General features: G+C 40.1%; 12 protein-coding genes and 1 pseudogene across 13 annotated transcripts; 10 read left to right on the forward strand and 3 right to left on the reverse strand.

The window, feature by feature from the left end:
• Window positions 1-5730: 5730 nt before the first annotated feature.
• On the reverse strand, window positions 5731-10658 carry LOC137297257 (N66 matrix protein-like). The gene is made up of 2 exons (XM_067829271.1): window positions 10604-10658; window positions 5731-6671 (listed from the first exon to the last, which is right to left on the reverse strand). The coding sequence occupies exons 1-2, from the start codon at window positions 10656-10658 to the stop codon at window positions 5731-5733; spliced, it is 996 nt and encodes a 331-aa protein (XP_067685372.1).
• Window positions 10659-14120: 3462 nt separating this feature from the next.
• On the forward strand, window positions 14121-24417 carry LOC137295858 (transforming growth factor-beta-induced protein ig-h3-like). 2 transcript variants are annotated; one of them, XM_067827413.1, is made up of 7 exons: window positions 14121-14218; window positions 19230-19405; window positions 21051-21253; window positions 21637-22126; window positions 22685-22783; window positions 22946-23056; window positions 24227-24417. In XM_067827413.1, exons 2-7 carry the CDS (start codon window positions 19231-19233, stop codon window positions 24337-24339), a joined length of 1191 nt encoding a protein of 396 aa, XP_067683514.1. In that variant the 5' UTR covers window positions 14121-14218; window position 19230; the 3' UTR covers window positions 24340-24417. The 2 variants fall into 2 exon arrangements, with proteins under 2 accessions (XP_067683514.1, XP_067683513.1); XM_067827412.1 differs by lacking the exon at window positions 14121-14218 and having other exon boundaries at window positions 19149-19405.
• A 9624-nt stretch (window positions 24418-34041) lies between these two features.
• On the forward strand, window positions 34042-37587 carry LOC137295853 (uncharacterized). Its single transcript, XM_067827407.1, has 6 exons — window positions 34042-34302; window positions 35019-35221; window positions 35667-36372; window positions 36631-36729; window positions 36900-37010; window positions 37395-37587. Exons 1-6 carry the CDS (start codon window positions 34128-34130, stop codon window positions 37505-37507), a joined length of 1407 nt encoding a protein of 468 aa, XP_067683508.1. The 5' UTR covers window positions 34042-34127; the 3' UTR covers window positions 37508-37587.
• A 4559-nt stretch (window positions 37588-42146) lies between these two features.
• Window positions 42147-45282, forward strand: LOC137295856 (uncharacterized; annotated as a pseudogene).
• Window positions 45283-52467: 7185 nt separating this feature from the next.
• On the forward strand, window positions 52468-55744 carry LOC137295854 (uncharacterized). Its single transcript, XM_067827408.1, has 6 exons — window positions 52468-52671; window positions 53262-53464; window positions 53905-54610; window positions 54810-54908; window positions 55078-55188; window positions 55552-55744. The coding sequence occupies exons 1-6, from the start codon at window positions 52497-52499 to the stop codon at window positions 55662-55664; spliced, it is 1407 nt and encodes a 468-aa protein (XP_067683509.1). The 5' UTR covers window positions 52468-52496; the 3' UTR covers window positions 55665-55744.
• Window positions 55745-60283: 4539 nt separating this feature from the next.
• Window positions 60284-63502, forward strand: LOC137295857 (transforming growth factor-beta-induced protein ig-h3-like). Its single transcript, XM_067827411.1, has 7 exons — window positions 60284-60437; window positions 61024-61226; window positions 61667-62091; window positions 62176-62372; window positions 62628-62726; window positions 62895-63005; window positions 63390-63502. Exons 1-7 carry the CDS (start codon window positions 60284-60286, stop codon window positions 63500-63502), a joined length of 1302 nt encoding a protein of 433 aa, XP_067683512.1.
• Window positions 63503-68181: 4679 nt separating this feature from the next.
• Window positions 68182-71283, forward strand: LOC137295855 (uncharacterized). Its single transcript, XM_067827410.1, has 7 exons — window positions 68182-68356; window positions 68708-68910; window positions 69375-69713; window positions 69842-70187; window positions 70387-70485; window positions 70655-70765; window positions 71171-71283. The coding sequence occupies exons 1-7, from the start codon at window positions 68182-68184 to the stop codon at window positions 71281-71283; spliced, it is 1386 nt and encodes a 461-aa protein (XP_067683511.1).
• Window positions 71284-76663: 5380 nt separating this feature from the next.
• On the reverse strand, window positions 76664-78047 carry LOC137297258 (uncharacterized). Its single transcript, XM_067829272.1, has 2 exons — window positions 77993-78047; window positions 76664-77316 (listed from the first exon to the last, which is right to left on the reverse strand). Exons 1-2 carry the CDS (start codon window positions 78045-78047, stop codon window positions 76664-76666), a joined length of 708 nt encoding a protein of 235 aa, XP_067685373.1.
• A 6927-nt stretch (window positions 78048-84974) lies between these two features.
• On the forward strand, window positions 84975-89727 carry LOC137295633 (E3 ubiquitin-protein ligase TRIM50-like). The gene is made up of 3 exons (XM_067827087.1): window positions 84975-85183; window positions 86506-86722; window positions 89320-89727. Exons 1-3 carry the CDS (start codon window positions 84975-84977, stop codon window positions 89725-89727), a joined length of 834 nt encoding a protein of 277 aa, XP_067683188.1.
• Window positions 89728-93215: 3488 nt separating this feature from the next.
• Window positions 93216-94065, forward strand: LOC137295589 (uncharacterized). The gene is made up of 2 exons (XM_067827011.1): window positions 93216-93544; window positions 93813-94065. Exons 1-2 carry the CDS (start codon window positions 93216-93218, stop codon window positions 94063-94065), a joined length of 582 nt encoding a protein of 193 aa, XP_067683112.1.
• A 4115-nt stretch (window positions 94066-98180) lies between these two features.
• On the forward strand, window positions 98181-99030 carry LOC137295591 (uncharacterized). Its single transcript, XM_067827015.1, has 2 exons — window positions 98181-98509; window positions 98778-99030. Exons 1-2 carry the CDS (start codon window positions 98181-98183, stop codon window positions 99028-99030), a joined length of 582 nt encoding a protein of 193 aa, XP_067683116.1.
• Window positions 99031-106866: 7836 nt separating this feature from the next.
• LOC137296555 (neurofilament medium polypeptide-like) lies at window positions 106867-109176 on the reverse strand. The gene has a single exon (XM_067828361.1). The coding sequence runs from the start codon at window positions 108808-108810 to the stop codon at window positions 107443-107445; it is 1368 nt and encodes a 455-aa protein (XP_067684462.1). The 5' UTR covers window positions 108811-109176; the 3' UTR covers window positions 106867-107442.
• A 2422-nt stretch (window positions 109177-111598) lies between these two features.
• Window positions 111599-116056, forward strand: LOC137295594 (uncharacterized). Its single transcript, XM_067827018.1, has 3 exons — window positions 111599-111714; window positions 112625-112808; window positions 115544-116056. The coding sequence occupies exons 1-3, from the start codon at window positions 111599-111601 to the stop codon at window positions 116054-116056; spliced, it is 813 nt and encodes a 270-aa protein (XP_067683119.1).
• The last annotated feature ends 21262 nt before the right edge of the window (window positions 116057-137318 follow it).

Raw genomic sequence — 137318 nt, forward strand, 5'->3', positions numbered from 1 at the left:
CAAAATACCAAAGCAAACTTAAAGGTCAACCACCCAATTCTACCCGTCCCACCCGTCTCTACACCCTACCTGTCTTTGATGCTTACCATACCCGATCCTGTCACGGACAATTACTCGTCCGACCCTGAAGGTCCGGGGTCCTTCAGCAACCCATGCTTGCCATGAAAGGCGACTATGTTATTCGTGAGAGGCGACTCTTGATATCGGGTGGTCAGGTTCGCTGACTTGGTTGACACATGTCATCGGTTCCCAGTGGCCCAGATCGATGCTCATGTTGTTGATCACTGGATTGTTTGGTCTCGATTATTTACAGACCGCCGCCATATAGCTGGAGTATTGTTGAGAGCGGCGTGAAACTCACTCACTCACTCACTCACTCACTCACAATTGGTGTCTTTCCTAAACTATGTTTTGCACTGGTTTTGTACGGGTGTTCATTACTCTATTACATACATACAATGAGTGAGTATGGTTTTACGCCGTTTTAGTATTATTCCAGCTATATCACGGCAGAGGGACACTACCAGTGAGCTTTCACGTTACATAGAAAGGCGCATGGTGTTGTGATTTCTGATAACACTCTACGGAAAAGTATATAATGTCATGAACGGTCACACACTGTTATAGGTTGAGATTTTAATGCAGGAGCTTAGAATTTGGAAGATTTTACAACTGATAACTTTCATGGTGAGAAAACTTACATATTTAATGTTCCACGTCATTCTAAAGAATCATTCATCAAAATCTTTTGGTGGAAGACAATTCTGTCTACCGTTTGACATACACATTATGATTGGGCGTGGTAACCTAGGTGAAAGGTGCACAGTGTATGCAGAAATGCATCTAGTCGTATTGGCTCTTACTTACATACTATGAACTTTACTGAACAGCAAAGAAACGGAAGTCGGGTTTTTAATCTCAGCTCACTCATTCACTCATTCACTCACTCACACACACACTTCATGCAGCAAACTGAGCTGAATCGCAGCGTGTCCCTCGTCCATTACCACAAGATTGCTCTTACTTTGTAATGAACGTTCGGAAGACAGCTTCGGTAAATATGTAAGAGATGACAATTAATGTGACACTGTTATACTTCCCTGCAATCAGAAAATGTTCTGGACGACTCATGTAATCTATTTGAGACTACCGCAGATAAGGCATGATTTTACATACGCTGTTTAAGGCAGGAACGATTTTTTAAAAATGTTACAAGAGTTATAAGCCTAGATTGCTTGGCAATTGGTCCGATAAGGAAAATCATCATTTGACGTGCGTTGCGGGACTACAGAAAAAAACCGTGCGGATTGACGTCTACAAAATATTGTGTAATCAATATAAGCACTTAACAATAGGAAAAACATCGTACTTCAAACAAAGAAAACTCGTTAACTGAAGGATAAAAACACACAATGGCAGACTGGTTTGGCGACAGGTTTAGAGTATGGGTAGAATCAGTTCCATTCATTCTGAGATTAACACAGATGAATGTTTTTGTCATTTTCCACAATATATTGTCTCTCACTAATGTAACAGATTTAATCTCAGATCAATGATTCAGATGTAATCTTTCAAGGAACATTTGATAAAGAATACCATGTTTAATGCACAGTCAGTATACAAACGCGAAAATGGCAGAGTGCAACAGTGCATTGGTAAGGTCTGCCTATCACGCTGAAGGTACGGATTCGATCCCCGGTGGGGGCACCTAGGTCCGGGTCCCGAGGTGTTCACATTTGCGTTGTATCCTTGGATAAGATACTCAGATCCACATTGTCACATTAAAAATCCTTCATAAAATATCTCAGCTAATACTCGTATGAATCAAACTGTACCGAGCGCAGTAGAGCAGTGGTGAGATGCCTGCCTATTTCACTGAAGGCCCTGGTTCAATTCCAAGTGGAGGCACCTTGGTTCGGGTCCTAAGGTGGGCACATTTGTATGGTATCCTTGGATAAGATACTTAGATGCACAATGACTGTAAAATGTGTACCCGTGAGGATGTAATGTACCTAGCGCGGCACAGGTAATGTACCTGTGTATAAGCGCCATATAAGTGGACTATTGCTGAATGGTTGGTGTTGTTAATAAATTAATATTTATACGGGAAATCATATGGCCCCAACGACCTACAGCAGAAATGTTTAATCTACACACCCAGTGATGCTTCGTTATGTTGCTTGCTTATTCAATAAGGTATATTTGACAGGATAATCCCCAGCAACGTGGACACGAGGCACAACTGTACATAGCTACAAATGGTTCCAGTAAGGTAGGTATCAGTCCAAACAGTCTTTTTGTTAAGTACGTTATAAGTGATTGGGTTTTCTGGACGATTATTTGATATATTTAAAGTACTTCTAGTACCGGTAAATTCTGGCTCTGTGACCGCAGTGTGTAAATAATCGCTCTGGACCAGACAACCTAGTGATCAACAGCATGGTCATCGACCTACGCAATTGGATACGATGGCCTTTGTCAGCCCAGTCAGCGAAACTGACCACCCAAACCCGATAGTCGCCTCTTACGACAAGCATGGGTTGCTGAAGACAATTTTAACCCGGATCTTCATGATTAAACAAGTGACTATTTATCAGGACATGCCTCATGTTTTGCAAACACAACAGGAACGTCTTGGGTGTCAACAGCTTTAGCTTGGTCCCGTGGTTCAATGTACTCCAAGAGCTTGCTGGGATGAGTGTTTGGTGTGCATCTGAAGACCTTTGACATACACACAGAAAAAGACACATTGAATATAAAAAGACTATTGAATATATGCCTGTGGCAGGGAAACGTTGGGAGCTCTGTTTGTGGTAAAAACCCAGCTTTCACAAAAATGTTTGAAAAACATCTCCCAAGCATTTCATAACGCAGAAACATTTTGAAATATTTTGAAATATTTTGGTTATATTTTTTTTTCAAATGCTTTCGTAAAATGGTTAGCCAGAGTAACACTGGACGTCCTAAGACAACATGACATCCAAACCCTACAATGGCCTGAACTCAGACTTGATTTAAGTCTATTAGAACACCTTCGGGGCAAAATTCAAAGAAGATTGAATGACCTCCACCCAAGGCCGACAACTGCTACTAGACTCGACCATGGCTTTCATCAACCGGCTACTTCATTCCATGTACAGACAATGCAACGCTTTCGTCGATGCTCATATACGCCGCACACAATACTGACTTTGGGTTATCTTCATGGTACCACTGACTTTGGGTTATCTTCATGGTACCACTGACTTTGGGTTATCTTCATGGTACCACTGACTTTGGGTTATCTTCATGGTACCACTGACTTTGGGTTACCTTAATGGTACCACTGACTTTGGGTTACCTTAATGGTACCACTGACTTTGGGTTACCTTAATGGTACCACTGACTTTGGGTTACCTTAATGGTACCACTGACTTTGGGTTACCTTAATGGTACCACTGACTTTGGGTTACCTTAATGGTACCACTGACTTTGGGTTATCTTCATGGTACCACTGACTTTGGGTTACCTTAATGGTACCACTGACTTTGGGTTATCTTCATGGTACCACTTTTGGGGATTCTGGTTGTAGGAATTCGAAATGTGATCCTCGAAAATTTTTAACCATAATTATCAAGTTTGAACTCAATCGTCCCTTTTGATTGTTAAATAGAGTTAATTACAGTGGGCGATATAAGAAACCGCTATCGGTGCGACATTTCTTTTGTGGTTCAGTATTTCTGCATTCAAGTAGGTGTTTTACACTGTACGCTAGATATACATTGGTAGATTCTTACTTAGATTGCAATCGCTATTTGACATATATTTAACTTTGATTCAGAAGGGTATAAGTAATAATTTGCATGAATCTACTTTTTATGTAACCTATTATACTTGTCGCATATTAAAAGAAAGTGATAAAAACAACAGCGTCTTTTATTTCTGTCAGTATTGATATACATTCAAGTTTAAATACTTAATTGACCGGAAAAAAGCCTAACCCCTTTCATAGTTTTATAAGAAGAAGCGACAAAACCCTCCCCACATACAAAACTAAAGTGTAGTGAGTTATTTAAAATTAAAAAAATGGATAAGGATTAGGTTTTGTTAATTTTTAAAATAAACTACACTAGTCATGTCATGTATATACTTTCAGAGAAGACAAAAATTCAGAAATGAAACATTTATTGTGGGCTCAGTACTGCTGACCTAAACCTCTATCAGACAATATAAAATAGACCCGTATTCTACCCTGCCTGCCTGCATTAACATATTGTAAGACTTACTTGGGTTAAATAGTTTTGTGGTTTGCATCATTCTTACAGTGCTGATTAGAATGCGACTCCCTAATGTTACCTGACGTTTCAGTGACAGGTGACCACGTTTTTAAGCGGTTCAGGTTGTTCTAATGACGTCAGGACTCATTTCAAGAGCATCTGGGTCGTTCTGAATGTATTCGAAGGGTGTATTCCAACTTCAATCGAATATTCCGATAAATGAGAAGAATATTCCACCTGACGTCCAGCATCAATCGAGATACATTCCGACTCATTCGAGCCAGGCGCATTCTAGACATTCTGATATCCCTCAAATGTGTTCGGAATACATAGAATGCAGTAGGAATACATACAATGCAGCAGGAATACATACAATGCAGCTAGGATGCAATAAGAATACTAAGGAGCAGTTCAAGTGCCGTTTGATAATTTTCGGGCATGTTAAGAATTGACGAGAATATTAGAATTCATACGGAATACAGTAAGAAGTTTAAGAATTCATTCCGACAGCATTCCGCCTTAGGTGTGGGTATGATCCTCAACTCTTTGAAGGACATTTTCGTAACTGGAAAGAAACCTTCCTATATCGTATGTGCGACGTTTCGATACAGGTTCTTGTACCACTGTCCAGCAGATTGTCGTTATTAGAATAAAATGCCGAAAATATTCACCTGGGACTATTGCATCGAGTTAAACGACATATCGAGTAATAGTTCGAGTTAAAGGGTGTTCTCTGTACATTTAACCCACACATGCACACTCAAAGGTTCCAGATGATGATGGCCGGCCCAGACACGAAAACTTGTCTCGCAGCAAACTATAAACGCGAAGAATACAAAGCATATCTACATGTTACATGTCTGTGTCAAAATCTTGGAACAATGTTAGGAACAGATTATCATGTATTTTCATACCAATTTGCCATTATACGAAATCGAACCTATTACTGATTTTATGAAGCAGAAATGAGTATGCTTCTTACAGTGTGACCAACCCGTATTATGATGAAACAGAGATGAAACATAAACATCTGCAGTTTAAGCAGTAGTATCGATTGCTATTACCAACACTGCCACTTTTCATCATGTCATGGTTGTTCGTGTCACCGCCTGGGAATACTTGGCTATTGTTGTCAGCAATCGTACCTGGATCAGACAACCCCCTAGATATGATAACCCCCCTGGATTAAGACAACTCCCTGGATCAGACACACACATCCGGGTCAGAAAACTCCCTAGGTCAGAAAACCCACTGGATCAGATAACCCGGTTCTCCACGGATCACCACCATCTTCGAACTGTAAGCGATATGGCACACAATTCTCAAAATGAACTATTTTCGGATTTTTATGTGTCTATAGACCGTCAAAATACTTCCGTTAACAAGGGGTGGTGCTTAACATTCCCCAAGTGCTTTGTAGTACAGCGACGCTTAAGCCTTCATGCACAGGAATTGTCTAACGGTACCCGAACAGTTATGTGTGTATTTTCCGCCAGATTGTCTCCCCTGTGGTAGATCCTCTTTCTCCTCCTTCAGTATACAGCCTGCACGTGAAAGGGTTGTCTACGTGGGAGAAGTATATACAGTCAGGGATGGAGATGCACAGGTGTGCACATGTGTGTTTGGTAGTGTTGGTGAGTTCGTGTTTCAGGCTAACGTCAGTTGTTGCAGAAAGCACCTGAAAAAAACCGGTGTTAACCTCCGAGCAGTTTGTATGGAGCTTCACTATCCATGACTGTATGTCACTACTTTCACCACTGGAGTTAGTAATGTTCCCGTGGGTAATATTGGCGTTGTTACCATTGTTGGTGGCGTTGGTACCGTTAATGTTGCCATTATCAACACTACTACCACCATTGTTACTATTGCTGTTGTCATTGTTACCATTACCATTGCCGCTGTTACCATTCCCGTTGCCATTGTTACCACTTCCGTTGCCATTGTTACCATTCCCGTTGCCATTATCACTGTTGCCGCTATTGCCATTACCGTTGCCATTGTTGCCATTGCCGTTGCCATTGCCGTTGTTACCATTCCCGTTGCCATTATTGCTGTTGCCGCTATTGCTATTACCGTTGCCATTGTTACTATTGCCGTTGTTACCATTGCCGTTGCCATTATTACTGTTGCCGCTATTGCTATTACCGTTTCCATTGTTACCATTACCGTTGCCATTGTTACCATTCCCGTTGCCATTATTTCCATTACCGTTGCCGTTGTTACCATTACCGTTGCCGTTGTTACCATTGTCGTTGCCATTATTACTGTTGCCGCTATTGCTATTACCGTTTCCATTGTTACCATTACCGTTTCCATTGTTACCATTACCGTTGCCATTATTTCCATTACCATTGCCGTTGTTACCATTACCGTTGCCGTTGTTACCATTGCCGTTGCCATTATTACCACAAGACACTGAAAATATAGAAAAAAAACATACCTGTATTTAAAACTGTGCAAATACTGCATGGTCATTGAGTCATTACATATTATATGCATTTCACTATGAAAGCCTGGGTATAATACTATCTGATGAACAATGCATTGTTCAAGATTTATGCCGCAAAAAAAACTAATATTGGTTTAAGACACACAAAAACAAATCCATTTGTATATCTTATGATAGGGAATGGTAGTAAAGTTAAGGTGACTTCTGCAATATTGAAGCAATATCAAGACGAGGCATATTCGTCCCTTGTCAGTTTTGTATGCTACCCTCACAACGCTCGCTGTACAAAAATGACACGGGACAATCAAACCACAATAACCCCTTGTTATGTGTTGTATATAACAAACGAAACGCAACACCAATTGGATATACGAAATTAAAGGTCAAATGACAATGATAACAGGCCAACCACAGGATAGTCGAAATGTCACATTAAACGTCCATGATAACAGGCCAACCACTGGATATGGGAAATGTCAGATCAAATGTCCATGATAACAGGCCAACCACTGGATATAGGAAATATCAGATCAAATGTCCATGATAACAGGTCAGCCACTGGATGTAGGAAATGTCACATCAAATGTCCATGAAAACAGGCCAATCACTGGATATGGGAAATGTCAGATCAAATGTCCATGACAACAGGTCATCCACTGGATATAGGAAATGTCAGATCAAATGTCCATGATAACAGACCAACCACTGGATATAGAAATAAAGAACGTCGCATCAAATGTCCATGATAACAGGCCAGCCACTCGATATGGAAATACAAAAACGTCGCATCAAATGTCCATGACAACAGGTCAACCACTAGATGTAGGAAATTTCAGATCAAATGCCATGATAACAGGCCAGCCCCTCGATATAGAAAATGTCAGATCAAATGCCATGATAACAGGCCAACCACTGGACATAGAAAACGTCGGATGAGATGTCAATGATAACAGTCCAACAATTGGATATAGGAAACGTCGGATCAGATGTCCATGATAACAGGTCAACCACTGGATATAGGGAGTGTCACATCAAATGTCCATGACAACAGGCCAACCACTGGATATAGGAAATGTCAGATCAAATGTCCATGATAACAGGCCAATCACTTGATATAGGAAATTTCAGATCAAATGCCATGATAGCAAACCAGCCACTGAATATAGGAAATGTCAGATCAAATGTCCACGAAAACAGGCCAACCACTGGATAGGAGAAATCTAAAGTCAAATACCTGATAATACTCCATCCATCGAATATAAGAATCATATTCGAAATGGATGGTTTAATGTACACGGTAACAGTTCGTCCATGGGATCGGATGTAACAGCAAATAGCAGTGGAAAGGATGATCAAGTCTTCCATATCCCCAGAAAGGCATTCTTTTGGTGCAAAAGGGGAAAATAGCTGTAAACGTTTCATGAACGATTACCGATGACATCAGTGACAGCATGTGCATGCTTGGCGTAGCTAACGTCATTCGTAGCACACTGTGTCGTTCTGCTCTTACACGTCATGCACAATGTCAGTTTAGCCTTGACCTCACTACGCCTGACATAACGCATTAACGTCGAGGCGCAGTGTACTATTTTCAGGTTTTTAAAACCCCGTGAACATGCGCGAAACAGCTTCGGGGTACCTCGTAATCATGAAAAGCCAAAGAAAACCAAGAAAGCTTTACAGATAGAGAAATTATATGTGGTGGAATTGCGGTAGGGGTCATAATCACAATCACTTCTGATTGTATCTCCTGAATATAATTTTTCTGTCCAGAACAAGATCGTTGTATAAGGGTTTGACCTCGCTCTAAATACACGGTTTCTCAAAAACTGTCATCTGCAGTATCGGCATTCGACTTACGCATGCTGGGTAAGTGATGTAAGTCAAGGGCAAACTGTAGCGCAAATGGGGTCGCGTAGCATAGAGAATATGATTCTTCTATGCGAGCGAAGCCAGCAAAGGTTGGCAACATTCTTCCCTTTCTTCAGTTCGAAAAATATTTTTCATATCAAAATAAAATATCGACACCATCAAAGGTATACACCCATTTCTTCACTGGGTTGTGTTCACAGTTTTCAACCCCATGTTGAATAAATACTGACGTGAATTTTTTTTAAGAGCAACTTGTGGTATATCAAATCGTCCTTCGCCTCCACTCACCCTGCCAGCTTCCGGTTCAACGGAGTGAAGGAACAGGAGGGTATTATTCCAATGCCCACTACGCCAGAAGTGATTTTATAGATGTTAAATAAATATGTGTTGAACTTACGAAAAACAAATGTTACGAAAATTCTAACAATAGCGACGACAGATAAGACAAATGAACACCAACAGGTTCATGATAACATTAGGCAGTATGGTATTTCTTTCTTTATTTCTGCTATTTCCGTTGAACCGGAAGCTGGCGGGGGTAATGGAGGCGAAGAACGATCTGAATACCAGAAGTGGTGCTTAAAATGTTGAATAAAATATATTTCACGTTGACATAATTCATTTTGACAAGTAAAATATTTTCCGAACCGAAGCGAGGGAAGTACGTTGCCAACCTTTGCTCGCTTCGCTCGTATACAAGTATAATAAGACTGATCATATTCTCTATGCAGGGCAAACCCATTTGCGCTACAGTTTGCCTTTTGTAAATATAGAGCACAACGCCTCAGCTACGTCTAAGATATGCATACCGGTTTAACGTTAAGCCCAGATGGACATTTTACTTACGTCCGGACTAGAATTTACGCTCGACATCTGCATGCGGCCGCAAGTGTTCCCGAAAAGGATATTAATACCCCGCCTTTTCGATGGCACCCAATATTCACAGAATTTCCCTTGAAAATGGAATACATTTCGCCTGACTCCATACAGATCTCACGCCTTTCCACTGCAACCTGAAAAGTGTGGTTTGGTTTGTTGGTTAACGCCCCAGTCTAAGTAAACTTAGCCTCAGTACTTTTCTTTACACATCACTAACACAACCTTATGGGAGGTCGCGTCAGGTAACCTTTGAGACTGACCAATCAGAGCACAGCTTACCACATCGCGAAAGTGGAAATTCGCACATACCTTTTGAACTTTTTATCTCGAAAAGGTTCGTACCTGAACGATTCCGAATGCTATTTAGCGTACTAATTCTCCCATGTGATGCACACGGCGCATGTTACAACCATGACAACGGTAAGTACACAGTCGCTGAAAATGGTGTTTTTGGCAATATTCAAGGATGTCATCTTGCGGAAATATTACCAAATGGTAACCATGTCAACAGAAACCACAAAGCGTATATACTGCAGGTCTTGCGGATTTTTGTTTGTGGAGAGATCTGTGTCAGTGACCTGAATATTTTGTAAGTCCCTCCGATCCTTTAGCAGTAGCCGCTGTTTGATTGGTTAAATCTCGCTATAGTCTCGCTATTGATTGGACGGTCATAGGTAGCTCAAAGGTTACCTGACGCTGACGTACTACTAGGGTTTGGAGTGTAACGAACAACACTGAGACTTAGATTACTTAGACTTGGTTGACGCCACACTCAGCAATATTCCAGCAATATGGCGGCGATCTGTACATAACCGAGTCTGGACCAGACAATCCATTGATCAACACTATGAGCATCGATCTACGCAACTGGTATACGATGACATGTGTCAGCCAAGTCAACGAGTCCGACCATACGCTCCCGTTAGTTGTCTTTTTCGACAAGTATGGCTTACTGAAGACCAATTCTGACCGGCACCGAAAGACCGGAAATTCAGTTTAATGTTTCTAACAACGACTGTTATGTAGTCCAGAGTCTCTGATGCTTACAAGTATGGAGAGCGCGGTTATGACATAGCTTCAGTTTGCAACACATCTCTGTTGAGAAATATCAGGTCCAATGCAAATGATAAAAATAACCATCGCTTACCTCTCAGGGTGACAAGAATAATGGTAACGGCAAGCAGGAGATGTACGGAGCCCATCACCTATCAGCTCGATTTCTTCGTCACAGTATAATCCTTCACAGCGTTGCTATGGCATTTCCACGGCGGTTTAAAATAGATATTTTCCAAATATGTGAATCCAATTGAATATGAATAGTCTGAATAGTCGACAGCAAGGTATTTGTTTGTTAGAATATGTGTACTTGTGTTAATCAAGTTGATTAGAATCACTGTCCCTCAAAATTTAGGTATGGATAAAAAAATGAATTGAATCGCCTTGAATTCCGCAGAAACCGAACTCCTATATATGACTCAGTGTCATTCTTCAACACAAAGTTTCGGTAGAATGCACACCGTGCTTTCCTTCAATACAAGATTTCAGTAGATTACACACACAGTTCCTGTCTTCAAAACAAATAGAGTATTATATCCACTCCATTCTAGAAAGTCTCCACGCATTGTCTAAATCTGCCTGACGTATAAGCCGATGCAAGACGGTGATCTGAACGTCTGTGTATAAGAGCGTACCGGGAAATCTATAATGTCCTGCTAGGCTTCTGCTGTCATCATCCGGCCCCTTTCCAATAAACAATGACACTTCAGTCTGACCTAAACAACAGTAACGGTATCTTAGTCGCAGCCTTTACAGCGAAACGTATATTGATTGGACATTCATAAACTGTCCTACATGAACGACGATGCTGCAGGTGCGTCTCTATCATCTAAACTGAAATACAGACAACCTTTTTGCAGTTGGAATTAGAGCTCTTCACAAAACCATTAGGTCACTGCATTATGTTGGGATGTTCTTCACATGACTGAAAACCACGATTCAATGTGCTATGGTGGACAGAGAGTCTCCTCGCAGACATGTCAGTGGTTATTTCTTGTAAACATTCTATGTGGTTTGGGGGCGGACTGAACAGAAAACTTTACCACTGCCCCGTAGGGTGTTTCTGAATGTCTTGAACTGCCTCCATACTCTAGTGAATACAGCCTTGCTTCGGGTAGTGAAGATTTTTAACGTCCGGCGTGTTATAAACGTAATTGAAGCAGGCATTACCTGTCTGTGGCGTGGCGGATAAGTCATCTGCCTGGAGATCGGAAGGTCAGTGGTTTGAATACCAGTGAAGATATTAGGAGATGGTGCCGGTGGATTGAGCACCAGATCAGTGTCAGTTCGTGATACATCAAGCATATGTGAGGCCATGGAGTGCTTGCCAATGTGGGGCCCCTTTCCTAAGATCTCGTAACTTTTCTCGTAGCATCCGTTCGCGTATCCCCTGTGTTAAAGTATTGGAGGTACAATGGCTACGAGAAAACTTACGAGATCTTAAGCGTACGAGAGGTTTGTGAAACGGGGCCATCCGCCATAACTTAACCACTCCATTTCCCAAACGAATAAAGCCTATTGTTACAAAAGACGGAACAATGGATTAACGATTTGTGACATGAACAATAAATCGTGAAATCCTATTGCTAATGAATCGTCTCCTTCAGTGTGTAAACATCTCCACACTTTCTTAATTAAAAGATTCAAACAAAAAGGAACGTACTGAGGTCATTAAGTGCTTATGATTATGAGTAAGTATAAATCTACAAAGAGGTTGAACTGTGACATTTTCTTTCATCTATACTGCACCAGTTCACCGACAAAAACACTAAGAAAGACTAGAAGTATATTGTCCATACATTTTCAAGTATACTTCACAAACGTTGCCTGTTGTTAGTGGGTCAGCCAGTGTTATTTCTAAATTTGTAAATTCCCAATCAATTGTTTGACATTCCTTATGTACGATAAATTTCTCTAATTTTCTGCATCGAGAGAGAGTTGGTTAGTCGAGCAGTTGAAACGAGCGTTGACTGGTCACGCCTAAGACCTGAGTTTGATTTCTACATGGATGGAATATGTGAAGTTAAATCTGTCAGTCCTGTGCTGGTATGTAACTGGACCTTCACAATAACATTGGTGTAAATATCTTGCTCACATTAAAGACTCTTTGATTCTGTTGACCGGATGGTTCAAGTGCGTCCATGATCACAAGACAAGAGCAAATACATACTGCAAGAGCAAATACATATTATTTTAACTCCATGTAAAATATTTTAATTTAATTGGTCAGTGGGTCCGACTGACATCGCTGAGGAAGATGAGAACTTGAAAAAATTTGTAATGGAAATCGCCAAACTCTCAGCCGAGAAGCTGTATCGCGATCTTCCACATAAAATAGAATCATGTTATTGTGCTTATTTAACATGGTGGTAAGATAAATACGCTGTATGCTTCTGGATGGCATTGAGTCAAATACAGGCCAGCTGTCAGTGGGTAAGTTCGGAAAAGCCACCATTTAGGTCCTGCCTTGGCTACCCTCTTGCACATTTGGACGTGAGCTTATACGTTAGAAAGGTTTATTGCATTTGAATGTTTCAAAATATTCATTTTTTCCTTCGGATAATACTGTATGATGTACGCCTCTTTGTAGCACTGTTATCCTTACAAAAAATGCATACATCAGACAGTATTACCCTTGAGAGAAACTTGTAATGCTATTTCTAAAGTGGCCACGTTTGGTTACACTTTTTTTGTTTCTTTTTTATTTTGTTATTGCTTTCGGGTTTTACTTTCGTATCTTAAGGTCTACTGGGGTTGGTGATGCTGAGCATGTATACGCAGTTTATTCACACAAATGTCAATAATGAGAGACTCGTTATAGACTTAGTATTTAAAACCTTATTGCATTAGTTTCATGTCAAACATTTACAGGAAGTTTAGGGACAGAAATAAAAGTTTCAGTATCACCTCACGGTGGTTTTACATTATTTAACTTGTTTGAACATGTTAAAACACAGACAGTCGACGTGCCGTCCTACCAAGTGGGTAGGGATTTCCCTGCATTAGTAATGGTTGTGCCGCGCCAGAAGAAATGGTAAACTGGTTCTTGAAGGGCATCACTGATGGCGTAGCAGCAGCTTCTATGCTGAACAAAATAAGAAGCGCAACCTTTGTCAAGGTTTTAAATAGAAAACATAAACATTCTTTTATGAGATTGTTTTTTTTAAACGTGCGTTTCTTTTGCTGTTCAGCATAAATTCAAATTACCAACAATCACAGACGTTTGGCTGGCAACTACAGGAATAAGACGACATCATTCAGTGATTATTACAAACTGAGACAGTAAGGGTACAAGGGTATTTTGTACACGTTGTCATGGCCTCGGCAGTTTCGTCAATGGCTTCTCCTCCATATTCAGCGAAAAGTGACTTATTTCATGATTTAGTAAAAGGCCAAGTTGTGTTTGGAGACAAGCACACCTTTCAGAGTACCACAGTATACTCTACCTTTATGGTGGCTTCACCTATCGGATTCAGGATTAATCTCACCTGTCGGAATGCTCGACTCACGGGGGTCGTTATCTTGTTATGACATTGTTTGAGATCAGTCGTGGTAAATTTGCACGTAAGATTAGATACTGTTTGCACTTAACAGAATAGAATTGAGTCACATACAGCCCAGCCGTCAGTGGGTAAATTCTGCAAAGCCAGCAGTTAGGTTCTACCTTGTGCCTTGGCCAGCCTATTGCACATTTGGAGGAGGACTTGTTAGTAAATTCTATTGCATGGGAATGTTTCTAAGTATTCATATTGTCGTAACTGGACAATGTTTCTATACATGTATACGAGTGGCACAGAATAGTCGATGTCTTAAACTCTCTATGTTTTAATGTATACGAATGGTACACAGTAATTAAGATCTGAAACTTCGTGTTCATACATACGAATGGTCGAGAATATTTATCATGTTTGGATTCATGGAACCTACCGTTTACGGTCTTAAAGTGTATTTGTATTCCTGCTTACGGGCGGGACAGAATGTTTACGGTATTCAAGTTTATTTGTATTCCTGCATACGGATGGGACAGAAGGTAAGTGTTTCTAAAACTGATATTGTCGATCATACTCGATCATTTACACCCAGCCGCCATGAAGCTGGAATATTGTTGAGTCCCACTTTAAACAACCAGCCAACCGATCAATCATGCTTTTGATCAGTGGTTTGCCTGGTCCAGACTGTTATTTACAGTCAATCAATCAGTCAATCGTCACATCGCTGTAAAATTGTTGAGTGCAGCGGTAAAAACAAACTAACCGACCAAGCTTTAATATTAATACACTCATACTGAGTGAATGGTTGTGCTATAAGAATAAATCCGATCACCGGTTTAATTGACCCTTTGTACTGGCATGTGACGCGTCTTGTTCAACAGACTGAAGCGCTCGTATACCCCTTCTGATCAAGTAAAGTGATAAGAGAGTGTGTCAAGGTTGAAACGTGATTTTACTTAGCGTTCAAGATAAGGTCACTCATAGTGAAAGCCGTGTGTTATGGTCTGTACTACTTTGTAACGATGTTTACCCACTGGGTTCATTTACCATATTTGTTTCGGTGAACCTCTTTCCCTTCTGCACCCATGCTAGTCGCAAGATTATTCACGCCGGATATAGGGATTGTGTTACAAATATTTACTCCGATGATTGTATTACTAGTATTTCTGCGAGAATAATGCGACCTGTCATTTGAACCCGTGAATCTGAATAGCGGTGCAGTCCATTTTAAAATTAAGGGGCCGAGGGTATGCAAAGCGATAAACTGCTGTGAAGCGTGTCAGTCTAGTCTCGCGCCACTGGTTTCCACACACAACCCAATACAACACTTGCATTTTTGTGTTTAAGGATTACAAAAAACACCAGAGGTCAATTTCTGTACTAGCCTAGGTTCTGTGTGTGTGGATATATTATGGATAATACGTTTGTGTTGCCCTCGAGGGGAATAAAATAACGTTATGTAAATTCAAACCGGGTACTAATAAATAAACAAACAAAAGACTTTGTAAGTTTATTGTGCTATGGTAATTTACCTGCTATTTCCTTACGTCTCTTGAATCTGCTACTCGTCATCAATATCACCGATGTCACTGTATCAAGTTTTTCGATTTCACCCCCTAGGGCAATTTCTTGATGCCATTAATGATCCTCAAGTTCCATCACGTCTGCAACAGTCTGACCATTCCTTCTGGCCAATAGATGACAGTCGTTCTTCTCAAGCCCTCTGTACAGAAGTGTCAAGTGGTACTTGCTAGAAAGATGGCTTGGCAACCAACACTGTAAAATACTTCTGTCCAACCAACTTTGGTGTTACGTCTGGCAGAGTTGGCACCCTATAATGGTCATGCGTCACCAGTTTATTCAAGTCAGTAGGACAAGCACAGTCTAATTTTACCATTTGAGTTCACCCACCTTTTTGGTTCATTTACCTTACCTTACATACCACACCTACATCCTTCATTCTTTGTAGTTCTTTCTGAATTTTTGTATCCAAAGCTAAAGGACCCCTTCGTGCAGCATGTACAGCTGGTACTGTATTTTCCTCGATCTGTATATGCAAGATTCATCTTCGATACATCCAATCCCTTGGAAAACGTCCTTCAATTCTGTAAGAATCTCCCTTGAAGCTGGTTTTCAGTCTGGAGAGTTTGTGATTGTCAACTCCACCTGCATCAAGCCCATCTCTCTACAAGCTTTTCGACACTTCCTTGTATTGACAGTGTAAACTTGTCAGTGCTAAGATCCTCAGTGCAACACCACCATAACCACATAATCTGGTCTGAGTTGGACGCCGTGCACCTGCTCTGCTACGAAGTCTGTGGGACTCACCGTCTGGTAAGACATTCAATTCACTTGGGTCACTGAATCAAGCTTCATGTTTATTTCTGCACTGCCATTTCCAGTCACTGGCACATAAATCCCATCTTTAACTACCTCTTGGTTTTTCTCGACCGATCCCATAACGACACCCTCAGTGAACTGTTCAATTCCATGAACTTTGTTTGTTGGCGTATTTCCACTATTCCCGTGACCTTGGAACCTTCCACGGCTATGTCTGGGGTGAAAGTTTCCTCACTTTGGAGAATATCTACTATCACTTTCACAGACTGATGAAAAGTGTCCTATCATATCGAATTTCAAACATCCCCTCCCTAGAGTTGGACATGTTTCCTGAGTTGAATGACATTTTCCCCATAATGATCAAGCGTTGGCAGCGATTGTATACTCCAATAACAAAATATACAGAAAATACACACTCATAACACATGCATGTGGTTGGTTACCAAAACTGGGTTCGTTAAAAGTCTGAACGGCATGTACTTCACACTGCGTCTCCATCATCTGTTGTCATTTTGAAACGTCTTGCTAAGTCTCTTGCCTTTTGCAGTGTTAAATATGCCTCTTCTAGCAGTTCCTGAACCTGTTTATCCTTCGCTCTGCATACTATCAGATCTCGAATCGTCTCATTCTTAATGTCACCAAAAGCACCGTGTCTTGCTAAATCCTTCAGGTCTGTCACATTCTGATCTACACCTTCGCTTTGTTGTTTATTTCTTGAATAAAAACGGAATCTCATGACAACACATAAACAACACATCAATTTTGTCAGTTTCGTTCGCCGTAAAAATCCACGTACTGAATATACCTGTACCCGTTTGTCCAAAATGCAAGTATAGAAAATACGCACATTCCTGCTTGTCATTCTTGCCTGAGAATGGTCCTGCAACAACAAATTCATTGTCTGCTGCCAACGACGCCGTGGTTCGCCGACATTCGTCGACCAGAAGTTCATCGGGGGAATTCCGATTTTCGCCGACATTTCTTGACTAAACTAATATTCCACAGGACGTGATAAGATGTCTTGTAGTCCTAGGCCTAGCTTCTACCTAGCTTCTGACACAATGTTTTGTACTGTGCTGGCGTGGAGGTAACAATAAGACACGACATTGAGCTCCAGTACATAACGTCCAAATTAGTTTCAAACCTTTGGGCCTCTTCTTTGAGAGGCATTGCTTGATAACGGTGTTAGTACCTGCACCGAAACGCGACGTAAGGAAGTTGACTATCCATAGAACTTCGTTTTCAGATTTTAGTGTGCATTATCGTCCTTCCGCAATTGGAAAGCTCAGGCGGAGAGTATTCCAGGTAACATTTCAGCTTGAATGGTAGGTCTGTACGTGTCAGGATGTGCTTTTCTCGCAGGAACTGTCGGTTGGTAAAACGGCGTTGCAGACCAACGGATTTCATGACAACAGAGGCATTTCTGCAGACCGTCCTGAAGTTGAGAAAGTCCATTTTGTCGGCATTCTCCTCGTTCATTTCAACAAACTGTTTTTCACTGTTGGGCATTCTTTATAAAGGAAACCCCATAGATGAGTAGATTTTGATTCCGCGAATATGACTCGAAAACGGCATCCTGTTTTTTAGTCTCGTCTTGTGACGCCATCATTGTCGTTCTCAGGGTTTTGATTTCTCGACGGTTTTAGTAAATCGATTTTGAATTGAAAGAAAGCCGGACCGTGAGCTTCATCCAACCTTAGCCCTCGCCGTTCATTACCGGAAGTGAATAATAAACTGTTGCAATTCACTTATAAAAAGTTATCTAATAATTCACTTTCTTCCACAAAGAAATGATAATTGGCGTTAAAAAAATCCCTCACTGTTTTGGCACTAAAAAATCTGTCCTTGTGATAGAAAAAACGTTTGCATTACAAGAATTTACTCTGACTATATGCTCTGTATTGGTTTTTACTCCCACTGTTGCAGTAGAACTATATACTCCGACAATTGTATTACAAGAATTTGCTGCAGCTATTGTATTGCAAGAATGTACTCAAGCGATATGAACTGTATCACCAAAATGTGATCCAATATTGTACAGCAAGGATTTACTCCGATTATTGTACTACGAGAATTTTACTCCGACAATATGGATTTGTATTGAAAGTATTTATACTAATATCGGAACTACTTTCACTCTCTGTTTGTGTCACATGAAAATCAGTCTTCACCTTCCATTTTCTTATCATTGGAATCGTGTTAACCCATTCTTTATCTCATACCAACTCCACCCTATCTGTTTATATCTGACCCGTCTCCACCCTATCTATACTTAATGCCTCGTGGTTAGAGCATTCGCTCGTCACGCCCAAATGGGTTCAATGCGTGATGTCCATTTCTAGTACCCACTGCCGTGATTTTACTGGACCACCATACTCACTTATTAATATCAGAAGCACCACCAATTTATTATCAAAACCCTTTCCATCACTTTTCAATCAGATAAACTCACAACCACCGCCCGGGTTTTTTTCACCCAGCTTTTGTTTCATGTAAGAAGTAGGTAACGAGATTGGGCGGTGAAGCTCGCTGACTTGCTGGACCCATTTTATCATATCCCAATTGCGAAGATCGCAATGTTCATGCTGTTGATCACTGGATCGTCTGGTCCCGTCGCCATATAGCTGAAATATCTTGAATGCTGCGCAAAACTCACTCCAGTCTAGTACAATGTGTTCCAGTATTCTTTACATTATAACACGTGTATCTAAAATACAACACCAGAGGTCATTCTAAATATATATCCTTCCTATATATACCGATTCTTAAAAAGCATATGATTCTTTTGACCAATCAAATCAGGAGATAAAAGACCAACGCAAGATAACCTTTCCGCCAGGCAATATAAAGACTGTTTTCACTCAGTTTCAATAGTTGTTCCTGCAGAATGAAGACTCTTCTCATCAGTTTAGTGGCGGCCACGGTGCTCGGGGTGGTGATGTCTCTTCCCTTCCAACGGGACACACTGGAACCTCTCATACCTCTTGTCAGGAGCCTGGGGGCGACGAAGTTCGCCCACTTTGTTCACGAAGCCAACCTGACAGCTATCTTCACAAGGAAAGGTACTTCAATGAGTGGTTCGGTTTGGATGACATATTCACGTGACTGTCGTAGATACTGTTTTGTCGGCACAGATTATGCAATACTGATACAATCTGAAAAAGGTTTAGGTTAAAGCATTAATAGGCAAGGGGGTATGATTTGTCCATGGATGTTTTGTACGAAAATACGACAAACCAATCAGAATGCGCCTAAAGAATGGGCACTTTGATAGCAATGTACAAATTGGACGTGTTAGTGTGTAGCTGTAGGCGTGTATGGTGGTTGGGGTGGGGGTGGTGGGGGGTGGGGGGAGGGTTGGGGCATTTTCTCGAATATTTCAAATGTTCTCCATCATAAATTTACACCAAGAATAACTTGCAAGTAAACACAACGTAACAAACTCTGGTTTATTTACATGACTCTTCGCGTCTTCTGTTTAAGGTACCTGTGTGATTGTTCTATTTAAGCCTTATCACTGACACTGATTTCTTATTCGTGTTGCGTGTTGCATAAGCTCTATTTAGACATGTCTATTTTGAACATTCACAGTATCACGACAAACAAAATAAATATAATGAAGGTATTTCATGGTGCGGTTAATGGTGAGAGTGAATGTGAACCCCCATGCGGTTTTGATATGTCTGAAATTATCACATGATGAATATTTAATAATATCCGGTAATGATTACCTTTGTAATCAGTTTCATAAATTGTTATAAATCGGTGTTACATATGTAGTGTATTGGAGAGTTGGTCACCAACAGTGACTGTAGTATTCATACCTTGAGACGAATCAAGAGATACTTTTACCACAATCCCCGCAATACAATTCATTCTCAACTGGTGCTCTACCAGCATTATAGACACCCATTATAGAGGTGGACATTCTTCAAGAGAAAGCTAAGATAGATGTAGATCACTGTTGTCTTATTTCTTAATATCACAGGTGACAAAGTGATTACTTTAATCATGCCAAATACTTTTACTTTTAAATATCAAGGAAACATGTTAAATTACACAACCAGACTTTTTTCACAATAAAAAGTGTATATTCAGACTGAGACAGATGAGAATATTTACGATAGAATGTATTTCTAACAATTATTTGAGTATTATTGGTGTTGTTTTCATAATTAATCGTTTCAGAACAGCAATGTGGTTGTGTGCCTGTGTTCTTTTCACGTTTACGAAATGATCAGATACTGAGTTGTCGCTCTTGTGTGATGTTGTTTACTTCGTGTTGTTTACTTACTTACAAGATGAAATTGTACCGGAGTTTAATAACAGTTGGTCACGAACGGCTGAGTGTTTGCAGTTTCACTGTATCTGAAAATTTGTTGATGTGATTTAATGTTTCAATTCTACTAATGACTATGTACATTTCACGATAGTTTTGCACATGTCCTCACTTTGTTTCTGAATAGCTTATTTTTCGAAAACGGCAAAACACATGTATGTGAACATAACGCTCGCCCTTTGAAGGTGAGACAATGCCGTTACTTGCTGTTTGAGTAATGATGCAAGGGGAAATTTGGATCGCATTTTGCATTTTTGGGAAAGTGTTTAGTCACGTCTGCAAGGATTATTTCTTTGAAAACGCGTGATTTTAAGTGAAACATCCTTTATCCGTTGAATATAAGGCTATGCCGTTACTTGTTCTTTTAGCTGGGAACTTCACGCTGTTCGTCCCAGACAACAAGGCATTCGAAAGTCTGTCTAGAAACATCACAGGAAACAAGACCCTGTTGACTCAGCTTGTCCTCTTCCACTCTGTCAATGGAACATACAACAGATCCGAATTGATCCGAAACAAGAAACTGAGGACGTTGTTGGGAAGATTCCTGTTCTTCAACCAAACTAAGACAAAGGTAAACAAGAAAGACCGATAATATATTGAAGATTCCAGTACTCTAATGATAATCAGACAATACGATACAAGAAGTACAGCTGTGCTGTGTTTGATTCCTTTACATCCACTGGATTATACGATCAAGGTACACAAAACCGGGTGTCATGGTCGGGTACACCCTTGAACCTGAATTACTTTAAGACCAAGGTAAACAAAGGGAATATATGTGCCAGATGCGACGCTAATGTTGACAGATCAGGGTGTATGGGAAGACATGTGGTACGTAGAACATACTAAATACGATATTTATAGCTGATATGCAAAATACGGGTGATTTCAACATTAGCTATGTTGATTTAGCGTCCAATGAGTCTGGTCTGGTTTTCTGTTACTTTTCTGCAGGCCGTTTTCGTGAACGGTGTCAATATCACTGGATTCGACAAGAGAGCTTCGAACGGCTTCATCTTCATTGTGAGCAAGGTCGTGCTACAGGGGTCAGGACTGCTCAACACAACCAACAACAAAACGTCTGCACAACCCCGCCCTCAAGCATATGACCTGTGTCGTAATGGCACTTGGGGTAGAAACTGCTCTCACCATGGCAACGGTACCCATGGAAATTTCACCAATTATCCAATCCAGCATGTCAATGGCTCAATATGCATAAACGGGACGTACGGTAGAAACTGTACCCACCATGGCAACGGTACTCATGGCAACGGTACAATTTGCCCCAACGGAACCTGGGGTGTCAACTGTACTTACCATGGCAACGGTACCCATGGCAATGTAACCCATGGCAGTATAGCACATATTCTCAGTCAGAGCTATGGTCAGTACAGCACCTTGATTACGGACTTAATGAAATCTGGAGCCTGGAGCGAGATCGAGGGTAGGTAGCACGTTTACTTATTACGACATTGTGTCACTTATTGTGACATTGTGTCACTTATTGTGACATTGTGTCACTCATTACCTAAAGTTTGCCTTTGTTTTAATCGTTTGTTGTTTTTTGTTGTTGTTTTTGCTTCTTCTTTTATTTTTTTTTTGTTCTTGTGTTGTTTTTGTTGGGGTAGTTTTTCGTTGTTTTTGTTTTGTTTGTTTTTTGTTTTTGCTTGTGTTTTTTCTTTGGTTCGGGGGTTGTTGTTTTTGTTTTGTTTTGTTTTTACTTTGTTGTTGTTGCTGTTGTTTGGTGGGGGTGTGTGTTGTCTGTTTGTATTTTTGTTTTTAAATGAATGATTACTTGAGTGTTTATTACATGTATTGTCAGCAACGGTAATACAGTAATTCCATCAGTGATTCAATTGAAGCATGAACTTCCGAGGAGCTTTGTGTCACAGGTTCCTCCATGTTCAGAGCAAGTGGCCAAACACGTATTCCTGAAGAACAATACATATATCTTTACATATCTCGTCTGTGAATACACAATGTCTTTTATCTCTGTCGATAGGAACACATGTGACTCTTCTCGCGCCGACCAATGCGGCGTTCAGCAAGCTCCCGACAGCCTATCGAAACAACCTTGACAATGACGCCAAATTTCTGAAGAGTATGTACATATCTTTGTTTCGTATTCCCACATCACTTAACGCAGACTAAATATATTTTCCTCTATTTGTATTTACCTCCTCAAATCCACCAGCTGTATATGAAATTACCATATCACACACAGTGCTGACGTATGCAAGTTTGGTTTGTATTTTGTTTACAGGCACAATGATGTACCACATTCTGAACGGCATCCATGGTCCCCAAACCCTGCATCAGAACGACATGCTCACCTCCCTCGAGGGACACCGCATCCACGTCTCCACGCACAACGGTGAGACACATATCATGATAGAATAAATGACTGTACCGTTTGATGAAGGAAATCAACACATTGGTTGGTCGGTTGGTTGGTTGGGTGGGTGGATGGATGGGTGGGTGGTTCTTTAACGCCGAACTCAACAGTATGTCAGCTTTGTAATAAGTCGAGTCTGCATTGTCATTCACAAATGTCATGTAACAAGAGAATGAATATCAAAATGGGGGACAACTAGATCAATCCACTTTCCCACAGCATGATAATCACTCTACACAACAATTATATGATGATATGTGTCAACCAAGTCAGCGGGTTTGACTCTTGCGACAAGTATGGGTTGCTGAAGACCAATTCTAACCCGGACCTAGTACACTTTGAACGCCTAGACCTGTACATGTCAAAAAGAGAAATAAAATCAGTTCCCCTTGAAGACGAAAATGAGTGTACATTGCAGACGTAGACCAATACACTTGGGAGACGAAAATCGGTGCATTATATGTGCTCGTCACGTATACAGGCTATTAGTGTCTGGGGTATCACATCGTTTCACATCACAACCTTAAGCTGAAACAAATTCACTCGTGGAATGATATGTGTATAGACCTCTTTCCTTGGCTATTATAGATCAATCACTTGACCTCTTAACATATACATTGCGACATACGAGGTTGTAGAGACCGCGAAATGATAATTCTGACATTCATAAAATTCATCAAATAGGTTTACGAAATTAGAGCGGAAAACATTTTTCAGCTTGGCATCTTAAATTCCTTTAGCTGAGTGAGCTTGAGGATTACTATTACATTTGTGCTTTTGATCACAAGATTTCTAGAGGCTGATATGTATGGGAGGTTACAGGAAAGTTGTTTTAAAGGCTTTTAGTCAAGTTATTCACTATGCTCAGCCTGTGTTGGAGCGTTAGCGCAGGCGCATCAGACCCGGGACTGAACCAGGCGGCACTATGCTTTGCCTGAAACTGTCTAGACACGTCGGGATTCTGGGTTGACTGTGCTCAAATTTCTTTTTTTTTTTTTTTTGTTAAAAAGACGTCGACACGTCCCATCATTTAAAACTAGGCAATTTACGAACCACTCTTATGAGCTCTCTTCACTTATTTATCTAAACCTCAACGAGTGTTCCAGTAAAGGGAGGGACTAAAACCATTTTCTTGTGAATGCATTGCAGGTCACGTGCACCAGTTCAACAAGGTCAGCATCAGGAACGTGATCCATGCCACCAACGGCGTCATCTACGTCCTCAACGGCGTCCTTCACCTCCCAAGCAACCCTATTGTATGAAGTAGATCAAAAGAAACCACGTGAAAGAGATGCAATACAGCATCATGTAGGATGTTGAAATAAAAGGAATCTGTATGTTTCGGAACTTATCAGTCGTACCCCAGCGCTAAAACGCTACCTTTTCACTTATAATATTTGTCCAAACACTACCTTAACTTGTCACACGTGCCCCTGGACTAAAGTCTTCTGCACTAATCAATATACATGCTCAGATACTAAATTTCAACTATTTCAATATATTCACCTGAAAGAAAACAAGCACCGGGTAATTTTTTAGTTTGGTTTTTGTTTAGGTTTTTTCCGTCTTCTGGGTTTTTTTGTATCCTGAGATATGTGCAAACAACACATAGTGTCCACCATCTACGTGTTTTATAGCGTCGTGTACCCACAGCGAACAAAGGACAGTTTTGCTGCCACCTCAGGGTCTAGCATTGTCATCCATAAATACATTGTAACCCAGCCAAAATAAATACCTACATGTGGCACGAGTACAAACTGCATGTGTGTGTCGGGAACCCGTTCTACCAAGTGAGTGAGAGAGCGAACTATGTGACCATTACGCTACCCAGCCACGCCTTCTACCAAGTACTTACAACTTACAATTTCTTCTATGAACGTGATTATCACACACATCAGCATACACGGGCTGAACCCGAAGACAGTTCTGTTAGCGGTCAACACATTCAGGAGTGATCTGTTTCATAAAGAATGTTGGATGTTAGACCAAAAATATAAATTCAAAATTAATAAACACATTGGTTTAGTTCACGGAACTCCCTATAAATATACTCTTTAAAATATCCAACTTCAGTTAAGCACGGTTAGATCCTAACCCATTAACCTGCCTAAATATAATGAAAGCCCTTGGTTTGTCGACCCGGTCTGGTGTTCAGAAATCATGCTGACATAAGATGCGCCTGAGCTAATAAGGTGGCCAGGTTCACCGTCTTAGTTGATTCACGTCATCGTATCTCAGCTGCGTAGATAGATACTCATGCTGTCAATCACTGGATTTTCTGGTCCAGACTGAATTATATACAGGAAGCAGTTATAGAGTTGGAATAATGCCACATGCTGATAACGCTATATTTGGGCTGCCAGTTTGTCATATTTCACTGTCTCTTTTACTAACACTATTGTCTTTAGTCAAACTTGAAACATAATTTCGTCAGTGTAGAAGCGAATTAGTTATAAAAGTGTGGGTTAAAGCAGTTTTTAACAACATTCCTGCAATATCATATCGGATTAGTACGTTTAAAAGCTGAAATGTAGTTTTGTCAATGTAGAGAGAGAGTGAGTATAGTTTTACGCCGCATTTAGCAATATTCCAGCAATACAGGGTGGGACACCAGAAACAGTATTCACACATTGCACCCATGTGCGGAATCGAACCCGGGTTTGCGGCATGACGAGCGCACGATTTAACCACCTGGCTACCCCAACCGCCCTGTCGATAAGCTTTCTATAGTAGCAAGGTTGGCGGTATCAGTGGAATGTGTGAGTGTGTCTCTATTTCATATGAAAAAAACCTCAATGTCTCTCTATTTGATTTTTAATCACATCCAACTTCTCAATAGTTAAGATCAGAATCACACCTCTCTGTTTAAAACCAGGACTGCACCCACTGTCTGTCTATTTGATATCAGAACAAGACCCATCGTCGTTCTATATAATATCAGAACATGGCCCATCGTCGTTCTGTGTAATATCAGAACAAGACCCATCGTGGTTCTATCTAATATCTGAACATGGCCCATCGTCGTTCTATCTAATATCAGAACAAGACCCATCGTGGTTCTATCTAATATCTGAACATGGCCCATCGTCGTTCTATCTAATATCAGAACAAGACCCATCGTCGTTCTATCTAATATCTGAACATGGCCCATCGTCGTTCTATCTAATATTAGAACAAGACCCATCGTCGTTCTGTGTAATATCAGAACAAGACCCATCGTCGTTCTATCTAATATCAGAACATGGCCCATCGTCGTTCTATCTAATATTAGAACAAGACCCATCGTCGTTCTGTGTAATATCAGAACAAGACCCATCGTCATTCTATCTAATATCAGAACATGGCCCATCGTCGTTCTGTGTAATATCAGAACAAGACCCATCGTCGTTCTATCTAATATCAGAACAAGACCCATCGTCGTTCTATATAATATCTGAACATGGCCCATCGTCGTTCTATCTAATATCAGAACAAGACCCATCGTCGTTCTATCTAATATCTGAACATGGCCCATCGTCGTTCTATCTAATATTAGAACAAGACCCATCGTCGTTCTGTGTAATATCAGAACAAGACCCATCGTCGTTCTGTGTAATATCAGAACAAGACCCATCGTCGTTCTATATAATATCAGAACAAGATCCATCGCCGTTCTATCTAATATCAGAACATGGCCCATCGCCTCTCTATTTAAAGGTCACATGCAACCAAAAACACAAACATAATTAAAACGCAGTTATCACTTATTCATGATATAAAAGTGAATTGCTGATTAAGAAAAAATGACAAATAAACAAAATTACACGCGTATAATCGCAAATCAGAAGTGCAGTATTTGGTACTTGGGTTTACCTCCCCTGAAACCAAGATACCGAATCCAGTCAAAGACGATGGGTGTTCACTAAAGTGTAACGAAGCCTTTTCATTGGCCACTGGTCATTTGCCGATACGCTTAGCCGGCTCTTTTTATGACTTGAAAGCCCGATAGGTATTAATTTCAAACAGCATGTGGTCAATAACTGAAGTTGTGCATTGCATATGGTCATTAACAGACAAGCAGGCAGACATATAGGTGTCATTAAACCACACATTGAGCTCTCTCTGAGTCAGAGGCTGCTTATCACAATCAACATGTTTATCTGTAACGAGTAGATAATTTACTTGTTTGTGTACACAACCAAGATAAGACTTCTGATCACGACATCATACTGGGGGAAGCATACTGTTTCAAGCTCCGTGAACCTATTCACTGCGCATAAGGGCCATAGCTGTTGAAACCACTTTTAGTGAATCATTTGAACTCCGATTTCGCGGGCTCATTTCATCGCCTTGGTTTTTTTTCAACTTTACAGGTCGAATTGGCATTTTTGATGGTTTGTTTCGGTAAGTGCATACCGAAAGGTATCAGAATCTGCAAAGTTGTGTTTTACGTTGCATGTGACCTTTAATATCAAAACCAGGCTCACCGTCTCCCTATTTAGTATCAAAACTAACTGTCTTTTTCTTTGATATCAGAACCATACTTGCCGTTTCACTATTTGATATCAGAACTGTACCCACCGTCTCTCTTTGATATCAGTACCATAATTACCGTTTCACTATTTGATATCATAACTGCACCCAGTCTCTCTCTTTGATATCAGAACCATACTTGCCGTTTCACTATTTGATATCAGAACTGTACCCACCATCTCTCTTTTTGATATCAGAACCATGATTACCGTTTCACTATTTGATATCATAACTGCACCCAGTCTCTCTCTTTGATATCAGAACCATAATTACCGTTTCACTATTTGATATCATAACTGCACCCACCGTCTCTCTCTTTGATATCAGAACCATACTTGCCGTTTCACTATTTGATATCATAACTGCACCCAGTCTCTCTCTTTGATATCAGAACCATAATTACCGTTTCACTATTTGATATCATAACTGTACCCACCGTCTCTCTTTGATATCAGTACCATAATTACCGTTTCACTATTTGATATCATAACTGCACCCAGTCTCTCTCTTTGATATCAGAACCATACTTGCCGTTTCACTATTTGATATCATAACTGCACCCACCGTCTCTCTTTGATATCAGAACCATACTTGCCGTTTCACTATTTGATATCATAACTGCACCCAGTCTCTCTCTTTGATATCAGAACCATACTTGCCGTTTCACTATTTGATATCATAACTGCACCCACCGTCTCTCTCTTTAATATCAGAACCATAATTACCGTTTCACTATTTGATATCAGAACTGTAACCACCGTCTCTCTTTGATATCAGAACCATGATTACCGTTTCACTATTTGATATCAGAACTGTAACCACCGTCTCTCTTTGATATCAGAACCATGATTACCGTTTCACTATTTGATATCAGAGCCACACACTCCGTCTGTCTATTGGATATACTCGGGAGGGTCCAAGGGTTTTATAAGGCCTTCAACAACCCATGCTTGTCGTAAGAGGCGACTAACGGGATTGGGTTGTCAGGCTCGCTGACTTGGTTGACACATGTCCTCGGTTCCCAATTGCGCAGATCGATGCTGATGTTGTTGATCACTGGACTGTCTGGTCCAGACTCGATTATTTACAGACTGCTCCCATATAGCTGGAATAGTGCTGGGTGCGGCGTAAAACTAAGCCACCCGATCCCGTTAGTCGCCTCTTACGACAAGCATAGTCGCCTTTTATGACATGGGTTGCCGAAGGCCTATTCTACCCCGGGACCTTCACGGGTGCCGACACTGAGAAGTATGAACATAGGTTTGAAACTTAATGCAATAGGGGGTTGATGCACTACATCCCGACGTCAATTTTTCAAGAATCAAGGTGATGAAAAAATTACTGAACAAAGCCTGTTCGTCTACACTCGCCGTCATCTTTGGCGATATCAATGCAGTTTCGGGATGCTATGACTGTGGTTTGTACGCTCGGCGACCGTCCTCGGGCGCTGGTGTAGCTAATACGCGACTTTTGTTGCCATTTCGAACGATTAGGTTTCCGTCACAAAGCGATTGTTTCAGTTGTAGAGGATATTGTTGCAGTTTTGAAAGTGTATTTACCTATTTTTGCTCTGTTTATCCTGGCATAATGTAAATTCGCGGACATCTGTTTTCGCGCACCTATCACTGCCGGATTTACGCGGTAGCTACACATAAAGGTGTGACGTAAGATTTCGCGTTATTGAACAAGAGGTCGTCTTCTTCCTGCTGTCACGATTCGGAAATCACAAACTTCTCAGAAGAGTTTTTTATCCATAGTTTATCTATATTTTTACTCTCCTCCACTAATACTAAAACATCAGGACGAAATTAAACCCAAGAAAACAGTTTTCATTCATGAAATCACCGATCTGCCAGTTGTCTGTATTTGGTAAAAGGTAATGCTAAAAGGTCATGACCCCAGAAGGTGGGGTGTTGTCCGGGGAAAAATAACATCGGAAGCCCATTTCAGACACAGTCCTTATAACCGTACGAGTTGCGCAGATCGATGCTCATGTTGTTGATCACTGGATTGTCGGGTCCAGACTCGATTATTTACAGACCGCCGCCATACAGCTGACATATTGCTGAGTGTGGCGTAAAACTCACTCACTCTAACCTCTGAATGTTGTAGAGAACACCTAATTTCAATCTAAACTGCACGTAGTTCGTGCCACGGCTGACATAATATCAGCGTCTCTCTCGCTCACTCAAGTGCAACTCAAGTAAGGAATACATCGGACATGACATTGGGAGGACACAGTTTGTTGTAGTATGAAATATCACATAAAGTAGAGATGTGCACAGTTTACACAGTGTGAAAGGTATCGCATGAAACAGCACGTGTCCTGACATAGCAATGTACACAGCTTAACCATATAGAATACTACACATGCATAGCTGTATATACAGTTTTCATCACATGGTACAGCATTAGTAGTGTACATAATTATTTCAGTTGTCTACACAGTTCTCACAGTATAGGACACATAATATGACAGTATTGTACTGAGTTACTTATCAAAACTTGCAAAGAGATTATGTAAGGATGACCAAGATTTGTAGAAGTTTGAAAATTGGCATTTTGAAAAGTCAAAGTCGCATCATAATAGTTTACAATATCTCTTTGTATACACTGTAAATTTGGTTTTGATTTTTTTCTGCTACATCTGTAAACTGTTTGTTTAACAATCAAGCATATTGCTTTCAAGGGGTTTTACCATTTCCCCCTTAAATTAAAAGATAATATTTTCATGATTGTGCCTTCAGAAATTGCGTTGAGCCAATCAGTCATCTTTTTTCCATATACTTTTAACATGTTCGCAATCACAGAGCATAATTGTTTCAGGTACCTTTGCACAAAAAGGACACTGTGAAGAATCTAAGTATTCTATCTGAAAGGGAAATATATTTGTGGCTAAAATGTTGTTTGGTATTTTGAGTTGGAACCATTGTACATTAACACTTTTTGTACGTCTATAACACATTAGGTTAAAATTTATGAGTTCATCATTATGTCTTATTTTCATATTTTCCCATCTTATTTGACTTTGCGTTTTTGTGAATTTTATATCACACAAAGTTACCTAAAATGATTTACAGCCTTTCTTGGATGTCCATAGACATTTTAAATGAAAAGGTAGAAAGAGACACATCAGTTTTCCTGACCTCTTCTTAGTGTATTTCAGAATTGCTGACTTCAGTCATTCATATTTCAAGAATCCAATGCGCAAATCATGTTTTAACTGAAATTTGTCTAAGCTGCATATCATAAAGTCATTTATGTATCATATAAATCAGAGAAAAAATAGGTTTCCCTTCAATAAATATGTTGTTGTTGTACCATACAGATTGGTGTAGCGTATAAAAAAACTCATCAACTTCCTGATGTTTTTTTTGTGTGTGTGTGTGTAAGAAGTCTGCCCATACATAAAGTACGTGAGACCAAAAGACATTTAAAATGCATGGTATCACTGTTTTCCTAAGATAGCCTGGATCTGCTAACCAAATGTCTCTAAAGCTGATAATGTTATCTGTATATATGTAAACCATTTTGTACTTTTTTCAGTCTTCTTATCCAACTGAAATTTTGAGCTCCTACAAACTGTCTTATATCTGGGACATTTATACCACCCATCTTAGGTAGTGCAACCATAACATTTCTTTTAACTTTGTCTCTTTTACCTTTCCAAATAAATTGAAAACATTTTTCTCTGAAAATCTTTTATAACTTCTTCTGGTGGATTAGGTAATGAGCTGAAAAGATGGGAGGAGAATTGATTTAAGAATTACATTTCTACCCATGGGGTTAGATTTCTTATCTGCCATACTTTCATTTCTTTTTCTGTTGACTCTATTTTGCTTTTGTAATTCAAATCTACCACATGTTCCAGGTCTATGTTAACATCCACTCCCAATAATGTATAAGTTGTTTGCGTCCAATCAAACTTGTATTCGTTACAGGATAGGATCGTTTATTTGATCCTATCCATATTAACTTAGTTGTATCGGAGTTAATCTTGAGTCCCGAAAACCAAAAAATTGCAGAGTGTTTAGAACTGCATACAATCCTTTCTCTGATCCAACTAATGTAAGTGTGGTATCGTCTGCAAATTGTTCTAAGATGTGTTGTATATTTCCCATTCTGATTCCTTTTATGTTTTTTTTTCTTAACATGAGTGCTAAGATCTCAATACATAAGATGAATATGTAGGGGGATACTGGATCACCCTGACGACAGCCTCTCGCTATTGGAAAAAAGAACTGCCATATCCATTAACCATTACGTTTGATTCAATTCCATTAAAAATATAGAGATCCATTTCTGTATACGTATAATTGAAGAACTTTAATACATTTTTCATAAACTTTCTGTCAACGGAATCAAATGCTTACTCAAAATCTCCTAGAAGTAGACCCGGAATTTGTGTATGTTTCTGTGGAATCCATCACATCATATACTAGTCTGGTTATCTCCCCTATGTAGCTACCCTCAGCAAATCCGTTTTTATGCTCATTTGATGCGCCTTCGAAAGATTGAGATATACCATTGGTCAATCCGTCTTGCCTTTGATCTTTGATTTTTGGATTTTTCTGATTTTTGTCAATTTGTCAATTTGTTACTTGTCAGTTTTGACTTTGTGGCTTTGAGAGCCCCCCAAACAGCCTCAAAAACACTGTATGTAGGGGAATAAAAATATAATCACATCCGTAGTATTGTTTTATACTCGGTCGTTTGTAAAAAGAAGGGTATATCTAATAATTATGTATTCTAACTTTGTGACAACAGATCACCCTGATCCAGTTTTCGTGCATGTAAACCACAACCATCCGGAAGCTTTAAATATTGTTTTTTATAATATGTTCAATTGTCGATGGTTTTTACTTCCTTCAGTTGCAAAGTTTGATATGTCTTCCAACTAAACAGAGAGAAAGGGAAAGGGAAAGGGAAAGAAGGTAAAATTAAAATACCTTTTGTGTTCTTTTACATTTCAGTCCCAAGAATTTCTTTTTTTCCACGTTTACATAATGTAGCACCAATATTTGCTTGTACCGTTGGGAGACGGTGTTTTTCCTGTCGAAGAGTTCCTTTGTCTCAGGTTCACACAGCATAGTACCAATGATTGGACATACAAAAATAGTGATCTTTATACGATAGGGACATAATCCTCTTCCAAGCTGAGTGGTTTCCAGGGTTCAGTGGCGTTTTCTCGTACCTTCAGAGCTACAGATGTTCCTTCCAATACAATCTTTATTTGTATTTTGTTATCCTTTCGCAGTTCGTATGCTTTCCTTGCTTGTTTGCCTCTGAATGTCTTCAATTTCACAGGTAAGTCTGTTCTGGTAGTGATATTTATTTGTTTCTCAGAGTTGTAGATGTTTTGTAACATGACTCCAGGACACGTTGTCTGTCCGAAATGGTGATGAACTTCACTACAATGGGCTTAGCTTGAGTGGTGGTGTTGGGGTTCGTGGATTGACGAGGGAGTCTATTCATTCCAGCAAACAACATGCCCTCTGACCCGTCTTGGAAAAGTCGTCGGCAGGCTTTTTCAGGATCCTCAGAATCATTCACCCCGTAGATCAAGAGGTTAGTTTTTCGTGCCTGTATATCTTGTTGCAAAAGTTTATTATCCAGCTCTAATATTTTGTCCTGGAGGCCCGAACGGACTTTCTTGATTTCTGCTGAATTTTTCGCAAAGCACTCACTGATAAAATTGACATTTCGTCTATTTTCTTCTGAAGCGAAGACATTTCAATCCTCACGTTTTCTGTAGTTTCCGCTGCATTCTTTGCTAAGGTCACTGTAATAAAAGTCTTCATTTCATCGGCTTCCTCTGGTGTCACGTGTACATTGATGTCGTTTCGTCACGATTTTCCAACTCACAAGTTGAGGTCCTATTTAGCAGGTAATTGTCTAATTTTGTTGTTTGGGGCGAAACTGGCTTCTGTGTTGCTTTGTTTCGCTTTATTACTTCTGAGATTTGTAGAAATAATGTCGATGATGCAAGTAGATTGTTGGGGACCTCTCAGGCCACTCGTCTGACCCCATGCGCGTCACAACCGGGTGTTCTCTTTACTCACTGGAATCGTGCCCACCCATTCTTTATCTCATACCAACTCCACCTATTCTATTTACATCTGACTTGTCTCTTCCCTCTCTTTACCTAATGTCCGAAGCCCCGCCCTTTCAAGTCTAAAATCATCGTCTCTTTATTTCATACCAGAAACACTCTATCCCATCTATATATGACATGACTATCATCTAAATCCACTGTTTATTGCACATCATCCCACGGTTTTGTTTTTTTTTCATACCAGAACTATCGACTCTCACAGAAACGGATTGGTACATGTTGTTCCAGTATTCGGAAAATAAAATGCATGTATCTGACATGCAGAAAGAAAGATAATTCTAAATATATGCTCTGCCTTAATATACCGATTCTTATCAACCACGTGATTCTCTTGACCAATCAAACCACGCCAACGCAAGATAAACTTTCCGCCATGCATTATAAAGACTGTTTTCACTCAGTTTCAATAGTTGTTCCTGCAGAATGAAGACTCTTCTCATCAGTTTAGTGGCGGCCACTGTGCTCGGGGTGGTGATGTCTCTTCCCTTCCAACGGGACACACTGGAAGCTCTCATACCTCTTGCCAAGAGCCTGGGGGCGACCAAGTTCGCCCACTTTGTTCACGAAGCCAACCTGACAGCTAACTTCACAAGGAAAGGTACATTTCAATGCATTTATGTGACAAGCTTATTATTAAGTTGTTAATTGTTTTCATTATTGATAGATCAAAGTTGATGTCTGTGGTTTCACTGTATCTGCAAATGTGGAACGTAAAAATGCCTCGCAACATATGTCATATATTTGAGATTTCACTTTCTCAGTAAAGTACAAATTCTAGTACTTTTTTGGTTGAGTCCCATCCGGGATTCGAAGCCGCTCCCTCAGAGTCAGGCACCTAATCGCCAGCACACAAAGTCAGCCGCCTAACCCGCTCAGCCACCGCGACTTCCACAAAAATGAAAGTCGGACAACTGGTAGTCTAGACTGCGTACTTTGTGTACCCCTCTGATAAGTGTGAATTGGCACGGCTCCCGCGGCCGAAAGCCATGATTACACGATGCCATTTCCAAATATGACATGTTGCATTTGACCACTTTCTAAATGGCATCGTGTAATCATAAAAATGCCTCAACACAGTTAATGACGATTAGTTGTCACAATAGTTCAAGCATCTTTCTCGAACAAATGTTATCTCTAAATGTTCAACAGGGATGCTAAACATATATGCGTATGAAACTTTGGTTGAATTTTCCTATGATTTGTGTTTTTGTTCATCTCAAAAGCTCTAAGGATTTTTTTTCTTTTTTAAAAAGCATACGTGAATAAAACGTTTATTCCTTGAACATGAGACAATGACGTTACTTATTGTTTCAGCTGGGAACTTCACGCTGTTCGTCCCAGACAACAAGGCCTTCCATGGTCTGTCTAGAAACATCACAAGAAACAAGACCCTGCTGACTCAGCTCATCCTCTCCCATTCCGTCAATGGGACATACAACAGATCCGAATTGATCCGAAACAAGAAACTGAGGACATTGTCGGGAAGGTTCCTGTACTTCAACAAAACTAAGACCAAGGTAAACATGAACAACTGCTTGGTGGAGGTTCCAGTATCATATTCACATTAACACAGATGTCAGTTCATTGACGTAAATAATATTGAGACCAAGACAAACTAGAATGGCGATCACCTTTGAGTAGATTTCTCTGCTTTGATGACACAAAGACCACACTATACGACAGTTGTTCTGTGGTTCATTTCTGGATTGTAATGATCATAAGACCAAGGTAAACCAAACTCAATTAAACCTCAAAGACACTAAGACCAAGGTAAACGAAAGTAAGGTACATTCTAGATGGTACGACCTCCTTATTGGAGTGTGTGTGTGCGAAGGTATGTGGTAGATAGTACATTCTAGTTTTTAAAAAGACTTAAGGTACAGATATCATTCGCATGAAGTTGATTTCAACCTTGGCGACACTGACTAAGACCTTAGGCATTGTATTTACCTTTTTTCGCAGGCAGTGTTCGTGAACGGTGTTAATATCATTGGATTTAACAAAAGAGCATCGAACGGCTTCATCTTCCTTGTGAGCAAGATCGTGCCACAGGGATCAGGACTACTCAACAAAACCAACAACATATTGTCTGCACAACTCCGCCGACAAGTATCTGTCCTGTGTCGGAATGGCACTTGGGGTAGAAACTGCACAAACCATGGCAACGGTACCAACGGAAACTTTACCAACACTGTCCATCGTCCAATCCAGCATGCCAATTTCAAACTATGCATTAATGGGACGTACGGAAGAAATTGTACCTACCATGGCAACGGTACCCATGGAAACTTTACCAACACTGTCCATCGTCCAATCCACTACTTCAATGGCTCAATATGTATTAACGGGACTTACGGGAGAAACTGCACTCATTCTGGCAACGGTACCCATGGAAACTTCACTAATCACCCAATCCAGCATGCCAATTTCTCTTTATGCATTAATGGGACTTACGGTAGAAATTGTACCCACCATGGCAACGGTACTCATGGCAACGGTACTATTTGCCCCAACGGAACCTGGGGCGTCAACTGTACTTACCATGGCAACGGAACGCATGGCAATATGACGCATGGCAGTATAGCACATATTCTCAGTCAGAGCTATGGTCAGTACAGCACATTGATTACCGACTTAATGAAATCTGGAATCTGGAGCGAGATCGAGGGTAAGAAACACATTTACTTCTTGAAGACATTGTGCACACTCCTTGCTTTAACTTTGCCTTTTTTCTGAATGTATACTTGAGTGCTCACTAGCATAAACCACTGTAATGCAACAAATCTGTAAATTGATTGAACTGAAACATAAACTTGCCTTGAGTGGAAGAGAGTCTTTGTCACACAGACCCTTCCATGTTACCGGCCAGTGGCCAAAAACGTGTTGCTGAACGTATCACTGAATGTGTTTTTTTTTCTTTCGGCAGGACCCCAAGTGACCCTCCTGGCGCCGACCAATGCAGCGTTCAGCACCCTCCCCAAGGCCTACCGAAACAACCTTGACAATCACGCCTCATTTCTAAAGAGTATGTACACCTCTTTGTTCCGGATTGCACAGAGCATTAACACGTCACTTAACACTGATTGGGCATTGCTTCAAGTGCTATGTACCCCAACCAAAGATCCAGCTGTAGAAAATGACAAACGACCATATCACACAGAACAATGTTTCACATTTTGGGATATTTTTTCCCAGGTACAATGATGTATCACATTCTGGACGGCAGCCACGGCCCCGATTCCCTGCATCAGAACGACATGCTCACCTCCCTCGAGGGACACCGCATCCACGTCACCATGCAGAACGGTGAGACACATATCAAGAAAGAATAAATGACTGTTCTGTTTGAAGAGACAGACCTGGAAATGTGAAGAAGGCCATATACACAATGAAGATGAAAACTAGTTTTGAAAGAGACGCAAACTGTACATTTTGAAGGCGCAAACAGTACAAATTCAGGAAGCCAGCCAGTTTCCTTTCAAGAAGCCAGTCAGTTTCAACCTAGCACACACTGAGGACGCAAACCAGTATTTACGTACTGGTTTCCATGTTGACTAACTGTTGCGGATACAGAAGTGTCCTAAAGAAAAATCATCCGTGAGATGACACTACCTTCACCTTCACTTTCTAAACCTTAATGAATGTTCTTTGTAAATGAGTAAAACACATTTCTTTTTTAAAACATTGCAGGTCACGTGCACCAGTTCAACAGGGTCACCATCATGAACGTGATCCACGCCACCAACGGTGTCATCTACGTGCTCAACGGCGTCCTTCACCTTCCAAGCAACCCTATTGTATGAAGAAGAGCAGGAGTAACCCCGTGAAAGAAATGTAATACTGCATCATGGAGAATGCTGAAATAAAATGATACTGCAGCGACCGTATGTTTTCACCTCGGATTTATCTATAGAACACCAGTTCTTGAAGCTGACTGCCAACTGATACCATGTACCCAACCAAACACTAAATGTCAGCTACCTCAACTTCTCATACGTGTCCCTGTCTCCCAGTAATACTAATTATTATACATGCTCACATACTAAATGTCAACTCATTGAACACATTCAATACAACACCCGTTCATTTCTGCAGAGTCAACGTATTACACATACCCCACATATACCCGATATGTCAACGACGTAACAACATATCAAGTGGAGTTATATTCTTATGTGTGACTTCATACGTTCATTGGAAACAATGACTTGCCAAACAGTTTCCACTATGACGTCATCGACTACTGTATGGTTACACACGCCTGAAGACAAGATGACGTAACCCCTCTATGCTCAACACTAAGTAACGCACTAAGTAAACGACATTTGGTGAGAATTTGCCGTGGATCATATTTTCTGATGTTTGGGTCACCAGGAACCAAACCATTCCAATAAGATCCTCCATTTTAACCGATTTTTGCATCACAAATTAAAAGAAGTGAGTTGTAGATTATTCAGTGATCTCTTTGTGAAATTACCAGTTTCATCCCCAGCTACATGAACGTACCTACTTATATCGGTGTTTCAATCTGAGATCCGATTAAAATCCACGACGTGTTTTCCCATACGCGTACATTTCACAAAACGTAAACGTTCAATGCCTCAGTTACTTCAGACTTTGTTCCCTTTGAAGACCATGTCAGTATATCCTGGCTGTGACGTAAGCAGCTGACTGTCTTCAAAATCACTGCAGAATCTTTTTAAGAGCAAGGGATCAGTTATACTACACTGTCAGGAATAAAGTAAACTGTACATGTATGATATGACACGAGGCATCGTGACACGTCCTTGAGAAGATGGGGTGAAAAAGTCACTTCACAAATTCAGAATTGTGTGTGTCCACCATTGGTGTTCATGCCATAACACTTCCGTCACCATACTGTTCATCTTGAACAACGCACGCCTCAACATACTGTTCACCCTCGACCTGCCATCTGAGCTGTCCAGATGAAATCTGGACTCGTACGTGACCAAAACGTCTTCCCAAGACTTGTCTGTCGGTAACATTGGAGTCAAGGTGGTCGTATTGCAGGCGGTCGGGGTTGGATGTTTTATTTCATCAGTTTGTTTTGTACAGTCCTGGAACTGACTGGACGTTAGCAAGGAATGGTCCGAGCACTGAAACTGGCAATCTGGATTCCTTAGATGGGTCAGTCGAAGGTGGCTGTCATGCTGTCGTGACGTCACGTGTCGGAGGGAAATCCCAATGTGTTCAAAACGTCATTTTGGGCCATCCAAGTCTCCACCATACCCAGTGAAGGCCCTAATTTTCTGCAAATCATGGTATGATATACATGCAGTTTAGATCGTGAATAACGTGTTTTCAGCGACATTCAGTGGCTGAAGAGTAATCAACCGTTCTTCAATTTTCAAAAATACGCATGTGAACTCCAGGTGTTAAAAAATCAGGTAAATAGTAAGTTAGTTGTGCCTCGCGCAAAACATGGTATCACACTTCATGCAATATGCTTTGTTACATGATTATTTAGGATCATTTTTTTTCAATTTGTTTAAATTCTATTTTAAGCCGTTTTATGTTCTGTTAGTGTTTATCCCCCTTCAGTCCTAACTCGTTCTGTCAAGTAGTCATTTACCCTCCTCAAATCGTCTCACGTACGTTACACATTGAAACTTATAATGTCCAATGTCCACAGCTACGAATTATTATACACGAATGAGCCTTTGATGTTGGATACATTCGACTGTCAGTGTCACAATGCTTACCTGTAGGTCCTTGGTGTCCGAGTCCGTTTGCTTATAATGTTTTGAAGCCAGATACTTGCTACAAAGGCATCGTATAGCATTGCTGTGTTTGTTTGATTCATTGTGACTGCTGTAACTATTTCTGTGGTGAACACACAAATCAGTGGCTGATATTATGACCATTGATCAAAATACCATGAAACGAAGACAAAAAAAATATGGCCGAGTGTATCAATATAGTAATAAAACAAGCATCGAGTTTGAACTAATACATCGTTGCGTTATACACTGGCGAACAAAGGAAACCATGTAAGACAAATCGTACAAATAAACATTAAAACCAGAGGATGTATACTGATGTACATATAAACACTAGCAAGTAAAACAAAGTTACCAAAAAGGATTTGTTTCAGAAAAGGGATTTTTAAATCATGTTACACCAAAAGTATAAATTCACATGAAAACATTGAGTTTAGTTCACGGGACTTCCTATAAATACGTGTACATTCTTTTAAAGTACACCAACTTCAGTTAAGCACAGATAAGTGCTCACACATTATAGTGCCCAAACGTAATTAAATAGCCATGACTTTGTCGACCCGGTTTGGTGTTTTCAGAAGTCATGCTTATTGTAAGATGCACCTGAGAGGATAAGATAGTCACATTCGCCGTCTTGGTTGATGCATGGTTTGGACAGAAACATCATCTCTTTAATATGAAAACCACACCCAACGTCTCTCTAATTAATTTTAGAATCACATCCACTTCCCTGTAGTAAAGATCGGAATCCAACCCTCTCTGTTTAACATCGGAACTGCATTGGCCGCCTCTCTATCAACTATCAGAACAAGACCCATCGTCTTTTTATTTAACATCAGAACTGCACCCACCGCCTCTACAGTCACTGTTGGAACAAGACTCATCGTGTCCCTATTTAATACGAGAAGAGAGCCAGCGTTAAGCCATTTAATATCAGAACAAGACCCATCGTTACTCTATTTAATATCAGGAAAAGACCCATTGTAATGTCCAAAGTATGTTCAATGGGATTAAAATCAAGTCACCTTGCAGGGAAGTCAATATGTGTGATGTTGTTGATCTAAACAACATCGTTTACAACTCTTTTTCGAACATGAGGAAATCTAGAGAAATCTGGTTCATATATGGCTTTAATACTGCACAGAAGGCTTCGCAGTAAGCCAAATAATGTGGTTCAGGGACTGTGAGACAGGCTAGTCCCATTGTTGGGTCAGAGAAATGATTACACCTAGGTTTACATCGATCACAGTGCATGTATGAAGAGTGAAACACATTCATGCTACACATTTCGTATGTTGTTTCTGATGATGGTTTTGTTCAGGTGATGTTGCCAATGAAATCAGATAACTCGATTTGACAGTCACTAAAGGTTATGTTTTCTTTGAATATGTACCTTTCTGTAAAGTGTCGACAAAAATCAAGTGCACATGAGACATGAGGCATCATCTTGAGAATTACAAGAAAAAAACGGACGCATGTTTGTACCACAATTTAATGGACGTTATTTATCATTATCTTTTTCCTATTTTTATTTTTACTTTATTTATTTATTTTTATAATTTATCATTTTTATTTTATAAATATTTGGTTGTATGGAATACTCTGAAGAGCGTGGAAATGATGAAATTGCAGAATGATAAAATCCTCCAGATACAAAAGTCACTGCTGAAATTATAAGCAAGCATGTTTCCTTCTCTGACGACAACGCAATGTTGCCCGATATTTAACTTCTTGTCACATTGAATACACTCAAACTTTGAAATTTCGGAACAAACCCTATTTGGTCAAACGAGGGACCGAATTGTGCAGAATCGCAAACCCGACAATCAGAAATATGAACATAGGTTTCAAGCTTGATGCAATAGGGGGGTGCGCTACATCCCGATATCAAATTTTCAAGATTAGACTCATCGTGATGAAAAACATTATTGAACAAGGCCTGTTCGCCTACCCTCGCCGCCATCTTTCACGATATTTATGCCGTTTCGGAATGCAATCACTGACATTTTTTGTCCTTTGACTTCCGTTTTGAACGCTCGGCAACCGTTCTCGGGCGTCTGTTTCGGTTTTAGAAAATACAGTTGCGGTTTTAGGAGTTCAGTTTTGATGATTTGTTCACTGTTTTTATGGCAAATCTGAATATCTTACACTGAAGATACGTGTTCCTTATGTTTATGATGAGTATGGAAAATCAAAACTGCCTTCACCTTCTCTTTACTTATCATTGGAATCGTGCCCACCCATTCTTTATCTCATACCAGCTCCACCTAATCTATTTACATCTGACCTGTCTCCTCCCTCTCTTTACCTAATGCCAGATGCACCAGTCTTTTTAAGTTTAAAATCATCGTCTCTTTATTTCATACCAGAAACACTCTACCCCATCTACATGTGGTATGACTATCATCTCAATCCACTGTTTATTGCACATCATCCCACGGTTTATTTGATAACAGAACTATCGACCCTCAAATAAATGGATTAGTGCATGTTGTTCCAGCATTCGGATTCACAAAATACATCTGTCTAACATGCGTTCATTACAGAAAGATAATTCTAAATATATACTGTGCCTTTATATACCAATTCTTATCAGCCACGTGAATCTCTTGACCAATCAAACCACACCAACGCAGGACAAACTTTCCATAAGGCAATATATAGATAGTTTTCACTCAGTTTCAATAGTTGTTCCTGCAGAATGAAGACCCTTCTCATCAGTTTAGTGGCGGCCACCGTGCTCGGGGTGGTGATGTCTCTTCCCTTCCAACGGGACACACTGGAACCTCTCATACCTCTTGCCAGGAGCCAATTTGTTCACGAAGCCAACCTGACTGCTAACTTCACAAGGAAAGGTACGTCAATGCATTTATATGACAAGTTTAGTATTAAAGTTGTTAATTGTTTTCATTATTGATAGATCAAAGATCTTAATTCTAATTATTAAACAGTAATATGTAAGTATTCTAATTGTTTGAGAACTCGGCAACCACAGAGGATATTTTCTTGAGTAAAGTAGTTTAGTTGTTGAATGACTTGGTGTTTCCGGTTTCACTCTCTGAAAATGTGAAATGTGAAAATGCTTCAACAACGATAGTTGAACACATTACACGGAGTGGACACGTGCCCATCGGAAAACATTCGGACTGTCGATGCGTACACTAAACGAAAGATTTTACTGACGAAGTGCACATTTTCAGGAACAAGTGTTTTCTCTGTGCCAGGTGCCTTTGGTAGGGTAGCATCTTCCTCGAACAAACGTTATCTCTACTATTTAACAGCGATGCTAAACATATATGCGTATGAAACTTTGGTTGCATTTTCCTATGATTTGTGTTTTTGTTTATCTCAAAAGCTCTAAAGATTTTTTTTTTCAAAAGAAAAGTAAAACATATGTGAACAAAACGTTTATTCCTTAAACCTATGACGTTACTTGTTTCAGCTGGGAACTTCACGCTGTTCGTCCCAGACAACAAGGCCTTCCATGGTCTGTCTAGAAACATCACAGGAAACAAGACCCTGCTGACTCATCCTCTCCCAATCCGTCAAGGGAACATACAACAGATCCGAATTGATCCGAAACAAGAAACTGAGGACATTGTCGGGAAGGTTCCTGTACTTCAACCAAACTAAGACCAAGGTAAACATGAACAACTGCTTGGTGGAGCTTTCATTACCATAATCACATTCACACCAAGGTAAACAACAACGACACACGCTGACCAAGGCAAACTAGAATGACAAGGACTTTTGAGTAGAGTTCTCTGCTTTAATGACACAAAGACCACACTTTACGACAGTTGTTCTGTGGTCCATTTCTGGATTGCGATGATCATAGGACCAAGGTAACCAAACTCAATTAAACCTCAAAGACACTAAGACCAAGGTAAACAAAAGTAAGGTACATTCTAAATGGTACAACTTCCTCATTGGAGTAAGTGTACACCATGGTATGGGACAGATAGTACATTCTATTTTTTGAAAGGCTTAAGATACAGATATCACTTGCATGAAGTAGATTTCAGCCTTCGCGACACTGACTTAGAACTTAGGCATTGTATTTACCTTTTTTTGCAGGCAGTGTTCGTGAACGGTGTCAATATCACTGGATTCAACAAAAGAGCATCGAACGGCTTCATCTTCCTTGTGAGCAAGATCATGCCACAGGGATCAGGACTGCTCAACAAAACCAACAACATATTGTCTGCACAACTCCGCCGACAAGTATCTGTCCTGTGTCGGAATGGCTTTTATGGTAGAAACTGCACAAACCATGGCAACGGTACCAACGGAAACTCTACCAACGCTGTCCATCGTCCAATCCAGCAAGCCAATTTCAAACTATGCATTAACGGGACGTACGGAAGAAATTGTACCTACCATGGCAACGGTACCCATGGAAACTTTACCAACACTGTCTATCGTCCAATCCACTACTTCAATGGCTCAATATGCATTAACGGGACTTACGGGAGAAACTGCACTCACTCTGGCAACGGTACCCATGGAAACTTCACTAATCACCCAATCCAGCATGCCAATTTCTCTCTATGCATTAATGTTACTTACGGAAGAAATTGTACCCACCATGGCAACGGTACTCATGGCAACGGTACTATTTGCCCCAACGGAACCTGGGGTGTCAACTGTACTTACCATGGCAACGGAACGCATGGCAATATGACCCATGGCAGTATAGCACATGTTCTAAGTCAGAGCTATGGTCAGTACAGCACATTGATTACGGACTTGATGAAATCTGGATCCTGGAGCGAGATCGAGGGTAAAAAACACATTTACTTCTTGAAGACATTGTGCACACTCCCTGCTTTAACGTTGCCTATTCTCTGAATGTATGGCTGAGTGCTCATTAGCACAAACCACCGTAATGCAACAATACTGTAAATTGATTGAACTGAAACATAAACTGGCCAAACACGTGTTGCTGAACATATCACAATGTCTTATTTTTCTTCCGGCAGGACCCCAAGTGACTCTACTGGCGCCGACCAATGCAGCGTTCAGCAACCTCCCCAAGACCTACCGGAACAACCTTGACAGTCACGCCTCATTTCTAAAGAGTATGCACACCTCTTTGTTCCGTATTGCACAAAGCATTAACACATCGCTTAACAGTGATTGGGCATTGCTTCAAGTGCTATGTACCCCAACCAAAGATCCAGCTGTAAAAACTGACAAACGACCATATCACACAGAACAATGTTTCACACTTTGGGGTATTTTTTCCAGGTACAATGATGTACCACATTTTGAACGGCATCCACGGCCCCGATTCCCTGCATCAGAACGACATACTCACCTCCCTCGAGGGACACCGCATCCACGTCACCATGCAGAACGGTGAGACACATATCATGAGAGAATAAATGACTGTTCAGTTTGAAGAGACAGACCTGGACATTTGAAGAAGGCCATATGCACAATGAAGATGAAAACTAGTTTAACAAAAGACGCAAACTGTACAGTTTGAAGGTGCAAACAGTACAAATTCAAGAAGCCAATCAGTTTCCATTGAAGACTCAACCTAGCACACACTGAGGACGCAAACCTACTGTTTGCCATGTTGACTAATTGTTTCGGATACAAAATTGTCCTCAAGAAAATTCATCCATGAGAAGACACTACCTTCACCTTCACTTTCTAAACTTTAACGAATGTTCTTTGAAAATGACTAAGAAACATATCTTTTTAAAAACATTGCAGGTCATGTGCACCAGTTCAACAGGGTCACCATCATGAACGTGATCCATGCCACCAACGGTGTCATCTACGTGCTCAACGGCGTCCTTCACCTTCCAAGCAACCCTATTGTTTGAAGAAGAGCAGGAGTAACCCCGTGAAAGAAATGTAATACTGCATCATAGAGAATGCTGAAATAAAATGATACTGCAGCGACCGTATGTTTTCACCTCGGATTTATCTATAGAACACCAGTTCTAGAAGCTGACTGCCAACTGACACCATATATCCAACCAAACACTAAATGTCAGCTACCTCAACTTCTCATACGTGTCCCTGTCTCCCAGTAATAATAATTATTATACATGCTCACATACTAAATGTCAACTGATTGAACACATTCAATACAACACCCTTTCATTTCTGCAGAGTCAACGTATTACATATACCCCATATATACCCGATATGTCAACGACATAACAACATATCAGCTGGAGTTATATTCTTATGTGTGACTTTATACTTTTATTGGAAACAATGACTTGCCAAACAGTTTCCACTATGACGTCATCGACTACTGTATGGTTACACACGCCTGAAGTCAAGATGACGTAACCCCTCTATGCTTAACACTTAGTAAAGCGGGTCATTTGGTTAGAATTTGCCATGGATCAAGGAAACATATTTTCTGATGTTTGGGTTACCAGGAACCAAACCATTCCAATAAGATCCTCCATTTTAACCGACTGTCTTCAAAATCACTGCCGAATCCTTTTAAGAGCAAGGGATATTATACTACTGGAATTAAGTAAACTGTACATGTATGACATGACACGAGGCATCGTGACACGTCCTTGAGAAGATGGAAGGCCGGGCGGGACAACTTAGGAATGGCCAGCGAGTCCTAACTTGACACACAGAAGGGAGCAAGCTACAAAGACATATTTTATATCATTGGAAAGATCTCGAGGTGATGAACACGAAAAGTTCATTTGCCAGTGTATTCACCTGTTAATAAGCTCACAAATTGGCTCTGAAAATGGATTTCTGGCAGAATTCTTTTTTTCTGCAGAAATCTCTGGCAGAAATTTGTTTTCCGCAGAAATTTCTTTTCCTGCAGAAATTTCTGGCAGAAACTTTTTATTTCACTACCAGAATTATCTTAATTTAACAAAATTGGAGAGTATAAGTAATGATACTGTTGCGTGAGTGGTAGTTTAATGTTTATTCCAAGTAATAAGCACTTAGCGTGATCAACGCATCTGATATTTTTGTTTCGCTGCCAGAATTATCTTAGTTTAAACACAATCGTTATATAATTTAATATAAACTTTCTTTAAATGATGTCCTTTTCCCTGTTTAAAGCTTAGTACCAGACAACCGAGTATTTTACAGTGTGAATTTAACCGTATTTCATTATAGCTTTTACAATTTAAAAGGCTTATGCATTATTCCCATCCGTTTTATTATAACACAGTTGTAACTTCTTAGTGGATTCACGTCGTGCAAAATTAATTTAACAGTATCGGGGTGCATTTTCTAATCCCAATAAGCCTACATTGTTTTTGTATGCGATATGGGTTGAAGGCGAGTAGAGACGAAACCGGACATATACTACATACATACAATAATAACAATGTAAGACGTGTGAGCCATAATTTGAATTCATCAACAGAAAAAACCAGCGTACCAGATAAGATGATAAACAATACCTATGTGACAATGCATCAGTGTTCAAAGTGACAATACCTGCAAAAATGTAATTGCTTCGTTGAAACAATGATTTATGCCGAAGTGGCCACCGAGTATTCACACCTGTTAATTGGTGGTTTATCAGGTTGCCTCTATAAGCGTTCATCGTTCCGGTTCGGTTGTCCTTGAGTGGACACCGCTGTCAATAATTGCACAAGCCAGAGAGGGGTCACTCGTGGAATACACCGAAACAATGCCAGTTGGTGCTGCATGGACAGTAGACGTTTTATAGAGTATATCCAGTACGTCTTGTCGGTTCAAGGTCACATGCAACACAAAACCGTTCTTGGCAGATTCTGATTCGGTTCGATGACAAATTATCAAAAATGCAAAATAAAGTGATGAAGTTGAAAAATAACGCGATTAAAAAAAACGCTTCCCCAGCGCAAGGGGGAAAAGTGGTTTCACCACCCATAGCACGTGTGCAGTGATTATTTTGAACCGGGAAGCCAACTCGAACTCGTATAAACGCAAGTGATGTGTGCAAGATTATCGTTGCGGTCGAAGTGGGAGAACAAGAGATGTTTCTTGTGGTTACAAGCATCCTGGTTCGGCAGTAATAACAATACACTGATACAGTACCTGCATATTTTTTACCCATGTTTTAAAAAAAATGTGTAGTATTAGAAATGCTAATTTCGTAGTTCAGTCTGAAAAATGAAATGTTTTAAATCATGTATATGGAAACAAAGAATACATTGATTGTGACAAGCAGTCTATGTCACGGACAAAGCGCAACGTCTGTCTATCGTCACGTGTCACTCTGCTTGTCTGCTAATGACAATATGCAGTACTCAACAATCATTTACCAACTTAACACCTATCAGGCTATACACCGTAAACAAACTACACTGCTTTATGGCTCGTGCACCTGGGGTCTGTCTCTGTCACATTATGTAATTACACAGACAGGCAGGTGCGATTCCTGTACACATGACATGTTATTACGTCTGTGGGTTGCAAACAAACTACTTCCATTTTTCCCGGATGACTGGGTCGGACAGAACTGAGTGCAAACTCAGATTGTCAGTTTCAAGGTCTGTATGTACAAAACCCAACATTTCAATATATAATATTTATGGATAACAACTTCTTCTATTGTGTATGCTTAGAAGTGGATGGATGAATCATAATGATTGGAATATTTTCAAACTGTTAAACGCTGTATTTTGTACGAATCCACGCGTGACCAATATAGTTCTTTCTATTCCTGCTTAAAAACATGTAACTGATAATATGCCGACGGTACACTAGAACAGTGATATAAACTGCCATCATCACAGACACATTTATACAATTTAACATTTCAACCACTGGCATTTGTTGCGAAAACGCGCCAATCAACTTATCTCACTAGCTTCTGTCATGATGGGACGATAATTCACTCACTAGGGTCTTGGTTAAAAAAAGGTAGGACTAACAAATATAAAGGGGATATTGTACCACATTAGTCATTCGTGAATGGGATTAACATGTGTGAAAACTCGGTGGCCTCTTCGGCATAAATCATTGTTTCAACGAAGCGATTACATTTTCGCGGGTATTGACACTTTGAACACTGATGCATTGTCACATAGGTATTTTTATCATCTCATCTGGTACGCTGGTCTTTTCGGGCATGTTGATGAATTCAAATTATGGCTCACACGTCTTACATTGTTATTATTGTATGTATGTAGTATATGTCCGGTTTCGTCTCTAATCGCCTTCAACCCATATCGCATACAAAAACAATATTAATGTAGGCCTATTCGGATTAGAACATGCACCCCAATACTGGTACTGGTACTAATAGGCTTTAAACAGGGAAAACGACATCATTTAAAGAAAGTCTAAATTAAATTATTTAACGATTGTATTTAATCTTATTCAACTAAGATAATTCTGGTAGCGAAACAAAAATATCAGATGCGTTGATCACACTAAGTGCTTATTACTTGGATAAACATGAAACTACCGGCCTTATGGGGTGAAAAGTCACTTCACAAATTCAGAATCGTTTGTGTCCACCGTTGGTGTTGATACCATAACACTTCCGTCACCAAACTGTTCAACTGAACAACGCACGCCTCAGCATACTGTTCACCCTCAGCCTGCCATCAGAGCTGTCCAGATGAGATCTCGACTCGTACGTGACCAAACCGCCATCCCAAGACGTGTCTGTCGGTAACGTTGGCGTCAAGGCGGCCGTGCTGGGTGGGATGTTTTATTTCATCAGTTTGTTTTGTACAGTCCTGGAACTGACTGGACATTAGCAAGGAATGGTCCGAGCACTGAAACTGCCAATCTGGATTCCTTAGATGGGTCAGTCGAAGGTGGCTGTCATGCTGTCGTGACATCACGTGTCGGAGGGAAATCCCAATATGTTCAAAACGTCATTTTGGGCCATCCAAGTCTCCAGCATACCCACGGTGCGAAGGATCTGATTTTCTGCAAGCTGTGGCATGACATACATGCAGTTTAGATCGAAAGTAACGTGATTTCCACAACATTCAATGGCTGGGGAGTAATCAACCGTTCTTCAATTTTCAAAAAGAGACGTGTCAGCTTCAGGTGTTAAAAACTCAGGTAAATAGTACGTTAGTTGTGCGCATGCCTCGCGCGAAATGTGATATCAAATTTCCTGCAAAATGCTTTGTTACATGATTATTTAGGATCATTTTTCAAGTTTTTAAAATGTTAATTTAGGCCGTTTTATGTACGGCACACTGATTTTTTTTATGTTAGTTTTTATCCCCCTTCAGTTCCAACTCGTACTGTCAAGTAGTCATTTACGCTCTCCTTCAACTCGTCTCACGTACGTTACACATTGAAACTTATAATGTCCAATGTCCACAGCTACGAATTATTATACACGAATGAGCCTTTGATGTTGGATACATTCGACTGTCAGTGTCACAATGCTTACCTGTAGGTCCTTGGTGTCCGAGTCCGTTTGTCCGTTGTTTGTTTTGAAGCCAGATACTTGCTACAAAGGCATCGTATAGCATTGCTGTGTTTGTTTGATTCATTGTGCCTGCTGTAACTATTTCTGTGGTGAACACACAAATCAGTGACTGATATTATGACCATTGATCAAAATACCATGAAACGAAGACAGAAAAAACATGGTCGAGTGTATCAATATAGTAATAAAACAAGTATCGAGTTTGAACTAATACATCGTTGTCGTATACACTGGCGAATAAAGGAAACCATGTAAGACAAATCGTACAAATAAACATTAAAACCAGAGGATGTATACTGATGTACATATAAACACTAGCAAGTAAAACAAAGTTACCAAAAAGGATTTGTTTCAGAAGAGGGATTTTTAAATCATGTTACACCAAAAGTATAAATTCACATGAAAACATTGAGTTTAGTTCACGGGACTTCCTATAAATACGTGTACATTCTTTTAAAGTACACCAACTTCAGTTAAGCACAGATAAGTGCTCACACATTATAGTGCCCAAACGTAATTAAATAGCCATGACTTTGTCGACCCGGTTTGGTGTTTTCAGAAGTCATGCTTATTGTAAGATGCACCTGAGAGGATAAGGTAGTCACATTCGCCGTCTTGGTTGATGCATGGTTTGGACAGAAACATCATCTCTTTAATATGAAAACCACACCTAACGTCTCTCTAATTAATTTTAGAATCACATCCACTTCCCTGTAGTAAAGATCGGAATCCAACCCTCTCTGTTTAACATCGGAACTGCATTGGCCGCCTCTCTATCAACTATCAGAACAAGACCCATCGTCTCTCTATTTAATATCAGAACTGCACCCACCGCCTCTACAGTCACTGTGGGAACAAGACTCATCGTGTCCCTATTTAATACGAGAAGAGAGCCAGCGTTAAGCCATTTAATATCAGAACAAGACCCATCGTTACTCTATTTAATATCAGGAAAAGACCCATTGTAATGTCCAAAGTATGTTCAATGGGATTAAAATCAAGTGACCTTGCAGGGAAGTCAATATGTGTGATGTTGTTGATCTAAACAACATCGTTTACAACTCTTTTTCGAACATGAGGAAATCTAGACTTGGTTCATATATGGCTTTAATACTGCACAGAAGGCTTGGCAGTAAGCCAAATAATGTGGTTCAGGGACTGTGAGACAGGCTAGTCCCATTGTTGGGTCAGAGAAATGATTACACCTAGGTTTACATCGATCACAGTGCATGTATGAAGAGTGGAGCACATTCATGCTACACATTTCGTATGTTGTTTCTGATGATGGTTTTGTTCAGGTGATGTTGCCAATGAAATCAGATAACTCGATTTGACAGTCACTAAAGGTTATGTTTTCTTTGAATATGTACCTTTCTGTAAAGTGTCGACAAAAATCAAGTGCACATGAGACATGAGGCATCATCTTGAGAATTAGAAGAAAATTTAATGGACGTTATTTATCATTATGTTTTTCCTATTTTTATTTTTACTTTATTTATTTATTTTTATAATTTACCATTCTTATTTTATAAATATTTGGCTGTATGGAATACTCTGAAGAGCGTGGAAATGATGAAATTGCAGAATGATAAAATCCTCCAGATACAAAAGTCACTGCTGAAATTATATGCAAGCATGTTTCCTTCTCTGACGACAACGCAATGTTGCCCGATATTTAACTTCTTGTCACATTGAATACACTCAAACTTTGAAATTTCGGAACAAACCCTATTTGGTCAAACGAGGGACCGAATTGTGCAGAAACGCAAACCCGACAATCAGAAATATGAACATAGGTTTCAAGCTTGATGCAATAGGGGGGTGCGCTACATCCCGACATCAAATTTTCAAGATAAGACTCATCGTGATGAAAAACATTATTGAACAAGGCCTGTTCGCCTACCCTCGCCGCCATCTTTCACGATGTTTATGCCGTTTCGGAATGCAATCACTGACATTTTTTGTTCTTTGACTTCCGTTTTGAACGCTCGGGAACCGTTCTCGGGCGTCTGTTTCGGTTTTAGAAAATACAGTTGCGGTTTTAGGAGTTCAGTTTTGATGATTTGTTCACTGTTTGTATGGCAAGTCTGAATATCTTACACTGAAGATACTTGTTCCTTATGTTTATGATGAGTATGGAAAATCAAAACTGCCTTCACCTTCTCTTTACTTATCATTGGAATCGTGCCCACCCATTCTTTATCTCATACCAGCTCCACCTAATCTATTTACATCTGACCTGTCTCCTCCCTCTCTTTACCTAATGTCAGATGCACCAGTCTTTTTAAGTTTAAAATCATCGTCTCTTTATTTCATACCAGAAACACTCTACCCCATCTACATGTGGTATGACTATCATCTCAATCCACTGTTTATTGCACATCATCCCACGGTTTATTTGATAACAGAACTATCGACCCTCAAATAAATGGATTAGTGCATGTTGTTCCAGCATTCGGAATCATAAAATACATCTGTCTAACATGCGTTCATTACAGAAAGATAATTCTAAATATATACTGTGCTTTATATACCAATTCTTATCAGCCACGTGAATCTCTTGACCAATCAAACCACACCAACGCAGGACAAACTTTCCATAAGGCAATATATAGACAGTTTTCACTCAGTTTCAATAGTTGTTCCTGCAGAATGAAGACCCTTCTCATCAGTTTAGTGGCGGCCACCGTGCTCGGGGTGGTGATGTCTCTTCCCTTCCAACGGGACACACTGGAACCTCTCATACCTCTTGCCAGGAGCCTGGGGGCGACGAAGTTCGCCCACTTTGTTCACGAAGCCAACCTGACTGCTAACTTCACAAGGAAAGGTACGTCAATGCATTTATATGACAAGTTCAGTATTAAAGTTGTTAATTGTTTTCATTATTGATAGATCAAAGATCCTTAATTCTAATTATTAAACAGTAATATGTAAGTATTCTAATTGTTTGAGAACTCGGCACCCACAGAGGATATTTTCTTGAGTAAAGTAGTTTAGTTGTTGAATGACTTGGTGTTTCCGGTTTCACTCTCTGAAAATGTGAAATGTGAAAATGCTTCAACAACGATAATTGAACACATTACCCGGAGTGGACAAGTGCCCATCGGAAAACATTCGGACTGTCGATGCGTACACTAAACGAAAGATTTTACTGACGAAGTGCACATTTTCAGGAACAAGTGTTTTCTCTGTGCCAGGTGCCTTTGGTAGGGCAGCATCTTCCTCGAACAAATGTTATCTCTACTATTTAACAGCGATGCTAAACATATATGCGTATGAAACTTTGGTTGCATTTTCCTATGATTTGTGTTTTTGTTTATCTCAAAAGCTCTAAAGATTCTTTTTTTTTTCAAAAGAAAAGTAAAACATATGTGAACAAAACGTTTATTCCTTAAACTATGACGTTACTTGTTTCAGCTGGGAACTTCACGCTGTTCGTCCCAGACAACAAGGCCTTCCATGGTCTGTCTAGTAACATCACAGGAAACAAGACCCTGCTGACTCAGCTCATCCTCTCCCAATCCGTCAAGGGAACATACAACAGATCCGAATTGATCCGAAACAAGAAACTGAGGACATTGTCGGGAAGGTTCCTCTACTTCAACCAAACTAAGACCAAGGTAAACAGAAACAACAACTGCTTGGTGGAGGTTCCATTACCATAATCACATTCACACCAAGGTAAACAGCAACGACACACGCTGACCAAGGCAAACTAGAATGACAAGGACTTTTGAGTAGAGTTCTCTGCTTTAATGACACAAAGATCACACTATACGACAGTTGTTCTGTTGTCCATTTCTGGATTGCGATGATCATAGGACCAAGGTAACCAAACTCAATTAAACCTCAAAGACACTAAGACCAAGGTAAACAAAAGTAAGGTACATTCTAAATGGTACAACTTCCTCATTGGAGTGAGTGTACGCCATGGTATGTGATAGATAGTACATTCTATTTTTTGAAAGGCTTAAGATACAGATATCACTTGCATGAAGTAGATTTCAGCCTTCGCGACACTGACTTAGAACTTAGGCATTGTATTTACCTTTTTTTGCAGGCAGTGTTCGTGAACGGTGTCAATATCACTGGATTCAACAAAAGAGCATCGAACGGCTTCATCTTCCTTGTGAGCAAGATCATGCCACAGGGATCAGGACTGCTCAACAAAACCAACAACAAATTGTCTGCACAACTCCGCCGACAAGTATCTGTCCTGTGTCGGAATGGCTTTTATGGTAGAAACTGCACAAACCATGGCAACGGTACCAACGGAAACTCTACCAACGCTGTCCATCGTCCAATCCAGCAAGCCAATTTCAAACTATGCATTAACGGGACGTACGGAAGAAATTGTACCTACCATGGCAACGGTACCCATGGAAACTTTACCAACACTGTCCATCGTCCAATCCACTACTTCAATGGCTCAATATGTATTAACGGGACTTACGGGAGAAACTGCACTCACTCTGGCAACGGTACCCATGGAAACTTCACTAATCACCCAATCCAGCATGCCAATTTCTCTCTATGCATTAATGGGACTTACGGAAGAAATTGTACCCACCATGGCAACGGTACTCATGGCAACGGTACTATTTGCCCCAACGGAACCTGGGGTGTCAACTGTACTTACCATGGCAACGGAACGCATGGCAATATGACGCATGGCAGTATAGCACATGTTCTAAGTCAGAGCTATGGTCTGTACAGCACATTGATTACCGACTTGATGAAATCTGGATCCTGGAGCGAGATCGAGGGTAAAAAACACATTTACTTCTTGAAGACATTGTGCACACTCCCTGCTTTAACTTTGCCTATTCTCTGAATGTATGGCTGAGTGCTCATTAGCACAAACCACCGTAATGCAACAATTCTGTAAATTGATTGAACTGAAACATAAACTGGCCAAACACGTGTTGCTGAACATATCACAATGTCTTATATTTCTTCCATCAGGACCCCAAGTGACTCTACTGGCGCCGACCAATGCAGCGTTCAGCACCCTCCCCAAGACCTACCGGAACAACCTTGATAGTCACGCCTCATTTCTAAAGAGTATGCACACCTCTTTGTTCCGTATTGCACAAAGCATTAACACATCGCTTAACAGTGATTGGGCATTGCTTCAAGTGCTATGTACCCCAACCAAAGATCCAGCTGTAGAAACTGACAAACGACTATATCACACAGAACAATGTTTCACATTTTGGGGTATTTTTTCCAGGTACAATGATGTACCACATTTTGAACGGCATCCACGGCCCCGATTCCCTGCATCAGAACGACATGCTCACCTCCCTCGAGGGACACCGCATCCACGTCACCATGCAGAACGGTGAGACACATATCATGAGAGAATAAATGACTGTTCAGTTTGAAGAGACAGACCTGGACATTTGAAGAAGGCCATATACACAATGAAGATGAAAACTAGTTTAACAAAAGACGCAAACTGTACAGTTTGAAGGTGCAAACAGTACAAATTCAAGAAGCCAATCAGTTTCCATTGAAGACTCAACCTAGCACACACTGAGGACGCAAACCTACTGTTTGCCATGTTGACTAATTGTTTCGGATACAAAATTGTCCTCAAGAAAATTCATCCATGAGAAGACACTACCTTCACCTTCACTTTCTAAACTTTAACGAATGTTCTTTGAAAATGACTAAGAAACATATCTTTTTAAAAACATTGCAGGTCATGTGCACCAGTTCAACAGGGTCACCATCATGAACGTGATCCATGCCACCAACGGTGTCATCTACGTGCTCAACGGCGTCCTTCACCTTCCAAGCAACCCTATTGTTTGAAGAAGAGCAGGAGTAACCCCGTGAAAGAAATGTAATACTGCATCATGGAGAATGCTGAAATAAAATGATACTGCAGCGACCGTATGTTTTCACCTCGGATTTATCTATAGAACACCAGTTCTAGAAGCTGACTGCCAACTGACACCATATATCCAACCAAACACTAAATGTCAGCTACCTCAACTTCTCATACGTGTCCCTGTCTCCAAGTAATAATTATTATTATACATGCTCACATACTAAATGTCAACTGATTGAACACATTCAATACAACACCCTTTCATTTCTGCAGAGTCAACGTATTACATATACCCCATATATACCCGATATGTCAACGACATAACAACATATCAGCTGGAGTTATATTCTTATGTGTGACTTTATACTTTTATTGGAAACAATGACTTGCCAAACAGTTTCCACTATGACGTCATCGACTACTGTATGGTTACACACGCCTGAAGACAAGATGACGTAACCCCTCTATGCTCAACACTAAGTAACGCAGGACATTTGGTGCGAATTTGCCGTGGATCAAGGGAACATAATTTCTGATGTTTGGGTCACCAGGCACCAAACCATTCCAATAAGATCCTCCATTTTAACCGATTTTTGCATCACAAATTAAAAGAAGTGAGTTGTAGATTATTCAGTGATCTCTTTGTGAAATTACCAGTTTCATCCCCAGCTACATGAACGTACCTACTTATATCGGTGTTTCAATCTGAGATCTGATTAAAATCCACGACGTGTTTTCCCATACGCGTACATTTCACAAAACGTAAACCTTCAATGCCTCAGTTACTTCAGACTTTGTTCCCTTTGAAAACCATGTCAGTATATCCTGGCTGTGACGTAAGCAGCTGACTGTCTTCAAAATCACTGCAGAACCTTTTTAAGAGCAAGGCATCAGTTATACTACACTGTCAGGAATAAAGTAAACTGTACATGTATGATATGACACGAGGCATCGTGACACGTCCTTGAGAAGATGGGGTGAAAAGTCACTTCACAAATTCAGAATTGTGTGTGTCCACCATTGGTGTTCATGCCATAACACTTCCGTCACCATACTGTTCATCTTGAACAACGCACGCCTCAACATACTGTTCACCCTCGACCTGCCATCTGAGCTGTCCAGATGAAATCTGGACTCGTACGTGACCAAAACGTCTTCCCAAGACTTGTCTGTCGGTAACATTGGAGTCAAGGTGGTCGTATTGCAGGCGGTCGGGGTTGGATGTTTTATTTCATCAGTTTGTTTTGTACAGTCCTGGAACTGACTGGACGTTAGCAAGGAATGGTCCGAGCACTGAAACTGGCAATCTGGATTCCTTAGATGGGTCAGTCGAAGGTGGCTGTCATGCTGTCGTGACGTCACGTGTCGGAGGGAAATCCCAATGTGTTCAAAACGTCATTTTGGGCCATCCAAGTCTCCAGCATACCCACGGAGCGAAGGCCCTGATTTTCTGCAAATCATGGTATGACATACATGCAGTTTAGATCGTGAAAAACGTGTTTTCCGCGACATTCAGTGGCTGAAGAGTAATCAACCGTTCTCCAATTTTCAAAAATACACATGTGAACTCCAGGTGTTAAAAAATCAGGTAAATAGTAAGTTAGTTGTGCCTCGCGCAAAACGTGATATCAAACTTCATGCAAAATGCTTTGTTACATGATTATTTAGGATCATTTTTTTCAATTTGTTTAAATTCTATTTTAAGCCGTTTTATGTTCTGTTAGTGTTTATCCCCCTTCAGTCCTAACTCGTTCTGTCAAGTAGTCATTTACCCTCCTCAGCTCGTCTCACATGCGTTACACATGGAAACATGTAATGTCCAATATCCACAACTACGAATTATTATGCACGAATGAGGGTTTAATGTTGGATGCATTCGACTGTGAGTGTCACAATGCTTACCTGTAGGTCCTTGATGTCCGAGTCCGTTTGCTTATAATGTTTTGAAGCCAGATACTTGCTACAAAGGCATCGTATAGCATTGCTGTGTTTGTTTGATTCATTGTGACTGCTGTAACTATTTCTGTGGTGAACACACAAATCAGTGGCTGATATTATGAGCATTGATCAAAATACCATGAAACGAAGACACAAAAAATATGGCCGAGTGTATCAATATAGTTATAAAACAAGCATCGAGTTTGAACTAATACATCGTTGCGTTATACACTGGCGAACAAAGGAAACTAGAAAAAAAATATGTAAGACCAATCGTACAAATAAATATTAACACCAGAGGATGTAAACTAATACATCAATATTGATGTACATATAAACACTAGCGAGTAACACAAACTTACCGAAAGGATATTTTCAGAAGACGGAATTTTAAATCATGTTACACCAAAAGTATAAATTCAAATGAAAACATTAATTTTAGTTCACGGAACTTCCTAAAAATACATGTATATTCTTTTAAAGTTCGAACTTCAGTTAAGCACAGATAAGTACTCACACATTATAGTGCCTAAATGTAATGAAAAAGCCATGACTTTGTCGACCCGGTTTGGTGTTTTCACAAGTAAGATGCACCTGATAGGATAAGGTTGTCAGTTTTGCCGTCTTGGTTGATGTGCATGTGCATGTGCACGTGTGGGACAGTGTGTGTCTCTTTAATGTGAAAACCACACCCAACGTCTCTCTAATTCATTTTAGAATCACATCTACTTCGCTGTAGTAAAGATCGGAATCCAACCCTCTCTGTTTAACATCGGAACTGCATTGGCCGCCTCTCTATCAACTATCAGAACAAGACCGATCGTCTCTTTATTTAACATCAGAACTCCACCCACCGCCTCTAAAGCCACTGTCAGAACTAGACTCATCGTCTCCCTATTTAATATCAGAAGAGAGCCAGCGTTGCGCCATTTAATATCAGAACAAGACCCATCGTCTCTCTATTTAATATCAGAACAAGGCCCATCGTTACTCTATTTAATATCAGGAAAAGACCCATTGTAATGTCCAAAGTATGTTCAATGGGATTAAAATCAAGTCACCTTGCAGGGAAGTCCATATGTGTGATGTTGTTGATCTAAACAACATCATTTACAACTCTTTTTCGAACATGAGGAAATCTAGACTTGGTTCATATATGGCTTTAATACTGCACAGAAGGCTTGGCAGTAAGCCAAATAATGTGGTTCAGGGACTGTGAGACAGGCTAGTCCCATTGTTGGGTCAGAGAAATGATTACACCTAGGTTTACATCGATCACAGTGCATGTGTGAAGAGTGAAGCACATTCATGCTACACATTTCGTATGTTGTTTCTGGTGATGGTTTTGTTCAGGTGATGCTGCCAATGAAATTAGATAACTTGATTTGACAGTCACTAAAGGTTATGTTTTCTTTGAATATTTACCTTTCAGTAAAGTGTCGACAAAACTCAAGTGCACATGAGACATGAGGCATCATCTTGAGAATTACAAGAAAAAAACGGACGCATGTTTGTACCACAATTTAATGGACGTTATTTATCATTATCTTTTTCCTATTTTTATTTTTACTTTATTTATTTATTTTTATAATTTATCATTTTTACTTTATAAATATTTGGTTGTATGGAATACTCTGAAGAGCGTGGAAATGATGAAATTGCAGAATGATAAAATCCTCCAGATACAAAAGTCACTGCTGAAATTATAAGCAAGCATGTTTCCTTCTCTGACGACAACGCAATGTTGCCCGATATTTAACTTCTTGTCACATTGACTACACTCAAACTTTGAAATTTCGGAACAAACCCTATTTGGTCAAACGAGGGACCGAATTGTGCAGAATCGCAAACCCGACAATCAGAAATATGAACATAGGTTTCAAGCTTGATGCAATAGGGGGGTGCGCTACATCCCGACATCAAAGTTTCAAGATTAGACTCATCGTGATGAAAAACATTATTGAACAAGGCCTGTTCGCCTACCCTCGCCGCCATCTTTCACGATATTTATGCCGTTTCGGAATGCAATCACTGACATTTTTTGTCCTTTGACTTCCGTTTTGAACGCTCGGCAACCGTTCTCGGGCGTCTGTTTCGGTTTTAGAAAATACAGTTGCGGTTTTAGGAGTTCAGTTTTGATGATTTGTTCACTGTTTGTATGGCAAGTCTGAATATCTTACACTGAAGATACTTGTTCCTTATGTTTATGATGAGTATGGAAAATCAAAACTGCCTTCACCTTCTCTTTACTTATCATTGGAATCGTGCCCACCCATTCTTTATCTCATACCAGCTCCACCTAATCTATTTACATCTGACCTGTCTCCTCCCTCTCTTTACCTAATGCCAGATGCACCATGACTATCATCTCAATCCACTGTTTATTGCACATCATCCCACGGTTTATTTCATAACAGAACTATCGACCCTCAAATAAATGGATTAGTGCATGTTGTTCCAGCATTCGGATTCACAAAATACATCTGTCTAACATGCGTTCATTACAGAAAGATAATTCTAAATATATACTGTGCCTTTATATACCAATTCTTATCAGCCACGTGAATCTCTTGACCAATCAAACCACACCAACGCAGGACAAACTTTCCATAAGGCAATATATAGATAGTTTTCACTCAGTTTCAATAGTTGTTCCTGCAGAATGAAGACCCTTCTCATCAGTTTAGTGGCGGCCACCGTGCTCGGGGTGGTGATGTCTCTTCCCTTCCAACGGGACACACTGGAACCTCTCATACCTCTTGCCAGGAGCCAATTTGTTCACGAAGCCAACCTGACTGCTAACTTCACAAGGAAAGGTACGTCAATGCATTTATATGACAAGTTTAGTATTAAAGTTGTTAATTGTTTTCATTATTGATAGATCAAAGATCTTAATTCTAATTATTAAACAGTAATATGTAAGTATTCTAATTGTTTGAGAACTCGGCACCCACAGAGGATATTTTCTTGAGTAAAGTAGTTTAGTTGTTGAATGACTTGGTGTTTCCGGTTTCACTCTCTGAAAATGTGAAATGTGAAAATGCTTCAACAACGATAGTTGAACACATTACCCGGAGTGGACACGTGCCCATCGGAAAACATTCGGACTGTCGATGCGTACACTAAACGAAAGATTTTACTGACGAAGTGCACATTTTCAGGAACAAGTGTTTTCTCTGTGCCAGGTGCCTTTGGTAGGGCAGCATCTTCCTCGAACAAATGTTATCTCTACTATTTAACAGCGATGCTAAACATATATGCGTATGAAACTTTGGTTGCATTTTCCTATGATTTGTGTTTTTGTTTATCTCAAAAGCTCTAAAGATTCTTTTTTTCAAAAGAAAAGTAAAACATATGTGAACAAAACGTTTATTCCTTAAACTATGACGTTACTTGTTTCAGCTGGGAACTTCACGCTGTTCGTCCCAGACAACAAGGCCTTCCATGGTCTGTCTAGTAACATCACAGGAAACAAGACCCTGCTGACTCAGCTCATCCTCTCCCAATCCGTCAAGGGAACATACAACAGATCCGAATTGATCCGAAACAAGAAACTGAGGACATTGTCGGGAAGGTTCCTCTACTTCAACCAAACTAAGACCAAGGTAAACAGAAACAACAACTGCTTGGTGGAGGTTCCATTACCATAATCACATTCACACCAAGGTAAACAGCAACGACACACGCTGACCAAGGCAAACTAGAATGACAAGGACTTTTGAGTAGAGTTCTCTGCTTTAATGACACAAAGATCACACTATACGACAGTTGTTCTGTTGTCCATTTCTGGATTGCGATGATCATAGGACCAAGGTAACCAAACTCAATTAAACCTCAAAGACACTAAGACCAAGGTAAACAAAAGTAAGGTACATTCTAAATGGTACAACTTCCTCATTGGAGTGAGTGTACGCCATGGTATGTGATAGATAGTACATTCTATTTTTTGAAAGGCTTAAGATACAGATATCACTTGCATGAAGTAGATTTCAACCTTGGCGACACTGACTTAGAACTTAGGCATTGTATTTACCTTTTTTCGCAGGCAGTGTTCGTGAACGGTGTCAATATCACTGGATTCAACAAAAGAGCATCGAACGGCTTCATCTTCCTTGTGAGCAAGATCGTGCCACAGGGATCAGGACTACTCAACAAAACCAACAACAAATTGTCTGCACAACTCCGCCGACAAGTATCTGTCCTGTGTCGGAATGGCACTTGGGGTAGAAACTGCACTCACCATGGCAACGGTACCCATGGAAACTTTACCAACACTGTCCATCGTCCAATGCAGCAAGCCAATTTCAAACTATGCATTAACGGGACGTACGGAAGAAATTGTACCTACCATGGCAATGGTACCCATGGAAACTTTACCAACACTGTCCATCGTCCAATACACCACTTCAATGGCTCAATGTGTATTAACGGGACTTACGGGAGAAACTGCACTCACTCTGGCAACGGTACCCATGGAAACTTCACTAATCACCCAATCCAGCATGCCAATTTCTCTCTATGAATTAATGGGACTTACGGTAGAAATTGTACCCACCATGGCAACGGTACTCATGGCAACGGTACTATTTGCCCCAACGGAACCTGGGGTGTCAACTGTACTTACCATGGCAACGGAACGCATGGCAATATGACCCATGGCAGTATAGCACATATTCTCAGTCAGAGCTATGGTCAGTACAGCACATTGATTACCGACTTATTGAAATCTGGAGCCTGGGGCGAGATCGAAGGTAAAAAACACATTTACTTCTTGAAGACACTGCTCACACTATTTGCTTTAACTTTGCCTTTTCTCTGAATGTATACTTGAGTTCATTAGCATAAACCACTGTAATGCAACAATTCTGTAAATTGATTGAACTGAAACATAAACTTGCCTTGAGAGGAAGAAAGGCTTTGTCACACAGACCCTTCCATGTTACCGGCCAGTGGCCAAACACATCTTGCTGAACGTATCACTGAATGTGTTTTATTTCTTTCGGCAGGACCCCAAGTGACCCTCCTGGTGCCGACCAATGCAGCGTTCAGCACCCTCCCCAAGGCCTACCGAAACAACCTTGACAATCACGCCTCATTTCTGAAGAGTATGTACATCTCTTTTTGCGTATTGCACAAAGCATTAACACATCACTTAACACTGATTGGGCATTGCTTCAAGTGCTATATACCCCTACCAAAGATCCAGCTGTAGAAAATGACAAACGACCATATCACACAGAACAATGTTTCACATTTTGGGGTATTTTTTCCAGGTACAATGATGTACCACATTTTGAACGGCATCCACGGCCCCGATTCCCTGCATCAGAATGACATGCTCACCTCCCTCGAGGGACACCGCATCCACGTCACCATGCAGAACGGTGAGACTCATATCATGAGAGAATAAATGACTGCTCAGTTTGAAGATACAGACCTGGACATTTGAAGAAGGCCATATACACAATGAAGATGAAAACTAGTTTTAAAAAAGACGCAAACTGTACATTTTGAAGGCGCAAACAGTACAAATTCAGGAAGCCAGTCAGTTTCCTTTCAAGAAGCCAGCCACTTTCAACCTAGCACACACTGAGGACACAAACCAGTATTTACCTACTGTTTTCCATGTTGACTAACTGTTTCGGATACAGAAGTGTCCTAAAGACAATTCATCCATGAGATGACACTACCTTCACCTTCACTTTCTAAACCTTAAAAAATGTTCTTTGAAAATGAGTAAGAAACATTTCGTCTTTAAAACATTGTAGGTCACGTGCAGCAGTTCAACAGGGTCACCATCTTGAACGTGATCCATGCCACCAACGGTGTCATCTACGTGCTCAATGGCGTCCTTCACCTTCCAAGCAACCCTATTGTATGAAGAAGAGCAGGAGTAACCCAGTGAAAGAAATGTAATACTGCATCATGGAGAACGCTGAAATAAAATGATACTGCAGCGACCGTATGTTTTCACCTCGGACTTCTATAGAACACCAGTTCTTGAAGCTGACTGCCAACTGATATCATATACCCAACCAAACACTAAATGTCAACTACCTCAACTTCTCATACGTGTCCCTGTCTCCAAGTAATAATACTTATTATACATGCTCACATACTAAATGTCAACTCCTTGAACACATTCAATACAACACCCGTTCATTTCTGCAGAGTCAACGTATTACACATACCCCACATATACCCGATATGTCAACGACATAACAACATATCAAGTGGAGTTATATTCTTATGTGTGACTTCATACGTTCATTGGAAACAATGACTTGCCAAACAGTTTCCACTATGACGTCATCGACTACTGTATGGTTACACACGCCTCAAGTGAAGATGACGTAACCCCTCTATGCTCAACACTAAGTAGCGCAGGACATTTGGTGCGAATTTGCCATGGATCAAGGAAACATAATTTCTGATGTTTGGGTCACCAGGAAGCAAACCGCTTCAATAAGATCCTCCATTTTAACCGATTTTTGCATCACAAATTAAAAGAAGTGAGTTGTAGATTATTCAGTGATCTCTTTGTGAAATTACCAGTTTCATCCCCAGCTACATGAACGTACCTACTTATATCGGTGTTTCAATCTGAGATCCGATTAAAATCCACGACGTGTTTTCCCATACGCGTACATTTCACAAAACGTAAACGTTCAATGCCTCAGTTACTTCGGACTTTGTTCCCTTTGAAGACCATGTCAGTATATCCTGGCTGTGACGTAAGCAGCTAACTGTCTTCAAAATCACTGAAGAATCCTTTTAAGAGCAAGGGATCAGTTATACTACACTGTCAGGAATAAAGTAAACTGTACATGTATGATATGACACGAGGCATCGTGACACTTCCTTGAGAAGATGGGGTGAAAAGTCACTTCACAAATTCAGAATTGTGTGTCCACCATTGGTGTTGATGCCATAACACTTCCGTCACCAAACTGTTCATCTTGAACAACGCACGCCTCAACATACTGTTCACCCTCGACCTGCCATCTGAGCTGTCCAGATGAAATCTGGACTCGTACGTGACCAAAACGTCTTCCCAAGACTTGTCAGTCGGTAACATTGGAGTCAAGGTGGTCGTATTGCAGACGGTCGGGGTTGGATGTTTTATTTCATCAGTTTGTTTTGTACAGTCCTGGAACTGACTGGACGTAAGCAGGGAATGGTCCGAGCACTGAAACTGGCAATCTGGATTCCTTAGATGGGTCAGTCAAAGGTGGCTGTCATGCTGTCGTGACGTCACGTGTCGGAGGGAAATCCCAATGTGTTCAAAACGTCATTTTGGGCCATCCAAGTCTCCAGCATACCCACGGAGCGAAGGCCCTGATTTTCTGCAAATCATGGTATGATATACATGCAGTTTAGATCGTAAATAACGTGTTTTCCACGACATTCAGTGGCTGGGGAGTAATCAACCGTTCTTTAATTTTCAAAAATAGACGTGTGAACTCAGGTAAATAGTAATTTAGTTGTGCCTCGCGCAAAACGTGATATCAAACTTCATGCAAAATGCTTTGTTACATGATTATTTAGGATCAGTTTTTTCAATTTGTTTAAATTTTATTTTAAGCCGTTTTATGTTCTGTTAGTGTTTATCCCCCTTCAGTCCTAACTCGTTCTGTCAAGTAGTCATTTACCCTCCTCAGCTCGTCTCACATGCGTTACACATGGAAACATGTAATGTCCAATATCCACAACTACGAATTATTATGCACGAATGAGGGTTTAATGTTGGATGCATTCGACTGAGAGTATCACAATGCTTACCTGTAGGTCCTTGATGTCCGAGTCCGTTTGCTTGTAATGTTTTGAAGCCAGATACTTGCTACAAAGGCATCGTATAGCATTGCTGTGTTTGTTTGAGTCGTTGTGACTGCTGTAACTATTTCTGTGGGGAACACACAAATCAGTGACTGATACTATGAGCATTGATCAAAATACCATGAAACGAAGACACAAAAACATGGCCGAGTATATGAATATAGTTATAAAACAAGCATCGAGTTTAAACTCATACATCGTTGCGTTATACACTGGCGAACAAAGGAAACCATGTAAGACAAATCGTAATGTAATAAACATTAAAACCAGAGGATGTATACTGATGTACATATAAACACTAGCAAGTAAAACAAAGTTACCAAAAAGGATTTGTTTCAGAAGAGGGATTTTTAAATCATGTTACACCAAAAGTATAAATTCACATGAAAACATTGAGTTTAGTTCACGGGACTTCCTATAAATACGTGTACATTCTTTTAAAGTACACCAACTTCAGTTAAGCACAGATAAGTACTCACACATTATAGTGCCCAAACGTAATTAAATAGCCATGACTTTGTCGACCCGGTTTGGTGTTTTCAGAAGTCATGCTTATTGTAAGATGCACCTGAGAGGATAAGGTAGTCACATTCGCCGTCTTGGTTGATGCATGGTTTGGACAGAAACATCATCTCTTTAATATGAAAACCACACCCAACGTCTCTCTAATTCATTTTAGAATCACATCTACTTCGCTGTAGTAAAGATCAGAATCCAACCCTCTCTGTTTAATATGGGAACAGCATCGGCCGCCTCTCTATCAACTATCAGAACAAGACCCATCGTCTCTTTATTTAACATCAGAACTGCACCCACCGCCTCTACGGCCACTGTCAGAACTAGACTCATCGTGTCCCTATGTAATATCAGAACAAGACCCATTGTTACTCTATTTAATATCAGGAAAAGACCCATTGTAATGTTCAAAGTATGTTCAATGGGATTAAAATCAAGTGACCTTGCAGGGAAGTCCATATGTGTGATGTTGTTGATCTAAACAACATCGTTTACAACTCTTTTTCGAACATGAGGAAATCTAGACTAGGTTCATATATGGCTTTAGTACTGCAGTGAAGGCTTCGCAGTAAGCCAAATAATGTGGTTCAGGGACTGTGAGACAGGCTAGTCCCATTGTTGGGTCAGAGAAATGATTACACCTAGGTTTACATCGATCACAGTGCATGTATGAAGAGTGGAGCACATTCATGCTACACATTTCGTACGTTGTTTCTGGTGATGGTTTTGTTCAGGTGATGTTGCCAATGAAATCAGATAACTTGATTTGACAGTCACTAAAGGTTATGTTTTCTTTCAATATTTACCTTTCAGTAAAGTGTCGACAAAACTCAAGTGCACATGAGATATGAGGCAACATCTTGAGAATTACAAGACAAAAAACGGACGCATGTTTGTACCACAATTTAATCGACGTTATTTATGATTATTTTTTTGTTAATTTTATTTTTATTTCATTCATTTATTTTTATAATGTATAATTTTTATTTTTTAAATATGTGGCTGTATGGAATACTCTGAAGAGCGTGGAAATGATGAAATTGCAGAATGATAAAATCCTCCAGATACAAAAGTCACAGCTGAAATTATAAGCAAGTTCATGTTTCCTTCTCTGACGACAACGCAATGTTGCCCGATATTTAACTTCTTGTCACATTGAATACACTCAAACTTTGAAATTTCGGAACAAACCCTATTTGGTCAAACGAGGGACCGAATTGTGCAGAATCGCAAACCCGACAATGAGAAATATGAACATAGGTTTCAAGCTTGATGCAATAGGGGGGTGCGCTACATCCCGATATCAAATTTTCAAGATTAGATTCGTCGTGATGAAAAACATTATTGAACAAGGTCTGTTCGCCTACCCTCGCCGCCACATTTCACGATATTTATGCCGTTTCGGAATGCAATGATTCCCATTTTTTATCCTTTGGCTTCCGTTTTGTACGCTCGGCGACCGTTCTCGTGCGCTGTTGTAGCTAATACTCGAGTTTTCTTTCCATTTCAATCGATTAGGTTTCCGTTACAGAGCGTCTGTTTCGGTTTTAGAAAATACAGTTCCAGTTTTGGAAGTTTATTTTCCTGTTTTGGCGATTTTTGTTCAGTTTTGATGATTTGTTCACCGTTGGTATGGCAAGTCTGAATATCATACACTGAAGATACTTGTTGCTTATGTTTTAGGATGAGTATAGAAAATCAAAACTGCCTTCACCTTCTCTTCACTTATCATCGGAATCGTGTCCACCCATTCTTTATCTCATACCAACTCCATCTAATCTATTTATATATGGCCTGTCTCCTCCCACTCTTTACCTAATGTCAGAAGCACCAGTCTTTTTAAGTTTAAAATCATCCTCTCTTTATTTCATATCAGAAACACTTTACTCCATCTACATGTGGTATGACTATCATCTCAATCCACTCTTTATTGCACATCATCCCACGGTTTATTTCATAACAGAACTATCGACCCTCACATGAATGAATTAGTACATGTTGTTCCAGTATTCAGAATTATAAAATACATGTCTCTGACATGCGTTCGTTACAGAAAGATAAATCTAAATATATACTGTGCCTTTATATACCAATTCTTATCAGCCACGTGAATCTCTTGACCAATCAAACCACAGCAAAGGAGGAAAAACTTTCCATAAGGCAATATATAGACTGTTTTCACTCAGTTTCAACAGTTGTTCCTGCAGAATGAAGACCCTTCTCCTCAGTTTAGTGGCGGTCACTGTGTTTGGGGTGGGGATGTCTCTTCCCTTCCAACGAGACACAGTGGAACCTCTCATACCTCTTGCCAGGAGCCTGGGGGCGACGAAGTTCGCCCACTTTGTTCACGAAGCCAACCTGACTGCTAACTTCACAAGAAAAGGTACGTCAACGCATTTATATGACAAGTTTAGTATTAATTGTTTTCATTACTGATAGATCAAAGATGCTTAATTCTTTTCAAAACAGTAATACTTAAGTCTTTATGTATTCTAATTGTTTGAGAACTCGGCACCCACAGAGGATATTGTCTTGAGTAAAGTAGTTTAGCTGTTGAATGACTTGGTGTTTCCGGTTTCACTCTCTGAAAATGTGATTGCATTATCCTTTCTTTCATTTGTGTTTTTGTCCAACATTCTTTTTTTTAAAAAAAAAAGAAGAAAAAAAGTAAAACATATGTGAACAAAACGTTTATTCCTTGAACACAATACTATGACGTTACTTATTGTTTCAGCTGGGAACTTCACGCTGTTCGTCCCAGACAACAAGGCCTTCCATGGTCTGTCTAGAAACATCACAGGAAACAAGACCCTGCTGACTCAGCTCATCCTCTCCCACTCCGTCAATGGAACATTCAACAGATCCGAATTGATCCGAAACAAGAAACTGAGGACATTGTCGGGAAGGTTCCTGTACTTCAACCAAACTAAGACCAAGGTAAACATGAACAACTGCTTGGTGGATGTTTCAGTAACATTCACACCAAGGTAAACAACAACAACAGATGCTGACATGTCAATTCAATTACATTAATTATATTGCGATCAAGACAGACTAGAATGACAAGGATTTTTGAGTAGATGTCTCTGCTATAATGACACAAGGATCACACTATACGACAGTTGTTCTGTGGTTCATTTCTGGATTGCGATGATCATAGGACCAAGGTAAACCAAACTCAATTAAACCTCAAAGACACTAAGACCAAGGTAAACAAAAGGAAGGCACATTCCAAATGGTACAACTTACTTATTAGAGTATGTGTACGCCAAGGTATGTGATAGATAGTACATTCTACTTTTTTGAAAGGCTTAAGATACAGATATCACTTGCATGAAGTAGATTTCAACCTTGGCGACACTGACTTAGAACTTAGGCATTGTATTTACCATTTTTCGCAGGCAGTGTTCGTGAACGGTGTCAATATCACTGGATTCAACAAAAGAGCATCGAACGGCTTCATCTTCCTTGTGAGCAAGATCGTGCCACAGGGATCAGGACTACTCAACAAAACCAACAACAAATTGTCTGCACAACTCCGCCGACAAGTATCTATCCTGTGTCGCAATGGCACTTGGGGTAGAAACTGCACAAACCATGGCAACGGTACCAACGGAAACTTTACCAACACTGTCCATCGTCCAATCCAGCATGCCAATTTCAAACTATGCATTAACGGGACGTACGGAAGAAATTGTACCTACCATGGCAACGGTACCCATGGAAACTTTACCAACACTGTCCATCGTCCAATGCAGCAAGCCAATTTCAAACTATGCATTAACGGGACTTACGGAAGAAATTGTACCTACCATGGCAACGGTACCCATGGAAACTTACCAACACTGTCCATCGTCCAATCCACCAGTTCAATGGCTCAATGTGTATTAACGGGACTTACGGGAGAAACTGCACTCACTATGGCAACGGTACCCATGGAAACTTCACTAATCACCCAATCCAGCATGCCAATTTCTCTCTATGCATTAATGGGACTTACGGTAGAAATTGTACCCACCATGGCAACGGTACTCATGGCAACGGTACTATTTGCCCCAACGGAACCTGGGGTGTCAACTGTACTTACCATGGCAACGGAACGCATGGCAATATGACCCATGGCAGTATAGCACATGTTCTCAGTCAGAGCTATGGTCTGTACAGCACATTGATTACCGACTTAATGAAATCTGGAATCTGGAGCGAGATCGAGGGTAAGAAACACATTTACTTCTTGAAGACATTGTGCACACTCCTTACCACTGTAATGCGACAATTCTGTAAATTGTTTGAACTGAAACATAAACTTGCCTTGAGAGGAAGAAAGGCTTTGTCACACAGACCCTTCCTTGTTACGGGCCAGTGGCCAAAAACGTGTTGCTAATCGTATCACTGTTTTATTTCTTTCGGCAGGACCCCAAGTGACCCTCCTGGCGCCGACCAATGCAGCGTTCAGCACCCTCCCCAAGGCATACCGAAACAACCTTGACAGTCACGCCTCATTTCTAAAGAGTATGTACACCTCTTTGTTCCGTATTGCACAAAGCATTAACGCATCGCTTAACACTGATTGGGCATTGCTTCAAGTGCTATGTACCCCTACCAAAGATCCAGCTGTAGAAAATGACAAACGACCATATCACACAGAACAATGTTTCACACTTTGGTGTATTTTTTCCAGGTACAATGATGTACCACATTCTGAACGGCATCCACGGCCCCGATTCCCTGCATCAGAACGACATACTCACCTCCCTCGAGGGACACCGCATCCACGTCTCCATGCAGAACGGTGAGACACATATCATGAGAGAATAAATGACTGTTCAGTTTGAAGAGACAGACCTGGAAATTTGAAGAAGGCCATATACACAATGAAGATGAAAACTAGTAAAATAAAGGACGCAAACTGTACATTTTGAAGGTGCAAACAGCACAAATTCAGGAAGCCAACCAGTTTCCTTTGAAGACTCAACCTAGCACACACTGAGGACGCAAACCAGTATTTACCTACTGTTTTCCATGTTTACTAACTGTTTCGTATACAAAATTGTCCTAAAGCAAATTCGCCCATGAGATGACACTACCTTCATCTTCATCTTCACCTTCACCTGCACTTTCACCTTCAAGCTTTCTAAAATTTAACGAATGTACTTTGAAAAGGAGTAAGAAACATTTCTTTTTAAAAACATTGCAGGTCACGTGCAGCAGTTCAACAGGGTCACCATCATGAACGTGATCCATGCCACCAACGGCGTCATCTACGTGCTCAACGGCGTCCTTCACCTTCCAAGCAACCCTATTGTATGAAAAAGAGCAAGAGTAACCCCGTGAAAGAGATGCAATACTGCATCATGGAGAATGCTGAAATAAAATGATACTGCAGCGACCGTATGTTTTCACCTGAGACCTATCAATAGGACACCAGTTCTAGAAGCTTATTGGTAACTGCTAACATATGTTCAAACACTAAATGTCAGCTACCTCAACTTCTCATACGTGTCCCTGTCTCCAAGAAATAATAATTTTTATACATGCTCACACACTAAATGCCAACTACTTGAACACATTCAGTATTCATGACTTTAATATATTCATATTATGATGTAACACAAAAAGTGGAATTAACATCAAATCTATTCTGAAATACCAACATACACTTGGACTTTCCCAAACCGTATTAAACATACCCCATATACTACCCGATATGTGAACAACATAACAGTATATCTAGTGGAATTGTATTCTTATGTGTGATTTTATCCGTATAATTGAAACAACGGCTTGCTATGCATTTTCCTCTGTGACGTCACTGACCACTACGAGGTTACACACACCTGAAGAGAAGGTGGCGTTTTCGTATCACAAAAAAAAAAAGAAGTAAACTGTAGATTATTCAGTGATCTCTTTGTGAAATTACTACATTTTGCTAATCCTCAGCTATAGTTAGGCATGAAATGCATGTGGACCCGTTTTTTAATAATATCTCTTCATCAAATGATCCAATCGATCTCAAACTTTGCAAGTGGATGTTTTGTCAGAAAACTTAATAACATTGTAAATCACCGATTGTATGCATTTGTATGAAAGAATCTGTCTATTTAACTGTCAACAAAGTAAACAGCAGAATGCTGACAGCTTGCAGAGGGAGGGAGCCAATGCCGGTGTTTCAATCTGTGATCAGATTAAAATCCATGGCCTGTTTACACCATTGGACGTGTCACGAACGTAAACGTTCAAAACATGAGTTACTTCAGACTTTTGGAGACCATGTCGGTATATCCTGGGTGTGACAAAATAGACCGATCCAGTCTGTCAGTCAAAGCTGGCGCATGCGTCGATTTCGGCCAATCAGCAGGCCGGGTGCGCATTGTGGACTTATTTCCGGTGTCAAACGAAGCCTCCGACGCGATGTGCTTCGAATTATACCATTCACACTCGCAATATCTGTTATATATTGCTGCGATTTGATGAGTACCTTCAACAAAACCATTTTGATGAAGACAAAAAACTGAGATTGGTCAAGGAATGCGATAGGCCTCACGATCAGTCCTTCAGCACCATCGTCCTCGAAACCAACGCCTGCTCGAAGTTGAGAATTTGCATGAATTGCCACACTTTCGCACATGTGCAAAACCATTACCAATTAGATGACAACAGCTAGAATTTTAGGGCTTTGCAAGTGTTATAAACAAGGATATTTTTTTAAACTACAAAAAGGTTTTTGCTTAACGTTTTAGTCAATACTGGGTTTTGATTCTGTAGATCACAAAGCTGTAACGAGACAGGCGAGAAGGCCGTGACACAATGTAAACAGATCTGACAGCGATGTGATGTCGGTTAGGGACGACCAACATGAAAAAACGTATTACATTAAAGAACAATGTGATGGATATGGTTGCCCTCGATCTTACATATTATTTAATTTTTCACACATTTTATGATGTCAAGTTTCAAAAGCACAATCTGAAGGGCTACTCTGCAGTACACTATCTGTTAATAGCTCAAAATATTTTACGAGTAATATTTTTGATTGAAAGGGACAGTGTAAGCAGATGCCTATCACGTATTATCCAAAATATGAAAAGCATTGAGTGTCTATAAAACCATGCCTTAAATATTTCGGAACTTCCATAAAGAGATGTGGATCGATACAAAAACCATGCGAGAAGACTTTCTGGAATATTGGAGGAAATTAAATAAAATTGTATTTCTTAACTAAGAGAATATTATTTGTTATTAATTTTTGGTACAGCATAAATTAGTTCATGCAGGAGTGGTGCATTGGTATACTTTAGGAATATTACAGTCATTAAAATTTAGAGCAGGATATCTTTTAAGAATCTTGCGTCCTTTAGTAAACGTAGACAGGTAATTGAATTAATAATAATATAATCAATTATAAATAATTATACCTAACTGACATATCAGATTCATGTGGTTTGAAAGTAGAACCAGGCATACTTAGAAAACACTGCAGACATCTCATGGCAGAGCAATAACTTGGCATTAACTTAGTTCCATGGCTCCTGATTTATGATATTTTTCTTTTAGAAAAGTAATATATTCAGTAATACGATTAGACTGAAAATAATTACTCGTAACGTAACTCATATAAAGGTTATTTCAACATCCAGGGAGTTTGGAAAAAAAGACAACAGCAAATTCTACGTTTTGACCACACCCTGGTCAGACATTATTCAGTCTTGGAACAGAACAACTTTTAAAATCCATACGTATATTCATGTAACTGGAATGAATATTGAAACATACATTTAACCCAGATTTGATGTAATGCTTCTTAGAAATCACCAGCTTTTGAGGTTGCCAAGGTTTCATGACTGAGCCAAAGTGTTGTTTATTAAGATGGACAAGTTGCTCAAGGTTTATTGTTGCATGGTAACATTGGTTATTTGGAAAATCAGCTTCATATTAAATTGCACACTGGTTTGCAGGATGCGAATGCTTTAGGACATTTTCCTAAAGTTTTGTTATGACTTTTACCACATTTCGAAACAACTTTAATATGTTTTTGCTGACATTACAAAGTATTCCAGGAAAGGATTTAGGGCTATGTCCTCTAGGGATATGGTCTTAGATAATAAAACAAAGATTACTAGTATCATTGATGTCCATTAGTAATTATCTCTGAAGAAACCTAGTAAATGTTTAGGTAAGGATCCTCTGTTCAAACATTTTACTGTTTCTGGAAGATGGGTCAGTGTACAGGTACAGTGTGTACCTTGGATCTTCTTTGTGTTATGGTGGTGTTATGTACTTGAACATAAACGCTGGCAGTTCATGAAGTCCAGTATTGTGGAAGTTTGTAAATTATGATCCCACAACAAAGTACACACAGAAAGATAAATTGAACAGGATGAAAACATATATTTCCATATATTAAGTGTCATTTTAGAATGGTGTAGTAATTCGAAGTGGGAAGTTTTACTGAGATTTGCTAAGATTAGCTGCTGAATATTTGCTTCTGGGTATGTCCAGATACACCTACTAGTATTGAATTATCTTCATGCTTTGTTAGTCAAAGGTATAAACCCATGATTTCACATAAATGACTGAACTAAATTTTAATATCGGATAAAAGATCAAACTGAAGGCTCCTCGCACAGTGTTGACAATCTATTTACAGATATCGAAACGACCTTTAACTTGAATATGTGGTTGTGTTCACGGTTATCATAAAATTGCAATGTAAATTTAGAGGAAAAAACCCAAACAACATACTTCAGTTTCACTGGTTTCTGCTAGTATCCTAGACGGGAGTGAATTGCCAGATAGAAAATACGCTTCCCACACGCAGCCGCTGGCCGAGCCGAATTTACATCAGCATGTAACTCATTTTACTCACTATGTAACTCATTTTACTCGCGATATATATATTGGCCCGGACTGGATCGGTCTAATAGCTGATTTGTCCTGAAATCACCCAAGATTTGCTGCAAGAGCAAGGGATCAATTATGCTACTGGAATAAAAGTAAACTGTACATGTGTAATAGGACACGTGGCATCGTGACACGTCCTTGAGAAGATGGGATGAAAAGTCACTTCACAAATTCAGAATTGTGTGTGTCCACCATTGGTGTTGATGCCATAACACTTCCGTCATTAAACTGTCCATCTTGATCAACACACGAGTCAGCATACCGTTCAACCGCGGCCTGCCATCTGAGCTGTTCAGATGAAATCTCGACTCATCCGTGACCGAAACGCCATCCCCATCTTGTCTCCTGTATTGTCCATACCGTCTGCGGTAAGACATGTCTGTAAAATTGCAGCAAAGGTGGTCGTATTGTAGCGGTCAGAAGTGGATGTTTTATTCCCTGTTTCGCACAGCCTGGAATTGACTGGACGTAAGCCAAGAATTGTTTGAGCAGTCAAACTGCCAAACTGGATTCCTTAGATGGGTCAGTAGAATGCGGATGTCTTGATGTTGTCACGTCACGGGTGGACGCTGGTCTGGAGCAAATCTCATAACATCGAAAACATAAAAACTCTCTGGTGTTCCCATGGACACCAAAAGTAGTGTCACTTCATTTTGTACCATTCCAATCACTAGCATACAGATGGCGCGGAGACGCTATTCTGTAAGCCGTGGCACTCACTACGTGCAGTTTAGACTGAAATTAGGTGTTATCTACAACATTCAGAGGCTAGAGTGAGTGAGTGAGTTTAGTTTTACGCCGCACTATTCCAGCTGTGTAGCGGCGGTCTGGAAATAATCGAGCCTGGACCAGACAATCCAGTGACCAACAGCATAAGCATCGATCTGCACAACTGGGAACCGATGACATGTATCAACCAAGTCAGCGAGTCTGACCACCCGATCCTGTTAGTTGCCTTTTACGACAAGCATAGTCGCCTTTTATGGAAGCATGGGTTGCTGAAGGCCTATTCTAACCCGTACCTTCACAGGTCGTTAGAGGCTAGAAAGTAATCAGCCGCTCTTCAATTTTCAATATACGTTGTGTGAACTTCAGACGTCAAAATGCACGCAAAAAGTGAGTTAGTTCATTGTGCACAAAGTGCACGTGCCACTCGCAGTGGGTGATATCAAAGATCATTCAAAAAACTTTGTTACATGATTATTTATGAATATTATTTCAAATAACTTTTATCTTAATATGCAGTTTTACGTTATGCACATGTACGTTTTCAATTAGTACATATAGTCCTAGCTGGTACTGTGAAGCCTTCACTTACACTCTTCAACTCCTCTCACATACATTACACATGAAGCATACAATGTTTCATTGTCCAGGACGACGAACTGCATGTTTGATCTCCGAGTCCGTTGCTCGTCGGTTTGTGAAGCCACCTATTTTCTATAAAGGCATCTGATAACATTGCTGTTTTTCGAGAACTCACAAATCAATAACTCGTATTAAGAGCAATGAACAACACCGAGATGCTGAATAGTTAGGAGTGAGTGCATTTAGCAAAATAGAAATGGACGCCAGAAACGGGCTTCACACAGTGTACCTATATGGGAATAGAGTCCAGGCCTTCGGAGTTACGAAAGAACTCATAAACCTCCAGGCTACCTGACTACATCCAATATGTTAGGACTCCTTGCACATTCACTTTGTGGAGATGGCACCACGCTGAGTAGGTGTTACTAATGACCAGGAGGAGTTACTATGTAGAGAACTGTGGAAAGGAACAAGAAAGCGTCTAACAGTGAACTTTGATCCAGATCATCATCTTGGAATTTGATGACTGGGTTCCGTCTGAGGCGTACACGTGGCATATTTCGGAATCTGCTGAGTACACGAAGTATGAACAGTCCTCTAGACGTCCACACCACTCTGCACACTGAACACGCATATGGTAATTCTTACTATCCAACATCGTCCAGCGTAGAACGGGTCTATTGTGACGCTTGAAGGTACAGTCGAGCTCACAATCTCGTAAGGTGCGACCTACGTCACTTGAATATGTGTTCACAGACGCGACGTCATTAAAATGTGTTGCAGTACTAAATACCCATTCGAAACTTGAAAACGAAGTCCCTAACGAGATTTCCGATGACCACTGAGTAGATGAAGAGGTTGACCATGGTGACGATGTTGGAATTCCAGACTTCAACGTTGGTGTACCTTTCCCAGAAAAGACCAGTTCAGCTGTTGTTCTTGTCAGCACATGTGCCCATGACTCTAATGATCGACCGTCACTTATGTAAAAAGATGTTTGCAACAGACTTTCCGATGACAGTTGGTGCAAGGACATTGTTGTAACTTTATCTTGGGTGCCGTGGAGTGGAGGACATGGCTTACAACGTCTCCAACGAAGGCCCGCCTTACACTTGCCGCATTTATTGGCTGCTTCTGACAGGGAAATATTGAATAATGCAATAAATTCGTATATATGCGTACTTCTACTGACACATACATAGATTCATGAGTGGTGAAACGTGAAAGTAAGACATAGGTTCTACAAAGATCTAATCAGAGCGGTCCTTTTTTGGGAAGTCCCCTTTTGACTGTTCAAAGTTTTCGTTCTCCGTCACGACGAACATCATGTGGTTCAAAATGGGGTTTAATGCCTCGTTCATTGTTGACTGACGTCGCACCACAAAGGCAACGCCTCTCTTGATTTCAGTTAATCTTGCTGGGTGTACCGTCCTCTGTTATAACGTCAAGTGTGAAATGCTCTGATGCCTCCGAATCAATGACGTAAACAGTGAACAGTGCTTTTCCTTTATGTTTGTATACAATGTATTTTAAATTATAGTGTGTGCACTTCCAACGAAAAAAACGGACATGTATTTCTTTTACGGTAATGTATATTTTCCCCTAGAACTCTGGAAAAAGGAAAAACCAATTGCGGACATACTTGTATATATACTTGGGCATATTGTATTGAACGCTTGTAAATAATGTCATCAGCTAATAAAGACATATAAAACAATTCTAATAACACTATTTCTTATTTTACTTTCGAGGGATTTTTTTCCAGCATTACAAGAAATAGTATTATATTGTTTTCAAGATGTTCACGTACCTGTTGGAAGAACGACGAGAAGTACGACAACACTGACGCAGAATTTGACGTGCATGATGTGTGAGCTTCAGCTATAGCTAGCGTTATTAAGCGAACCCTGCTATTATGATATCTGGCACTGAACGCACATGGTGATATATAAGCTATATGTACCAGGTCCTTCTCACTGACAGTTATTGTCCGTTATGGATCCAATCACCTGATGAAACTAGTTACAAAACTGGCAAATAAAACAAAATCATCGATAGCGTAAAATTGATTCAAACACTCAGTGTATTTAGAAAGAACTCAAATATGTTTCAAAGGTAATCGAATATGCGCATGCCATCTGCTTACTATTATAGTATGGATGTGTGTCACTGTGTAAATCTATTCTTGGGCTCGATATGTTCTTTACGACTGATCCTGGAACGTGACCGAGAGGAAGATGTTTGCGATTCACCGTCAGTGACACGGCGGTGACTCGTGACGGAGTAGACCAGGCGCGTAGCAAGCCATTATTTTCTTGCTGGCCCGATAGGATGCAAAACTGTATATTGAGCTCAAAGGCGGATCCATAGAGAGAGGGAGAGGGGTGGGATGTAGGGGTGTTCACCCCAACCCAACCCACCCCTCCCTCCATTATCCTGAAAGTGTATCAAATGATCTTTGAAAACGGATGAAAATGAATCATCCCTTTCTGAAAAAGTTGTTCCCGTCCCTGTAGCAGGTATTGAGAGCTTGCCCACCCTTTTTAGCAACAATCACGTGTAAGTCAGGGTTTGTTTTATACTGATACGCCCCTTAGGACTCTCTAATACAGCCTCACTACCATATATTCAGCATTAGTTTGTGACAGAAACTGTTTTCGTTTCCAATCATGTATTTTATGTAAAGTTTATCTAGAAACTCTTGATAATGACACGGACTATTTCCAAATTAAATTACATGTAGTTACCTACACATCTTGGACAAGTGTCAGTAGCTCAGAATAAGCATGTACTCAACATAACCTAAGTTCTGCACTGGTTTTCTGGATCAATATCCAAAAGCTTATCAAATCCCGATCACGTGCTGTATGTATTTGGAACATCTGTGTTCGATACGTTGTAGAGTATTGTTCATACCTTTAATGGACAATTTAGACATCAAGTAGGTTACCCTTTATGACTGAAACCATCGTGCCCTATCAGTTAGTGTAAACATGAAACTACACAAGACAGAAAAGAAGAGAACTCTGTAATGACAAGGGCAGATAACTGCAAAAGGTTGTCTTTTTCATTATTGACGTGACGTTATGTCATTGGCATTGTCCGATTAATGGAGGTTATTATAAACGACTGTAATGTATCTGCACAGGAGCAGTGAGTAATGACGTTACAGTAAAAGCAGGAACGAAATGTGTATTTTTACGAGGAATGTAGGACCGGTAATGTTGTTATTCTGTATATTAATAAAAACAGACGTAAATTAAATAAAGATCAGTTTTAACGTCTTACTGCCACCCTTTCAAGTGTTCTATAATACTCCTGATTGACTGTTGAGAAAGATGGCAAAAGCGTCGTATTTCAGGATACTCGTTTCAGATTCGGGTAGTTTTCTATCGTGGGCGTGTGGATGGTCTGTCTGTTTATTTCTTACATGAACCCTCTCCGAACCAGTAAATTTTGGGGAAATTACCTAGATACAGTCTCTAGCACATGTCATATGCGTGAGCGATAAACATAATCAAACATACATAAAAAGCAAAGCCGGTGTAATGTACGAGTACGTCGTACCTTATATATGTCCACTGTAAGTGTAATATTACAACCATTTTAAACGTTCAGTTACAATCACACATTTTAAGAAAATCGAAGTTTTGTAGTTCTAACTGAAACCGGTTTGCAGGGATGCTATGAATTATCCGCTCCCTTATGAAGACTATTTTGTTCATTTGTTACCTTTATTTGTTTACGGAATGTTGAGGATGTCATGGCCGTCGTATTGTTATGACAAAACATCCCAAGTATGACCCCAAGTGTTCGCAGGCAGCTCAAACCCAACATACACATAACCCAACTTCTATAAGCTTGATGATGATGTGATTCATGCATGTCACCAAGCCTGACCACCCGATCCCTTCAGTAGCCTCATACGACAAGAAGAGGAAGAAGAAGAAGAAGATGATGAAGAAAGAAGAGGAGGAATAGTTTATTTAGCTGGCACAAATTGTTGGTACAGCCATGTTCACTAAAAGGACTTAATATTTAAAGAAAGCCCGGTCATGTGGCCATGACACACCAAAGATGCTTAAAAATACATAGATGTGAAATATTTGGCATTAAAAACATATTCAAATATCACCTCTAAATGTATCTGCCTGAGTAACTATCACCGCACAATGTGAGAACCCCAGCATGTTCTATGTAGTACTACAGCTGGAGGTTTTCAGTCAACACCCATAATAATGAGAAACGATAAACAATGGGTTGCTGAAGACCAATTCTAACCCGGATGTTATGAAACCACATGGTGTTGTGCAATCAAGGTCACTGCGTGTTAACACCACGCGGAGGTGTTCTTGTAAAACTGCTTTACGGACACAGATGTTGTACAGCAGGAGCCTGCATTATATAACCTATAATTTATCGATAGCTGCTTTTGTCACGAAACTTGAACATCGAAGAAAAATACAACCATTGTTCAGCCTCGACTGTAGAAGTAGTATCGTTGACGGTTATTTGAGGAAGAAAGCTGAAAGCACTTATCCCTTGCACTCGATGACTGAACCTACATGTTTATGACAACATACAAGAACATGTGTCGTATTTTGGATTCCACTTTCTTAGTAAATTACAGACTCTATTACGTTTTTGGTTGAGTCCCATCCGGGATTCAAACCCGCACCCTCAGAGTCAGGCTCAATCGGCAGCACACAAAGTCAGCCGCCTAACCCGCTCAGCCACCGCAAATTCCCCCCCAAAAATGGAAGTCGGACAACTGGTAGTCTAGACTGAGTATTTTGTGTATCCCTCTGATGAGACAGTTGTGTATGAATGAATATTGTTTTAAACATTTTTAACATCGTCAGTTTACAAACCATATGAGAGCGGGGAAGACAAGAATCGTGCACGTGGTGTTTCAGTGCAAGAAATCGAACTCTTTTTGCCGTGAAGTATCAACGGGCGTCCTGATCGATCGATTTAGTTTCAAGAGCCGCAAGGCATTGTTGTGACAATCAACAACTGCATTGTTGTACAGAGTCTAACATTAACAGTTTCTCACAACAATCAAAAGCAATCGATGACACCGGTTGTGGTGGTTGGCTATATACACGAGGCATGAGTGTTTCTCCAAGTGTTTGGTGTGACGAAACAACAGAACAATAAATTGATTATATGGGCAGAATGGCGTTGGGTCACGAGTGATGCAGTATCTCGCGTGAGTATCGCCGACGGCTCCATCAGACCAAGCTGACACGATATGCCCGAAATACAGCTCATAGCATCACTCTCTCTCTATCACTCTCTCTCTATCACTCTCTCTCTCTCTCTCTCTCTCTCTCTCTCTCTCTCTCATGCAAAAGGAAATCACTCATCAATCTGTCGTCGGTTTCTCAGCAAAGAAAATACAGAACACTTAGGCGTACAACTGCAAGATAATACTGTGTACACGGTACAATCAACACAGAATTATGTCTTCCGCAAGGAAGCTTTATGTTTACATTACTATCACATTAGTTTCAAATTTGGATTACAGTCAAGGTATTGACCCACTGTGTTTTATAAATATTAATGTTGCCCCACCGTTTAACTATATTTCGTATTCTAATTTTGAATGTCAGGAAAGCATCGTGTTGGGTGTTAGCGCCATGTTTCAAATCAGGTGACTAATAAAAATACCTGTGAATCAGTCCTGCGTCCTAATCAGTATATTGACCACATCAAGTACACTCCAGCTCTAAATATAGATATAGATATAGACCCTCCAGTTCCTGGAGCACGTATATGAACATTAAACTAGTGTCATTGTCACCACACAAATACCGCAATCTCATTGGACAGTATGGAGGAATAATACAGCGATGTATTGATCGTATTGCACAAGACGAGACCACAGTGGGCAGTGGCCAGGTTACTGTTTGTACAGAAAACATTGCACACAAACATCTTCGAAATCGTAGGGTGTCATCTCGCATATCGTAGAATGCGTGAGTGAGTTTAGTATTCCAGCTATATATGGCTCAACTGTGTATATCGTATGTTAAAAAATTCACGCTTTATATTTTCAATATTTCTTAGGTATTAGTAAATATGTCTCTAACAAAGCTATTTTAGGAGAAACTGGTCGCACTGGTCTCTTTGTTGAATCACAGTTAAATATTGTCAAATGGTAAATGCCAAATATTGGGTAAAGCTACGAGTTCAGATAGATTTACCGTTCAATGTTATGACATGTTTAAAAAGACTGGACGATAGTGGGAAAGATTCTTGGGTGTCTGATACAAGAAACATTTATTTTTAAGATATTTACTTTTATCCTTAAACAAAGATTAAATGATATATTTTCACAAAAATGGCACTGCCAAATATCATCCTCAAGATTTCTGTGTCACCATGCAAATATCAGATCATTACTTGTTCCTGAAAACCGAACTAAAGGATAGAACTATAAATTACGAATTATGTAAAATACGAATATCACTACACAATTTTAACGTTAGAAATCTTACAAAAGAAAAATGTAGACAATAAAAGTAATAGTTTATGTAATGAAGGCTATGTTGAGGATGAGTTTCATGTTCTTCTCATTGTAAACATTACCAGTTTCTTAGAACCAGAAACCTAATCTCAACTGTGTAGAAAGATGAACAACAAATGAAAAACCTGTTAAATTAAAAAAAAATATCAATTTAATAACATCTGTTTCAATATTCCTAAAATGATTTTTGAAACTACACAGTAATATGTGTATATATATATCCACGTGACTGTGCAATGTAAAAATGTAAAACAACTGTACCATAGGTCATACGGACTGGAATACTAATTTAAATAACTTTCTGTCTGTGAAATACCAGGAAGTGAAACTGTAAGTTATCGCAATACGACGGATCATGGATGATTCTCGAGCGTTAATAAAGAAAAAAAGGGAAAGATTCCGACTGACGAAAAAGGACACAAAATGTACTGCCACCAGTGCCTGCAGATATTTGAAACTGCTGGCCCGATACATTAACAACCGGTGCTGGGACTCCGGGGCGGCTTTTATTTCGAAAGCTGACGACGTCATGTGCTCCCTTTAGTGTGAACTTTTTCATCAAGATGTGAATGTTTACGATTGTGCTACCTACAGTGAAAATACATGAAGGGCGCCTGGCCGTCAAGTGGATTTATATGCCACACTGTGGTAATGTTCTAAAACATACACATAGTATAAAATGTGTTGCAATGGTGTCTTTTCTGTGCACAAACAACATTGTATAACATTTACTGCAATCCAGTAATGATATGTACTTGGAGTCATTGGTGTCCTAATAGTTTGCTGGGGCGGTGGGATAACATAGGGGTAAAAGGTGAAGTTCCTCGCCATGTCGAAGACTCGAGAACGATTTCCCATACTGGTTTAATGTCTGAAGCTCATAGCCGGTGTCCTTCCACCGTGATATTGCTGGAATATTCCTAAGCAGAGTAAAACTAAACTCACTCACTATGTCTGCTACTGTCCTAAGTAAATCGTAGTATTGTATCGCCCTTGCCCTATCGCTTAATGTGAAATCTAGATGTCCAGCAAGTCATATCCTTGTAGCGATGATTGACACGCAGCTTGTGTCAAACTACACATTCATTCAGAATTGACGAATTCAAGTTATGCCCAGAAACTACCCGATGAAATTGTTGTTGTAATACCCGTGAAACCAAATGGACGGAATCGGTAATGAAGTTGCAAAGAATTTTGTACCATACAAATTACAGTTTATACCATTTATCGTGATGAAAATACGTTGATATCCACAGGTTTCAGTGTCAATGCTCTATTACTGGTGATAAAAACATCTCCGGGTAAATTTATATTGGACATTTTCAAATGATGAAAAACAGAATGATAAATCAGATTGAATAGTCCAAACAGTCATCAAAGTGAAATCTTAATAACTATCAAGATTACACGATAACTGTGTCAACAAACCTATTTTCGATCACTCATGACACTGTGATACAAGCACTGTTTCGTTATACAATCATGCGTACGGCTTATCTTTACTTCGAATGTTATGACGTGTTACGGTATTCTGGTTACATTTGAAGTGAAAAACGCCATAAATATATAGTGTATAAAGCGTGGAATTTCTATGACTATTTTGTTAAGTGATCCTTATGAGGTGTGGCGACAACAGGCTGAGTTTCTTTGTAAATCTATCCATTTCGTCAGCTTTCTCACTGCAAAACACTCCATTCTTTCTGACCTACCTCACGACCTCTACCTCCCGGAGTCGTGAACACCGCTGTACAGGTGTGATGCGAACCTACTCTGTCGATCTTTTCTCGTTTGGCCATTCATTGTTTACGTGCTGGTCATGAACTTCCTTCCTGTAAATGTAGCGTGGAGCACCTAAACATTATAGACTATAGCTGTCTTTGCACATACAAATGGAATATTTTCTGTCAAGCATAAGCAGAAGGATAATTGCACAGTGCTAAATCGCCATGGGACCTTGCAGATAAATATTTGCAGTCCTGAACAAAAAACTTTGCCTTCAGATGCAGACTAAACGTCAAACGTCACCCAGTAATTGTGTTGCGTTGACTGATACGAAGTTAGTCAAATTCGGAGTCATTCACGTGAACTTCAAACACGACAGACAAAAGACCGAGAAGGGCTGTTACCACTTAAGGATCTCGTAATCCTTAGCACTGCATAATAAGTAATCTATATCCATGACGTAACTTAATGTTTGTGACGTCATAGGTGTGACCTGACGTCACATTCAGATGTCGTCACAAAGTTGTCAGTTGCCAAAATGAAACCCAGGACGAAGATGCCTTATAAAAAAGTACCAAGAAGGCCACCACCAAAGGAACGGGTGGATAACCCCAACTCGCTTTTATACCATCCTCAATTTGAGAAGCTTGTTGGCGAGGACTGCTTGATAACCTTAAAATGCAGTATATGCCTAGATTTCTACCACGACCCTACTGTATTGCCATGTGGGCATACATTCTGCAGCAAGTAAGTGGTCAAAATTTACACTAGTTTACACATTGTTCATGCAGAGTACTACAATTCAATTTTAAGTAGGTTACTTTCATTCACACGTTTTCATTTCGATTGTGGAATACGACACTGTTTTTTTTTTACAACGAATGTTGGCTGTGGATAACTGGATTGATTTTTACGCCGCCAGACAAATATACTCTATACATCCATCATGACTCTAAGACGTGTAAAAGGCCGATCACAACATCCTACATAAATGTCCTTCGGTACGGATAAATATTCAGGGAACGATACAGACCTCCAGTTATCTATGCTTATATTAAAGGCCAAGCAAAGTATGCTTAGATAAGAGACCACTCAACAATTGGATCATGTTGTAAATCTTGATGGCTTGGTGAATTGCCATGTTCAAAATCCCGATTGCATGGATTGATGATCATGATGTCAGTTTAGACTACATTATATACAGCTTCAAAAGATGTAATATCGGTGGGTATAAAAAACAATCAAACAAATCCATGCACAAAATCATTCCTGACTGATAATTAAGGTGCTATTTGTATTGCGAAAGGTGGGATTAAGTGGAGTAGAAAGCACAGACTGAAAATACATTGAACCGGGATGGACAACTGAATGAATAGGTTGGTGGATGTGTTTAGCTGTGTCGGAACGATTAGTATCGAGTTTAGTATCTTTCATACAGTAACTAACAATTTAAAAGAAGATGCTCTGGAACGTGCAGCTTAAATATATAACCCTCAAACTGTGAGCAATGCTGAACAACAATACAGCTTTAAGCATGTTGAGATACCAATCTCAGTGTTATTGATGGAACGCACTGAAGTGTAATTTGCGACAATACTTGCTCAATTTTAAATAGCAAAATAAAACTTTCCATTACACATCAAGATGTTGAGGATGATCTACAAATCTGAGAATAATCCATTCAAATGTTTTGCAGGTTTTGTTTTTCCCCATGTTTTTTAGTTCAGAATTTTTATAATGGACAACCACTAAAAAATCTGAACCAAACATGGCTCTGAAAACAACAAAACAAAGAAGCGGATTGGCGAACATTTTTAAAATGAAAAGTTTACATTTGTTAATTGCTGTAATTCTTGAAAAAGAAATACATGTAGTGTCCTAAAACCCCTCCATTAAACAAACGTCGGGGACTATAATATTTGCATAAACGGTGTGGACTAAATATTACTAGAAATGGCCTTTGGATCACAATCATCACATTATACTCAAACAAGCGGTTTATTCTATGAATATGAATCAGTTTCGTTCGAAAGTTCCTGTTATTGGTTCAACACCATCTCTTTTGGCAGATGTTTGATGTCAATGGCGTCCCACGTGAGACTGAACCAGCGGGACCTTGATCCGAGCGAGCAGTACATCGGCTGCCCCGAATGCCGCGAGGCAGTTTACATCAGCAGCCTTGCCAACAGGGAGACAACTCTCAACTACCCCATCCAGCAGATCATCGAGGGCATGATGAAGAAGGAAAATGGGCACGGTGGACAAATTATAAATAAACCTGAGATGGTGAGAAGCTGTATGCGTCTTTACGACAACTGGAGATCAACTTTGCCTTTACGTATAGAATGTCTTTATGCTGTTTTGTTTAATTGATATATGGGAACATTCCCCTTTCAGTCTCATCCAATTAGAGCTGACGTGAAAAGTGACCTTTCTTCTTCCAGTAGTTTTATAGCCAACGCAATACAGATATCAGAAGAAACAAATTTATTTTTTGCGTTGCATTAATTTAAACATTCCGCATTTAAATAACCAATCTGTCTGTGATCAAAACACCTGTCTTTTTCTGGTTTACGATATTGTGTACACAAGAAAACAGATTGCCTGAACAGTCTTATACCATGCTTGTCCATATGGACAACATTGGTATAGTGACGAGGGTATCCGAGACTTCTATGTCCACAATAAACACACCATGGCTTATGTCCCTTGGAAATGACGTCATTGGTGCCCAGATAATAAACGAATGGTGTCGTTGGACTTTGTTAGACCCATTTGCTGTGTAAAAAGACGCTACTTCGCCTCCCTGCTCCACCTCTATGATAAGGCGTGTGTGAGTGAGTTTAATTTTACCCCCCTCAGCAATATTCCAGCAATATGGCCGCGGTCTGTAAACAATCGAGTCTGGTCCAGACAACTCGGTGATCAACAGCATGAGTATCGATCTGCGTGATTGGCTATGTTCAGGACTTTAACAGTTACGACTTAAACGGGGTTTCGGGCACCGGCATGTTTGAGCATGTGTGAGTCCCCTATGGCTGATTCTCTGAAAAATGTATAGATGCAAATTTAATTTGGTTTCTAATTATATGAATATGCGGTTTGCGTGTCCTATAAAAGAAGCGGTCTTAAAATATTCATTACCCTCCAAAGTTTCCAGTGAAACTTGACAAATGGAAATTCACGAAGCTTCAGAGCAGAACAGATTCAGAATATTTACGTATCTTCATGCTGCATGGTTCAGACTCAGACTGTTTGTTCTCGAACTGCGGTAAATGGTAAACATCGCCATCGTAAACAATGGCAGTGGCATGTGGCATGTACACGTGTTGAGGTAGTGGTAAGCCTATAATGTATATTACATACCTGTATAATCTTACGAATTCCGTATTGCACGGCGTGCGGATCTAATTTTTCCAATGTTCATTACGATGTGATCTCTGAAGGAAGTCCTCGATGAAATCTTTGAAACTTTATAGCTATCAAATGGAAGTCTGTGTCATTCTGGGACCGGTTCTTTAAAACTCGGTTATCTTTTAACCAGCCTTTAATTAAGTACATTTAACCGATACGTCTCTTGCGGAAGTTTCAATAGTGACGTTTATAGTGACGATGAAAACAGACTATGTCGCGAAAAGGGGATTGTAATAAATACAGAACGTCATAATAATGCGTAATACACTCAAGGAATAAGCTCAGCAATAATAAACGATGACAGTTATCGTACGAACGGTAGCATTCAGATGCCATAGCAAGGTACAAGAAACGGGTGATGGTAAATGTAACCTCCCATCAAAATCTGACTTCACTATTTGATGGGTACGTGAACGTTACACCAGTCTGCGTGCCTTCTGTGCAATGGGGCACGGACACGGACACGGGAAGGTAGGATAATGTAGCAGCTAAAGCGCTCGCTCGTCACGTCGAAGACCCGGGTTCGATTCCCTATCTGGGTACATTGTGCGAAGCCCATCTCTGGTGTCCATCGCCGTGATATTGCTAGAATATTGCTAAAAGCGGCATAAAACCATACTCACTCACTCACTCACACCAAGAACTAAGCAATTAATTGCAAACAAGTTGTGCCAATTAGTTGCATTGTATCGTGCGAATAAACCGAAATCAGCCAACACGCCAAGTATACATTCCGGTTTCCACGTTTATCACTCCCCAAACTCCATAGAGGCCATGCCATGTTATTCCAGTAGGCCATTTTAATGATGCGTCTTATTTAATTAATTGATTTCTTATTTAATCACGAACACTAAAATGTATCAAGCAGTACGGAATCCGTAGCATCGTTCAGGGCAATAATGCATGACAAGCCCAGTCTATTTTGTAGTTATTCATATTTGAAATATTCATATCTTTCAATACGCGTGTGATTGGTTTGAACAAAGCTACATGCAATACCGGTCGTCACAAAGTGATCCCGTCATCGAAACAACATGATTATAATGCTGACCACAGAGTTCACAGCGGCGTTGTTGTAGCGGAGTCACCGCCGAGACTACCTCATCGCACCATATCCAGGTGGGGAGTAGAACTCAGCCGAACACTCGAGTTCGATTCCCGACCTGGGTCCATGTACAATGCGTGAAGCCCATTTCTCGTGTCCAATAATGGAATATAGCTAAAAACCATACACACTCACTAGCCCCACTTGCACAAAGCGATGTTACCGCTGGGACAGTCATACGCATGCGTTAAGTATCGGCATTACGACTGCCATGGCGCTAACATTGTGCAAGACGTCTCGGCAGAATCATGTATCGGAGCGAGGAAGCTCCCTGTGTTATCATTAGCAGCTACAAAGCACGGGCGTCTAGATATGAATGTAATCTTGAATAGTCGTTGCTGACGTGAATTATCTGTGTGCACAGGTTGATGCAAGCACAAGCTACGACAAGGCAGACTTCGAGCAGGTGCGCCGAGTCGAGGAAACTCGCGAGCACGAGCAGCTCATCCAGGCCGTCAACAAAGAGATGGACGGCTTCGAACGCGCTCTGTCCGGCAGCGGAAACATCCTGAACGACGCCTTCCTCGACATCGAGAGGATCCGTATCGACCATCTGGACAGACTGAGGAAGGAAGAAGAGGCCGCTATCAAAGCTCGGGCTGAAAAGAAATATGGCGGGAAAACACAAGACGCAACTGACTTCCTACCGATGCCCACCGCCCAGGCGGCCATGTTGGATCCCGCAATCGTCTCCTACTCCATGTGGCATCAGCGCCCTCCTCCGGTCTTCAATGACTTCCTCCAGCGCCCTGCTGTGCCGGTCTATCTGTAGATGCTATTACTGATAGCTTATAGGACGGATTTTATGTTAACGAAACGTTTCTGCGAATATGGATGAGGGACTTTTTGCAAACTGTTGGGGGATTCACGGGATAAATAAACTGACGTTACCACCAGGTGTTAGGATAGTTTACATGTTACCCAATGATTGTTGTGTCACACTTAGTCTAATCCATCTTGGCCACAGTCTTCGAATTTAATACTCAGTGGCATTAATTTTCACATGTTGGATATCAAGTTACATCCAAAGATTTCTTAATCATTGTTAGGAATATAGAGTTTATAGTGTAACTGCACAGTATATTTTTAGAGACATTTACATACTTCCGTGTTTAATGTGTGTCACGTGCAAAGGTGTATTCTCTGTACTGTGTCATGTATGTAGATATGCTTACCAACTTGCTTTTTTTAGTACTTTACTCGACAATATAGAGGTATTTTTGAGGAAATGTGGAAATGTACTGTCGAATTTTATAGGAAATATATTTAAATGGAATTTTGACAATTTTGACAGAATCATCGTCAAAAAGGACATTCAATAATACTGTTTCCGTTTTCACGCATTTCATGCTTGCCTACACGATGTCAGCTCACTTTGCTATCATGGTAATCTAAAATTGATTTAAAGCATGCAGCTCATTGCCGTGGTGAAAATGCTTGTTTGTTTCATAAAATAACCCGGCGTAACATTCGTTTTTATATGGAATATAATTTTAAAACTTCAAGTCCATGTGGTATATTTTGTATCGGGGGGAAGTTAATATTACTCTGGGCACACTTTAAGATACTTTCCAATATGTAAATATGTACCTTAAGGTAAAAATCAATGCATAAAAATTGCACATGCTTTACTGCATTTGACGATTTCGTTGATTTTAGCATCCGCATTGTAAATCTTAGAAAATAAAGTTGCTGAGTATATATCTTATATGATTGACTACTGTTGTCATTGACACTCAGAATAGAGTCTATAATTCTATACTATCATGAAATTTGATGTTAGTGATTGCACTGAGTAAGCAAAATGGTTGGGGATAGTCTAATCGTGAAAGTCAGAAAGGACTGGTAGTATTTTCAAACAAACGATAACGCTGTATTAGTTAAAGGTTATCATGTATTATTCGCATTCGGGGTGTTTAGCACAGCTAGGTATTCGTAAACCAAAATGAAGATTACGGTCTAAAATACATTACAGTAAGACAAACAAAGTCTAGTCCAGTCCACAATGAACGTCTCTAGTGGGATGTCACCCCGCCCTATGTGACGCTAAATATGACGTCACAGTCTGACACAAAGGTATGCGACACTGCGTGTTGTCTCTTGGTCATCCACATTTTAACCAATAACAATATAACATAATTTCTAAATACGTTTCTAAAATTCTAAAAAGGTAATAGTTGCAGAGGTGATGCAGTCATGGAATCTAGAGTTTCCTGCAGGAGCAGATTATATGATTTGAAATTTTTGAAAGACAAATTATAACAATATTTTCTAAGCATTGGTGGTAGAATGGATATTTCACATTCTCTGTGAAACATAACGCCATATATATGATGATGTGGCACTGAGTTTTACATGCGATCGCTTGAAATTGTTGATGAACCATTTTAAAACCATATAATTGTGTGTATTGGAAAGTCTGACGACCCAGTCGCCTGACGTCTCAGAAGATAGTCCCAGAAAATGTTTTAAAAGGTAATTATGCTTCAGATGAGGGAAACAGTAATTGCCTGCATCAAGAAATACGCTTTTGCAAGGAAGAATCATTTCGTGAAAACAATTGGGATCCTTGTTCTCATTAAAAACTTTCTTGTCTTCATACAAGATCCCGGCCTGGTTGAGAAGAGATATCAGTGACGCGGATACTCTAAACTGGTGAATTGCATAAAGTACTGCACAGGACAATGTATATTCACCAGTTCCAGCACGTGGAAATAGTAACAGTTTTAGATCATATCAGCCAATGAGATTACAGAAAACTTTCACGCATACAACACTAACCACAGAGCCGTGAATCGCTTAGAAACAGTCACGTTGACATCACCTATATGCAGGGCTTGATTCGATCGGTAGCTGCATTCCAAGGGTCTAAAAACCCATTGCAACATCTACTTATCATTTCCTCGACAGTAAACAGGCATTTTCTCATCGGCAATCATACTCACTTGTCACCCACAGAATGTCTTGAACTGAGCCGCAAGTTGATTAAATATTTATAAATATAATTTCCTGACAATGAATCAAAAGCTAAATTAAATGCAAATGCATTATTATTATTGGCTCTAAATTTATTTTATCAATCTAACCATCTACACACAAACAAACACACACACACACACACACACACACACACACACACACACACACACACACACACAAAGATACAAGTGAATAATATGTAGGTGGAGTATTCTTACCGACGATTCTTAATGACATTTACAATAATATTACAGTATAAAGCGAGTTTTGCAGATTGGAATACCGAAGATGTCGATTGAAAACTGCCGCTTAAACTACTTATCACGTCTATGGTGCCTAATTCCATTGCTCGATGACGCTGTGCAACACCACACAACTTAATACTCTATCTTACAGATTATAGAAATGACAGAAAAAAGTCGCACGTGACGTCACGAGTGTAAAAGGTCACGGACATGCAAGTGGAAAATGCGTTCTGGACGAAGAGGAGATGGTATATAAACTGTTTTCGCGATAAAAATATAAATAATAATAATTTGGCATCATTCTCCTTAAACACGAAAGAATTCGTTGCACGTATTTGAAAGTGTGACTTACAAAAGTGATATGGGCAAAAACAGTTTGGCCAAGGTGCGCGAATAAATTCATTTGCTCAATACTGATCACGACTCATAAGTCAACTTATTTTAAGATAATTCAACTAGTTTATACCATCCTCTAAACATTCCATAAAACATATTGACTCATGTGCGAATTCAAAATGGGAGATAATATTCACATTTGGTCAAAACTGGTGTTTCTTCAAGTGGCAACTTGGTAGTTTTCGAAGCCAAAAAGGTTTGGCTATCCAGCTGAACCCTGTAGACATTCTGTGTTTGAATAATGTCCAAACAAATCTAAGCTGCTCATAGTGGGGTAACCAAACGAATAGGGCGGTGAGACCCAGCGATCCGGTTAATTGCGTTGTTATAAAATTATTGTGAATTATGTCATATTTTCACTATATTTAGACTTATAATTGGTGGGGGGGGGGGGGGTGGGGGGGGGGGGGGGGGAGAGAGAGAGAGAGACTCTGAACACAAACATTCAAATATCTTCAGGTATCGGTCGCACCTCACGAAACTAACATCGCGATGTACCATGTACAGTCAGCAGTGAAATGTGTCTTTCTGTGAGGCCATTTTGAGCTGACGTCAGATGTTTGTGACGTCACAACATTGACTTCCTGAGATTTGTCGGGGTCAGTCGTGTTTAGGAAGCTCTATCACATTCAGTATTGCAATGGGATGCAAGCAGACAAAGGCACGGTCTCTCAACCAGACGTCGACTACAGAAGCTCTGAAGACCAACTGCCATCGAGAGTTGTACTTCGCCAAACGTCAGCCCACTTCCCACCTGTCCGGTGAGGAGATATTAAATCAGCTTCGAGAGGAAGGGATCGTCCCCGACCGCCACCGTTCAGGTGGCGTGGCCTTTTCAGTTGCTATGGATGGCGGTGCCGGCACTCGAGGGAAACCACCTAGACGCCTGGAACGCATGCCTGTCAAAGGCCTTTACACCTCAGAAGAGCGCCAAATACATGTAATTACTGATGTCGCTCGCTTTGACAGGTGGGTACTTATGCTTATTTCTAAACTGTCAATGAGTGAGTTTGGTTCTACTCCGCTTTTAGCAATAGTCCAGCAATACCACGGCAGGGGGAGACCGGAAATGGACTTCACACATTATACCCATGTGGGGAATCGAACCTCCTGGGTCTTCGGCGAGGCCAGTGAACGCCTTAACCACTCAAAATATAAAGAGCAAATCCTCGGTTTGAACCCAATCATTTGAAACTTTCATGTACCAGTTTAAGGTGCGCATCACTGTCCTCGGCAGGTTTGTGGAACAAGTACCAAAGCGAGCCCTTGACAGAGATATCAAACGGAAGACGGTGCTTTTTGAGAGGGAGAGGCAAAATCTGATGAAGAAGATGAGGGCCCGTCAGAAACTATGCGAGCGAGAAAAACGTCTGAAAAAATTCACAGTGGAGAAGGCATCAAAGGAAGAGGAGAAGGCGACCAAGAAGAAGGCCAAGGCTGCAAGGACGAATGATGAGACCGAAATAAAAAATTCCTCTCTCAAGAAGTAGAAGAAGAATGAGGAAGAAACCGGTGTGGAGGCAGGTGCCCCTTTCATGATCAGAGCTCGGTGTATAAACAATTCACCATCACTGATGTTACCATGTTGTCAAATATCAGTTACTTTATCATTAGAAAGAAAACACGAATAACAATGGGTTTTTTGCACGTTCATGCATAAATGTACAAATGCATTTTAAACACAGAAATACAACAGAGCCTAAAAATATATATTCTGACTTTTATTATTACATCCATTGCGACACTTCTGGTTTGATGGGGGATCCTTTGTAAAGAGAAGAAGTACCAGGGTTGTGAACAGCATCTTCTGATGATACTGTATATCCTTGTGTCTGGATTATCAAATGAATGTTAAATCACCTGAGACAAACTATTCATCAAAAATCATAAATTCTAGCTATAAAAACCTTATTAAAGTCAAATCCATTGTCTTCCTGGTGGAGAGACGCATTATTCCAAACATCAAGCACACAACAGTTTCACATGTAAAATCTTGGGTTCTAAATAAATGATGATAACATCAGATGGTGTTCTTTTTAATATCCTGGTGCTTCATACCTGTCACTAAATTGAATTGAAACTGCACGACCAATAAAGTTTTTTAAATGAACCTATTTTTTCAGTTTATCTTGTCATTCAGTTGTCTGCCCCGGCGTCCTGTGTATACTAGTATATCAATGCAAAATAAGTATGTGTGCTTCTTGAAGTACGTGACTTCGTGTCAGTTTATTAATGTAAATGAGATGGTTTACAGAAGTTTGAGACGTTGAACATGATGGTGACGTCGTAGCACGACCCCGACGTCGGGTTTCCTGGCTCCCAGACCAATCTCTTTTAACGTGTTCCGTACAGTTTGACCGGAAGTCCAGGCGCCATGGCTGCCATGTTCTCACCCGTGACAGTACGATCACGCAACTGTAGTACCTGGATGTACCGATCTTCGGCCGCCATGGTAACTCGAGGTCTGCTTCTACGGGGATGGTAATTTGTTATACCTGTTTGGTTGCAGCGAGCTGCAAGGCATATCTTGCTCAGACTTTCATTCAGACGCCTGGCAATAGAAGATTGGTAATCTTCAGCATGCATTCTTTCAATGGCGAAGTTCGCAGTGTCAAGATGTGACGTAGTGTTTTGCCCTTGAAACTCCTTCAAAACGAATGCTAATTTCTCAAAGTAATCTGGATTTTCATTGCCAGAGAGTGAATGCTTTTTGATGAACAATTTGACTGGAAGGTGATTTCTGTTGCGTTGTGGCGATGCCTTTCTAATCCCTGTAACAAAATCAACATTTTCATAAAACTTGTGCAATTGTGTAAAATGATGTAAAATCAATTTTGACGATTGTTTAGGTAATTAGTAGATTTTTAAAATTAAAACTCTCTCTCTCTCTCTCTCACACACACACACACACAGAGAGAGAGAGAGAGAGAGAGAGAGAGAGGACCCACTGATAAGTTAATAAGAAAATCTAACATGCTCTTTAACCTTGTGAGTGAGTGAGTTTGGTTTTACGCTGCAGTCAGCAATATTCCAGCTCTATAGCGGCGATATATGGAGAGGCTCTGTGGATGAAGAACTTCTTTTATTCTAAGCTAGTTTCATACTAGTTCGCAGCAATCTGTATGGAAACATCGAAACATCGCAACATCTCAATAAATAAGTTGTTGATGTGAAAAGCCAATCCACATATTTCTCTCCAAGTTCTGAACAATGCAAGTCAAAGACGTTATGTGGCGGCGGCCTGTAAATAATCGAGTCTGGACCAGATAACCCAGTGATCAACATCATGAGCATCGATCTATGTCATTGGAAACTGATGACATGTGACAGTCAAGTCAACGAGATCATGTCATGTCCCAATTGCGTAGATCAATGTGCATGCTAAACACTTGCCATGGATTGTCTGGTCCAGATTTGATTATTTACAGACTTCCACCATGTAGCTGAATATCGATGGGTGTGGCGTCAAACAACAAACAACAAAACTGTAAGTGTTCCCATCCACACGGATGATGCTGACTGTTACCATCACTACTACTATTTACTTTCGCCTTCACCAACTCCATATCAGGGATGGCGCCCGATATTGTTTTGCAATGAAGTGAGTGAGTGAATTATTTTTACACCGCCTTTTAGCAATATTCTGGCAATATCACGGTGAAGAAACGAAAAAGAGGGATTCAAACAAGTGGGGAAACGAGCCCGGGTGACTTGCGTGACGAGCGAACGCATTAACCACTAGGCTACCTCACCATCATGCAATGAAAGGGAAAATTTATATACGAACAGTAAATAAACTTTACAACACATTCATTGTAGACAAACGTCTAGCAAAAAACAAAAACAAAAAACAATACGCAAGTACTTAAACATGTCATTTATTGACATTACGATTTCTGAATTAAAGAAATTCCACTTCCTAATATCCCGCCTACTCTGTAGGTAAACACGTCATTTGTGATAAACCCTGGTGATGTCATACGTAGGTCACATTGTTACACATGTTTAGTATATTCATTGTTGCGATATTTGTGAATGGAAATACACGCGATGAGTCTATCCAGTGCGCATCATATTAATTTCTACACAATTTCACTGTCGATATCCTTTAATCTTTAACTGAACAGGCGATCAGAGAGAAATAATTGGCACCAATTACGTCCTAACATACACACAATACAATTTATGTAGTTGAAATGTGAAAGTGTGAAATATCTGTTAAAATAAGTTCGACTTAAGAACAGTTCCAGTGGTGGGGAAATACGTGAAAAACTGAGGAGAGATTAGTGCAGAATTAGCACTGTGGATTTTTTCAAAGTCAAAAGCGGCTTGTTTGGAACAGACCATGGCTTTATACAAAATAGTGTGCGGTGACATTGTACAATACAAAGCACCATTTAAATGCCCATTTTTAAATGAGACTTAGCTTCATTATAAACGATTGTTGACATAAAATATAATAACTTCCATACTGAGACTATTGAGGATGCACCTACCATGGAGTCTCGCTGTCACTATAAAAAAACAAGTATGAGGGGTCGTCTCAAAAGCAAAACAAGCGCCAGCTGTCGCAGACCAAGGTTGAGGTCGGACTGGAGAATAGAGATATCAGCTAAGATGTGATAATCCTTCATGGGAATTAAACTAGGGAAATACACGGTATCTCATAACAATTTACAAATAATATCCAGTCCTGTCGATCTTCGATTGGTCATGTCACCTATATATTTTAAGACATTTAGTGCTGTGGTTATCAGCTATCACACTGTTTTACATATTTCTACATACACTTTTCAAAAAAGATACCTGTCATGTTAACAGATGAGGCCTACTCAGCACACACGAAAAAACAGAAAACATCTTTGAGATGAACCCTTGTGCAGCAAATGCATTTCATGCCAAGTGACTCGATGGTCCGTCGTCATACCTGGTTGAGCGAACGAACTGCCATCTTTAGTCTGATCTATTGTTTTCATCAGCCATTCGTATTTTGTCGAAGTTCTATCCGATTTTACGACTAAACGTGCTGTTTTGGATATCCTCGTACGCATTCCACTGAATTCCCAGTTTGGACGAAGTGGGTTATTTTCAATACTTGCATACTTTGTTCAAAACGTTATATTTTGTGTTTAAATGAGTCTACACGTATCGTGACATATAATTCGACATATTTTAATATTTGAATTTTTGCTCCAAACTCATATTTTAGTATTCACAAATACCTGTGTCTGTCTTAGCTTAAAGTTACAGATTTGTCCAGAGTTTGGCACGTGCGAAAACAAAATCGGAGACAATATTCACATTTGGTCAAAGCTGATGCAACTTAGAGAGTGTCATAAAGGGACATAATCGTTTTATAAGACTGAGCTCCATAGACATTCTGTGTTTGAATGAGACACACTCTGAACACAAACATTCAAATATCTTCAGGTGTCGGTCGCACCTCACGAAACTAACATCGCGATATACGATGTACGGAGTGGAATGTGTCATAGTTGTTGGGGGTCATGACATGATGACGTCAGATGTTTGTGACGTCACAGCATTGTCTTCCTGGCATTTGTTGGGGTCAGTCGTGTTTAGGAAGCTCTATCACATTTTTGTAATGGGATGCAAGCAGACAAAGACGCGGTCCCTCAACCAGACGTCGGCTACAGAAGCTCTGGAGGGCAAGACCAACTGCCATCGAGAGCTGCACTTCGCCAAAAGTCAGCCCACTTCTCGCATGTCCGGTGAGGAGATATTAAATCAGCTTCGAGAGGAAGGGATCGTCCCCGACCGCCACCGTTCAGGTGGCGTGGCCTTTTCAGTTGCTATGGATGGCGGTGCCGGCACTCGAGGGAAACCACCCAGACGCCTGGAACGCATGCCTGTCAAAGGCCTTTACACCTCAGAAGAGCGCCAGATAATTGCTGATGTCGTTCGTTTTGACAGGTGGGTACTTATGCTTATTTCTAAACTGTCAATGAGTGAGTTTGGTTCTACTCCGCTTTTAGCAATAGTCCAGCAATACCACGGCAGGGGGAGACCGGAAATGGACTTCACACATTATACCCATGTGGGGAATCGAACCTCCTGGGTCTTCGGCGAGGCCAGTGAACGCCTTAACCACTCATTTTCTATAGATCAAATCCTCGGTTTGAACCCAATCATTTGAAACTTTCATGTACCAGTTTAAGGTGCGCATCACTGTCCTCGGCAGGTTTGTGGAACAAGTACAAAAGCGAGCCCTTGACAGAGATATCAAACGGAAGACAGTGCTTCTTGAGAAGGAGAGGCAAAATCTGATGAAGAAGATGAGGGCCCGTCAGAAACTATGCGAGCGAGAAAAACGTCTGAAACAATTCGCGGAGGAGAAGGTATCAAGGGAAGAGAAGAAGGCGGCCAAGAAGAAGGCCAAGGCTGCAAGGAAGAATGATGAGACCGAAATAAAGAATTCCTCTCTCAAGAAGTAGAAGAAGAATGAGGAAGAAACCGGTGTGGGGACAGGTGCCTCTGTCATGATCAGGGCCCGATGTATAAACAATTCTCCATCGCTGATGTTACCATGCTTTATTTTTAGAAAGAAAACACGAATAACAATGTTTTTTACGTTCATGTATAAATATACAAATATGTTATAAAAAATTGAAACACATACACCGAAGCCTAACAAATATTTTCTGATATTTCATCATTATAACCACTGTCACACTTGTGATTAAAGGGTGGGGCCTTTGTAAAGAGAAGGAGCACAACGACCCTTGTGTCATGGTTATCAGTTGAATGTTAAATTATCAAACTGATAAAAATAATGACTAAAAATCTGTTTTCTAAAAAGTCAAATTCATTGTATTCTCGGTCGAGACAGGCATAAATCTAAATGATTAAGCGTACAGGTTCTTAGGTTCAAAATAACACTGAGATGTGATAACGTTAGTCTGATCAGTTGGTGGTCTTGTTAATATGCCAATGCTTCATAAGTGTTTTATTGAAACTTTAAGACCAATAAAGGTTTTTTAATGAATCCCTTTTCAATTTATCTTGTCATTCAGTTCTCTGCTCTGGCTCCCGTATATATATATATATATATATATATCAATCCAAATATATTGGACAAAATAAGTTAGGGATATTGATGTTTTTATGACTGATATTTTATCAGTATGTCAATGAAGAAATACATCATTATTCATAATTTCAAAATTTAGAAACATCCCTAAATATTTTTGTCCAGTATAGATATCTGTGCCTCTGGAAGTACATGAGTTTATGTACTTTCGTTTAAGTAAGTAAAAGCTGATTTACAAACGTTCATTTACAGACAGACAGAGACACCTTATCAGCAATATTACTGGCCTGCAGTACAGAGGTGTTTGATATATTGAAAGTGATTTGTAATGGACACTCAATTTTAACCTCAGAGACGATTACATGGCGAAGATATATGTTAACATATATTATGACTTTAGCGCTTCACAGATATATTTCGCTAGCAATGACATTAATTTCACTGTCTGAATTGTAAGACTGGCGGTTTTAACAAAGTTGCTTAATATACTGACATCTTAACTGTTGACACAAAGGGCATATCAAGACAGAATGGAACCCGTCATCTACACCATTGTTCACAGCAGGGCATGCTTTTGTTTCAACGTCTACCAGCTTCTATATGTAGAGAATGAGAGGATGTTCGAAATCCTGAAAGTGCACATCTATTTCTCTAGTTTAAAACTTTTGTATTGATTATCCTCCAGACCTCATTTCAATTTACAATCCTCAATAGATTCCCTCACATTCTGGTACCAAGTTGAATTTAAATGTGAACGAGGAGGAAGGTGTTTCGCGGTGCAGACCACGCTCCTTGTCATTTCAGTGATTACTGATTAGTTTTAAACCGTTTATAGCAAAATACCTGCAATATCAAGGCGAGGATGACCAGAAATGGACTTCACACATTGTACTCATGTGAGGAATCGAACCCGGTCTTGGGCATTACGAGCGAACGTTCAAACCACCAGACTCCCCTCTATCGTCACTTGACCCTACCATCAACGGATCGTGGGAAGTAAAGTGTTGTAACTCCATACAGGCGACTGTTACTTTTCAAACGACTCCACTGATCTTCGACTAGATTAAGTTATAGCTGGACTGAGTGACTGATGACATGTCGATACATCACATACAAGTCACAACACATGTGTCAACAAATGTTCCCAGTTACACTACACAAACAGAAGCTTTGTGATCCGCGTGGTTTTCTGTTAAGTAAAAAGCTCCTTTTCATTATATTTTATGATCATTTCTATTAACAGTTTTTTTGTGGGTTTTTTTCTGCAAAATATGGTCATTTCACAGACTAGATGTAAGTCTAGCAATGGGAGTACATATAGATATATAGATATACACACATCATCTTGCCATAAAAGGCGACTATGCTTGTCGTAAGAGGCGACTAACGGGATCGGGTGGTCAGGCTCGCTGACTTGGTTGACACATGTCATCGGTTCCCAATTGCGCAGATCGATGCTCATGTTGTTGATCACTGGATTGTCTGGTCCAGACTCGATTATTTACAGACCGCCGCCATATAGCTGTAATATTGCTGAGTGCGGCGTAAAACTAAACTCACTCACTCACTCACACATCATCTGTGTGTGCAGATACAACCGTCGGTAGCTCACTATTGCACATATTGTTTTCAAATGCTACCAAGAGCTAATCCCACTTGATAACAAACCAGCACAATATCTTCTCCCCTGCCCTTTCTGCAGAGTAAGAGCACTCTAAACCTTCAGGAATCTGCAGCGCCTGTTTCAGTGGGGTGAAAGGCGACTAACGGTTTCGAATGGTCAGAATCGTAACCAGTGTTTTTCAACAACACACTAATCAACATTAATGAACATATATATTCGTGTGGTGACTTTGTCCTTTAATGATAGTTGTAATGCTATTAGCCCTTGGAAACCGTGGACTCAGCCCTGGCTCAGAAGATACAAGGCACGGAGTTCGAGTGTAAAAATATAACTGGTCAGGGACATTTACTTATGGATGATGAGGAGGTGCTGGGGCCCAGACAGTGTGTCGTTTTAATAAACATAACAAAATGAGGTTTACTTTTCTTTGCACTATCCACATTCATATGTCTAGCGTTGCCTAAAGAGATATTCAAAGTCTAGCGAAAAATGAGCACACGAGATCAGACTTCTAGAGGACCTCATCTGACACTACAATTGCCTTTCTACGGTATCTGGGATATCACTGGCTGTGAACACCATCTGCAACTCATTCTTACACTTCAAAATGTATGGGGAAAGTTATACTCTCCTCGCTACTCGGAACATTCTGACCAGCAAAATACACACCCTTACAATAAAATGACAAATTGCCGTTTTCTAAAAATAGATAAAGTCATACGGAAGTCCCAGTGATCATGAACGCGTCAATGGATATCGAATAAGGAAGGTTCCATCAAATTAGCCTTATATTTTAGGCTGTGCTTTGACTCATCCTTCACATCTTGCTGTGTTTATAAGACAACGGAGTTAGGTAGAGTGTCCCCTGTAGTCACTAAACGCAAAAAAATATAAGGGTAACGCTATTTTTCAGGGCATTATCATTTGCAGAAGCCCGTGGTCTTTCATTAACTGCCCGACGGAGGCTGAAAAATAGCGTTACCGTTATTATAGCTAAAATGAATAGAATTTTTAATAAAATAAGAATAAAAACAGTGGCATCGGTTTAGGAGCATTTACTGCCAACAAAACGACAGAGGTCACTGACACACATTTTGCAAATGTAGACACGTCATAGAACACAGATGACGTCACTGTTGAAAGTGACGACATTCGACCTTGACCTTTGCTCATACTACCAGCCGTCATTGTTTTCAGTGATCAACAACGTTAGACTTCAAGTCGATATTTTCATTGCTGTATGCTTTCATTTAGGGTACAATTGTTATGACTGGCACAGGCAGGAAAGTGCATAATGGCACAGGCACATGTGACGAATGTGAGTCGTAGGTGATTGAACTTCAACAGCTGAGCTACTCATGATGTCACCTAACAACGCGCTTGATAATGGCCCGTCGTCAAGCATTTGGGGGGGCGTTATCAAGTTACAGTTGACCGCTCATTTCTGATTACGTGCGGTCGTTTTAATGATAATTCTATCCATTTTAGCTATAACGTTTATGATATACTACTCATGTACATTACTATTAATGTGTGTGTGTGTGTAAGTGGGGTGGGGGGTGGGTGGGGGGGTGGGGTTATAACTCAAAGAAACACACTCTGAATCAGGAAAGACTAATCATTCACACAAGGAAAATGTTAATTGGAACAAAGTTTTCACTTATGAATGATGATGATGATGATGATGATGGTGGTGGTGGTGGTGGTGACACTCTATTTGCTTCATTTCGATTGGGAGATCGCAGCAAAATGTTTTGCACATATTTTATGCAATGCTGATAAGGACTGGGCACATGTAACTAATTACTGCTCGCTCCCATCAGAAACATGAACAATAATGAATGGACATAATGAATGGACATGATAATATGTAAGACATATTATTCATTAATAGAAGCGCTTACTTCGTACAATGTATCTATGCACACGGCTAAAGATATTTTCATTAACAGTGATTGGTAGAGGGCTGCCGTAAAGAATGGTATCAGTGTCGAAGTGAACATTTGATAGTTCAAACTCTTGTTTCAGATCAAAATGGCAGCTGACAAATTTTGGACATTTTAAATAGAACTGGTTAGCATCATCCACCGGAGCACCACAATTGCAAACTTTACTCTCTGACAAATTAATACGAAAAGGATCTGCTTGTCATGAACTACACGAACGTCTTAACTTTATAGTATATTTATTTGTCTTTCTTTCACCAAATGGAAGATATTTAGGAAATTTGTCCTTTTTTCAGATGACTTTGATATAAACAATGATAATGAATTTGTACATTTTGTTGTAGAGGAGAGAGCATTCCTACGGAAGCGCTGAAGGGACATGAGTATGAGAATTTTTTTAATATATATTTCGTGCGCACGAGATACTAAAATGTGCGCACGATATAATATAGCGTGCGCATGATTTACGAAAGCGTGCGCACGATATGATAAAGCGTGCGCACGATATAATAAAGCGTGCGCACTATATAACATAGCGTGCGCACAAAATGAAAGGAGACACGTATTTTTAAATGTTAAATCGTGCGCACGAGATACTATAGCGTGCGCACGGTATAGTATAGTGTGCGCACGATTTAACAAAACGTGCGCACGATTTAACAAAGCGTGCGCACACTATATCAAATCGTGCGCACGCTATGTAAAATCGTGCGCACACTATACTATACCGTGCGCACGCTATAGTATCTCGTGCGCACGATTTAACATTTAAAAATACGTGTCTCCTTTCATTTTGTGCGCACGCTATGTTATATAGTGCGCACGCTTTATCATATCGTGCGCACGCTTTGGTATATCGTGCGCACGCTATATTATATCGTGCGCACGTTTTCGTATAACGTGCGCACGCTTTCGTAAATCGTGCGCACGCTATATTATATCGTGCGCACATTTTAGTATCTCGTGCGCACGAAATATATATTAAAAAAATTCTCATACTCATGTCCCTTCAGCGCTTCCGTACATTCCATAAACGTACAGAATCATACATAAATGACTTTTGGAGAATTCAGGTGTAAAATTTAGGTACAGCCAATGCGATTTTTAACGAAAGTTGTATCCAGAAATAGTTTCAGTGAAAGGTGGAAGTAAATCTATCCGGTAATTCGGGGTTCAATACCCACTCCCACACCCCTTTTTGAAAATGACTAAAGACCACGGTGAAGTTAACGTTTTGCATTGTCGGAGGTAGGGGTGGGGTCGTTAGGAGGTGGGAACCACACCCACCTCCAACACCTTTCAAATTTCGGAAAGAGTACCTTCCGTTGCGCCATATTCTTTCTCTCGCAGACCATATAACAGAGGTAACACTAAGTGGTTCAACCCGATATGCTGTCCTTAATTGAGGGTGTTTTAGTACTGTAGTATTTGTTGTGGTAGGTTTTTGTGAATAATTCAATTAAATGTCAGTTCATAAATATTATTTGGGATGGGGGAACGGAGGAACTCTTACCCAAAGGTCCTGGGTCCGTCTGTTGAGAGGTACATGCAAATATGCATTCACGCTCTACAGAACAATAAAGATGGCTAGATCTAGTGAGAAATGTGTCAACCTGTACTTCATTAACTGGACACAAACATATAGCTTGTCATGTTCACTTCCTTTGAAAATGTTTTACCTTGTTGTCATGATACACTTTACATTCTTCGGAATGTGTCTGCCACTTCTAGTGAAGGTTTAGGGGTATCACTAACTCATCATTAGCCGTATCAGCATGACAGACAACATAACGTTCCATCAACTATTCTATTGCTTTCACGTAAGTTATTGATCTCGGCCGTTATTTTGTCCCATATCCGCTTCTTTTTGTCATTAGGAATGGAGTCAGTTTGCTGTATAACACACCGATGTGACCTTCAACTAGGTCCGTTAGAAGTTGCATTTCACAACTTTCAATGTTTTTACTACGATTTCTACAGCCATGATGCAGACGACACATTGGTGTTTACCAACAATGCATCATGAATAATAATTAGGGGATTCCCCTAAGTTAATGGTGGTTTAATGACGAGACTGCGTGAGAGAGTTTAGTTTTACGCCGCACTTAGCAATATTCCAGTTATATTGCGAGGGTCTGGAAATAATCGAGTCTGGACCAGACAATCCAGTGATCAACAACATGAGCATCGATCTGCGCAATTGGGAACCGATGACATGTGTCAACCAAGTCAGCGGGTCTGACCACCCAATCCCGTTAGTCACCTCCTACGACAAGCACAGTCACCTTTTATGGCAAGTATGGGTTGCTGAAGGTCTATTCTACGCCGGGACCTTTACGGGTGTAATGACGAGACCTTCATTAGAGACATACTTAGTTAATGGGTGTTTTAATAAAGGTTTACACAGCTGTGTTTAAACACTTCATTAACTACTTAAACATTAAGAATTTAATCAACGATTAGTGTTTAATTGATGATTACATAATTACACATCGATACAACCGGGTCCTGAAGCGAAGAAGCCAGTTTCAGAGTGGGACGGTGGGATTTCGCATGGGAAAGTGGTGTGTGGTAACGCTGAAGTCATGGGTTCGATTCTCACATTGTTTCAGAGTGATGTCACCGTCGATAAAATTTGAGCGAGTGGGTGATAAGTGAGTGAGTGAATTTGATTTTGCGAAACGGGCATCACGCATGTGAAAGGTCAAACCCAGAGCACCGCCCAATACAACTTTTGAAGCCAGAGTGTATTGTGGACACTATCACCAGAACGTTTCGCTTGTCTTCTCTGTCATCTTAGCGATGTGTAGGCTATCATAATTGCTTACACGGAGCAGCACAGTTGATTGGTTGTTTGAATGGATGGTTGTTAACGCCGCGCGTATTCCAGCTAAATGGTGGTGATCTGTAAATCATCGGGCGTGGACCAGACAATCACGTGATCAACAGCACGAGCATCGATCTATGTAAATGGGATACGATCTCATGTGTCAACGAAGTCAGCGCGCCTGATCACCCGATCCCGCCAGTCGCCTCTTACGACAAGCATGGATAACTGAAGGCCAATTCTTACCCGCATGTTTCCGGGTGAGCAACACAGACATGTATCGATAACAATTATCAGCTCCAAACATACCCTGACCAAGGCATATATTATACTCGTTTTCTAATGATATGTAACCTGGACCTGTTCCCCGTCACATGCAGGTTCCCGATTTAAAGAACCAGCAATCCAGATTTCGCTTCTCATTGTCTTGACATGCAGCTGTGTGCTGATAAAACGTCTCTTTTATTTACCAATATAAATAAAGTGCATAGAACCTCTCTTACAACTTTCGTTATGGCTGTGCAGTGTATTTTTCACAATAAACCGCTGGACATAAGAAATTAGAACTTGAGTTTAACCAGAATATCACAAATATTTTGAAAACTCAAACCAAATCTCGATAAAGTTAAAATCATAGCTACGATACCCGTACTAAATACGTCGCTATAGTATCAACATTCTTTGCTTCAGTGATAGTCAATAACAAACATATAAGTATACTTTCCTATGCCCGACAGTTTTCATGTGTGTATCTGTGTACGACATGGATGAGCCCTCCTATCAACCAAGCTACTTCTGGTACATAGAGTTTTCAACAGAAAACCCACGAAGTGGATATAGTCACAATGATGTAATTTTATTACTTCGAAAGACATCACATATGTAGTGTACAAATACAATGCAAAATATGACACTTCAAACACAAATGACAGCTTCAAAAGCAAAGCCACTGAACTGTTTAGGAATACATATTAGTTATGTACAAAGAAACGAAGACTAATTAACTACACCGTACATTATATACATGTAGTTAATTACTTTCATGTATGTGACTGAATTATGTACAAGTCATACCAGTAAATATGTTCACTTTCACAGAGACTTGATGTGAAAGCAGACTCCACTTGATAACATGTTAAACAAATTCAAACTGGTGTAAACAATTCCTGAGATCAGACAGACATTATGATTAGATCAACTACAATACGTACATGTTACGCATCAATTTCACAGCACCGCTTATAGAACATATGACGTTTTCTTCGATAGTCAAGACGCATCTCTTGCCGAAAATCTGAGTGAGTATATAAATATACATACTTGCATGCGACTTGGTACATGTGGGAGAGACTTCCTCAGCACATCGAATATCGAGTTCTTTATCGTCATGAACGTTATCGATTTCAACGACATCTCAAATCACTCCCAAATCACTGGAATAGTTTTTTCTTCCTCCTCCGTAAATACCTCAGACCTGAATGGCGCCTGAATGGTCATCTCACCCTCTGAATTCAGGACACTCGTTAACATAGACTGGTCCACTTTGTCTGGGAGACGAATGCGCTTTCGCAGTGTCTCGGTCTCGCTGTACCCGTCACACTTGTTCTCGCGCTCGGCTTCAACAATGACGTCACCATTTCCTACAACTACCCGGATGTCTTCTGGTTTGTAGTTGGACAGGTCGAAGTGAATTTCGAAATCTTGTGATGTGACGACGGGAAGATTTTCTTCAGCCTTGACTTGCATACTCCCGGTATCGTCCTCTCCACGTGACATCAGTGAAGATACTTCTTCGTCCTCGTCCACATATCGGACTGTCGTCTGCTCAGGTGGAGTACTGTCACCTGTCGTTTGCTCCTCAATGTCACTAGGGTCATGACTAAGGGACGGCTTCTCGTCATACTTCAACATTAGGCAGGTATCTTCCTCCTGTCCTTTCTCTTTCTGTCCTTCTTCCTCGACATCTGTGTGCTTGTCGACGGGGCGAGTTGTCGTTTTGTTGTCCTCATCCGGGCGAGGGTCAACTCTGTCTGTGGTCGTCTGTTCAGCAGGTTGTTCCTCTTTCTCAGGACTCCCATCGGACACATCCTTCTTCTCCTTCCTCTCAACAACAGGAAGACCAAACACGGCGGATAAGAGGTTTTTCATGCCTTCTTCCATTTCCATTCCACCGTCGCCTTCATCATCATCTTTGCCACTTGTCCTGGCTGGGTCAGGTGTCGCCTTCTCCTCTTTGTGTTCAGCTTTCTTCTCATCCTCTTGCCTCTCTGGTTTGTCCTCCACACTGTCGTTTGTGGATGCAGGGATCTCGAGGATAACTTTCCCGTCAATATATCGGCAGGTAACTCCCGTCTTGTCAACACCTGGTGGAAGTGGCAGTCTTCTTGTGACCCGGAAGGAGTTGCCGGGGTCATCATGTCGGCCACACACAATTATGGCGTTATCTGTGACTTTCACTTTTATTTCCTCTGCAGAAAAACCGTGGAAATCGAGGCTTGCAATCAAAGGCTCCGGCTGTCGTTTCTGCTCAGGGCATTCCCCTTTCTGTGCCCCTAGACGCATGACGCGTTGACATTTTTCGGTGTCATATGGGCGTCTACCGTAACAACTTTCCGACTTGGGGTTGTTGTGCGACATCACGACGACAGGACGGAGGATGTCACGTAGAAAGCCGATATTATCCAATGGCTGCTGCTGATAATACGGGCTTCTCTGCCAACACCAGGGTCCTGAATATCCCGCCCGGTCTCTCAACATGTCCGCAGGTACGATATGGAACAAAGCCATCGTCTTTCCCTCTTCTCGTCAAAGATGTCGCTGAAGTAGTTCAATGTGTATGGCAAAGTTACCTTAGAGCACTAAGCTGTCGATGCTTCGGCGGTTAGTTGTTCAACTAGGTAGGCTATAGCTGACCAGTCACAAGTATATGGCCCAGTTCAATTGTATATAAGCTAAACGCTCTCGCTACCTCGGCGATCTGTTGTCAGTCGAGTTCAGTGTTGACGCTGAATGCTGGAATGACAACCAGTTAGATCTCTCTGCCTTATATACAACTACACAATACACCTACAACGTCGCCGATTCTTCCAGCAAACGCAACGAGAAAGTAACAGATAATTCGAGAACTGGGATGGCAACATGCTTCTGTTTACGGATGTGACGAAACAGCGCTAGTGCGCAATCGCAAAGCTCAAAATAGCACGGTAGGCGGAGCTCATCGTGTGAATGGCGCTTCAGGAATGTTCGAGATTTCGCTGGCTGTTGACAGGCTAGCTCCGTCTTATCAGCCAGTCGTTTATTATGTTTTCACGGTGTTTATAGTGTCTCTAGCGCCGACTGAGTAAAATGACATGTATGCAACACTTGAGGGACGTTTAATTTGCAACAAACAACAATATACAGGGAATTAATACCAAATTCAGACTCACAGCAATAATAAATTACGTACATACACAGCGACAATATCTGTGTTCTATACATATAACTGTATAATCAATGTATTCACTCACAGAGAGTAATGAAACAAGTAATAGTTTTGGAGGGTTTGTTTTTTGGTTTTGGTTTCGTTTTTGTTTTTCTTTTTTTTGTTCTTTGTTTTTCTTTTTATTTATTTATTTATTTTATTTTATGTTATTTTTATTTTTTATTTTTTTATTATTATTATATTTTTTTTGTGGGGGGGGCGGTGTTGTTTGTTTGTTTGGGATTTTTATGTGTGTGTGTGTGTGTGTGTGTGTGTGTGTACGTGGGTATGAAATACATTCTGCAGTTGGAATACGTCATGCATAAGTGTAGACTTATCGATCGACCATTTTCTATTTTGGGGAGTAATTGCTAGAAGCGTCCCTAAGCAATCGCTGATCCCTGATATACACTTCCATTTGAAATCGTTTGAAATTATTCAAAATTAGTCTGAGATTGTTATCTAACCTTATAATATATGCCAGAAAAGTAGACTGGCACAGCGATAGTTATATGTTTTATCAACCACTGCCCTTGTTCTTTGGCAGCCACATACTTAACTCAGATACATAACGGGGAAAGAGTATAACAGATTTTGTGGCAAATCAGAACCGAACTGTCCCCTATCTGTCGGAGGAGCTGTATTAACGGAGTGGAACGTAGTTTCAATCTATGGCACTCCTAGAGTGCAAATGATTCACGTAATGTAGCAACGGGCCTTATTTATTCCACAGGATACAAAAAGTGCGTTTTACAACGACCAGTCTCCTATACATGATTTTCAGTGGTTATTCTGAACCTCACAATGGAATTCCAAATCAAAAGCCAAGTTAAACCAAACTCTGGTATTAGGAGATAAGCATCATGTGTTGGCCATTTTCCGGGTGTTATTGAGTATTTGAAGCCCGGGAATACAATGGAGCCGACGGCGTCAGCCGGAGGTTTCAAATGAAATATAACTTCTATTTGCCATATGATTGTCTTCTGATCGCAGGTGAAATATCAATAACATAGTTTAAATAACATTGACTTTATGCCAAAAACGTATTAACAAATCTTTGTACTTCGGGTCGTTAGTATAACAGTATACATTGAAACGCCCGTATCAATGTCAGTACTCTGTTGCAATATAATCAACTTCCAAAAGTGATATTCTTTATTGCTCGACCATTGTGTATTCAGGGTGATGGTGTTCCTTCAACATTTTCGGGGAAAAACTGCTAAAAACTCAATTTACTTCAAAAGTTGGAGAGAAGTAGGAAATGGCCCCCCTTAACAACTTTTCTCCTAAAGACCGTTGCCAAAAGTATTCGGACACTTGACGTAATTTGCATGTTACATGTTATTTCAAAGTAGCATGAATAACAAGAAGTGAGTTTAGGGTGGATCTTTGTAAAATTTTACTGGCAAATTGGTAATCATCTCTGCTCAGCTCTCATAATTTCAGTTCAATTTTCCGACGACCATTTAACTAATGACATCACATAATTATATCAACTTACATGTGATTCCACAATGCACAATCCCATGGGCCGCCATGTTAAAGGAGTTCACGGCACTGTAAAAATGTTGATTAAACTGTCGCCATTCCATAAATAAGCAACGGAAAAATAAACAGAAATTATGTGAGTGTAGTTAACATTATTCCCCACAAATGTGCAAAATTTGACTAATTACATTAATGAAAATTATTTATGCTATACTAAATTTAACACGTAAGTCTATGGAAATTACGTCACGTGTCCGAATACCTTTTGCATGGGTCTGTACATTGTATTTGCTATTTTTTCTCCGATCCCAGCAAATAGACTATACCCGGCAACATAGTTTTGGTATTTTTGTTTACACATATTTTATACCTACATTCTTTTTGTATACGTTTTTTTCACACTTAATTCAAAGGCATGCGTTAAAACGTCAGCGGTTCAGTAGTAACTGTTGTATTTGGTATAGGGTTTATATACTGGCTTTTTTCATCTCGCCAACCAGTTGACAGGCCCAGAGATGAAAAGAAAAACGTGTTATGTCACCATAAGTGTGAGGTCACTTGTCCATTGTGACTACATAACATTGTGACATCATAATTGACGTCACGTTACACTGAACGGATAATATGGCCGCGCCCATGAGACATCCTCGGCACTGGACAAATCTACTCAGATGCTCCGTGTGTTTTTCGTACTTCCATGAACCTGTGACACTGTTCTGTGGACACACCTACTGCAAAGGGTAAGATATCACAACATTTAGTGGGAACTAACACTGGTACATTTATGTGCATTCGAATTTAGATTATTTACGACCGTTGTTTTTCGGTTCTTTCGGGGTTGTTTTTTACCTTGGAGTTTGGTTTGCAGGATCTGTCTGCTTATTTTATGTTTTGTTGAATATCTATGAAAATAAGAGTATGCCTATTTCAGAGCAGCCTGAAGTCAGCGGGGATTTTTTTTCGAATGATGAAACACATGCGAGCAGCGGATTCTTCATTCAAAGGTTACACAGAAACTCATGTAATAACACAACAGAGACGGATACAGCATTTTGAAGAATGGGTTTGCACACTCTTGTGAAAGAGGGAGCGCACGCTTCATTTTCTCAATGGTCATTTGAAAAACTTTCAGGACAAATAGGGGAGGTGGTGCGCTCCCCTCGATCCGCCTATGCACAACAGGTGTGCCAATGTGCAAGTGCGCAAATCCTGTGGTAACAATGACGTTATATATCAGATTCTGATTGTGATATAACACGAACTAAAGTATGTAAATTCCTTATGAGTTTGAATCTTTTTCAGCTCTGTACACAAAAGTGTTGACTACTGCTAAGATTAGGACTGGAAATGATTTCGAAAGTGAATTCAGCGATCCCTAGTACCTCATTGCCTCGTAACCTCTATTGGGAATAAAGTGTGAGGGGTAGACTGCACTTTACGTGTCCCCGGAAGTTAGGGTTAGGGTTAGGTTGCAGATTAGGGGTTAGGGTTAGGGTTAACTGCCAAATTCAGGGACCCGTAAAGTGCAGGAATCCCCTTTTGGGTAGACTGCACCCAACGAAGAGTACTATTTTTTTTTAAGAATCAATAACTACATCTGCGGAATTCGAAAGGCACACATTGTTTTGTACTGATGTATCTACTATTCAGATGTATGCGGCGGATGGCAGAGACAATGGAAGAAAACCACCCCGATGTCCCCCAGCATCGACTGCGCATGTGGTGTCCAACTTGCAGACATGGGGTGCCCGCACGGATGTTCCTGAGGAACGACGCCAACATTTCGTTTGTTTTACAAGATCTAGTTGAAGGGTGGCGAGCAGAGAGGAGCAACGTACGTCTGTAACGTGGTCACACCCCGCTATACAGCTGAAATACTGCTGGAAGCGTCGTTAAACAAATATCTCTCACTCTCACTCTCACTCTCACTCTCACTCACGGCAGTTTATGTGCTTTAAGTTGCTTTTATATGTAGCCACGACGGTTCACTCCCACTAACCAAAACGGTCTTGTTAAAACAACATTGCAATGTGGCTTGGTGAGCCAGGTAATAAGCAGAAGTCGCAGAGATTCACCCTCACTTAGCCAGAGTCTAACCTCAAAGAATATTCAAATAATACCATATCAGTGTACATGTATCCACAGATGAACTGTAGGGTTACACAGCATAGAGAAAATGACCAGTCTTCTTATATGCGAGCGAAGTTACCAAAGGTTGGCAACGTACTTTCCTCGATTTGGTTCGAAAAATAGTTTCATGTCAAAATAAAACATCGCCATCATCAAAGGTATACATTAATTTCTTCACTGGGTTGTGCACTCACATTCCCAACCCCACGTTGAACAATTCCTCACGTGAAATATGTTTTATTCGAAATTTATGAACAACTCGTGGTATATCAGACCGTTCTTCACCTCCATTCCCCCTTCCAGCTTCCGGTTCAACGAAGTTAAGGAGGGTATTATTCCATATGGAATACTTACAGTTACCTCCCCTGCTTCATTCGCCCATTACGCCAGAAGTGTTTTCTGTTTTTTATCAATATTATGAATTCTAAGAGTAGAGGCGACAGATAAGGCAAATTCACTCCAACAGGTTCATGATAAAATTAGGTAGTGTGGTATTTTTTTTTAATTTCTGCTTATTCTTGTTCCGTCAATCCGTTCAGCCGGAATCTGGTAGGGGTAATGGAGGCGAAGAACGATCTGAATACCACGAGTGGCGCCTAAAATGTTGAATAAAACATATTTAATTATAAAACATGGGATAGGAAATCTGAGAACACAACCAAGTGAGGAAATGTGAGTGCACCTTTGATGGTTGCGATATTTTATTTTGATATGAAAAACATTTTTAGTTACGAAGCGAGGGTAGTACGTTGCCAACCTTTTCGCTCGCAAATAAGAAGACTTGTCATATTCTCTATGCTGCGCAACCCGATTTGTGCTACATTTTGCCTGTGACAAATCTAAAAAATCTCACCAACTGAATATTTTGTTGAAACAAGCTATGGCTCTTCTAGACTAAGAGTTATCAAAACACTAACCCCAGTCAGCCCAATCCCACTCTGGCTATGTGAGAGACCAGTTTTGTCAGAATCTGGCTGTGAGGACAGCCACAATAACCATTCCAAGGCCATGCCTCTTGTTGTATCCCCATTGTAACAGTTGCTAAGGCAGCCTGTGTTTCCCATCTCCAAGGAGCCCTGAATTTTCACTCCAACGTGAAATAATAAAACGTTTCTTCTCTCAAATCTTCCCGCCGCTGCAGAAAATTATGTCCTGGTGGAAAATAAATGACATCTAAGGCACGCACGCTCCTAAAGAACAAGGTCAGCTTGATCTCTCTCCAAATGCAGTTATTTGAAGAAATTGTTTTAGAAATAAAGAGAGCCTATATACATTCAAAATTACCTTAAAGACTAGTTCCAAGCATTTCAAAATTAAGGTTTTGTAGGATATGCTTCCATAGAGGAAATCATTGTTTATTTTCATCCTTTTATTTCGCCCGCCCGCTCTCTCGCTGACTGATTTTAGAGATGATAAACACATGCAAACATATTGCCAGCAACTACTCAATCTTTGTTGCTGTTGAACGATCAGAGGCATCAGATGCTGACAGAAGTCTTTGCTTTAGGCATATACTCACTCAACTTATCATTGGGCCAAAATATATTCCTTGATACGTTTTTATTGAATGGGTGTTTTTGGCTTAACACCCACCATACGTGTTTACAATCCTGATGAGCGGGACTATCACAGCGTTGTGAATTGTAGCACCTCTCAAGATTGTGCTATCCTTGCCCCAGTAGCATTAAGAGTGAGTGAGTATGGTTTTACGCCCCTTGTTGCAATCTTTCAGCAATATCATCATGGGGGGCCCCGGAACTGGTCCTCATACACTATGCCCATGCTGGGATTCGAACCCGGGTGATGTGCAAACGCTTTAACCACCAGGCTATCCCACCGCTCCAGAAGTATAAGACTGCTCCTGTTTAAGTCAGCCGTGAAATAGTAAGTGATATTCACATGCTCACATTTTTCAAAGATATTGAAATTGTTTCCTGGGATATATCACATTTAAGACGGCATAGGTGATTTTTAGCGACCCTTTCATATAACTTTCTCTTTACTTGTTTGTTTTTTGTTTTTCACAGCTTGTCGTAAGAGGTGACTAACGGGATCGGGTGGTCAGGCTCGCTGACTTGGTTGGCACATGTCATCGATTCCCAATTGCGCAGATCGATGTTCATGCTGTTGATCACTGGTTTGTCTGGTCCAGACTCGATTATTTCAAGACCGCCGCCATATAACTGGAATATTGCTGAGTGCTTCGTAAAACTAAACTCACTAACTCCTGTGGGATTTGTTTTGGTGGATCATAGAGGTTGACTATTCCCTAGCATTCACGTTATATATTCACCACACACTAGTATGCAGCTTGAAATCCTCGGTCGTACCTCAACTGCGTAGACCGATGCTCATGATGTTAATCACTAGATTGCCTGGTCCAGACATGATTATTTAGAGATCGCCATGATCATCAACAGTCTTTTTTCGCCGTTACAGATTGCCACATCCGGGCAAGTGCTGGTCCATTCGACGTCAACCCAAACCGACAACTCTTCAGGGAGGCAACACCGAAAGTCCGATCTGGTCAGTACAGGCGAAAGCTACCTGAAGCTCCGGTCAGACATTCAGTACCTTCAAGCGGCCATCTTGTCCGGAGACTCGGACCAGTCATGTGGGGATACGAACGACAACCAGCGAGTCCACGCGCGAAACAGCACCAGCGAATCCAATCTGGAGGGCATTCAAGAATTTGATGACCTTGAAGACGAACCATACGATGACCCTCCTGAAACTGAAGGTGAAGATCATGACGCGGGTCAAGAGGTACGGGTTGAAAGACGTCGACTGCAGTGGTCCCCGAGCAAGACGTTGATGGTTTTTGTGTGGGTTACGTACACTATTATTATTACGATGGTAGCAGTGAACTTCCTGCCTTACATGATATTGTACTCGGTGTTGTTCGTTGTAATAATTTACACAGACAGGTTACCCAATAGATATGACCTGTAGAGGCATGTGCCTGTTTCTTCAGAACATGTAGACAATTATCAAGAACACAGTGAGTGAGTGAATAGGGTTGCACGCCACTTGCAGCAATATTCCAGCGATATCACGGTGGGTGACACCCTAAGCAGGCTTCACACATGGTACCCAAAGTGTATTATATCTTTAAATGTTGTTGTGATACAGACCTTGATCTATTCACTATCATATGGCTACATTTAGAAACTGAAGTCACCTTTGAATATCTGTGACTGCTTGCACCCCACAGAAAATCTTTCCAACACGTTTGTGACCAGGGCTCACGTGCACAAAGCGAGGTTGATGCTGCGACCATTATAAATCCATGTTAGGGTATAGTAGTTACGATCACCGTAGGGTTGGGAATTGTGGAAGTATGTTCTGGGTCCTGGGGCCCCGTTCCACAAAACGATCGTAACACTAAGATGACCGTAACGCCCATAACTCACCATGGACTTACGACTGTCTTATCGGTACGATCGCGTTCGAAATATTATGGCCTAACGTAACTCTATAACTGACCATAAGCTTTCGAATAAGCTACGAACACTTTGTGGATCGGGACCCAGATGGGTTAAATTTAGAGTTGAATCTTTCTCAGATCGAAGCTTTGTAACGAATTCCTCGAGAGTACCCATCGTCATAGCATTTATAAACAATACATTGCGCATGCGTATTAACCTGTATAGAATGATGGGAGTACGTTGAGTGCACTTGAATAGAGAGAAGCCAGAGCGCACATACATATTGCTTCCAGTGAGTTTACATGTCTTTGTATAACACGCATAAATTTTGCAGTACAGCCATGTCTCGAAAGAAATAACTACTAAATTTGGGTAAACCGAAATATTAACTGCGTATTGAATATGTTCTGTAAATGGTCATACGATGGCCGATACTGTTTACAAATGAATTCAGCATTTGATTGACAGCATTTCTCGGGCATCGGCGCGTCACTTTTGCTTGTGCGCATAACAATTTTTATTGCCATTAATAAAAAATAATTTTGATTTTAGAACGTCCCGATGATCCATTTGTCCACAATAAGAATGAGTGTCTGTTCGAACGGGTGTGACTGAATCTACAACTCATTAATTAACACGTGCTAAACTTTCCAAATGTGTTTACATTTTTCTATGAACATTTTTTTTAAAAAGTCCTACCGCCCTTGCCACCTTTGGAAATAATGTGCTCGAGAAACATTTAATATTTTTTATGCAGCCAGATATTTCTGTGACTTTAAATATATGCCATGTTGTAATATACATGTATATACGTTTTATATATATTGACAGAAATCGATATATCTGGTCACAGTCAATTTTATAGATCTATTTGAGAAATAATGTAGCAATTTGGAAACTCACGTGGCTGTCATGTTATGAATATGTAAACTGCTTCAATCTTGAATAAAATGACAGAAAATTATTAAAATGCTGGCTAAATTATGTCATGTCTCGTTGTTCAATATAACGTATTATATCTTATTGGAGGTTTTTACTTTGATATTTTCGCAGATGCATTATTGACTGACACGTTGATGGACCTTCGTCCGTTGTCCATACATAGAATCAACCGTGCAGAACAGGAAAGTCGTTCGGACTACCTTGATAAAATCGAGGCTGTCTGATCAAATAACACATTTCGAAAGCCGTTCTGACGTTATAAAGTTGGTCCACAGATCATGCATTTTGTGATGGCATCTGAGATCATTTCGAATGAGATTAGGTATTGTTTAGCTTAGAGAAGGCGTGGAAACTTGAAGGCAACCTACAGTAATACGACAGTATTTCGACTTAAAAAAATATATAGGGCCGTCCCCTATTTTCGCGGGTTTCTTCTCTCCCGGTAAACACGTTTTCTGCCGAGATCGCCGAAGCGTCGATCATACTTACGGATGTTTACATCACTGGCTGGTAACTAGGAAGTGGCTCGTGTCTGCGAATGATCAAAATTTTGCGATAAAACGAATATTGATGAGTTTGGACAGCTTGGACAAATCATAACTTCTTCCCGCCCTTTCCGACAGGATTCCTCTTCCTCACATTTCATTACTTCCTCGTTATACCGCGAGAATAGGCGACGCCTCGATATGTCAGTGACGACCTTGTTTTTCACCGGGCTCAGGAGTGGCAATACAGCTGATGGATAAAGCAGTTGATAGATGCAGATGTTTGAGGGGCAGTCTCTTCATTTAAAAACAACAATCATTCATACGATAAGAACTGTTTGTATTATTTTTCGGCCGATATCCGTCAGTACCGCGAGAATAGGAAACTAGAAAACTGCAGCACCACCCGTTTGATTCATAGTAGCCACTGTTACAGATATTGAGGCTTTTAGTATTATATTGAAAATAATATAATCTCCGTTAGATGTTGAATGTGAAATAACGATTCCATATCGTAAGATCTTGATACAAGGAGGCATCGTATGGTAGTAAAAGATCTGATAATATTAAGACCGCAGTTGTCATTAAGTAAGTTCATTATCATCATATCTTAAAGGAAGTAGATGTCTGCATTCTGTCTGGGTTTTTTTTGACATGCTGATTTGACTGTGTGATAACGCACGCATCCGTTCTCGTAGTTAGGTGTTTCCGTGCGGCTGGACGTGAGATATTACACAGTGATAGTTCAGAGGGGATGGTTCACAAGACATCACTGGAAAGAAGGTGACCCGAGGAAACGTACATATATACAGGATATGTATTTGTGTACTTTTATTTTTTTTTTTTGCGTGGGTTTAAAATACATTTCAATCTGCGAACTTTCTTGGCGACGTGCGTTAATTTTTAGCCACACACGAGACATTCACAAATGACTTATTCTGTTATCCTAATCCAATAAAAGAAAAATCGACACATATAGAATATGACATCAACCGGTATACCGTCATACTGGTTTTACCAAGTCTCGACATAACATGTAGGATATCACCCTCTGTAGATCTTCAACAGTATAGTTGTAGATTATCCCTGGGTTATGTATGAGTATGTGCTATGGATCAGAGTATGTAAGTCACTTGCAGATACTGATCAAGACCTATACCTTCCTTGTGTTTATATACCCCCCCGAGGGCTCAAGACATGTGCTATACATCAGAGTATGTAAGTCACTTGCAAATACTGATCAAGACCTATACCTTCCTTGTGTTTATATACCCCCGAGGGCTCAAGACATGTGCTATACATCAGAGTATGTAAGTCACTTGCAAATACTGATCAAGACCTATACCTTCCTTGTGTCTATATACCCCCCGAGGGCTCAAGACATGTGCTATACATCAGAGTATGTAAGTCACTTGCAAATACTGATCAAGACCTATACCTTCCTTGTGTTTATATACCCCCGAGGGCTCAAGACATGTGCTATACATCAGAGTATGTAAGTCACTTGCAAATACTGATCAAGACCTATACCTTCCTTGTGTTTATATACCCCCGAGGGCTCAAGATATGTGCTATACATCAGAGTATGTAAGTCACTTGCAAATACTGATCAAGACCTATACCTTCCTTGTGTTTATATACCCCCGAGGGCTCAAGATATGTGCTATACATCAGAGTATGTAAGTCACTTGCAAATACTGATCAAGACCTATACCTTCCTTGTGTTTATATACCCCCGAGGGCTCAAGACATGTGCTATACATCAGAGTATGTAAGTCACTTGCAAATACTGATCAAGACCTATACCTTCCTTGTGTTTATATACCCCCGAGGGCTCAAGACATGTGCTATACATCAGAGTATGTAAGTCACTTGCAAATACTGATCAAGACCTATACCTTCCTTGTGTTTATATACCCCCGAGGGCTCAAGACATGTGCTATACATCAGAGTATGTAAGTCACTTGCAAATACTGATCAAGACCTATACCTTCCTTGTGTTTATATACCCCCGAGGGCTCAAGATATGTGCTATACATCAGAGTATGTAAGTCACTTGCAAATACTGATCAAGACCTATACCTTCCTTGTGTTTATATACCCCCCGAGGGCTCAAGACATGTGCTATACATCAGAGTATGTAAGTCACTTGCAAATACTGATCAAGACCTATACCTTCCTTGTGTTTATATACCCCCGAGGGCTCAAGACATGTGCTATACATCAGAGTATGTAAGTCACTTGCAAATACTGATCAAGACCTTTACCTTCCTTGTGTTTATATACCCCCCGAGGGCTCAAGACATGTGCTATACATCAGAGTATGTAAGTCACTTGCAAATACTGATCAAGACCTATACCTTCCTTGTGTTTATATACCCCCGAGGGCTCAAGACATGTGCTATACATCAGAGTATGTAAGTCACTTGCAAATACTGATCAGGACCTATACCTTCCTTGTGTTTATATACCCCCCGAGGGCTCAAGATATGTGCTATACATCAGAGTATGTAAGTCACTTGCAAATACTGATCAAGACCTATACCTTCCTTGTGTTTATATACCCCCCCGAGGGCTCAAGATATGTGCTATACATCAGAGTATGTAAGTCACTTGCAAATACTGATCAAGACCTATACCTTCCTTGTGTTTATATACCCCCCGAGGGCTCAAGATATGTGCTATACATCAGAGTATGTAAGTCACTTGCAAATACTGATCAAGACCTATACCTTCCTTGTGTTTATATACCCCCGAGGGCTCAAGACATGTGCTATACATCAGAGTATGTAAGTCACTTGCAAATACTGATCAAGACCTATACCTTCCTTGTGTTTATATACCCCCCGAGGGCTCAAGACATGTGCTATACATCAGAGTATGTAAGTCACTTGCAAATACTGATCAAGACCTTTACCTTCCTTGTGTTTATATACCCCCCGAGGTCTCAAGACATGTGCTATACATCAGAGTATGTAAGTCACTTGCAAATACTGATCAAGACCTATACCTTCCTTGTGTTTATATACCCCCCGAGGGCTCAAGACATGTGCTATACATCAGAGTATGTAAGTCACTTGCAAATACTGATCAAGACCTATACCTTCCTTGTGTTTATATAGCCCCCGAGGGCTCAAGACATGTGCTATACATCAGAGTATGTAAGTCACTTGCAAATACTGATCAAGACCTATACCTTCCTTGTGTTTATATACCCCCCGAGGGCTCAAGACATGTGCATCATGATGTATTTACAGAACTTGAGACATCAATCCTTAATCTCGCCTCTACAAGTGGTTATATTACAGTGTTTGGAGATTTTAATGCAAGAACTGGAAATCTGAGTGACTATTGTGCTTTTGCTGAACACATTATAGATGAATTTTGATTAGACTTAAATGAACTGAACAATGAACTTAAACCACAATTAGTTCTACTAAATCTACCTCATGAGAGATCAACAAAGGATATAGACCGGACAAATAATTTCGGAGTTAAACTTATAGACATGTGTAAACATCTTAATTTACTGATATGTAATGGTCGCTTAGGAAAAGATCATAATGTCGGTAAGGCAACCTGTAAAGACAGAACGGTTGTTGACTATGTTATAACTACTCCCCTCTGCCTATCACGTTTTGCACATTTTGAAATTCTAGATTACTCACCCCTGTTTTCTGACGTGCATTGCCCGGTAAAGTTCTCTCTCAGGGCCACAATTCCTCAGACAGATATCCCAACAAATAGAAAAGGTACTCCAGACAGAATGCCACTTGAAAGTAGAAAACCGAAAAAATATGACACTGATTTATCCTCCACATTCAATAACAATATCAATCAACGCAAGGTGTGTGACCTGATTGAGTGCGCACGTGCAGCACGCGAACTACAGGTAAATTAACAGGTGATCAACAGCGTGACTCGTGATATCGGGAATGTGCTTATTGACGCCGCCTGTGTAACATTTGGAGAAAAGAAACATAAAAAATTAAATACCACTGATTCAAGGAATACAGATAAACCCTGGTTTGACCAGGAATGCCGGAACAGTAGAAAATTATTCCAAAAAGCTAGATTTAAAGTTAAAAAATCAAACTCAGCTATTGATAGAGCACATTTTCGACAAATGTCTAAGAACTATAAAAAATGTTTAGATAAACACATACGAAACTATCAACATCAAATCAATAATCTATTCCGGAAGCATAGGAAAAGCTCGCCTAGAGAATATTGGAAAATGCTCAACAAAGCGCATGGTAAGCAGATTGAAAATAACCCCATGTTGACACTTTTTATAATTATTTTGTTGGAATAAGTGAGGAATTCGAAGCAAACGAGGCTGATTTGGACGAGAAATTGACTGAGACATATACTTTCAATACTGAAACCCTTAACAACGATATTTCACGAGAAGAAATACAATTTGAGGTAAAACAATTGAAAAGGAATAAAGCAACGGCGTTGATTTAATCGAAAATGATTTTCTAATTGATTCAATCGATCTACTTATGCCTCTATTTATAGAACATTTCAACCTTGTACTATCATCGGGTATTCTACTGGACTCGTGGCTTACCGGTATTGTTAAGCCAATCTATAAAGGTAAAGGGTGTAAACTTGATCCCAACTCATACACACCTGTCTTGGTAAACTTTTTACAAGAGTGTTAAATAACAGACTGAATACATTCTTAGATACCAACAACATACTTAACCCAACACAGGCAAGCTTCAGGCAAGGGTTTTCCGCATATGATAACATTTTTGTTATGCAAATGATGATCCAAATACTAAAACTCTATTATAAGAAACTATATACAGTATTTGTAATTTCATTAAAGCATTTGATAAAGTCTGGAGAATTGGGTTGTGGCATAAACTAACAAAAACTGGGATAGGTGGGAGATTTTTCACACTCATAAAAAAACATGTATCATAACATAAATTCTAGAGTAATGATTGGAAATGCTATATCAGATGAATTCCCGTGTTACGACGGGGTGCGACAAGGTGAAAACCTATCGCCCCTTTTGTTTTCTTTATACGTAAACGATCTTGAACAACATTTATTTGACAGTAGTTGTAATGGTTTTAAATATGAAATGCAAGCAAACAGTATTGACCTCTTATACCATTTTATTATATTGCTATACGCAGATTACGCCGTAATGTTCAGTGAAAATCCAAATGATTTACAAAAATCTCTGAATGTCTTCTTTCATTACTGTAAGAAATGGAAACTTAAAGTAAACCTATCCAAAACGAAAGTTGTTATCTTTGGAAGCGGCCCCGCGAAATCTTCGAAATTTCACTTTACCTTTGGAACTGAAGTTATAAATATTGTTGATACATACGATTACCTTGGAATTAAATTTCACAGGCATGGGCGATTTGTCAAAGCAATTAAAGCACTTAGGGAGAGCGCCACCAAAGCAATGTATTGCCTTTTGAAGAAATCCAGGAATGTTAATTTACCTGTAGATTGTCTTTTGGTGCATTTGGTGATATGGGTGTTACAATTCTATTGTATGGCTCAGAGATATGGGGTCACGAGAACTTAGAATAATAGAAAGAATCCACTTAAAATTCCTGAAATTAGCTTCCGGTTTGAGAAACAGCGCCCCAAATTATATGCTTTACGCTGAATTTTATAAGAGAGCCATTGAGTATAAAAATCTATAAGAGATATATCTCATTCTGGCATAAACTAGCCTCCGAGAACATACACTGGAAGCCATCCCAGATTATATACAACTGTGTTAACCACGACTGTGATAATGCAAGTAAAATTCCTTGGTTTCGTTTTGTGAAACACATCCTTGATAACCGCAGTCTATCCTACGTGTTCCTAAACCCGTCTGTATGCTCAACGCCCTGGCTTGTCTCAGTGGTCGAAACCTCCTACAGGGCGCAGTTCTGTCAAAATTGGAAGTCTCATGTTGATTCACGTTCTAAGGGGGATTACTATAAATATTTCAAAACCCAGCCAATCCTAGAAAAATATCTTCTTCTTCCAAAAACTATATACTATCCTATGTTGAAGTTCAGAACATCTAACCATAAATTACCAATTGAGACTGGCCGATGGTTGGGTATTCCACGTGAAGACAGGCAATGTCCACTTTGTGTATCTAACGCTGTCGGAGATGAGTTTCACTTTTTGTTCAGATGTGAAGCTTTTCTCCAACTGCGACAAGTCTCCAAATACGAAATACCTACCTAGTATTCCCAAATTTGTCAATCCTTAAAAAGCTCTTGTCTACTACCAGCATAAGCGACCTTAGAGGCCTTTCTAAATTACTGAATAATATATTTAACGCATTTAAAAAATGAAATATTATCGTTATTTTATATTTTACAACTATGTAAAGCTGCTGTCTTGTATATTATGTAAATGTTTGTACGTTTATCTCATGTACCGCCGTTGGCGGTTTGTGGAGAATAAAGAGTTCTAGTTCTAGTTAAGCGGCGAGTGCACTCCGCGCATACTCACGCCTGCACACACGTATCACGCGTAGTTTCCAACCCATTGTGAGAAAAAAAGCTTAAGATGTCGCGCTCCAAGATCTTTCATAAAGTCCTCTGAAGAAAACGAACAACTGCAAATTTCTTTCTCAGGAAAGTCACTGTTCAAACGATGTATCCAGGCTTATTTAAGCTGCACTTTCACAGGAGCCCAATTTTGGTGTGAGACTCATCAGTTCTGTAGTGAGAGTTTGAGAAAAGGGTGATCGAGTCTCAAACAAAATGTACTGCCTCTTTGTTTAATATGAAATTGACTTCTCTAGGTCCTGACTTGCTACAAATTAACACAAACTTGTTGCTCCGAAAGAAGTTCCTACAGATCACAACGAGACAAGTGAAGCGAAGGCGTTTCCCTATACAACCAAATTCGTTGCTCGATCGGTGTCCACGATGAATCACACACCTGTTGCTGTGGTCAGATAGAGTTACCTCCCCTATACCGCCAGGTGCCCAAAGGTGACAGATGACAGTGTAATCAATGCCTAGTGACAAAGCGTATCGAAGTCAGCGACACACACTCGCCACGGATTGCAGGTGAGAATGCACGGACTCTGCGTGCACCAGCTGATTGATTTACGTCATAGGGATGTGGTATATAAACTATAACGGCAATGACAGCTTGTTCATCAACAGCAGACGTCAAACTAGGTCAATGAAGCATTTCACCAAAACCTCTATCGAAAATACTCTCTTTGTAGACACTTTGCAACAACTTTGCTGTCAGCAGTTTACTGTTAACATATTTATAATTGATCAAATAAGACTACAACTGTGAACCAGAGAACTCACAGGTGTCAGAGAGTGATTACCATTTCGTGATGTGTGGCAAATATGACAAAAGATTGATAAATTATTCATCCACAAATTTAAGTTTTGGGCAGCAAAGAACAACTGGTATATTTCAAAGAACTTGTTTTTGTTTAAAACTAGTCACATATGGAACGTAACAAAGTGTGAAGTCAGAGTATTAATTATTTACGTTTCAGTTACATCTTTAATTTTGACAACTACTTAGCAGTGGGTTTACAGGTATTGGGAATTTATATGGTTCATGCATATTAACAACATGATTGATCAGAATCGTTCCCTAAGGCCTATCAGCCTACCCAGCATAAAGGTGGTCTTTGCCAGTCTTGTATCTGTGGTGCTGTTATCTTGATGCATATGTTCATGATCCTCTCTTAAATGACAAAATGGAAACTCATTTAGTATTTTATTATAAATTGTCCTTGAATAAGTTTTTCTGTATTACCCACCTCGAGAGAGTGCTATGTTTTTGGTAGTCACCCAGATTCCCTCTGATAGTGAATCTACAGGGACTAGGGTGTAGCTACCATTATTTGAAAAAGCCCAAGCTTACTCATGTTTGTTGTTATAAAGGTTGGGCAAGTTGTCAATACTATCTTCTTATATAGCTTTTCAAGCTAATGGATTTACATGAACAAAATTGGCTTGCTATTGCATCTTACCCTGAAACATTTGCCATCCTGGATAGTCATGGATAAAAAAAACATTGGAAAATGTATGATATGTACTTCACAGTTACCAAAATGCTGAAATGAATATAATGCTGTGGACTATCTGGCCAGTGGGTAGAGCACACTTAAAAAACATGCAGGTTCTTAGTTAAAGCACATGGTGCTAAAATCAACCCCAAACAAGAACACTGCATTGCTTAAAATTCTAGTTTGTTCCATGCATCATTGTTGTTTTAACATGGTTCTTTAAAAGGTTAAAGGCATCCGCTATAATTTATTCTGTGATAAAAAACCTATTTTGAGTTTCATCACAATGTGCTGACTTCATCATGCAGTTCAAGTTACCTCCCTAAAGAATCCAATGTAGCATTGTTCTATCAGTACTGTCAATCAAATGTCATATTTTGTTGTGTAGGTGCAATCAGTTTGAACATCAGAAGGCTGTAGTGCACTGGGAGTCAAAATCTAATCAGACAGTCAGCGGCAAGGATTCTGAATTCACACATGAGTGAACAAAACTTTTTATATTCTTGCTTAGAGATTCTGAAAATTTATATTGGGCCTTCAGAGTTTACTGAGGGTTCAGTTGACATGGCTGCCAGCAGCAATGTTTTCCGACATCCACATAGCATTAAAAGATCAAATTTTAATGAGAATGACTATAGTGAATCCAAACATTTCAGTTTTGGTGTTTGCAACTAAATTTATCTACTTCACGCATAGGCCCTCATGTCATTGTGAGGATTAAAGATTTTTTTTTAAATATATAAACATTTTGAGATGACCCCCAAGTTGAAATGCTTCACAGTACAATATATCTAGACAAGGTCAGTGTACCCCACCCGCCTGCTTTGCCAATCGCTACACTTCCATCACATGCAGTTGATTAAGACTTCATCTAACCATAATCATGGGTTACTGGCCTATCCATTGCTACTCATGACACCTACCAGTTCTTTAGTGTTATTTCTACAAGTCAACTGAAAAGTGATTTTGACCCTCAACTAAATGATCTTGACACAAATGGTGGACAGTAGCAAGTGTCGACCAAGGAGAGGGCTTGCTTTGACCACACCTCCTTTATGTGGCCTTATTGTCCTTGCTGTTTCCGCCATTTGTGTCAGCATCATTTAGTTGAGGGTCAAAATCGGCTTTCAGTCGACTTGTAGAAATAACAATAAAGAACTGATGAGTGGTCATCGATAGACCAATCATCAATAGACCAATCACCCATTGCATTCGATGGTAGTGTAGCGACCAGCAAACTATTGGCACCCTATTTCTACAAACTCATGATTTTCATGGTATCTCAAGCCCAGGATACTGACCTTTTAGGAACACATCACAATCAAAACAATTTTCAAATAGGACTAAAAAACAGGTTTTTGAATGGCATTTGAAGTGATACACTAAAGGGAGAGAAGTTTTATGGGTGTCAAATTCTTTATGATGAGTGAATGAATGCTATCTCAGGCAGGGAGTATATATGCATCTGACGAAGTATGGGTATATTCCAAAACATGCTCCTCATAACAAACAAGTTGACATCCATAAAACTCTCTTCCCTGAAAAAAACCAGCTGTATACTTTGCTTCGTTTCGTATGTCAGATATTAGTGTCCATGCTGATATTTCTTAAACCAGCTTCCTGAATGTTTCATACTTTAGTCTAGACTAGACCAACTCACCAACCAAGATATTGCAGATTTTAATATTCATGACAATACATGAATGATTTGCTTTGGGAAGATAATAGAAGGCTGAATACGAAGGTTATTTAAAGCAGGGTTCCTTGGTAGAACAAATGTGTATATGATGATAATATTATTTGTGTTCATGAGCAGTCATTTTCACTGGATTTTACCTGCATACAACTTCAGCATTCTATCATATCTTTTGTATATCCCTATGGTCATTTTTCAGTGATGAATGGGAGATGATGGTTTTACACTGTTTTTAGCAACATGCTTGTTTTGGTTTGGTTTGGTTTGTTTCACACTGCACTCATTGGTATTTTAGCTATATGATGGTGGCGTGAAAATTATCAAGTCTGGACCTGTCAATCTAGTGGTCAACAGCATGAGCATAAATCTATGCATTTGGGAGATGATGGCATGTGAATGAGAGAGAATGGGGATACGAGAGGTGGTCTTTACTACTTTCGACACTGACCCTTCATGGGTAGTCATTATTTCCCTGAGACACGTTTGGCCTAGGACGATCCATCTCCAGGTACAAAATCATACAGGTAAAACTGTCCCCCAACTAAGAAATATCCTAACCTCTAGACAATCCAGTGGTCAACAGCATGAGCATCATTTTTTTAAATTGGGAAATGATGATGTGTCATTTAAGTCAGCAAGCCTGAAAACCTGATCCCATTACTCACCTCATGCAACAGACATGAGTTACCGAAGATCAATGCTAACCCACATCTTGACAGGTGGCAATATGCTTGCAGTCTCAAAGACCAAATATGGGCCTGTTAGCTTCATACATTGTACCTGTATGGGGATCAAAATGATGCACCTGGCTAAACATTAGCCTGGTCATTAGTTTCCGTGGCGTAGGACAGTCCCCCAGGTTGGTTGGCTTGTTTTTTTAAGGCCACACTCAACCATATTTTAGGTATGGTAAAAAACTGTATCTGGACCAGACATCAATCTATGTAATTAGGAGACCATGACGTGTGTCATCCAAGCCTGACCACCTAAACCCATCAGTCACCTCTTAGAACAAGCATGGGTTACCAAAGACCATTTCTAACCTGGATCTTTACAGGTTCCCCAGGAACAATGAAGTATTGGCAAAACCGTCCACAGCGAAGAAATATCCTTGTCCCTGTTCTTGGGCAAGCTTCTCCCTTGCAAATTTTTAGCTTACATTTGGTGTGCTGGTTGTTCGCCTCACTTAACAATATTCCAGCTATATGCTTGGTATTATTTAGAGGTGGTGGAGTGGCCTACTGGTTGAAACGTCCACTCATCATGCTGAAAGCCAAGGTTTCATTCCCCACATAGGTCCAGTGTGTGAGGCCCATTGCTGGTGTCCCCCACAGTGATATTGCTGGAATATTGCTAATATTATAGATTCGTGGAGCTTGAAACATTATGCCTGCTCAGAAAATGAGGTCACTAAGGTCATGAGGTTTACTGACACCTATATGTCTGCCTGCCTGTCTGCTAATGACAATATGCAATGCACAACTTCAATTACTGACCATTTGCAGTGTGAAATTAACATGTATCAGGCTTGTAAGTCATAAACAAATAGCTGGCTAAGCGTATATCGGCAAATGAACTAGTGGCCAATGATAGGGCTTCACTAGACATGAGTGCACACCCACCGGCCCTGACTGGGTTCAGTCTCACAGCTGCTTCGTTTTGAGGGAGGTAAACCCAAGTGCACTTTTCATTTGCAATTATCCACTTAAAATTTTGTTTATTTGTTTTTTCACAGTCACCAATGCATTTTATATATTATTAACAAGTGATAACTGTGTTTTAATTATGTTTGATGTTTTGGTTGCATGTTACCTTTAAAATGTCCAGGAAGTTAATGCTCCTAACATATTAGTCACTGCATGAAGAGGCACGTTGCATCATTTTATGTTGGATGTGAAATTTGCAGATTTCTTTTATGCAATTCAAAATGAAAACAAAAAAGTACATGGGTTGGTTTTATGTGCATTAACATCCATAACAGGAAAATTTTGTGAATGATGCTATCCAAATATTTTTGGTGACTGAATAATTTCAAAGAACCAGTCGTCATTTATGAAATTTGAACCAATTGTCAAAGCTAGTTGAAACAGAGTTGGTAAAGGTTAAATTCCATGCCATTTAAGATATGGTATTTACACCCACTAGATGAACACTCATTTGCATACTTGTATTCCATGTGACAAAACGTTGCATGAAAATTTCATTTATTTTCTCTCAAATGTTTCATTTAGATCGCTGTATAACATTTAGGATGAAAATTTCAAGAATGTGACCTGTTGTCGCAAAGAAGCTCCAACTTATTTAGGTGTGCGGGAATGCATGTAAGAGCTCACCACTGTCAAAGATACAAAAATGTCAGTGGAAGATGTTATCCTGTACAATAACACATTAATCTATTATTAATGTTCCAACTTAAAGATAACAGTTTTAATACTGATAATTCAACAATCAGGAATTTCCATACACCAAAGGAATAGGCTGTCAGTAAAGATCTGTGTCACACACCCACCATGGGTTAAAAACTATTAGTCTGGTTTCAATTCCAAAACCATTTCATGTTAAATTTAAAAGATATCTGGATATGATATCCATGGCAACAATGCCAAGCATGATGTATTGGTATTTGGAATGAAGACTTGTAACAGGCTCCATGGAACTGCCATCATTACTATGATGTACTTGACATTATGGATTCTATGTTGTTCAGTTTCATACAGCCACTGGGAGATATCACAAATAATGCATTGCTAAATCATTTTGCTGAATTGTCTTTATTTCTGAAATGTCAAACCTGTAACTGGAGACCATGGTAACTTCAAGAAGATGTTTATGTTGTATTTGTCATGTTTCTTTGCAAAAACTGAAGTACGGAAAATTAAAATTTGGGCTTTAAGGATTTTCAAAGTGAAATATATTGTCAATATCTAAAAAATATAAATTCACTGCATAAGAATTTATTCAACCAAAATTTTTAAAATAAAGATTAAAGATAACAGTTGTCTTGACAATGACATGTGATGATAATTTATCACTGGACAACTTTCAGTTTTGATCATGAAGCTCAACTGTACGCCACAACAATTTAATTTCATGCCAGTTGTATTTTTATTCAAAAATAAGAAAATAAAAGCTCAAAATAAGAAAATTCTAATGTTTTACTGAACAAAAATGTAAGCTTACACCAACATTTTTAATATATTAAGTGTTTTTTTGCCCCATATATACTTCATAAATTGCCAAAAGTAAAGTACTTTTTGCATTCAAAGGAATATTTCTTTGACTGGTGATTCTTTATTTTTAATTTTTGATTTTTTCCCTCCTGCAGTTAGGTTTTCTGAAGACAAAAATCCATAAAACAAGAAATACAATTGGTATCGCCTTAATGGTATAATTTTTTTGTAAAGACTTCATATCCGTAAGTGAAAGGAAATGCCCAGATTTTTAGGAATTAGAGAAATCAGTCAATCATATTCAAGATGTTCAAATGAGGAACACATAGTTTACATTGTTTACCCATGAAATATCAGAGTGTTGGAGTGAGCCTGTCAGGATTTTACACCACTATCGGAGTGTTGGAGTGAGCCTGTCGGGATTTTACACCACTATCGGAGTGTTGGAGTGAGCCTGTCAGAATTTTACACCACTATCGGAGGGTTGGAGTGAGCCTGTCAGGATTTTACACCACTATCGGAGTGTTGGAGTGAGCCTGTCAGGATTTTACACCACTATCGGAGTGTTGGAGTGAGCCTGTCAGAATTTTACACCACTATCGTAGTGTTGGAGTGAGCCTGTCAGGATTTTACACCACTATCGTAGTGTTGGAGTGAGCCTGTCAGAATTTTACACCACTATCAGAGTGTTGGAGTGAGCCTGTCAGGATTTTACACCACTATCGGAGTGTTGGAGTGAGCCTGTCAGGATTTTACACCACTATCAGAGTGTTGGAGTATGCCTGTCAGGATTTTACACCACTATCGGAGTGCTGGTGTGAGCCTGTCAGGATTTTACACCACTATCGGAGTGTTGGAGTGAGCCTGTCAGGATTTTACACCACTATCGGAGTGTTGGAGTGAGCCTGTCAGGATTTTACACCACTATCGGAGTGTTGGAGTGAGCCTGTCAGAATTTTACACCACTATCGTAGTGTTGGAGTGAGCCTGTCAGGATTTTACACCACTATCGTAGTGTTGGAGTGAGCCTGTCAGAATTTTACACCACTATCAGAGTGTTGGAGTGAGCCTGTCAGGATTTTACACCACTATCGGAGTGTTGGAGTGAGCCTGTCAGGATTTTACACCACTATCAGAGTGTTGGAGTATGCCTGTCAGGATTTTACACCACTATCGGAGTGCTGGTGTGAGCCTGTCAGGATTTTACACCACTGTCGGAGTGCTGGAGTGAGCCTGTCAGGATTTTACACCACTATCAGGGTGCCAGAGTGAGTCCATCAGGTTTTTACACCACTATCAGAGTGCTGGAGTGTGTCTGTCAGGTGTTTATGCCACTATTCCAGCATGGCACAGAACACCAGAAATAGACCTCACATATTTTACTTACTGAACTCATGCCTTCAGCATGACAAGCAAACGCTTTAACCACGAGACTACCCTGCACCACATGAAATGTCAAAAATATATGACTATGAACATTAGCCGCTAAAATAATCAGTGAGCTAGCAAGAAAAAAACATGTAAGTGGCTCTGTAAGCTTTGAGATTTGTAAGTGGCTCTGTAAGCTTTGAGATTTACATTATTCTGACTTAATGTTTCATTTATTTTTATTTATCCCCCAAACCACATTTTTATTAGATTTGAAAATAAAAAGACAAACAAGAAATATCATGGATGAATGTTAATTTCAAAAATTATTTGATCAATTGACAGTTCACAAGTATCTAAGACAGAGGTATTTATTTTCTTTCAGAAAATACTATTAAAATGTTGTCAAGCTAACACAAATATATTCCTGTACACAAAGGCACGATGGGGTAGCCTAGAGAGTAATCATTTGCTTGTCACACCAAGAACCCTGGTTCAGTTCCCCATATGGGTACAATGTGGGAAACCCATCTTTACTGTCACCTACCGTGATTGCTGGAATATGGATAATATTGCTAAAAGCGGCATAAAACTCACTCCAATACACAAGAACATTTTAGCTCTAGCCAATCCCTGCTAATGGTTAGCAAATGCCACTGAACCATAAAAAGTCAACTGTGATCGCAACAATCTATGAAGTCCTATAAGCAGAAGAAACAGTTACCTGAATGTGGCCTGGCATTTACCCTGGCAGTCAATACTGCTTGCTAGACACATGTTCCCATGACTGACTTGGAAGGAAAACGTGCAGTTTCTGTATTTGTAACTTAGCTGTTGAGCATCTGGAAGCAGTGTTGAGTGTTATATAGCTACTTACACCACAGAGGGGATATACGGGACATGTAATACAGGGCTTGTTGACTTGGAATCACTGTGGCAGGTAGGTTATATGTGTAACAGTCCTTTATTCACTGACTGCAATTTAGCAGGGATAATATTATTTCATTGTTTTGATTGTCTAGTCTGATTTAAAATGTAAAAACCTGAAGAAAATGTTTGCAATATATTTTGGTTCTTTAAGATTGAAGGTATTGTGTTTTGCTTATCAAGTTTATGCAGTTTGTTCCTATTATTTCGTCAGCCTGACTTTCTGAAACAATATCCTTTCTAATTAAATGGTTATTTTTAATTCTTTGGAAATATTTTAAGTCTGGTATGTTTTTTTCGATGGAATGCTTTTTGATATCTGTATCTTTGACTATATATATTTGAATGCAACAAACAAATTTGAAAACATAATCATAATAGGATCGTGTTCATTCAAAATAAGATAATCATATTTGAACTAGTCTCTAGTAACCCATGCTTGTCGTAGCATTTGACTACTGGTCTAGAGTGGTTCGGCTTTCTGACTTGGTGCTCACATGTCATTGTATCCCAATTGTGTAGATCGATGCTCATCTTGCAATTGTTGATCACTGGATTGTCTGGTATAGACTTGATTATTTACAAACCACCACCATAAAGCTGAAAAATTGCTGAGTGCAGTGTGTTAAGTAAACATTTATTTTCATGGGCCTCATGGCTAAAGCATTTGCTTGTCTTGCCAAAGATCCAAGTTCTGTAGGTACAATGTGTGAAGTCCATTTCTGGTGTCCATGATATTGCTGGAATGTTGCTAAAAGCAGTGTTGAACTGATGTCACTCACTCAATCACTCACCTAATGTCATGACACAGCATCCAGTATCAGTAGAATTCTTGTCAGACATTTTCCATCTGATAATTATTCGCTCTGTTCATTTCTTCAGTTGAAACCATCGGATATGGGATCAGATCTGACAGCATCAAATTACTGTAATTTTTGTCTTCCAGGAGCTTAGGAAATTCTATTGAATTAGTCTCCCTGATTGTCTTGAAGAAGTAGCTGTTTTCGGTTTTTCTGTTTGCTGAATTGTTACATAACTTTGGATACCTGGCTTATACTTCTTTTTGTTGAATGATCACTACAAAGCTATTGAACAGAAGGAAATGGCTGCTCTTGAGTTATTCAATGGGTCAGCTGGCCTGAATACCTCCGTTGCTGTACATTGTGCAAGTGGTCTAGGACATTTTGTGCTTTTCTTCAACAGTACCTCATACAAGCTTTACATTGTCATCAGGGGTTCAAAATACTTTGAAAAAGCCACTTGCCACAGGCATGTCATTGTGACTTTCGATATACAGCAAGTATGCAGCATGGAGGAAACAAGTAACAATCTTTCGGGCATTAGAGTTTCCAAACTCTGACATTTGCACTGTGCAAACCCAATTTGTCTTTTGTTAATGCATTTCCTATTTGTCTGAAATCTCTGGGTTTATAAACCTAACAAATAATGTTGATGATGCTTGCTTGCTATAGTCTATCTGATTTTGGACAGTTTGCTTTGAAAAACTTTCACTCACTCACTCATGAGTTGTGGCTGTAGAGTTTGCAATTGATATGCAAGGGGGAAGTTCATTGTATGCTCTTCTCAAGCCTACACATTCAATCTGGCTTGGTAAGACCACAATGTGCTGCTGAAACCATATATTCAAAGCATCATCAATTATGGTGTCAGCAATCTGGACTAGAGGAGGGGCAATCTGGACTAGAGGAGGGGCAATCTGGACTTTTGCTGGGGCAATCAGTACTTGAGCTGGGGCAGTCTGGACTTTTGTAGGGGCAATCAATACTTGAGCTGGGGCAGTCATAAGGTGAGCGAGGGCAATCTTGAGTTTTGGCATTCTACACTTGATATTGGGCAAGCCATACTTGAACTTGGCAGTCTGGATTTGACATGAGGCAATCTGGACTTTGGCTGGGGCAGTCAGTACTTGAGCTGGGGCAGTCTGGACTTTTGTAGGGGCAATCAATACTTGAGCTGGGGCAGTCAGTACTTGAGCTGGGGCAGTCTGGACTTTTCCTGGGGCAATCAGTACTTGAGCTGGGGCAGTCAGTACTTGAGCTTGGGCAGTCTGGACTTTTCCTGGGGCAATCAGTACTTGAGCTTGGGCAGTCTGGACTTTTGTAGGGGCAATCAGTACTTGAGCTGGGGCAGTCAGTACATGAGCTGGGGCCAGTCATAAGGTGAGCGAGGGCAATCTTGAGTTTTGGCATTCTACACTTGATATGGGGCAAGCCATACTTGAACTTGGCAGTCTGGATTTGACATGAGGCAATCTGGACTTTGGCTGGGGCAGTCAGTACTTGAGCTGGGGCAGTCAGTACTTGAGCTGGGGCAGTCTGGATGTTTGTAGGGGCAATCAGTACTTGAGCTGGGGCAGTCAGTACTTGAGCTGGGGCAGTCTGGACTTTTGCTGGGGCAATCAGTACTTGAGCTGGGCAGTCAGTACTTGAACTGGTTCAACCTGGACTTGTTCTGGACTTCTGCTTGAACTTATTCTCCTGTGTCTGGGAGACAATAAGGACATTCATATCATTATGTTTTTCAAAAAGTGTTATTGTAGTGAGACAGAAACTGTAGGCTTACCAGACAGTTTGCCTGTAGAGTGATACAGCCCAGTGATACAGAATGGGTTGTAAGAGAACATGTTTTTAGAACTAATTCAAATCTGGAAACCCTCTTCTGGCAGACAGTACAACCAGAAAAATGTACAATGTGAAAGGAAAAATAATACGTGTCTTCTGTAGCCATTAGCTGATGAAGTTGATGGGCAGAACTTAGGAGATGTGAATGATTACCCACAGTGTAGTGGTCGTGTGGCGGAGATATTATCCTGCAGTAAAGAAGGAGGTATTATGTTTCAAGTAGAACTCACTTATTGGGCGAGTATTGCCACCAGCGGAGACACTTCACATCCATGCTGCTGACAGCTATAGCAGATTCCTTGGGGATTATCATCACTTCTGTAGGTTATAAGAGTGAAGTAAAGGTGTTATCAAGAAGAGAAGTCTGGTGGCCCAGTCATTGAAAGAGTTGTAATTTGCTGTGAGTTGCATCCCTTGAGTTTGACAGGATTCTATATGGTTTTAACACCACATTCATTCTCATTATATACCACATTGAGTAACCTCCCACATCAAGATAACATACTGTATAGTGAATTTTGCTCACAGCAGCACACACACATAAACAAATTCAATCTTTTTAATTTACAGAAATATCAGAATGATTTAGTCGAACAGTTAAGCAACCAACCAACCAAAAAACCTCTTTCACAGTGGTTACCGCCCAGTACCATGCATGCACAAAGAGTGGAAATAATTAGGGTTTGTTAGCCAATAGGATTTGTTAGTTATTAGTTTGGTTGAAATAATTGCCAAATGATTCAGTGATCAGTGATCAACAGCATGAGCATCAATCTGTGCAAGTGGGAACCAGTGACATGTGTCAACCAAGTCTGCCAGCCTTTCTGCTCGATCCCGTTAGTCACCTCTTACGACAAGTATAGTCAACTTTTGGTGCAAGTATGGTTTGCTGAAGGCCTATTCTACCTCAGATCTTCAGTTCTGCCGAATATATTAAGCCATATATGTAACAGTCCACAATAGTGCAGATAAATGAGTTTGGGATGAAGCTTTTTGGACAGTTTCTCTCAGAGTGGTTACCGCCCAGTACCATGTTTGAATGAAACAAAACTTGACATTACAATTAGTTACATTAAGTAATACTAACATCATACAAATGAAAATGGTTCAACCATCTGAACTGGTAATTCTGTATATTGAAATGTCTGATACTAAGTGAGATTCTGTAACTCACTCACTCATTCACTTCACAGATTTGTGGTATTTGGCTGTGCAGACAAGCGAAACTAATCAATGGATCTGAGCGGAAGTAATCGATAGATTGACTACTTTCTCCAACAAAGTCAGCACATGTTAGCTGATCTACACTGCACTATTAGTGTTTTTGTCGTGTGCTTTTACTTTAATAGCCTCACTCATTCACACACAATGCACACTCATGTTGCATGCTGTTCAACTGATCTACTGGCTTTTCATATAAATATACTGAAGCATTCTGTACGTTTACTTCAAATCGAGTTGTACTTGTTTCCTGTTTGCAAAGGATGATGGATCCTGATGAAGGTGATTTTGTCTTTTGTTCGGGGA

The sequence above is a fragment of the Haliotis asinina genome, chromosome 9 (assembly GCF_037392515.1).
Source record: "Haliotis asinina isolate JCU_RB_2024 chromosome 9, JCU_Hal_asi_v2, whole genome shotgun sequence".
NCBI lineage: Eukaryota > Metazoa > Mollusca > Gastropoda > Lepetellida > Haliotidae > Haliotis > Haliotis asinina.

Coding starts and splice junctions, on each gene's coding strand:
- LOC137297257 (XM_067829271.1), bottom strand. CDS start 10,658: ATGGGCTCCGTACATCTCCTGCTTGCCGTTACCATTATTCTTGTCACC. Junction 6,672..10,603: donor TATTCTTGTCACCCTGAGAG/GTAAGCGATGGT, acceptor CTATATTTTCAG/TGTCTTGTGGTAATAATGGC.
- LOC137295858 (XM_067827413.1), top strand. CDS start 19,231: ATGAAGACTCTTCTCATCAGTTTAGTGGCGGCCACGGTGCTCGGGGTG. Junction 21,254..21,636: donor TCAACCAAACTAAGACAAAG/GTAAACAAGAAA, acceptor ACTTTTCTGCAG/GCCGTTTTCGTGAACGGTGT. Junction 22,127..22,684: donor AGCCTGGAGCGAGATCGAGG/GTAGGTAGCACG, acceptor CTCTGTCGATAG/GAACACATGTGACTCTTCTC.
- LOC137295853 (XM_067827407.1), top strand. CDS start 34,128: ATGAAGACTCTTCTCATCAGTTTAGTGGCGGCCACTGTGCTCGGGGTG. Junction 36,730..36,899: donor TCACGCCTCATTTCTAAAGA/GTATGTACACCT, acceptor ATTTTTTCCCAG/GTACAATGATGTATCACATT. Junction 37,011..37,394: donor CCACGTCACCATGCAGAACG/GTGAGACACATA, acceptor AAAACATTGCAG/GTCACGTGCACCAGTTCAAC.
- LOC137295854 (XM_067827408.1), top strand. CDS start 52,497: ATGAAGACCCTTCTCATCAGTTTAGTGGCGGCCACCGTGCTCGGGGTG. Junction 53,465..53,904: donor TCAACCAAACTAAGACCAAG/GTAAACAGAAAC, acceptor CTTTTTTTGCAG/GCAGTGTTCGTGAACGGTGT. Junction 55,189..55,551: donor CCACGTCACCATGCAGAACG/GTGAGACACATA, acceptor AAAACATTGCAG/GTCATGTGCACCAGTTCAAC.
- LOC137295857 (XM_067827411.1), top strand. CDS start 60,284: ATGAAGACCCTTCTCATCAGTTTAGTGGCGGCCACCGTGCTCGGGGTG. Junction 60,438..61,023: donor TGCTAACTTCACAAGGAAAG/GTACGTCAATGC, acceptor TACTTGTTTCAG/CTGGGAACTTCACGCTGTTC. Junction 61,227..61,666: donor TCAACCAAACTAAGACCAAG/GTAAACAGAAAC, acceptor CTTTTTTCGCAG/GCAGTGTTCGTGAACGGTGT.
- LOC137295855 (XM_067827410.1), top strand. CDS start 68,182: ATGAAGACCCTTCTCCTCAGTTTAGTGGCGGTCACTGTGTTTGGGGTG. Junction 68,911..69,374: donor TCAACCAAACTAAGACCAAG/GTAAACATGAAC, acceptor CATTTTTCGCAG/GCAGTGTTCGTGAACGGTGT. Junction 69,714..69,841: donor ATGGAAACTTTACCAACACT/GTCCATCGTCCA, acceptor CCAATCCACCAG/TTCAATGGCTCAATGTGTAT.
- LOC137297258 (XM_067829272.1), bottom strand. CDS start 78,047: ATGCACGTCAAATTCTGCGTCAGTGTTGTCGTACTTCTCGTCGTTCTT. Junction 77,317..77,992: donor TCTCGTCGTTCTTCCAACAG/GTACGTGAACAT, acceptor TTTCCCTGTCAG/AAGCAGCCAATAAATGCGGC.
- LOC137295633 (XM_067827087.1), top strand. CDS start 84,975: ATGAAACCCAGGACGAAGATGCCTTATAAAAAAGTACCAAGAAGGCCA. Junction 85,184..86,505: donor GGGCATACATTCTGCAGCAA/GTAAGTGGTCAA, acceptor CTCTTTTGGCAG/ATGTTTGATGTCAATGGCGT. Junction 86,723..89,319: donor TTATAAATAAACCTGAGATG/GTGAGAAGCTGT, acceptor CTGTGTGCACAG/GTTGATGCAAGCACAAGCTA.
- LOC137295589 (XM_067827011.1), top strand. CDS start 93,216: ATGGGATGCAAGCAGACAAAGGCACGGTCTCTCAACCAGACGTCGACT. Junction 93,545..93,812: donor GATGTCGCTCGCTTTGACAG/GTGGGTACTTAT, acceptor TGTCCTCGGCAG/GTTTGTGGAACAAGTACCAA.
- LOC137295591 (XM_067827015.1), top strand. CDS start 98,181: ATGGGATGCAAGCAGACAAAGACGCGGTCCCTCAACCAGACGTCGGCT. Junction 98,510..98,777: donor GATGTCGTTCGTTTTGACAG/GTGGGTACTTAT, acceptor TGTCCTCGGCAG/GTTTGTGGAACAAGTACAAA.
- LOC137296555 (XM_067828361.1), bottom strand. CDS start 108,810: ATGGCTTTGTTCCATATCGTACCTGCGGACATGTTGAGAGACCGGGCG.
- LOC137295594 (XM_067827018.1), top strand. CDS start 111,599: ATGGCCGCGCCCATGAGACATCCTCGGCACTGGACAAATCTACTCAGA. Junction 111,715..112,624: donor GGACACACCTACTGCAAAGG/GTAAGATATCAC, acceptor TCTACTATTCAG/ATGTATGCGGCGGATGGCAG. Junction 112,809..115,543: donor GGCGAGCAGAGAGGAGCAAC/GTACGTCTGTAA, acceptor TCGCCGTTACAG/ATTGCCACATCCGGGCAAGT.